Here is a 127,957-nt window from a genome sequence, read left to right on the forward strand (position 1 = left end):
CAAAACATCAGGAGAGGTTACAGAGGAAAGAGTGACAAATCGGAGAAGATGGGGGCTATCACTCCCCAATTCTAAAAGAAACCAAGTAACTGCAGTGTGAAACTTCTGAGTGAAACCTGCCTCATTATCAAGTGACTGGAAGCTGGCAAAAGTGACAGCAAGTTTTTGTGATTTTAGTGGGTGGAAGGACCACTTGTTTTTTAAGAAGAGATTCCAGAGGGGTCCAGGGAACTAAAGACCAATTCTATTTTTCTGTACATAGCAAACTGCCAGAAATTGTTCTAAAGCCAAGAAAACAACAGGGTAAACATACAGAGCTGCTTTTGCAAAGGAAAAGTCATGTTTGATAAACATTTTAGAGTTCTTCTAAGTAGGAACTTGAAAGAGATGAGAGTACAGAGATCTAATAATGCTGCATGTTTGAAATTCTAAAAGGCATCTGACACATTCCCTTGCCAAAAACTATTAAAGATGCTGTGCTGCCAAAAGAAGTTGTCATATCAGTACACTGTTTAAAGATAGAAGACAAATGGTATGAATCAGCAGCTGTTGTTTCCTAAGGATGTGCAGTGCCAACAGAACACCACAGGCACCTCTGTTGGGGCAGGCAAAGTACAACCCCTATTTCTAAGGGTTCTGAGACAGCAGTTTCTGAATACCACGGTGTACTCCAGTAACACTAAGTTACTCAAAGTAACAAATGGATTAAGGAATTAGAAAACTGCAGAACCATTTCACTGAGGAAACAGGTGTTAAAACCAGCAAACTAATCTCATTGTAGATATTTGAGAACAATTTATGCTGAAAAAAATACAAAAATTCAGACCTTTACATATATATATGGAAATGGACCCCAAGTTGACCATTAATTATTCGGGACTGAGTTATTGGTCTGAAAATGTAACTGCAAAGGTTAGGAAAAAGCAAAACACTTTTATCATTTTTGGAAACAACATAAAATAAAACCATAAAACAATTTAATTTTTTTAAAATAGATCCACAGTGAATTCTGCAAGAAGTTCTATCTGTTTCTCTGTCCTTGAGAAACTGGAAAAGTAAAGCAAAGTTTAATACAGACAATACAAGATACAAAAGAGCTCTCCAGCAACAAACAATTAAAAGAAATACATTTCTTCAGTATAAAACAGAAACAATGAAGGCAGGCAGGATAAGATAGAGGTCGACAAAATCAAAAGCAAAAACAGAGAGAGCACCAGAGGGCTGTTTTTAATGCCTGCAGGCCTCAACCAGAGCTACCCATTGGTGGGTTCAAAAATCCCAGTCACAAACTGCTGGAGGTACCAGAGTCTTCTAAGGAGACACACACCTGCTCTGTCACCCACCCTGGACATTCCCCACTTCCCCTGTCCAAGACATCACACCAGGCTAGACAGAACCAGGATTATGTTAACCAGTTTTCAGTTCTAATTTACCAGTCTGGAGAAAAGGGGGAAAAAAGCTTTTTAAAAGTATGATTTAAAGCTACCAACACTTCAGTCTGGTCTTGTGGCAACAGCAATAACAAAAACATAGCATGCCACAGTAATTTCTTTAAAAAGTTTCAGTACATACTGAGATTCTTCTGACAGCATTATTTCAGCTTTTAATTGCAAATGTAAACTAAAAATTCCATTGTAATAATTTATTTAACAACTCCCTCAACAAAGAAAAAAAAAATAGGGTCAGAACTCACTACAAGGGAATTATTTCATGTTTCTTAGGTTTGGCTTTTGGTCAAGGTATGTCACACAGGCTTTGTTTGTAAAATACAAACCATAGGTATGGGCAGCAGCCAAGTCACTGACATATTCCTACTCGACTAGTAAGAATGTACCAGCTGTCCTTCCTCACCTTCAGTGCCCTTGGAAAAAATTCATGTAATCTCTGGCCAATTCCTTCTATCAAGGAAAAACATAATTAGCAATTATATTTTTGGTGCAAAGACCCATATGACACATAACAGCAGTAACAGGAAAATAAGGAATCCTGGAAGGATTACTTTCAGTGGTATTTTATGTTCCAAAGTGAGTAGCACAACCAACTGTAAAATCTCCTGATCATACAAGTACTCCTTGTATTATTTCTCAATGCATACCTGAAAGAAGCTTGAACATGCACTGTCTTCTGGCACAAAGACAAAACATCTCAGCTGCACAAACGAAGAAAATCGCCGACTTTAAAGACTCAGTTATCATCAGAGAGATCTCTTCTTTCTGTGCTGTGGTGTGTGCCAAGATGGGAAATAATTCAAAAGCTGAATCAACATCTGGATCATGATGCAATGAACACCAGAGCTAAGAAGTGAAGGTCCTGAACCACATTCATATTTTTCTTCAGAGATAATAAAAACATCAATTATCAAAAATTACTTGTGCTCAATAGAAAAGCCTGAGGTCAAACATTTGGTAAGTTTTCAGCAAGACAGGAACACTCAGAATCATTTACAGCAGAATAATTACTCTGCTTCAAACGTTGCTTTGAATAAAATAAATGGCTATTTTATTGACTGTACATACATATGAGGGAGCATCAAATTAACAGCTGAACTGAGTGTTCATGATGATACAGAGCAAAACACCTTGACTTCGTGCTCTGCAAGTGATACATGTTCTAAACATCTACTGAGTCCTTGAAAAGTCTCTTATGCAGCAAGGTCTGCAGCTGTAGTGTTCAGCAGTGCATGTGCAGCTCAAGCTGAGAACATGACAGGATTAGCAGCTCCAGTGCTGTAACAGTCCTTCATGGCCACACACAAGTGCCACTGGACTGAGTGAGTGCTGGATGGAATGGAACTGAGTAGGGTTCGTCTTTATAAAAACACATTGCATATAATTAAATCTCCTAAAGGCAATTCAGGTAAGCTGAAGATCTAGAAGTTCCTAGCTTTGTAATGTTAGGTACAAACAAACAAAGCTCAAAGGAAACTCCTTGCTACTATGTAGGGAATAACTGATAAGAATGCAAAACTATGCAGTTCACAATCTTTGCCGTACTTGAAAAACTTGATGCAATCATACCTGCCACCCATTAAACATGTCTCTGCACTTTATTAACCTTGGTGTAACATGATGATTCAAATAAAATCTCACTCTACCCCAAATTAGAAAACAGGACTTTATAAAAATACAGTGCTTTAAAAACATATCAGCACATTATTAAAGCTATCACTATATCAAAACCAGATCTTTTTCAAATTGTTTCATGCACAGACTTTGTAATACCAAACAGGCTCTTTCAGGCAGCTAAACATACACATTGCACTTCACTGCTGCTGAATTTCTCCTCTGACCAAATAAGACCAAGACAATTATGTACATCAGTCTTTAAACATTTTCCAATCCTCTCCCTTCATTTAGTATATATTTCTATGTTACCAACATGACATTAAAGCAGTCATTTATTCAAGGTAGTACTTAGGTCATAAGCTGCAAGCCTCCATCTACAACCAGAACACTCCCTGTAACATATGGAGATTCTAGAAGAAAGACAACAGCTTGTGCAACTTCATGAGGCTCTCCAAATCTTCCAAGGAGAATTGCTTTCTTCAACTGATCTTCTTCCAAATGAGCTGTCATCTCTGTGTGAATAAAGCCTAAGAGCAGAGAGATATATGAAGAGTTACCTAACCTTCGACTAAATTTATCTAGTGGATTTCCCACTGAATCCTACAAAGTGAAATCTATTACCAGGATTCAGCACCAGCTACCATTCTTCAAACTCTCCAAAGCAGCCCACATCATTTGATGGCCAAGAACACTTTTTTATCTAACCAATAAAATACCTTTCAATTTTGGAAACAGTATGCAATAATGAAAATGCAGAGATCTACAGAAGTCCATGAAAGAAAAAAAAAACCAAACAACCAAAGAAGAAAGGGTAATTAAAATGCAGTCCCAAACCCATATTTAGTATCACTTTTCTGAAAGACAAAATATACTCATTTCACCAAAGTGTTCTCAATTAAAATACAAGCACAAAATGTCTGGCAAGAAACCCTCTCAGCCTTGAAAGTGTTTTTGCAATATATTTTAGAACTTATGACAGCGCTTGAATAACTTCTATTAGAGCACTCACTTGAAGAATATTTCTTGACATTTTTGAAGGACATTTTTTACAATTTTACATTATCTGAGATTTGGCTTTCCCACTGCTGCACAACTGTACACACAAGGTGCAGCTTCATAAAGAGCTGATCTTACCTGCTTTCTAGCTGCCATCAAGAAGGGAAAGTCTCCCTTTTGCTTTCTACTGTAAAACTGCCCCTTTATGATGGCTGTGGAAGAGCTGCTCAACTCACTAAAAAATAAAAGTATTTTTCCTGTCTAGTTCACGAGCTGAACAGGTTCATGTAGAATTCTGAAAGGCATCAGAGGTAGCAGAAGGTAAGCAGCAGTGTACACAGTTATGAGTGGAAAAACTCTATATAGAAAGGGTTTTTCCTTAAGGGTGGTGGTTTGCTTGAACTAGATCATCTTATGAAATCACAGCCTTTACTCACAGAAATAACTTTCAGGACTCCCTCCTTTTACTACAGGGAGACAGGGGTGCTTTTATGACAGCTTCTCATGGTCTGTCATGTTTCTCTAATAACAAATAAGCATTCTCTAGCTGGAGCCAAGGATAGCTATCTGTCTATAATTAGTTCTAATCTTTCCATCTGCAAGGACAGCAAGTTTTGAAGAAGAAACAAAGAAAAAAAAAAAGACATTTATTGTGTAATAATAACCTCTATAGGAACAGGTAGGCTCACTCTTCCAAATTTCTCAGTGTTCTCTTAAAAAGACTGAAAGTTTTTTAAAAGAATGTATTATACTTTAAACATACAAACAAACAAAAGATATTAAAAAGATTTACTTACACAGCTGAAGAAAATAATAGTAATTTGTCTTAAGTTACTTTCAGTAACTTAAGTTATCCACAGTCTTAGTGAATTGCAACAGTCAAGCACACAGGAATTCCTCAAAAACTAACCTGGAGCAACAACGTTGACTCGAATTTGCTTTTTTGCTACTTCTTTAGCAAGAGAGCGTGAAAATCCAACTAATCCTGCTTTGGTAGCACTATACACACTTTGACCAGAGTTGCCTTTAAGTCCTACAACACTCCCTAAAATAAAGAAGCATCAAAGAGAAGATTAAATGGGTAACTTGAAACCTTGCACTAGCTTTATCATTTTAGTTTTAAACTTGGAATGAGAAATGAGATTACAAGAAAATGAGTAAAATATGTATTGCTTTATGCACTTTATCCTGCTAAGATAAGCAAAACCCCAATTATCTGTGATTTTTGTACAATCCATGTACCTATGTTAACCAAAAGGCACCACGAGAGTAAAATGAAGACTTTCTAAGAGAAAGTATCCTTCCCCTGATCAAATAAAAGAAGAAAGAAACTGACTGTACCTATCAATTCTTAGTTAATAGTCAGCAGCTGGTAGATCTAGATATTGAAAGAATTGGTTAAGAGTAGTATCTTAGGTTACAATGTAAAATGTAACCAAAAGTATGTATTCTATCACCAGCTGTTAAAACCAGGTGGGGCAGTGTTCTTTATCTCTTCCATGACACATCCCTGATAACACTCTCCAGAGGGATGTCTTCTGTTAATGGGCCATCCAGCCCCACTGCATGGCTCATAAAATTACATCATCCCATTGTGAGATGCTCCACCCAGGGGGAGGAACCAAGCATTCCTACCTGGATATAATCTGGGGTTTGGAGCACCCCAGTCAGCCCTACCTAGTGGATTCCCAGAGGACAAGAGCAACTACTGTACCCTCAGGTGAAGAGCAGACCCTTCTACAGGATCACTGCTTCAACAGGACCACTTCATCTGGACTGCTACCACCACCCTAACAGGGTGTCAGGTTGTATCCTGACTCTGTCAGTGTTCTTGTACTGTTGCATTTATTTTAATTTTCCTATTAAATCATAATGCTGACTTGCAATCTCCCACTGGTGTGTTTTCAAACTAGTACAAATAGCAAAATTCTTTTTTCAATAAAATATAAACTCTGAGGTGTTTATTACTGAAAAAAAAGCTGGTTTTCTATTTAGAAGTTGCTGAAATTACACAAAAGAATAAGCATTCATAAAGAAATGCTAAATATAGAATGTCTAAATACAAGGAAAAGGAAAACAAGTCAGTTGCAACAAGTAATGTAGTATGTTACACCTGCTAAACATTTCTGGAAGATTAGTACACAGAATTCTACTAGCTTACACAAGTAACTTACCTATATTGACAATAGCACCTCCCTGTTGTTGAATCATGGCCTTTACAGCAGCTTTGCAAGTCAACATCGTTCCCAAAAGGTTGGTGTGAATCTGGGCTATCATATCTTCAGTCTTGGTTCTCAGTAACAAACCATCCCTGACAAACAAACCAAAAAACCCCCCAAGGAACTCGCTAAACAACCCCACTGATCACATTTACTCTTAAAAAATGACTGTTGATAGAATATTAATGGGGGTGTATGTGGTTCTATACATTCGAGCATTCAAAATGCAACACTGTAAGAACTACACACAGCAAGAAACAAGTTACCCATGCTTCTGGCCATAAAGCCTCTTTTGCAGAGAGGTATCAAGCACTGTTTTGGACCATTTGGGGGGAAAAAATGGAAGAAAGAGTAAAGGGGGAACTCAGAATGCAGAAACTACAGTGAACGCTGTATCATCTGTTAGCATTTTACTGCCATCAGGAACAAAATACTGGCAAGCACTTAATATTGTTGGCAGATGTGCTCATTAACAACTATCTTACTAAATGCAAAGGTCGAGAGCACCTTACCGAGAGCTGCCTTTGTATAGCATTAATTACCTAGAGTCTTGTAAGGAGTAACCAACCTGTTGATCCCAGCTGCATTAACCAAGTAGTTAATAGGACCCAAATTCCTCTGCATCTCCTCAAAAGTCTTTTGGACTTCTTGTTCACTGGACACATCACAGCTAAGTGCCAGATGTCCTGCTGTATTGAAATATATATAACATCAAAATAAACAGTAAAAGCTGTATATAACTCATAAACCTTCTTCTGAATTTATCAACTCAGGTGTAAAACAGATGTTGAACTTGTTATAATTTAAGGAACCTATTTAATGCCCAAATAATTAAATACAGACAATTTTCAAGTATTGTATTAATTAATAATGTGAAAATTCCTTGTTTTGTATTTTTTGCCTTTTGAAATCAGAAGTTCAGCATGAGCAGACTGGTCTCAGTTCTAGCTTGTTCAGGAGCTGAGGATGACTCAATTCACACCACCTTCCTGTTGTGAACCGGAACAATTCTATTCATCTTAAATTTCTATAATGCAGATTAATAGGTAACCTGCTTTCTCAATGACTATTGTGAAAACAAAATTGTACCAATACAGCTTTTTTTTTTTTTTTTATTTCTCACCATTTTTTTTCCTTTTCATCTAGTTAAACAATAAGGGGTTTTTAATGACTAGCTATTTTTACAAGTCACCTAAGCACGGGACAGTGAGGAGATAACTGCACAGCAGCATACATACCACCAAGATTCCGTGCAGTGGTCTGGGCCACATCCAGATTCCTAGCAATGATGGCCAGGCGGCAGTCCTTCTGTGCCAGGAGCTCTGCCACAGCTTTGCCTATTCCACGGGATCCTCCAAAAATGGCACAGACCTTGCCCATCTTCAAAATAATTCACAAATTGCAAATAAACCATGAACTTCATGTGCAGTACAGCAAGACAATAGCTGCTATTCTTGGCAACATCACAGCCTTTACCCATTTGTAGCAGTTTGTAATAGCGGGTTATAGAATTAGTGATTTGTTGCTGTTTTATTCATCAAAAAAAATAAATAGTTGAAATAAATTAGGCACAGCTTCCACAAATGAAAGTTAATTCTTAAATACTTCTGAACTAGTAAAAAAAAAAAAATCACACATGTTACCTGGCATTCCAATACCAGAGTTATGGTAACTTCTATTCAAGGGATGAATTATGTGATTTATGTACCTAAAGGCCACAATGCATCGTTCAGCTGCTTATTCAAAGCCGATGTACCGGTTGTAATTATATTATTCTTGCAATCACTATTCTTGTGCTGAAGTCATTTAGCCTCAAGGTCTCATTCCACCCAAAGTATCTGTCTTGGACACCACCAGTGCAAATGTTACTGAGTACGATTTGAAACTATTGTATTTACACTGGTTTAATACTGTCAGACTATGTTTTACCACTAGCCTGGGGTTTTTTGTTTCTGCTTTTGAAGGAAGCACAAAAAGCTTTTTGAAATACAAAATGATTGTGAAGTAGCTAGCTTTGATGTTTAGAATGGCGCACACAAAGAAAGTACTTCTGTAGAATGATCTTTTATTCTGCAAGCTCTGGAAACCAGTCAGCTGTTTTGGGATTTCCTGAGGAGACAGAGGCAGAATCCAAGCAATAATAATGAATCTTTTTTCCATACATTTGAATAAATCCTTTTTGAACCCAATTATACTGTCTTCATAACATCCTGAGGCAATGAGTTTCATTATTTGTGGGAAAGTACTTCCTTTTGTTCTTAATTTGCTTTCTGATTAGATAATTCTATGCATTTCTCCTCATACCTTCCCCTTACTGTTTCACTCTCCACCTGAATCCTCTTTCAGATCTATTCAGTTACTCCTACACATATGGAAGCTATTCAGTACCTCACTAAACAGTGTCTGAATCCTTAGACCTTACCCTTGGCCTTACTGAGGTCCATTAAACCCTTCTGGATGAGTGATAACCAGAACAGCACACAGTACTAAGCGTACCAGGCCACCACCAACTCATGCAACGGCATGATGGTTTTGGTCCTCTGTGACAGCGTCTGAACAAGCAGACGTTCTGTCCTTTTCCCTACCAAAGTATTCACAAGTGCCTGAAACCAACCCACACGTCGGCTCTCCCTGGCAAGTTCTCGGAACAGAGAAAGCCCTTTGTGCATCAACCAGGCATTCACAGGTGGGGCACAGGGCCTGCCTGCAACGCAGTAATGTACAGTGTGTGCTTTAACACAGAAACGCCATACAGGCTCCTTGCAGTTGTGACTTGGGAGAAAAAAGCTGCAGCAGGAGTAATGACCTGCTGTTCCCTGGATAGATAACGGAAGGGAAAACCGGGTGTCTTTGGAGCAACAGGCACTCGCAAGCACCTATACGACCTTTACTCTTCTTTCAGAACCAAGCACTTAACGCGTGACCCCAGGGTTCCAATGACACCACCCCACGGCACTCGGCTGCCAGCCCAAGTAGGGCACCTTTAAGCAACCGCGAGCGGCATTCCCGCAGCCGTGCCCGGCCCAGCCGGGCGCCTCCCTCCTTCCGTCCCCCGTCCGTGCCGGCAGCGCGGCTGAGCGCGGCTCCCGCTCGCGGCCCGGCTGCAGGTGGAGCCCTCGGCACGGACAGCGGGAAGCGGCGGCGCCGCCGGGCCCGCGGGGGACGCCGCCGGTGCCCGCGCGCCGCCGGTGCCACGGAGGCAGCGCGGCCGCTCCGCGCTGTCCCTGCGTCCCTCCGTGTCCCTCCCCCCCACGAGCCAGGCGCGGGCTGCGCCTGCCGCCCCGCCACGGCTACAGGAGAAGGACGGGAGAACGTGTTCCACGTGCGCTCCGGTACCTCCCGGCCGCGGGCTCGCTGCCCTCACGGAGCGCGTTTCCCTGTCCCGCCAGGCCGGTTCCGCTCCGCGCTGAGCGCAGGCGTCACGGGGTGCGGCGTGACGTCACCGCCAGCGGCCGGCGGGGAAGGAGCCGGGCTGTGGGCCCGGGGCTGCGGCCCTCGCTCTGCGGCCCCAGCGGGCCCGCCCCGGCTGCTGAGGGGGCTCAGGCCCCGCACTCGCACACGGGAATCGCCTCTGCTTTTCACTTCACCCTTGCCGGTTTTAAGCTCCATTTTACAGCATCCAGCTTAGCCACTGCCACGCTTTGCGCCTGCACCCGATGTTCTCTGCCGGAATTCATGTGGGGCACGAAGTAGCGGCTTCACTGAGCTGGAGCTCTCAGTCCCGCCCTTGCTACCCCCTTCGTGAACAAAAAGGTGCTTCATACATAGATACAAACAATTAGATTAATTTCTCTCATTTTTGTGGATCCTTGCCCCAAAATCCCAAGGATCTTGTATGAGGCATCGCTGTACCAGAAGGGTTGAAATTTGAAACACATTCAGGTAGATAAGCCCAAAATACAGAAGCACCTGTGAGAGTTCCTGTTCAGGAACCAAAACAAACTTCATGATATGCAATTAAGCTAATAGAAAAAACTACTCTGTTATAGTAGTAATGCTGTTTACAGTTATGACTTAAGCCTGATCATATGCTGGAGAGGTTTCTGTGGACTCTTAATTAAGTCACACAGACCGAGTAAATTTTTTCCCCTGAGGAATACTAATAAAAGCTATCACAATTTTGTACAAGAGTACATTTCAGAATTTTTTTGAGAGAAAATTATTATTATTATTATTATTATTATTATTATTATTATTATTATTATTATTATTATTATTATTATTTTAAAGTTCCACAAAAGTTTTATTATTAAAAGATATGTTGAAATCCTACTGGAGTTTCTATGAGCAAAATGGCATTGCAACTTTGTACAGTTCTTGCTTTTGACTTGAAAGGTGTTTTTCACAATTTCAGATTATAAGTGCTTCCAGGGGAGCTGTAGAGCATTTAATAACATTAGTTCTATGCATGTAGGATTATTTTTCCACAGATCATCCTTTACATATAAAAGAAAAAGCAGATTTAGGCATTGTCAAACAGGTGAGCATCTGTAAGAAAAATAAAGTTTTTAAGAAAAGCTCTTAAGAGAATTAGTTTCTTTTAGCAAGTATATTTAGGTTGCAAGCGGCTCTTTTCAGCAGAGTAGATGAGATTTTGTGATACAATGACATTTCAGAACATGCCATATTCTGAAAACCTGGAGATCCCAGTGATAAAGAAGAAAAGGCACTGACAGCTGAAACTGTGACTCAGAATAGTCTCTGACCAAGACTTCTAGTACCTAGAATAATTAAGGACCAGGATAGCTTTTTTCTTCAAGTGAAACTTATAAGCAAGGCAACACAGAGGGGAAAAAGTTGTCCTTAGTGATGTTTTCTGAAGGTGTGTATACTATAGAGAAAATAACTATGAGCATCACATTGTATGAGGACAGCAGCAGGCAGATTTTTTAGGAAAAAAATTGTACGTAATTATGACTTTTCCTTATTTCTGACCTGTGTCCTTATCCATACAGCTGATTTAGCCTTGTAAGAAAGTTAAAGGAAGACTAATCTGTCCTGTTCTGTTAAGATTTTGCTGACACAGAGTAAGCAGGAGTTCAATGGGGGGGTTTTAAAGTGTGTTACAGTTGACAAAGTAAAACATCAGACAAGATTCTATTTAATTCTTGTTCATTAACTTACTGTTTAAAATGAGATGTGTGTTCGTTCATTGGCCACAGTGACATTAGCCTTTTTTTCCAGATGCCTGGTTAAATCATAAGATCAGATCAAGCAGATTAATCTGATCTCATGTTTATTCTGATTATCAGTTTATTCACACTGATTATCAGTTTATTCTGATTATCAGTTTATTCACACTGATTTCCCATTTAAGCTAGTGGAGCTAGTGGAGTCCAAGAGACAAATCAGTGTCATAATGATTACCTCCCCTTTTGCAGGGACAGTAGCTGATACAAGAACTTGGTCTGATAGACCTGTTCCATCTATCATGACCAGATCTGTAACAGCTAGTTCAATACTGGTCATTATTGTGCCTGGCTTACTCTTAATGTGGAAATGTAAGCTAATAATTCTTGTACATCTGTCTGTGTGACCGTGTGTACACACACTTGGAACCTGTCCACAATGTACAAAAGGATGCAGCTGTTTTTCCTGAAGCATAAAGCATTCAGGCATTAAGAATACTCTTCTAAGAGAGGCTTTTATTATTTTCTTTAAATGTTTTAATCATTCTCCCACACAATCAAGACATTGCTTTCAAGTAAGAATTTCTCTATTAACACAGGAAAAAACAAAATATTCTCAAACAGGAAAGGATATTTAATGTATCTAAAAGCAAAAAAACCCACTCAAATCAGAGCATAATGGCACAAAAGGGGTCACTGTAGCTGAGGTCCCCTCTACCAGCTATTTCAGATTCCTCCTGGGTTTTGATTTAAGGCAAGATTTACAGAGAAGCTTGAGCGCTAATCATTAACCACAGTGGTGCGTGAATCTGTGGCCTCTTCTGCCAAGAGTCACACATGAAAGAGCAGTGCTGCTCAAATGTCCAGCAGCATTTTCATACTGTTCCCTGTACTGCTTGTGAAAGCATACCTCCCACATTACATGGCAATTGTGTAAGGCCTGGGACAAAGCAACAGGAGAATGGGCTGCACATGTGCTCAGTCCTGTTTTAAACAAAAGCCTGCGGGTTGGAGCACTCGGCTCCCAAAAAACCTGCTTTCAAGTCCCCTCCCTTACTGGAAACATGGTCACTTACCTCAGTTTTTCACCACTGAACAAGCTTGTCATAACCATCAGTCTGAAGTGGTTTTAGTTTATAGGAACAAGAACAAAAAATTAAAATGGGCCAAGGAGATTTGACACTCAAGCCAGATGATTACTATCCAGAAATGTAAGACCTTGGGGATTAAACATCAACTGAAATCATCATTCAAGAAACTATTTTGCTTTTCAACTGGCGTATTAAAGATGACCTCCCTAGCTTAAGCAAATCTGATGATGAGGGCATGTATCTGGGATACAGGAGTCATGGGCTTAGAACAGAATTAAGCCAGGGAAGAGCTTAAGAGGTTTCCTTCTTTCCAGGTCAAATGATAACTCAGTGGTCACACAGTCAACACACTGCCATGCATTTCTTCCTGTAAAAAGAAGGGGTGTAACTGGACTAGGTGCCTAGTTCTAGGTTAGCTCTCAGGGCTCCTCATTATTTTCCACTTTGCCTGGACCGCTCAGCACTGAGGCTGCTGTCTCTTTTTGTTCCCCTTTCTTCAGAAATGCACTTGTGGTTTACATTGGGAAAAATCAATTAGTTTCTAATTTTATATTTATATATATGTGCTATATACACACATATAACATATATAAATTAATAACAAGTTTTATGTTACAATTCACAAATGCCTTTGCTATGGCCTTAGCCTTCTAGGCAAGTGATACAGAGCTGAGATAAACTGCTGAGGAAAAATACAACTGCCTAATTGTATGACAGAAAAAAAACACCCCTCTCCTCCCAGTATTTTGCCACTTGGCAAACTTTTCCCAACCACACCAGTTCAGACATTTAAGTGGCCAAATTTCCACACTTCTGCTGTTAAGTGATTTTTTTTTTATGACCCTGCAGTCTGTTTTGTTTTTCTAGACCATGCAAAATCTCTGCAATATTTGTTCTTGTGTGATAACAGTGAACTTTTATCATGCCAACACCAAGTGGTTTTATACAGTTTAGGTACCTTTTCAAAAATTGAAAACTTCTTCCTCTTAAGAAATTTCTTCCTGGTACCTCTGTGAAAAGTGTAAAAACCCTGTGAAAACTCTGGAAACAAAACAACACACCAAAACTCAGAACAAAACAAAGCTATCAGAACCTTGGCAAATTACCTAATGTTTTCATATCCTCCTGGCTAAACAGGTTTCCCCACTACGACCAGGATTATTTCACACGTCAGCGTGAGGCCCGTGTTTGAGTTAGCACGGTCACTGAAGTGTTGCTGCTCCCAGTGAGAAGTCAGGCACACCATGAAGGGAACACAGAGGAGGAGCCTGTATTATTGCTGCTTCATCTGTTGGTAAAATGGAACACTTCACTTCCAGTGCTGCCCTGAGGCACCTGACACATTAAAATAAAACTACCTCAACATCACCCACCCCTGCAAAACTATCTTCAAGAAACATTTGCTGCACATACAGACTCTGTCCATAACTCCTGTCTGATCACAGACACTGGACACTCCTACTGTGTATCAGTGGACTTTGGACTTAAAGAGATGAAATCTAGGATCTCAGCATGTCCTGAAATCTCTTATTTCCCTCCATGCATCCCACTCCTTATGTATGCCACAGAATGTACCAGTGTTTTGCTCCTAAGTCCCAAGACAGTGAGGACTGGGAACAAGGAAGATATAACCAGCTCAGCCATCCAGGGAGTAAACTCACCACTTTCTGTACAGCACCTCTCAGACAGTTTTTCAAAACTGCAAAGTGTGTCACACAGAGCAGTCAGCATCTCCCAGCAAGGCAGTCTGGAAAACGGTCAAAACTGACACCACCACAGAAGGACATGTCACTCCCAGCAGTTTCCACTGACTATTTTGTATAGAAAGGATATTTTTTTGTGTATTGCATATATCGTAAGCATTAAGAATATCCACTGGAAGTCTGGTACAATAACATCTAAGAGTTTTGCAGAAGTGTTTGAGTACTCCTGAGTAAATTACTCCTGTTCTCTTAGAGGCAATTTACTTTTAACTCTATCTAATATACTCAATAGTTAAAAGAAATAGTCTCAGGAAAAACACTTAAAAATATCTAAAACCTATTTATAAATGTCTGCTCAAGGTCTTGCATAATTTGCTTTTATTTTACATATGAACAATGTCTTAACTTCCCCCTTTTTTCTCTCATAGTCTCATCCCATTCACTACACATTTATATAAGCTGCAAAGTAAGATTTGTGGCCAATCATTTCAAGAATTCATTTATCTTGTAAAAATCTGTTTAACTAATACTGCAGTTTCTGGTGAGAAAAAAAAAAAAAGTAGTATTTTGGAGAAGTGTTCATCACCAAAGGTTTTAGCTCCAAAACATACAAAAAACTGCTCTCAACATTAGGATTAACAGAAGAAAGTTTTGTCTAATCAGACAGAATTTCCTTCCTGTTATGATGGAGCAAGTAGCAAGGTTTTTCTGCCCTAATACATCACTTACTCACAGTCTCAGGTTTTGAATCTCCACAAATGGTATGGGCAAATCCAAATTGTTGCCCACTTTGGTCCTGTTATGCAGTCTCCTGAAAATTTACTGCATCTACTCATATTTAGCCAGTAAACTGTTTGCTTTGTTGAGGAGGGGGAAGGAGATGGGATGTTGGGAGAAGATGACAAGAAGTGGGCAAAGTCATAAGGAAATGAGGGAATAAAGACAGAAGGATTTGACCAAGTGATTTGGACTGAACTCATTAGGGTGAGAAAATTCAGCTAAAGGCCTATACTGCAGGCATAGAAAAGCATAGTTAATAAGTAACAAGAGCTGATCCTTCACCTCCCTTCTCATGAGACGTTCTAAGGACTTATACAAAGCAAAACAAAGCAAAATCTTTGTTTCATAAGCACATTAATTAGCCCCCATGAAATAGCAGATCTGAGATACATGGAAGTGAAATACTTCAATGATTCCCCCAAATACCTATCTTGACATTCATAACATTTATGAAGAGTCCAAAAGCTGTTTAAAGCAGGAAACTGAAGGCACATCCACAAGCACTAACTGTTTATATAGCCTCCCCTATTTTAGCATACATTATTTATGTGACCATGAATATGTTTTCAAGGGTAGCCCTAATGAGGCACAAATTTACTGAGTACAGGAATACCAACTTAATGTAGCACATCCACTTACTGACAGAAAGCAGCAAGTCAAGGGACCACGTAGTCATCCCTCCATAATGGCAAATAACTGTGATCCTAAACATAAGGACTTACACTGGCAAAACTTCAGCTGATAATTTGCCAGCAGTGAGTGTTGAACACACTCCATAATAAATGGCAACTCTGATAGGGCTAGTGACAATCACTCAGATCTCATAGACTGCTCACCTCCTTTATGTTCACCAGTATTACAGGAAATGTCAAAACCAATATTCTTTACAGCTGTTAGCATTTTGCGGCCCAAATCACATAGAGTAATGCTTAAAGAGTTTTCAAGGAGCTCCCAACATTCAATTTTCTCCATCAGATTGCCCTAAACAAATCTAATTTCATATCACATTTCCTTGTGGAAATACTTCACTGTCATTTCATCTCATTCATGTATTTAACTGAGCAGCTGAAGATGTCATCCTCTTGTGACATACAGAAGCCCTTACTGTTCTATGTCCTTCTAATAAAGTAGTCAATCATAATAATACCCCATCAGCTGGCTTAATGAGGTAAGAATTAGGTTATTAAAGATTAAAAGAGGTATTTTCAGATGACTGCTTGCATCATTTTTTAATTTATCTATCACAGTGAATAATTTCTTTCAATAACTATCAGGGGAGATTAGCATCCTTGGGAAAAATTAGCTATTGTTCACACCAGACTGTCATGTAAGTAATGTCTGATTATATAAAATGCATAACTACCTTCTTTCAACAGCTGGGTTTTCTTAATCATCCCTCATATAGGTTTTGATTTGTAAGAGTACAGTTTATTATGAGATTCTAGTAGAAGTCAAACATTTTTTGAGCTCCCCATAAAAGGTCTGGTACCCGTTCCTGCCCGACAACACAGTTAATAGTGTGGTTTGTAGAAACCCAGGATTGCACAAGCTACCATCTCTAAACTCCAGAAGGTAATGTTGTTATTAATCCTATATATAAACTTTATAGGAAATACAATTGAATATTTACTGCAAAGGGGATAAAAGAGCAATTCAGATCAGTCTAGAAGGTGCGTGTTTTACCATGTTATGACTATATTGCTACGAAAATTCAAAAGTGATGGACAACAATTCTGATTCAAAGCTATACAGTACAGGCTAATACAGCTGTAGGGGAGGTACAAGAACCTGGTTTGATTTCTTTATTCCAGAAAGGGAAAAATTCATATATATATATATATATATATATATATATATATAATTCCTTAATATATATTTTAAATATACTTCTATGGTTTTATCCTCACTTGCCTAAACTTTCTGTACCTTTTCTATCCTCAACATAGAGAATGTACCATATACTGCACATCACAGGGGTAGATTATCCCCAGCCTGCTGTAGACAAGCTCTCTTTCCAGTCACAGTTCAGCCTCTCTTTATCCAGTTTCTACACATCATGGTCTTTTTTCTTGACCAAGGGGACACTCCCCATACAAGTTTTTTTGATGGATGTAAAACTCATATACCATTGTTTGATTGTTGTTTTGTTGTTTTTTGGTGGGTTTTTTTTTTTTTTGGTTGGTTTTTTTTTTGTGTGTGTGTGTGTGTGTTTGGTGGGTTTTGGTTTTTGTTTGTTTTGTTAGAGAACTCTAAATTTACCAGAAGTGTCAGTTCTGAACAGCACTGAAAAAAAAAGAATAAATAAAATTCAGGAATGAAGTACATTTGTCCATGTTTGACTTTTTTTTAAAAGAAAAGCTAGAGGTTCAGAGAGTATTCAAGCTAGTATTTACCTCCTAACTTTCACAGTGTAGCTGCTAAACCAGAGGAGTTGTACACATGAAGACCATGCATTTATCAGAGACCCTGCTATTTTCCCAAAACCAGATATCTGGCTTCTACTCCAGGTTTTCTGCAGCATGAGGATCATTAGCCATGATTTTTTAAGCTGAACCTACAACTTCAGCCAATCTTAACTAGGATAGAAGAGTCCATTGCGTTTATGTCTTTTCTTTCTACATGGATAACGCTTTTGTGGTTTTCTCTCTTCCTGGTAGACAAAAGGAGGAATGCTTCTCTCTATCTATCTAACATAAAAAAGAGTAATCTTTATTGTCTCCAGCCATAGTCTTTTCCTTAATACTGCCCACAGACTGGATATTTTCATACAAAATTGCCTGTGTTTGGACTCCAGTGACTATCATTGTGTAATACCACACTTCATCACTTGGATGGTAATTATTTCATACACGTGGGTAACATCTCTGCAGAGTGTGCAGTGTTTACATAGCACAGTTTATTTCAGTTTACGTCATTGAATCATTGTTGAATTTGAGGATGCATTTCATAAACAATTATTCTGCTCTAATAGTAACAAGTAACACATTCGCTTTACAGACACCTCAGCAAAGCACTCCTGTCAACTTGAATTGTCTGTCATGTGCTTTAAAATGTTTTAAAAAAAAATGGCATGCCATCTGTCTTCTGAGCACTCATTAAATCCATGGGAATATGAGTGTGTAAGGAAGCTAACATCACATGATGCCCACAAGAAAGCAGGAAAGAAAGAAAGAAGGAAGGAGAAGGAGAAGGAGAAAGAAGGAGAAGGAGAAGGAGAAGGAGAAGGAGAAGGAGAAGGAGAAGGAGAAAAGGAGAAGGAGAAGGAGAAGGAGAAGACAAACAAAGAGAATATTTAGAGATGATACAAACAAGACAAAAAGGAAATGTTTACAATTTAATTTCCTACAACTAAGAGCATACCAGCCATTTCAGACAATAGAGATGACAGCTTCTATTCCCAGGAGTTTTTGGTCCAAGATTATTTTCCAAGTGAAATGAAGAAGGAGAAAAAATCTAGCAGGGAAATGGAATGCTAAAGCTATAGAATATTTAGGTTCCTCAGGGGAAGGGTGCCCCCGTGAACTGAGATTCAGAGGGCATGCTCCAAATTTCTTTTAAGACTTGCCAAATCACTTAGTGTTTCCTCTCCAAATGTCAGGTCTCCCATCTTTAACTGAGGCTGATGACTGTCAGCTTCCCATATTGGCACAGCCCTAGGGAAACATCTCCTACTACATAGTTACTGTCATCTTCTGTAGAAGCACTTTTAAGCCCTAATGTAGAAAGAGGAATACATCTGCAAAAAGTGAATTGCTGGATAGATACAGGATTTAAATCCCATCTGGAAAGGCATTCTCTTTTATTAGGGGAGTTGTCAATAATTTTGTTCATGGGAAACTTAAAAGGATGTAGATTAGGAAAGGTTGGGGGACTTTCCAGAAAGATACAAGTGTTTAATTTTAAAAAATCCCAAAACAAACCAGGTTTGACAGTAACTCTGTGTTTCATATAATTTTTCAAATAAATTAACTGAAATTTACTGAAAACAGCTAGACTGTCATTTTCTGGAATATGCAAGTGCTTTGCAAAAACAGAGGGTTTTTTTGTGGTACTGTGCATTTTTGTTCAAAAGCTGTTAAATATATGTAAATAAACAATCTGATAAATACCTGTTGAGCAATTCTACTTATGACACATTGGTCCACTGCCCAATGACAATGATGCAGGAGAAAAGAACAAGCTGCAATCCTGCAGAAAAGAACCCAGAGAGTAAAGGAAAGGAGCACAACAGATAACCAAATAGAATAAGAAGGAAAAAATAAGAAAGGCCTCATCCAGAAGACAGCAGGACACCATCTACTGAATGACATGTGGACTAATGGCAGGTAAATTTCCTCCATCCTAGGAACTGGGTAATGTTGTGCTTACTGACCTTATCCAGCCTCTCTGCATTTTCTCAACTCAATGCACAGCTATTTTTAGCAGCAGTACTCTGCAAAATGTTTTATAACTCATTTTGGCTGTAAAGCTGGATCCAGTTGCAACATCCTTCATAGCTTTAACTGTTCCTTTGAATTCACAGATCTAATCTTGGAGCTGTGGGATTTTGTCAGCCATGGGTTCCTGAATTAGGAATTGGCTAAGCCTCTGATGGAGGTAACCAAGAATGAAGAGATAGAGCTTATTGAATGAGGCCCAGGGAGGGATCCTTTTAAAGCAACAAAAGCTAATATTTTCAGGATATTTTTAATTTGCACCCCACAGGCATAAATTTTGTGAAACTCTGAGGAAATTAGAAGCTTTGTTTTCTTTTTCATACTGTTCTGAGATATAACCAAAATTGTTTTAGAGATTCAGGCCTGACTGGATGGGGCTTTGAGCAACCTGGTCTAATGAAGGTATTTGTGACCATGGCAGGAGGTTGGAACTAGATGGTCTTTCCCTCTCAATCCAAACTATTCTATGATTCTGTGACTCACAGACTTACCAAGCTGAAGATGTTCCTTCTCCTTGTTCAAAACAACAAGACCATTTGTTACACAAACTGATTACTTCATACAGTTTGTGCTGTCAGGTAGATTACAAATGTCCAGTCATATATTCTCCTGTTACCCAAATAAAGTCCCCTGACACCTGAACAAGACATTCTACAGCTAATCTGCACATCAGCAGAGTGCCTGCATGAACAGCACTGGTTGAGGTTTCTAAATGAGGACAAAAGCTTCTCATTCATGAAGCTGAAAATCTTCATGTTTTTAGCTCAGTTTCCTTTAAAACCTCTCTGAGAATGAGAGCCTCCTTTACCATCAGCAGTGTTTTCACAGCTCCAGTCAGAACAAGTAGGAAGGACAGCAACAGCCAAACCACCTTATCCCAGCCTCACCTCTGAAATGTTTGCAGAGTTTTTGCCAAGCTGATTGATGCTCTTTCTGTATTCTGCATGAAACATGTTTTTATCCCAAATATAAAAGAAAGATCTCTCATGGAAGCTTCCAGATCCCTACTTTGTTTCAAAGAAACAAATGAGCCCTTCCTATTCCCCCCACCACCAAGTTTGTGAACATAGAATAATCCTGAATCTCATTCCAAGATTTTTTATGTCCCCACCTTTTACACTCACTGGATGGCAATCTGCCCTCCACCAAAGTGCAGACAGCACCACTGGCCTGTCTCAAGAACCAGCAAGTTATCGATCTTTTCAGCCTGGCCATCTCAATAACACTCCAACACTTGCTAAACACTATTCTTCACAAATCCAGATCAAAAGGGCAAGTACTGCAAATCCCATTTATTTTGATCAGGTAAGAATTGCTTCTTTTTTTTTTTGGTTTGGGTTTTTTTAAATTTTTTAATCCAGTGGAACAGTATCTTGAATTAGAATATAGAAAACACACCCAAGCTCTCCAAAGTGCTGTACTTTTCCATCCTGTGTGTTACAGTATCCAAGAAATCAATTTCAGACTTGAAATGTCAATTTCCTTTATTTTTGCTGAATTAGAAAAAGCATAAATAACTTCTCTTTGGAAGTAACATTGGTTTTTTCTTTTCTTTGAACCATACCATTTTATTTCCAAGATGGTCCACAGAGAAAAAAACACTAAGATTCAGCAAAATGCCTCATCATACATTTAAGATCATGTTTAAATCCATTCCTGTTATGCAAAGCTTTTGTTCTTTCTTGTTTGTTTTGGGTTTTTATTTTGTTTTATTTTGTTTAGTAAGATTCCAATACACTTAATCCTTCCTGAAATGAAGGCCTAGGAGGTTAAGTGGTGCATGTGAAAAAGACAGAAAAGGAGGTGGTTGGGCATAACATCAGGCTACATTATAATTAGCCACTAGACATGCTAGTTTTAGCTATAAAAAAGTAATTTAAAGTTATAAGCAAGACATTACATTCATGCCTTAGGGACCTCGTTTATATTTGGAATCACCATTTCAGCATCTAATATCTCTTCCAAAAGCATTCTACTGTGTTACCAAATACAGCTGAAACACAACATAAGCCAGCTATATAAGCTTTTGTAAAGTTGTCCATAGTACTCACAAAACCACAGGCTTTCTATTTGTGTCTTTTGTAATGCCAGACAGAAATAAGCTTTTAATAACAAACATTAACCAGATGTTGACCAGAATCTAATATGTGCCCTTGAAAAAAACCAAACCTATTTCCTTAAAAATATTGCTTTTGACAGGATTGCAATAGAGAAAACATGCAGACAGATACACCACAGATCTTCAGACACACACAACCAACCAGGAGTTCCAGCCCCTGATGGCAGTATCTGATGATAAAGTCCAAGAAGCTCAAAAGTACAGGTTTGCTAATTTTTGCCCAAACTAGTTCCTGCACTTGACAAAAGATACTTCTTGTACTGGTGGATTTTGGCATTACTCAATAGGAACAGGGCTGTGGGCTAATTAAATCATAACTGCATGGGTACATTATTACTGTCAGCTATAAGACTGTGATACTTCATAGTCAAAACCAAACCTGTTACACTGATTGGCAAAAGTACGAAGAGAGCAGATGGAACCATTCCCACATCATCTTGTTCATCAGTAGCACACTCAACACGGAGTCCACACAACAAAGGTTTGCCAGCACAAACACACCACGGGCCTGCGACACATCCTCCTGACTGACCACTTCCCATCAGCGTGGCCTCTGCAGAGATGTGACAGCTCTCACAGCCTGGCTTTGTCCTCTGAGCTGTCGTGCAGCTCTGACAGCAGTTCTTGCCATCAGCCCAGACTGTGCCTGCACTTTGGGGCTCTGGCAACACAGCTGTCACCAGAGCCCCCCCCCAGACACAGAACCAGCTAAGTTCTGTTGTGGTCCTCATCCCCCAACATCCAAACACTTGGTCACATCCACTTACAAACCTCCCTGACCTACTGTGGGAGAGGATTGCTAGCATCATTTACTATGGAATAGCATATTGTAAAATACAAAATACCTGTGGTTGGACCAGACAATGTTTCACTGATCTCTGTAATTACAGGGCTGTTTCTCCTCCCACCCGCTCCCCACTGGCACATTCACTGCTGACATGTCAGCTTTTCCAAAGAGAACTGCGTAACTTTCCCAGACTCAGAAACTGATGCTCAAGCCTGCTGATGCTGTGCTGTAGAGAACAGCACACGGTGTTGAGAAACATCACCTATAGAATTTTATATGTTAGTAGTTAACTTCTTGGATCATCTAAGTGTTCACTAACATTGCCAAATCAGAGAAACAAATTACAAGAGCACTGTTGTGTTTTGCCATTACGGCCACATTTTATCTGTGTTTGACAGTAGGTTAACGTGGATTTCCTTAACGAGGAGTATTCTAAGTAAGGTAAAGAACAAATGAGAAATACTGTCTGCCATTTTCTTGAGAGCAGCTATGGCAGTCCTCCAAACAGTGACATGGTTGTGGTATGTACAACTGGACCACTTAAAATTTGGTCCTGAACCAGTCTCTGGTTCTTCAGACAGAATTCCAATGCCATCTCATTCTTGCTCTCTTTTTCCTATTTACTGGAGACATTCTCAACAGAAAATCTCCAGCTTTCTGAGAATTTTAACAGTCTGTGGCAGAAATAACCCATTCAGTATTAAGAAATACACACTTGGTGCAAGTAATCAAGAATACTGAATGCCTAGGTAGGATGAGTACCCATTTTTTAAACTTTTAAAATGTTTATCTCTTTGCATGTGTTCTTACCTTTCAAGAAAATGTTCATCTTTACAAAGCCCTATATTACTTTATCTTAAAAACAATTAAACTTTATCCTTGTAAAAAAGCTATATCACAGATTTTAATTTACTGAATGCAAAGAATTTCAGTGACTGCAGGGGCAAATAGTTACTTGTGTACTATAAACTTAGAAGTTGGATAGCGGCATAGAGTAAAGCTTTGGTAAGGAGCATGAAAATAAGGAGCTTTCCCTGATCTGTGTGTATTCAAAAGACACACTAAGACTGCCTACCAGAGGAGTGGAGAAAAATTCTTTGAACTGTAAACTTTTAGAGCTAACATTCTTCAGCTTATTCAGAAGTTCAACCAGCTGAAATAAGAAATTTGACCTAGGGCACGTCCCTTGTTGTGGAGAACAAAGTCAATGACCACTTTAAAGTTATTCTGCTGCTGACTCATCTCCCCTCCCAAGCATTCGCAGATACACCATGAGAAAATACAGAAGCAACTAACCACAAAAGATTTTGGGACTAGCAGCTGTTAGCAGACCAAAGCCTACTGTGCAATTGTGGATCTGGAAATTTATAGGTTTGACTGAAAAGTGAGCAAGTCTTCTATGATTTACAGTGCTGCTAAACAGCATCATCTTTGATCTAGTGCCTCAGCTGTAGCAGTGGGACAAACGTTTTTTGAGAGAAGCATAACACAGCCCGAATAGATTTGTATTTTCCAAGTATGAAAATCATCCAGCTCAGTTTCTTTCAAACATATTCATTCCTTCAGGGCAGATGAGATATTTTCCTTCACTATTTAACAGTAGGGGGCATATTCAGTGTATGCCAGGAAAGTTTAATGAAATCAATGAAGTAGCACTGATTTGGAGTAATTGAGAATCCAACCATGTGTTCTAATGCCAAAGAATCTGGATATTTCTAAAGGCTTATATTGCTTTCCTTTCTGGGAAGAGGGGGGATGGGGAGTCAGGAATTAAAGTCCATTTACTTTGTGAAGTGAGGTTCTATCTAAGGTAGCAGAGACAAAAAAACACCTGCACGGATATTTTAAAATCCTGACATTTTTCTTTCTGCCTTTGTAATGGAAAGTGTATTTTGTCTTGATGTGCCAGCCAAATTTCCGCTCTCTACACTCCTGCACAGGCCGTTCTCACCACACTGAAATGAGAATGTAGCTAGTGTTTGGACATCCTGTGAATTGGTTTTGATCTGAATGACTACTAGATGCAAACATCAGAAGGCCTCTGGGCCATGTAACTTGAACCACGTGGGCACTAGAGTTGGGTGCACAGTGCAGCCAAGTGCTATTCATTTACATGTGCTAAGGGGAATTTTTACAAGCTTGTTAGAACTGTGAGTAATTGAAATCTGGGGCTAATGTCACTGTGTCTAAATTTTCTTTACTCCACTGAGGAGGAACAGTAGAGCAGTTAAGAACTGATTTTGCCACATTTTAGCAAAATAATACAGCTGACAGAAAGGAGTATAGTAATAGGAACAGATAGATAATACTTTCTGAGTTCTGCTAATACTATGTAGAGTGTAACCACTCTGATTTGATAGGCACACATGAAATGCTCATTATGCAACATTTTTAATGGCTTTTGCACATTGCACACTGGGTATTGCAAATTCATGTTGCTTTGTTCCTTGTACCAGGCTGATTCTGAACAAAGCGCTCTTCAGCTGTTAAAATGGACCAGCGAAGTCTCTCACCCACGGAAGTCAGGCTCAAGGAGGCTCCTCCTAGAAGGGTTTAGATGCTGATGATCGCATTTGGAGGCAGATTTAATCCATCAGAATCTACCTTTAAACTCACAAAAACCAGTCAGCCTTTACTTTGAAAGTGGGTTTTACACCACATACCTCAGAGGCACAGGAATTGTCAGTTGGCAAAGGAGGACACCTCAAGTTTTCAAGAGCAGGTGCTTACCTCAAGGTTGGGAACAAGTTTGTCTCCCAGAAAGTAAGAGCTATTGGCATGCATGTTGGTATGCATTTCCCAAGAGATTCAGTCCTCTAATGTTAGTGTTACTGCATAAAATATGTAGAAAGGGGACACTACCCCTGTTTAATAATGCAAACCTGCAACTAAATTCAGAAACAGAGATGCTTAGTGTTGTATTTCAAATGTATTTGACAGGAGAACAGCAGCTGTTCTAGACACAAGCACGAAACAAATACAAGCTTAAGAGACTGGGTAAAGACTGAGGGCCGCATCTTCAGCCTTAGACATCCAAGTTCCTCTTAAGTCCTTTCACAGAGCTTAAGTCTATTAACTAAGGCAATATCACTAATAATTTAGTTAAGATTCAGGTCCCATATACAGGTCTTCCAAATCCTTTTCTCTTTCCCATTTTTCCCCACATCTAATGTCCATGTTCTCATCATTCATCCTCACCATTCTCAGCTCTTTTGTTCCTATATACAAATATTGCAAGTATGCCATTAAAAAAGAATTATTATTAGTAGAAGTGTTGTTGTTGTTGATATTCAAAAGATTTATGACACTGGTTTTGTTTAAGTCAAGCTTCAAACCTGCTTAAGATGTATTAACCAAGTGCAGGGAACAAGCATCTGAGCGTGATTTGAGAAGTATATATATTGCAAAAGCATGGTAGGAATCCAAAGAGTATTGGCGTATCCTACAGACACCAGTGGCATCAATTGTGCATGTATATGAAAGACTACATTGTAGGAGTTTTAGTAATGCCAGACACAAATCTTTTTAACTAACAAGTGGATTTTTGTGTTTCATTATTCATTATTCATCATTCAGTGTGCACCTTTAAACACATTTGCTTAAAGCTACTGGAAAGAACAAGCCAGACACAGTATTTTGCCAGCTCTCTGAAAAAAGTCAGAATGCTCAGAAGCCTTATTTTTCAGCCTATGCAAAACCAGCATAATTGTCATTACTGTGATAAGGCAGAGGTAATGAAGTGAGGGTGAACAAGATTTCATGTACCTTTGGCAAGCCAAATGTTAAACACATATTAGAATTACTCAATAATTACAATACAAAACAAGAGAACAAACGAAAAAACCAACCCAAAGAAATAGCCTTACTTCTGCTACACAGACATGGTGTTTGTACTTTTCTCCTACGGATGCACTGATGTCAGACCACAGTTCTGAAAAAACAAATAAATCTTGCTTTTCAATATTCTCCATTCTGCATTTCTACAAATTGTGCTGCCTTCCCCCCTCTCCTCACCTCCCTTAGTTAAAGAAGGTTGGCTGAGATGCTCCTTCTTCCAGAGGGCACCCAACGCTGCACCATTCACTGCTAGCACAATTTAGGTTCTGCTCGTCAGTCTTAACTGACAGATTATGGCCCAAGTCTCAAACATATTTGCAAACAATTTTAGGATTAATTTCCACCAATTTTCCCAGAGGCCACATGTATATAGCAGTCATGTAACCACATGCAAATCAAGGTCTCCTCATTAGCCAGTTGCTGCCTGACTGCCATGCCCAGAAACTTCTTCAGGCAAATGAGTCTCTTGCCACCCAACACTTCCACCCACAGTGGAAGTTTGGGCAGGTGCTTCAGCCTCTCCCAATCTATAGCAGGTCCATTACACCAGAGACTTCTTCCTCCAGGGAAAACAGTTTTTAACTATTGTGCACCTGATACGCTGTTAATGAGACTGTAGTTCCATCATGAACAGACTGAGATGGAGTTACCTACCTCTTCTGAAGTTACTCACTGAAATAAGGAGTTGGGGAAAAGACCAGCCAGGTCCTCAGTTCTCTCTACAATTTTTGCATTATAGTCATCATTCCAAGCTTCTTACATTATGGAATCTGAAGACTTTTTCTCTGTGAGCAGAAATACCCTCCTAAGAATTCAGAAATTAAGTTCTGGTAGTTTTATTGTCAAATTCTTTACAAGTAATTTATGTTTAATGTTTGCATACACTATTTGCTGTAGCTGTTTGCTAAGAAAATATTTATTAGGATTGGAAGTTTAACATAGTAAATCAAACACTTAACATTCACTGGACTTCAAACATAGATATAAAATACCTTACAAAATTTTTTTATGGAATTACACAAAGCAAATGCACAGGGTTTTTCTGTTTCTACACTGAATTAATCCCAAGCCAAAACCAAAAAATAACCCCCAAAAGATCACAAAAAAAGGCATGATAAACTGCATTTTTGTCATTGTTGCACTGCTATGTAATAAGCCCTTTTTACAAACATTTACTCAATGTTAAAAAAAATCAATTAAAAATGTATTCCATCTAACAGAACTATTGGATTAACAGCTGATTTTTAACTGACTTTACATCATGAAATTCTATTAATAGAGGTACCTTAGTCACTTAGTTTAAAATATGGAGAGCAGAGATAGAAAAAAATTAACCTTTAGTAGTCTTTAATATAAAATGCACTAAATTTTCCAAAATAAGATTACGACACACTAGTGCCAATTTATGCTGACAAAAGCTGATATCAGCGTCTTTCTAACTAAAATTCATTTCACAAAACCTTTATATATTACATGAATATTCAAGTAAACTATTTAAAAGATTTAAAAATGCAAAAACTGGATGATACAGTGTTTAAGGGAGATGGTTAATTTGGGAATGCTGTCAGGCCCAACTATATATATTTATAGATATATTTTTTCTTATTTTTAAGACCATCACGATACTACCTGATATTGCAAGAAATCTGTCATTAACATTTGATATTTTTCAATGTATAAATTCAAGAAAATTATAAGGATTTAACAGATCACTGTTTCTGTGTACTGTGCGACACTGAATCACCCTACTGGCTTCCCTTTGTAAAGTGCTGAGTAACAGCCAAACTACATCAGATTTAAATGGATTTAAGTGGAGATGATGGTGCTCAGTGTCTTACAAAAAACGAATCATCATTAAGCTGCTATAATCAAACAATAAAATAATAAAAAAAAAAGTTCAGCTGAGTAGCGCTGTGTTCACCAGTGTCAAATCTCTAACAAAACCCTGAAAGACTAACAACATATTTCCTGCAGGCTGCATTCTTTATATCCATCAGCTGCAAGGAGGCTAAAAAAATTTATAAATGATTCAAACACTGGACACCTTCTCTGGTTGAAGGCAAGTTGCTCACTAGTTTTGGTCAAGTGGCTTTTGGGAAACTTTCAGAGAAAAATAACCCAGCAACAGGAAATTGGAATGGGAAATGCCAACCATGCACAGTTACATTACTGCAGGAATTGAGTAACACATGCAAGACAAAGAAAAAGTCAGAACATACCAAAGTAGCAATGGTTAAGAAGTTAGTAAAGTTTTCACAGTGTTTCATACAGCCTTTTACTTTAACACAAGTGCATCACTTACCACCACTACTGCTCAGACATTTTAAAACATCTCTTGGCCATGCAGATCATTTTGAGAAGAAAACAGCAAATTACACGTCTTAGGCATTTTTAGACATTAAGTACAACTTATAATTTTATTTTTATATTCAGTCTTATCAAACAGATGTTTTCAAGTTATATTCATCCTAAGTGTTGGGCTTTAACATTCCTTCCAATTTTGTTGGATCCTGAGCGCTAAATGCCCAAAGAACTGGCCAAATATACAAAGCTAAGCTTTGTTCAAATAGTCCAGTTACTACATGAACAGAAGGTATAGGGAATTTCTTGTTGGCACTCCTAAATTTCTTCTTTCCTAACCTTGAGATGATCCTAACCTTGAGATGGTTTTATTCAGTTGTTCACATATATATTTGCCTCCTGGAAACATTACTCTACTTGGGTGATTCATGAAGAAGTAAAAGTAGACTCAAGAACACCACTGACTTTTTTTTTCTCTGTCCAAAGAAGAAAATACACATTTTTCCCCATTTGGCAAATTCTATTTGACGCCACATCACCACCACTCAACATTAACTCATACAACAGAGACTTACTCCACTGTCAGACACAGCAGGGGAAAAATGTCCAGAGGATAAATGGGAGGCTCTTTATCAGATATAATTGCTTGCTCATAAGGAGAGAATCCAGCTTCCCCTTTGTTACTCTTTCATAAATTAATAATTTGTTAAAATCATAGTCACAAGAATTGTAGCTATTACACAAAATTCAAGTTAAAAAAAAAAAACAAGAATAAATTAGTTACAGCCTTGTAAACAATTGCTCATTTATGTAACATACTTGGGGAAAAAATTCCTCTATATAATAAATCAGACAGTACAAGGCACACATCACACTTAAGAATTCAAAGTGATAAAACCAGCAGATGCCTTCATCTCCTTTGTTCGCTGGTGTAATTGTGCTATAGACACTGTAAAAATATGTAGATTCTTGTTTACATTACAGTCATTTGAAAATATTTCATGACTGTGCTTTTTCTGGCAAAATATTTGTGCTATTTTACAGTACAGTATAATTTGGAGCTCTTGGAATGAATCTTCTCAAATGTTCTCTACAAAGCTGCCAGGGAAAAGGCCAGTCTTTCCATTTCGTTGCAGAGTGCCTTTGAACCAGCCATCCTCACGCTTTTTGTGTACAAAAACAATGTCACCTTCCTTAAGTTCAAGTTCTGCTTCGCTCTGGGGAGGATAGGATACCACAACTCTGTACCTGTGTAATTAGAAAAAAACACCTTCATTCAGGTTCTTTTTTTTTGCCCCCTCCCCCCCCCCCCCCCCTTTTTTTTTTAACCTGATACTTTTAAAAATATTTCTGTGCCTGTTGAAGAGTATGAACACAGGAAACTGTCTAGAACTGTTTGCTGAGTATGTAACAACTTAGAAATACGTCTCGAACAGATAATAACAATAGCAACATAATAAATTTAAGGCAAATTCATGCATCTCCTATGGTTTTTTTTCACCAAGATCCCTGTAAAAATACAGACAATAGTTAAACAACAGCAGGAAATTGTAAAAATTTTTTTCAATATAAATTTGCAGACTCTTTCAGTCAGTGTGATTCAACAAGAATCATAATTTTACAAGTGTATGTTTAATTTTATATTATCCCAGTAACGGCTCTTAAGGAAAGGCAAAGAACAAAAGGAAGAAACCAACAAAACCTATTAATTTGATTTGCTGTTTTAAATTATTTTTATTTTTCTTAGAAACTGTTCAAGATAGAACATACTCTATCTTATTTGGACACAACTGCACAACCTTTGTACTGCTATATTAAAAACTATATTCAACTCAACAATTTTCTTAAGCACCTGATGCAAAGAAAAGTGTATTTTTTGAGTCTATCATAGTAAAATCACTTTTCAAGTAAGAGTGTATTAAAAAGAGGCTGCAGTCTTCTCTCTCTGTTTTTAAACATGGATAACACCACTCAGTCTCTTCTACCATAGTTCCAGTTCACATCAACCTAAAATTCTATTACTTCATAAATTAAGATAATTATCTTAATAAGCTTAAAATAATTTATTATTTTAATAGATTAAAATAAATTAATGATCTGATGAAAAGAAAAAATAACAGGATATAGTCTAGTAAAGGATAGAATGCCAATTATAGCTCAATACACACATAATAAAACAAGTTAATTCTGTAATATTGAAGCAGACAAAGATACTGTGTTATAGTAGAATGTTTTGCTTAAGAATATAAGAAATAAAAATGAAGTCTCACCATACAGTGAAAAGTATTCAGAAAAGAGTAGCTGCACTTTGTAAATAATTAAAGTCTCTTAGGAAATCGAAGTATAGCAAAACATATTTGGACTTAATTAGTTGCCAAATGTTATTTATTAGTGATTTATAAGCCATGACTTTGTTTCAGTTATGGCAATCCCCAGATTTCAGAACACAGGAATTATGAGATTCATGCTTCATAAAAGCTACCAGGCCAATTACAAGATTTATTAGTGTGCAGCTCCACAATGCCCTGCATCCAACCTAGGCCTGCACTAACTTCTGCTGTAGGCAAGCTTAGGTTTTAATGCTGACTTAGCAAATAAGAACCAAGTATTTTTAATAGACTGTAAGTTAAATTGAGACTGTAAACTGCTTGAGTTAAAACAATAGCCTCTACTCAGGCAGGACAAGATAGTGAAGGATAAAGAACTGCAATAAAGCTATGAAGAACTTCTCTTGCTGTTAACAAGCAGGTTGCTCCCAGGCTGAAAACTAACCAGCATGCTACATAGCCTGGTAAAAACACAAGTTTGAAGAAAGAATACCTGCCTGCCTCCCCTTGCACTCTGTCAAACACTGCCCTGTAAACGTTTGACTTGAAATACTTGTTTTCAGTTTCTAATTCTGTCAGTAACCTCTATGCTCCCCTGAATTGATTGACAAGGCTGTTCTCTGCTGCTGCTTGCTCCCATCTTCTCTTTGCCCTCCCTGGAGGATCACCAGCTAGCACTCTGTTGTTCTAAGCTTTCCATACAGTGTCCAAAAACCTCTGCAGTAATTTGGTACTTCTTATTAAATTTTAGCTTCCCAACTATCTTGATACTCATCTTGAAATCGAGTGTCTAAAACAGAGCACAACACCCCTGGTTTTAAAGTGCTATTTTACTGTATTTTTCAATTTTTAAAAGAAGAAACCCATCAGGCTTTGTACCTGTAAATCACATGTCCTTCTTCAAATTTCATGCCACATTTTACAAATCCTATTTGCCCAAAGAGAGGTCATCAGACCCAGACCCATCACACACTCACACAGCTGTCTATCCAGATCACCCTGGATTAGCTATGGAACAAAAACTACTTTTCCATTACTTATTTCATCATCTACAACTATTGCCAAAACTACCAATTTCATGCAGAATAAAAAGCTTATGCTTCAGCTCAAAAGTTCATTGCAAGGTCCCTGAAGAAAAATAATCATATTTACTAAGCATGACCTACGTTTTGGAAAAACATGTTCATTCCCACATGTTTGAATCTTCCAAAACACTTCCTTGTTTGTCTCCCTATTCAGTATTTGCAAATGTTTTCAATGTCTGAAGATCAAATTTGTAGGTATTTTGTGGTCACTTAATATTTTACATGCAACGAAGCTGTACAACTATGAAGTTTTTCCTTTCTTTTATTTTTCTTTGACTGTCTTATCACATTTTTACTAATTTTCAAAGTATTACCCTAATTATTTTTAATCAGCTCGTGACAAAATCTTAGTATTATAAAAATAAAAGTACTTTAGCTTCCCAGAAGTAGCCAATATATTTGCCACTGGTTGTTTGCTGTATTTTGCTTAATGTGTCTGGCTATATCCCACAGTGCTTTTGCTTTGTATTTGTGAATTTATTTTTTATTTTGAAAAGGGTGGTGGTCTGTCTTCACAGTTCTCCGTTCTACTTTTCATTTTTAATATTGGCATTTCTCACACTTTTCAGTAACATGGAAAAAATTCTATCTTTCATGTGTTTCTCCATTTCTTTGTTGCTTCTGTTTCACTGGACACAAAATACTGCTTTTATTCCCACCTAGTTGTGTTTGGTTTTTGGACGATTATTTGTGGTTTTTCTGATCAACAAGTGGATAATAATACTTTCTCACATGCAGAAAATTTTAGCTGAGAGAAACACAGAAAGTTGGAATTACTCCCATTACACAAGTTATACTCATAATTATTACTCAACTTCTCGATTTAGCTTTTTTTCCTTGCACTTAGAATTTTTACTTTCCAGCTCAAGTGTGCCCTGCTGTTGTGCAGCTCTTGTGTCTTCTGAGTGGGTGCCTTGACTCCTACAGATCACCAACGCCCATCGAGGGCAGAGTGATTCTCAGCATCTAACTAACAGCATTAAATGGTGCCAGATGTGGTAAGGCTTGCTGCCCTATAAAGCCACTGGCCCACTCACTGGGAGCAGATGTTACACCAGTCATTGTGTGGTAGATGAAATTACTTGGGGTCACTTTAATCAGAGAACAAAATTACTGCTTTTCTTTCACTGTAACTGGATGAAAAATTCATTTTATAATTTAGGATGTGCAGTGACGTGTATTTAGGTTCAACTTCAGGTCTCTAACACCCTTGTGAAATACTGGGTAGTTTATTATTACAATGCTGTCTATTTACTGTAAAATTAAAGGCTATTTAAGCAACATTTCCCTCTAAAAGAGAAAGCTCATGAAATGAGCTTGAAATTTTCTTTTAACTTTTATGGAAAAAGTAAACTCCTCAGATAACCAAATTCCTGTATATTCATAGCACAGCATGTCTCACTCTGGGAATTGCAGGAAGTTGGGTTTATCTTTGTAAAGACAGTGATCCTTGGCCTTGTCAGCACTGCATCAATACAAGAAATCACCCCAAGACAACCTTTGTACTGGCTGGAGACTCAGAAGAAATGACTGAGCCCCACTGCAGAGTCTCAGGTGACTGGAATGCTCCAAAATCTAAGTAAGGCTTGGCTGAAATTTCTGTTAAACATCTCTGCTCCTTCTGTACAAGGAACATGGACCACAGCAAGCAACCAACCTAGTTCACAGGAGCAGAGTGAGTACAGGAATGGGAACTACAGAGCAGACCTGCAGTAGCAACATTGAAGAGAATGTCATCATCTTGCCTTCCTTTAAGTTAAATGCACAATGGTATTCAGTATCTGCAAACCCACGACACAAAGAGCTTGTCTGCTATCAAACAAATCAAATGTCCATCCACTTATTTTGTATGGTTGGAAAAAAGTTCACAAGTTTTACTTCTAATTTTCTATAGAACATAAAGGAAAGACATATTCTAGGAAACTCGCAGTCCCAGTGAATGGAGAAACAGTGGGATTAGCATAAAAATCTGATACTGAAACATAAAGGAAGCAAGGAGTTTGGGGAAAATTCTGTATCCAAAACAGAACATTTTCATGTGTTTTCCAGGGTTGAGTCAGCTTATTTTGCTCCTAGTTCATGAAGAATAATCAGAAGAATCTGACTCCTAAATCCTCTAGTCACCTTTGAAAATAGAACTTGAACACTAATAATTACACTGCCAAGCCAGAGTCAGAATAGAAAGAGTACTGTTTCTTTTTCCCGTTATATTGTAATCTGTGATTGGGATCGGGAGATAAAAGAGCAGAATAATCCTAGCAGGAGATTTCTCTGTTCTTCAACTTTTTGTGGAGCTTATCCTCATGAATATTTCTCTCCTCAAATAAAATTGTCACTGAAGATGCCATTGCATCATCAGTATGATTCCTACCCACCATGTCTTCCAGACTGCTGAAGAGTAATCAATGCTTATAAATTACTTTGAGATATTGAGTACAATGTAAATTTTAAGTATTATTAATCATCACATTTTAAGAAATTCAGCCAAAGGAAATGTGCAAGGGCACATCAAATTTAACCCTGTCCAGAAAAGGACAAGGGGAACCCAGATGAAATTATGTCTAAATACACTGACAAAAATGTAACAATTTTGCATGACTACCACTGAGAATTATCTTGCAGCAATGCTTCTTCAGCAGCAATTATCACTTAAATAATAGTAAGGATAGAGAGAATGTTTGAGTATGTGTTATTACCAGATCAATAAAAATATATAGCATAATTTTCTGTAAGTAGTTCTGAGAAAAAAAATTTCCATCATGGAAGTGAAAAAACTACTTCTTGCGATGATAGGAAGAGTTTTACACTAATATGCACTGGGTATGCCAGAATGAATTTAATATTATTTTCACATTCAAAGCATAAAAACATATTACTGTGCCAAACAGACTTATGATAATGTGAAAATTAATGATGTTATTCTTAAAGAAGAGTCCTTCAGGTTTTATTTTCCATCTCTAAGTGTAAATGTGCTTCAGAAATTCAGTATGGAATAGCAATCTCCTGCAAGGCAATTGCATAAAGGAAATAACCTTTTAAATAATATTAAAGGTATGACGGAATTGAACTAAAAGACAAGTAGAAAGTTATATACTGTCTGGATTTTAATACATGGGTATAGTTTAAGATCAGACAGGAAGTACAACAGGGTGCCCACACACCATGGGTTAATAGTATCAGAACAAAGTCTACAATAGTCAGCTTGAATCAGTTCAGTCCTAGAGCTGTTAACATTGTGACTCTACTATTTTTTTCTCTGTCCACCACACAATCCTGTAGCTGCTGCAAAAGAAATCCTATGACACTCTTCATACTGCTTGTCTGCTACCAGGAAGAATAAAAGATACTGTATTAAAAAACTGCCACTTCCTTCACATTCTACTGAGGACTTGAAAAACTATAGGTGGACACAAAAGTCACAGAACATTTAAGCAGCTGCTGGTCAGTCTCAGAGTCCAGACAAGTGTATGTATTTCAGACTCACTTCCCAGAGCACAGAGGCCTCCCTAGAGCTTGCTATGTGGATGCACAGCCATGGGGCATTCAGGCAGTAAAAAGTATCTTTGCAAAAGCTCAAGAAATCAAATATTAAGAAATCTACACATAGATAGATAAAGGTCTCATTCACCATATATTTTGGTTGGCAGTTATACACTGCTAATTATCTTAAATGACTAACCTGACACTCACACATGCAAGAATATAATGTTCTTCTGTTTTGCAAAATAGGAGGCCCATTTTGTCTACCTCAGTTCTCATATCAAACCTGTGATCATCATATTTGAGTGTCTATTCATTCAAAAACTTTAAAGTAACAAATATGAACGTGAGTATTGGTTGATAAGTAAATAAAGAATTGTTAACAAATAAGTTACATCTTGCTATAAAATCTCAGCATTTTGAAGCAGTTCTAACATAAACTACAAGTGTCAGAGAATGGATTTTTCTTGGTTTGCCCAAGTCTAGCTGCATAGGATAGCTTACCTTTCACACACAAGAGGCCTGGATTCATTCAGGACCGGCCCCAGCGATGAGCAAGGCTGCCGAGGTGGCGGTGCAATCGGAATGGAGGAATCCAGGGAGCTGGTTTTCCGATGCGGTGCCTCCTGCGCCGGCCCAGAGGCCTCGCTGTCAGGGGGGCAGGAGCCAGCTTTGCTGTGAGTGCCTGCTGACGGAAGCTCCGGCCCCACTGCACCTTGCAGGGCCAGCTCTGCTGCGGCCTGCTCAGCTTCCAGCGTGGGTGACGCTGGAGGTGACAGCCGAGGCTTGCGTTTAGTGGATGCTCCAGAAAGCAGTTTCAGCAGACCTTTTTTTTCTTTCTGTAAACCAAAAGCAGTGCCTCATTTTAGAACAAAACTCTCCCATAAAGAGTTGAACACTTCCTTCTCATAGACGACATCATACTCAGCGAGGACTCAGTAAATTATGAGGACATACTTGATATTAGAGAGATAATGATGAAAATTACAAAAGAAAAAAAAAATCATTAACATTCTAAAGAGAAAAACAGCACGCAATTTAGATCATAAACTGGCTAAGTCCTTTCACTTTGTTAGATTAAAGCTTAACTTAAAATGAAATGGCTCTGTCCCAAAAGGTTGTCTTGAAAAAGGTATGAGGAGTTAAGATTCCCACAACAGGAATCTATGAAGTATAACATTTCATTAACATGAAGATTTCTAGGAAAACAAAGAGTCACTTCAAACCAAGCAGGGAGAAAAGTCTGCTCTGGAAGCTGCTGTTTAGGTAAGTTTCTTTTATTTATCCTCCCTCACTAATGGAAGACCTTCACGATTTAACAAAAATTCGCCCCAAGGGGTATGCATTGTGTTTTGCTGCTCTGCTAAAGGGGAGGATTGTAAACATTCTTTTTGCTTGTCCAGACAAGAATCCCTGAAGACTATTACCTACCCTGAAGAGAATTATTTAAGTAGCTTTTGTGTTTCTTGTATTTTTTTTAAGAGGTGTGGCAGTGATCTTCTTACCAACCCTTTGATTGAGTGAATTCAGTGCTTATGAGAGGTGCCAGATTGTAAGCCCTGGAGACAAAAATAGTATTTAACCACAGACAGAGAAAAGCATGAGCAATGTGAGATTTTTTTGATAGCCTGGGATTTAGTGGAATTACCGAATAAAAAATCCTCAGTCCTTTTTCTAAGTCTCCAATAACTTAAAGACATTTCAGCAAAAATCTGCTGTCTAGCAAATGTCAAAGATAAAGAGAAACTCAGAGAAATAAAAACAAACCACATATATTAGCATTATTCACCTTAAACAACAAGTAAGTTTTCTCTAAGGGCACCTCAGTCTGATTTCAATGTCTATGGCTAAAGTAATTAAAAAATAAAGTTTAGGCACATCTATTCAACAATAATCAACAAAAATAACTGAAAGGTGGATGACATTAGTGTATGGTTTAAGATTAAAATCTTCATCAACTTCACTAAGGAGTATATGTGGCTGAAGAGTAGGAAGGTAAAGTCTAAAACATCGGAGATGTCACAAGGAGAAATGAATTTTCTAACTACACCATAACTGTTAAACAAAATCAATTACAAAGTTGGAAGAATTTTTCTGACAACAATATAACATAATCACATGGCTTGGTGAACAGTGAGAATGAGTTTACACTAGGAAATAAATCAAATAGAAGGAAGGAAAGCAGAATCACTACAGACTCTACTGTCCTACACTTAAAAAAGATGGTTTTGTGCATTTTCATAAATCTCAGTGTGCCTGCTTAATAAAAAAGGTAACCTAAAAGAATACTGATTTTCATTTTGTTTTGTTAGATTGAAATTTTTACATTCCTGCAATTTCACGTGGGTTTTTTAGGTTGTGTTGTTAAATCTCTTAAAAGACTGTGTGATGAAAATAGGAGAATTCAAGGGAATGATTGTATTCTCTACCCACCTTGCCATCCTTATCTGTTTTACTGACAGCAGCATTTCCACCAGCTGTTAAAGCACTCTCTGGAGATGCAGGAGCTCCAGGGTGAGTGCTTGCAGTTTTTCCACTGATATCTCCCTCCAAAGATGAAGCAGCAATGTTAGGAGAATTCAAAGAAGCTGCTGTACATGCCAGTGGGATGGTTGAGCGGTTCACATTCACAGCCGTGACATAAGCAGCAGGATTTGGAAGCTGGGGCTGGAGCTGCTGGGAGGCAACAGAGTGGTGGGGAATGATCACAGCTGCAGGAATAAGGCATGTTGGACTTTGTGCTTGTATGGGTGTGACTGCTGCCGTAGGTCTCTCTTGACTATGTGAGGCAACTAGAATAAAAGAATGAAATGTGAGAGTTCATCTTTTCACAAGACACACAAAGTGAGGTACAGTCACTGTGTTACAGCTAATCAGTCACAAGAAGTTTTCTTCTACCTTTTAAACTTCCATTTATATTACTCTAATGACACAATACACAGCACCAAATTCATCTCATCTGAATAAAGCAGTTGCATATGCTACCCTACTTGTACCAGTATGCAACAGAAGAATAATAGCACTGCAACTTCTCTGGTGTGGAGAAATCCAAGCTGCTAAGCCACATGCTTCACATACAGACAGATGCAAAGTGAAGACGACACTTTAGTACCTAAGAGCTAGCTAAATACTGTCTGGAACTTGTTTGCTCCTTTTAATATGACGTGTAGTTGTTAGGGCACATAAAGGAAAGTAGGAAGAAACACACCTTGTAGAAGTTGCTAAAAATATGAGATTGTTTTCCTAAACTATTCACAAAATCCACAACAGATTTTGCGGGTCTTTCAAACAGTATGCTCAGTGGCAATTACTGCTATGAGCGCTTTCTCTGAAAACAAAAGATGTTGTCTCTTGGGATGTTTAAATAGAGAAGTAGATTTACTCATACCCCTGTGAAATAAAAGGAACATCTACACTGGAAGCTGGAGAATAGCACAGGGCTGAGTATATTAAACTGGGTTGCAGTGCAAAGCTGCAGAGCACAGAGCTTTGCATGAACTAATTTATCCTTTCCAAGAAGTAACACTCCTATTATAGTCATATAGTCAATCATATATGCTTTGAGACCATTTCAACAGCTTGGGCATCTCTGCACCACTAGGTGGTATGAAATGCAGACACCTTAACTGAACAATATGAGGCAAAATGCAGCACCCCAGTGCTGTACAACCTCTCTCCTTCAAATACTCTGAAACTTTCTATTTAAGAAGGGGGGTCATCCCTCTAGCTTGGTGCATGTACATTTCAGTTGTATCAATTTTTAAGATACTAATTAGAGTTTCAGACTTGTTTTAAGTGAAATCTGGAACCAAACCTTCAGCACTTGCTCCCTTCATTCTGCTTTCTACAAATTCCTCTGGTAATTTGGTTAGACTGCAGCAACAGTGTATCCGACAAGACTGACAAAGGTCCCAAATTTGATATAACAATCCTACAGGTATTATACCCAGTTACAATCTCAGCAATAAGAAACACAAATTCTTTCCTTTTTATAAAAAAAAAAAAAAAGGCACATCACTTATATGCTATGTCTAACTTTTTGATAACCTCTTCTGCCGTAGCTGACCCTTCCTAACTGAGTAGCATGAGCATTTCAAAAGGAAGATGAGGAGATTGTAGCAAGATTTTTTATATCAAAAAACAATTATTAATGCTGGCTTTTGTTCATGAGATAACATCAATTTTCTTAGAAGTAGCCGCTATTCTTCAATATATGTCTACACTCACATGAAATTTATGTATGACAAGCATGGAAGAGCTTTCTGGTTTTATTTTCTTATTGCTGATGGAATGGATAGGATAAATGCTTTAAGTCACCCTGTTTTCATACAGTTTATCCTCCAATGAAATAGGCAGAATATATGTTTTCTTCATAGGTCCTTCCAATCAAAGGATGCAAACTCCCTCAGCAAAGGTGATGTCAAGCAATGTCTCACAAAGATCATTTGAAGAATGGTCCTTGAAGCCCTGAGCTAAACTTTAGCTGGAGCCCTGCACTGGTCTGTGAAGCCTCACCCAAAGAGTAACACTCAGCAAACCTGCTAGGGAAAGCTCAAGAGGATCATGTTTCAGATGTTTACCACAAAGTTCTCTGTAACATTTGAACATAAAGCAGCCATTATTGCTTCAGTGCTCGGGTCTTTATAAGGGACAAATCTGTATTTGTGACTAACAGCACACCTTTGCACAATACAGTGTTAAGTTCTCTGTGATGAGAGTCCAGTCCCTTTGAATTTTTCATTTTGGACCCGAAAAGTTGGTGTGAAGTATGTTGTCACATTTGTCAGCTGCATGGAAGTGTAAAAGCTTATTCATCTTGACAGCGGTGCAGAGATGCAGGGACAGAAAGGCCTCTGGAGCCCACAGTAGCTTTCTCCTTTGTGCTGTCACTTGCTAGCTCCTAGGCAGCTCAAAAGAAGGATTTAGACTAGAAACCACCTGTGCCTGAGAGGCAGGAAAGTACAGAGGCTTTTCTTAGTTTCTCTTACCAGCTGCCAGCAGCATCTGGTTATTTTTATTTGAAGACAAAGAATAAAGTTGTTACAGAGGACTAACACACCTGCTCCAGCTTCAGATCAGACTGGAGGGAAATGGGGCCAAATAAGGAAATAAAATAACTAATGACACATGTACACATCCTACCTTCAAAAGCAAACCTGGTGCTGACATCTGCACATGCACAGGGTGTTTTAGTAGATGCATGACTCTGAAAAGTGGGCTAATCCATGGATCTTAAGACCATAAGAAGAAACAACCCTTAAGGGGTTAACAGAGCATACCATTGCTATCTTTTGCTTTCTCTTCTGCTCTGCCAATAAGAATCCTGTGATTAAAAAAACCCCTTTTCTCATGACTCTCAGTAAAGAGATCACATCACAGACCCTAAAATCAAGGCTGAAAGAGGGAACATTGGGATAGTCTGATATGGGAGTTTTTCTTTTTTCCTTTTGGTTTGAGGTCCTTGAAGCAACTGGAATAGATTCGGCTCCAACTGTGTGGTATTTTCTTAGCCTGGCAAATCCACAGAGGAGTTCATGGATTTGGTAAACAAAACCGCCTGAAAACACAACTATCAATCTTTTTGGATCTGCATTTAAAGAACAAGAAGGCATGTTTCACTATGATGTGGCCAGCCCCAGACAGTAAATGCAGAGTTACAATTTTCAGAAATACAGAGTTTTACTACACAGATCTTATGGATCTTGAAGCCAGTATAGTCTTAGTGTTTCAGAGTCAAAGCTGAAAGAAGTTGCAGTCAAAGTTAGAGAACAAACTGGATGCCTAAGGACCAACCCTGAGCCAGAGACCTGAAAAGGAATGAACATTAAAGGTATTCAAAAAATGTTAGAAGATAATTTAAAAGTGAATGCTAAATTAGAGCAATCTGTAGCTCTTATGCAGTTAACACACAGAAAATAAGCTATGACTCAGATGTTCTTATCACTTTTTTTACTATGTGAATTGCATATGAGTGGGGAAGCTCAAAGGATGTCCCCATCCCAGTTACTGCTGGAACAACAAAAGAAAGAAAAATTCCACCTGAAATACTTGCATATAAATTCCCAATAGTGGGAGCATGTACGTACACACAGTTGCTTAGAGGAGAATAATAAAAGATTTAACAACTCAGAGGGATACACTGTCATTTCAGAAAACATTCAACTCTAAACAGTTACATTAAAAAAGCTTTTAAAAAACCTCAACACATACTTACACAGACCCTCATTCCAGTCACTTGTCAAGAGGGACTCTACAGTTTGTCTACCACAGGTAATAAATTTTGGTGGTTTTTTTTTACCTGTTCTAACTGCATTTCGAGCCTGGTTGACTGTCATTTGTCCTGTCACGTGCATAAGGACCTTGGTTTGTGGACTGGTTTGGATGTGTGCTGCAGAAACCACTGCAGTGGGTACTGTGCTGGAGTTCACTGCCACACCATTCCCCTGGAGCTTCTGGGATGTTCCACTAGCAGTGGAAGGGCTGACCATAGTTACCACTCGTCCTGTTTGGCCAGAAGTAGACATGGGAACTTTTGTTTGTGATGCACTTGTCACTGTCCTGCCAAAATTAAAAGCAAACAGTATAACACAACTGAAAAAAATTACCTAGTTACTAAAACCCACAGGTCTTCTATTATGCAATTTTAGCATTTAATATAAGAATAGAATAATCTTGGATTTCAAACTAGCTAAATTATTTAGACACTTGTATAATACTGTACCTTGTAACTGGAGCCACATAATTCCCAGGAAAAACACCAATCTTGCTTGTATGCATGGAAGTTCCCTTGAACCAGCCATCTTGGCAGCGCTCAAACACTAGGAACATTTCTCCTTTCCGCAGTTCCAGTTCATCATCTTTTCGAGGAGTGTAGGGGTAGATAGCAATATACCTAAAAGACAGGAAAAGTGATACAAGTGATAAAACTAAAACAGTTGAAAACATGACTTGTGTTTTCTGGCACAGAGAGTTCAGTCAGAGATGAGAAGGCATGGCAGAAATGGCTGTGATAATCCGTCATACCGTTACAGTATTAAAACAGAAGGTATGGTAATATTAAGGGGAAACAACAACAACTAGAAATATCCTCTGAACTTCACTTTAATGGAATGCAAAATACTTGTAATAGGACTGCCCATTTTCTTAATGAAGTTAGTGATCCTAATTAAGTAGGTGTTTATCAACTATACATCCCAGAATATTCCACTTTTCTCTCCCTACACCTGCTTCTCATATCTCTTATACTTTGTGACACATCAACTTTTTTTAATTTGGAGAGCTGGGGAGAATGGAGAAGTTCTGTTAGCTGGGAGTGAAAGATCAGTATCAGAAATACTTTTCAAACTGCAAAACTGGAAGCTCCTGTGCAAACTTCAGTGCAAAAGGAAAAAGATGTGTTACTAGAAATTGAAGTCTATGGGTAAGGTGATTAGCAGCTAACTCGCTTGTAGAGTTTATTTCCTTTTATGTTTTCTAAGCAACACTAAAGCATAATACAGTGCATTTCAAATCATATTGAGAGTCCAGAAACTTTTGCATTTTTTCTTTAAAAAAAAAAATTCTTAGGAAACAAAGTTAAAAAAAAAGCTGAAGCTCCTGCAGTTGAATCTTGGAGTGCTCCTAGGGAAGTTTTCAAATAGGATTGCACAGTTCTCTATTATTAGAAAGCAATACTGTTTTAACCACCACAGTGTTCTATTTTCTGCCACATTTGAACCTAAAAAAAGTTTGAACTATAGATATAATTATTGACCCAGGCCTATGGAAAATAGCATTCTAATAAATCCCATTTTCTCTAAAATATATTTTTCACAAGAGGCAGTCAACAGTCTACCAACAGGTAGACTATCCCCTTTTTTGAAAAAGGATCCACAGTTGCTTGCAATGCTGGTCTTTCCCACTCCCCTTGTAACCCCAAGGGCAAAAAAGTGGCTTTAGAAAACATTCTTTCATCAAAATTTTCTCTTGTGCACAGTAACAACAGCATTAACTGCATGCTTCTCCTTTTTGCATTACATTTTTATTCCTTGCTGTCCACCCAAGAAACTTTCCAGTGTCCACAAAAATCCTTTAAAGGCAATATAGGTACCCAAAGCCAGCAAAAAATATGCTTTAAACCAACATATGGTACACTGGCAGCAGAAGGCTTCACTGGTACATGATTTAGCAGTGATCTACAAAGCCACACACTGAAACTCTATGGGAAAGCAATTCATGTGCTTTAATTGATGTTCACTAACTTCGCTTTTAGTTAATTTATTCCAAATTTCATTAGTATCCTCATATAGAGCAACCCTTTGAAGATGGGATGGGAGGATGGGAGTAAATAAGATGGGAACTTGATTAACTGCGCTAGGCGCAATAATCCATAAGAACCAGTGTTAAAATGCCTGACACCAAGAAACAGCCCAAATCCAGATGCTATACAAGAAGGGTGCTCTTCTGGAGTGGCAGGAAACCTGGTGGGAAGATAACAAGAACAGAACAAAAGCAGTCCTTATTCAAACATGTCCTATTAGATGCTTCAGCATCTCCTGAATTTTATATTTTATCGTTCTTATTCCCCAAGCTGCACACAAAGGAGTTTTCAAGAAGAAAGATGTTGCTAACAACACATGTTAATATACAAAATATTTTCACCCGAAAGGATGATGCACATTTGCTTGTATTTCAAGTGTGAAGACATAATGCTAACTAGCAGCTTTCTGCCTTCTTTCCAAATTGCCACCCACTAATTAAGTGCACTGTAGAATCTTCAGTCAAATTTCAATTGCAACTGACACAAGTAGTCTGACAGTAACACGTTTAGCAGTCTAAATGAAATACAGCACTTTCTGTGTTTTGGCATAAGTTATTCCATTTGAGAATAGCCTTTTCATACCACACATAATGGAAAACATTGAATAAATTCACTCCAGGGAAACAACGCTTTTGAGTTATACAGTATTCAGTGCTAATGCAAGGATTCATTCATCTTCTGCATGACAAATACTTTATATTTTTGAAGTGTGTCCTTTCTCACTCAGCAACAGCTGATTATATTTATCTACAACATAAACAATGCTCAGTGTGGAGGCTGTTTGGGGATATCACCTTTCTCCATGCTTTTGTTCTGAGTTGCATGCTTAGCTTTTTGGCAATTCCTGCAGAACAGATCCAGTTGCCGTGCTATACGTACAGGTGAAGTCAGTGATCTCGTTCTGTTTTTATGACTGGAGAAAAGTTTCAATTTTACTTACACACTTGGACGAGTTTGTGGTCTTAAATGTGCCACTTGGTCAGTTGATCCCGATGCAGACCTTTGTATGACACTTGTAGACTGAGGTCCAGAAGCAGCCGATGCAATGATTGCAGCAGACAAGAGAGGTGGTGGTGGAAGTGGGGGATTCATATTCTGATTTTATAAGAACAAAGAAAATAGCAACAGATGATCAACATTGTTTGATGAGTTGAATCAGCTGAAATAAAAAAGAGCATGATATTCTAAGGAAGAAGAAAAATAGTAACTGAGTCCAGTATTGCTTTACCTATTGTTACAATATAACTGGAGTTAGCTGTGTCTCTATTTCTCTTCTTTCCAGTTTAAAATCTTGAAGTTTTGGCAGTTAATTAAGCAAATGACAAGCAATTTCTCAGCACAGTAAAAATGGAAAGCACTGTTTCTAGTTATAACATGCTTAGGATAGGGCTCAACAAAAATTCAGAAGCCTTCCAGGAGGTAGATTTTGCATCCCGCTGCTGACTGTATTTCACAACATGATTGTTTTTGTAACCTGAAGCTGAAACATAACATACAATTCAGTTGCAGTGCACCCAAAAGCACGCCTTCTGGGGAAATTATCTTTTGATGTATAGGTTACAAAAGCAAGCACAATATGAGACCATAGTCACTGATCTATTGTTCCCTCATTCTCCTATTCTTCTAGCTTAAAGAGTTAGCTTTTGAAATTCAGTACTATCAAGATTGGTAATCTTTAACAAATACCCCAGTAAAAATGCACCACAGATCGTAATGGGGGTCCTGCCTACAGACTTCTGTGCCTTTTGAGAATCAATGGAGCAATTGTTACCTTCTGCTCAGTAAAGCCTCAGACAATTCTTTAGGACCTTGTGTACTGACTCCTGGGAAAAGGCGCTCACAAAAGGAGAGCTTTTCCTTCCCCCCTTCCAAAAATAACTATTTGTGTTACAACACACATAAAAAGTAATAAAAAACCTCCAACCTTTGAAAATGTAAAACTGAATTAATTTCAAACATAATCTTCCTAAAACCCACAGAACTAGAATATAAATTAACAAAATATCCTGAAGTAGTGCCTGGCAATTCCAATACATCAGCATATAAATGCACAGCATGACATTATCTGTTTGGAAAATATGTAATTGAAAATCATTTTAAGTCCCCTCAAACACTTCGCTTCTAAAGAGTTTTGTCTCTTTGTCTCTTTTTTTCTGTTTTTCTAAACAAAAACCTATATGGAAACAAACTGAGTTTTAGCTCTACACTGTGTGATTATTACTGCACTGCATTTGGTGAAAAGGTTAATAAAAAGACAGCTCTTTAAACCAGTTTTACACTGCAAAAGCACAGTAAAGAATTGCATAAAGACCTTCAAATCTAGAGAAAACTTATCAACTCTTACAATGTTTCAGTCAAAATTGTTATGCTTAGCTATGATATAAATTGCATGTTATATTGTGAAATATTCCTATTTTATTTAGAACTTTTTTTCTGATCATAGATTAACAAGTTCGTAAGACCAAATAGGCCTTCTGTATCCAACAGTAAACAGACATGACCTGCTGGAGAAACATCACTGAGAGCTTTGATACAAAAATGGCAATTCCATTTGCTTCACATTCTAGATTCCTACATACCCAACAATTTTTTAAAGTATCCAGGTAATTCACACTGAAATACCAACATTTCTTTTTCAGCTGTTTTACAGCTGAAGTATTTCTCCCTCCCAGTCAGACATTCAACAAATATCTTAGCTGAATCCAAGCTGAATGTGAGCATCTAACTTTCATGCAACTTGTCAACAGAATATAAATTAATATATTTTTTTTAGGCATCTATATTTCTTTATATATGGTAGAAATTTTAAATCCACATTAGGAGATGATTAGTTGGAAGTCTTTAAAATTAAAGCTATTCATGCACAATATCAAGGTTGTCACAGTTCCATACTTCCTTCATCTCTAAAGAGATGATGAACATTGCGTTTTATTCATTCGAACACATAAAATACACTGAAGCTTTAGCTGAAATAAAGGCACCATCACAGCTCTATTTTATTCTGCTTTATTCAGGTTCTGCTCCCCTCCCCGTGTCTATCAGTATGGTAATGAGACCAGCAGTGAGCCACAGCCCAATTAAACTCCCAAAGACTTGGCAAGTACCAAGAAATCTAAATAAATTACTTGATAGACTTTAGAGGACTAACACTCCACAGCTTGCACTGTTACAACTTGGGAAAATAGATCCAAATTATCTAGCCAAGTATTCAAGAAGTTTTCTGGCATGTAACCATTTTTCTAGCTGTTGAGAAACATACCTACCTCCAGGGCACATGCTAGTTCTGATGGCTCCCATAGTCAACATTCCATGAAAGAATAGACACAAACCACATGGGATTCAATAAAATATGCTCAGCAATAATTAAGAGTATTTTAGGTAGATAAGGGGGAAAATTGAATGTTTCTGCACCTACTTTTCAGGCACCAGATGTACTTTCAAACATAGAAAACAGCAAGTAAGTGATAAATTATTTTTTTAAATAGGAAAATGAAAAATTACATAACTTGATACTTAATTTATGTTACAACTTCAAAAAGTATCTATACTCATGCTCTAGAAACACATGCATATTACTAAATTTAAATGTAATTAGGCTGCATTCCCATATCAGTTAATTGAAGATCAGTAATCAGCTCACTCAAAGAATAATAAAAGGCACAACAGTGGAAAAGAACATTCATTAACAGTCTTCACTCCCACAATGTCTAGGAAAAAATATATGGCTTGCAAAATTCCCTGAGGGCTAACAAATTAAGGTTTATGTTTAACAAAATTCCTAAACTATATGTTATCAAAAACAAGTCTCTCATACAAAACCTCATTGTTTCTTCCAGCTGCTTCCTCTTCACAACAAAAGTTGATTTGAATTTTGGTTGATTAAAATTAGGACAATTCTTATTAAAACCTCCTGACTTACACTATTGAACTTACACTGGAACTACATAAAAGAGCTAAATGTCATCAGTATATTATATAACCCTCACAGCTTGTGCCTCATTAATAATAATTCAAACTACCTTATATACTTCCACATAAAAGGCAATTTCTCTTTTTGTGCATGTACGAGAGAACAAGACCAGAAAAATTAGGGATTTTTAAATTTTTGAAACGTTCCAAATATCATCCAAATATAGACCACCTATTTCTGCTAGTTAAGCTCAAACACCAAGACACCATTTCAAAGTCAACATTTCCAATTTGCAGAAGTAGCAGTATGGAAATCTAGGTCGACTGCAGTCCAAAACACTTTTCACTTCTCAAGAGACTGTAAAGGCAGAATGAAAGGAAGATAAGTTATCTCTTGTTGCTACATTGTTTTTCTGCTGCTGCTTTTGAATGTAGCTCTAACTTTGCTGTGGTATATTTTGTTTGTTTTTCCCATATCATGGTTCAAATCACATACCTGAAGATTATTTTTCAGTAAAATCTATGGCAACTAGATCTCCTCCATTAGATAACTACCTTTAAATTACATCCAAGAATCTCCTTCCAAGTGAATGAGCCTTACATGATTGCATGTGCATACTTTCACCCAACAACAACTGAACCTGACATCTGTTATTTATATTTTGCAAAGAACTTTAAATACACTAAACACCTACAAGGTTCAAAAATGCCAGTGGCCAAGATGAGCAGACCAATTAATGCCCCTATTAAGGGTAAAGCTGTGGTTGGAAGTCCCAAAGAACAGTGTAAGAGATAATATCACAGCCCAAAGCCCTAGCTGTGGGAAGTCTGTCTCAGTTCATAGCTTCTTCAATTTCAAAGAATCAAACCTCAAAATACAAGCCAAGAAGTAATGCTGTTGTCTAAAGAACCGCTGCTGTAAAATAAAACTTTAAAATAAATTATCACAAGTTTTCTGAAAGAAAATTAAAATTTGCTTAAATGATACAAGCAGTAGAGACCATATATGGTCACTTGACAAGAGCACTCTCATTCCTAAAGCTTATTTGTGTCAATTTTGGCTGAAAATTTGTAAATTATCTACTTCATACAATATTGGGTACCAAACAGCATCTACAAAGCATTATTATGAACAAAATAAAATTAATACAATTGGCATTTTTGAACCATCAGAGCAATGTAAAAAACTAAAATGCAATCCTATACATGTACACAAATAAAAGAGTCAGACTCCCTTGGGCTAGGAATTAAACCAAACTGTCTTAGAGAAACTTGTTAGACAACATGACAGCTCAAAATTGACAATAGAAATACCATCTTTCTTACAGGACATAAGAGAAGACACTAGCTTTTCCTTGCTTTGAGATTCAGGACAGATAAATGTAGCAAAGAGGCATAAATTCAGAATTACTGTAAAGGAATATATTCTTCTTCACTGATGGGAAATCATGCTCATCCTCTCAAGATTTCCTTTTTCTCCCTTATTCTGCATTTAGCATTATATAAAGTAAGTGTATAAACAGTTTGCTCTCAAAGAACATTTACTTCAAGCCAAGCACTTCTGATGTATTAAACATACAATTACAATTGTTCCATAGCTTAAAATTAATGCTCAGAATGTCAGGAAGGGTATTTCCAGAAGGGAGACATCTAGAGAAACAAGAACATCCCTTTCTCTCTTGACCTGTCAGAACCATTTTGCACATTTCTAAAATGAAAACAAGAGTTTATGAAGCAAGAGGAAAAGTGCAAGTAAAAGATATACCCAACAGTCTGTGACTTTACAAACTGCATCTTCATCTAATATCATCTATCGTAAAAGAACACATGAATGACCTGACTCTAGCCTGAGCTGCCAGCCTGCATTTTAGTCATGCTGAAAAGAAGTCAAGAAGAAACAGAACATTATGTACAGAAGGTTATTGACTTTTAAAGAGGGTGGCAGAGAATAATTCAGGTTCTCAATGGGAATTCTGTGCCTAATTGGAAACAGAAGCAGGAGCATGGTTATCACAAAGAGAAAGTAGCACCCCAAGATACAGGACAATCATATGGCAGGAGTTTCTCTCCATGCTGCATTTAGCACTGTAATTTAATTCCTGTGGGTACCCATGGTGAGATTGCCTTCGAACAAGCTTAAGCAACTAAAGCACCCGAGGTGGTTTAATGACTGCACCAGCACCAAACTAAAGCATTTCTCCATGCTGGCATCAAATAAAGAACTACTGATTCTTAATAACAAACAGAAGTGTTTGTTACTGAGGGGGAAAAAAACCCACCTTCTGACAGAACTCCTGAAATTATGCATTGAATGCATAATTTTGCATTCAATTAAGTTTGCTCAATCCTCTCCAAAACTTGAGTATCTCATAAATCAAATTAATTACTCAATGTATGCAGCATATATGTTAGCTAGACTTGCATTCTGCCTAAGAGCACAAACTATACTAAAGCTGATTCTGTTTTCTCAGTTCTCACAGGTATTTTCTGAAGGATAGGATGAAAGAAGTATAAAAGACTACAAGGATTAGTATGTAAGCAGCTAATTGTTTCTAATATAAGTTGTACACCTCACAGGCAAAAAAAAAGACCTGTGGGTCCCTCCTGGTGGACACCTACTTGAACAAGAGCCAACAATGTGCATAGGTTGCCCAGAGAGGTTGTGAAGTCCCCATCCTTGGAGACATTCAAAAGCTATTTGGACACAATCCTGGGAACTGTGTCTAGGGGCCATTGCTTGAGCAGGGGGGGGTTAGACTAGATGACCTCAAGAGGCCCTTCCAACCTCATCTGCACTGAGACGTTAAAATATGAATCCATATATAAGGAGATTATTAACTGTTTCCAGATTAGCATACATTTAACAGTAGGATTACACAGATAATCCACAGATCAAAGGAGTCAAGGAGTCAACAACTTAACCACAATATGGGAAACCATTGCTACAGCTCAATCTGCCTTACTCAGTAAGGCAGGGCAAAAGCACATGGTCCATGTCACTGTCAATAATGTCATCTGTCTGAAGAGCAGAGAATGTGAAATACATTTACTTGGATGAGAGCAGATACTACATCACAAAAGATGATGAAAATTTGTGGCATCAGCATGGATATTTAGCTGAACATAAACTTTGTGCTGCATTCAGGCAAATTTTCAAGATACAAGAATCAGACTAAGAAGGTAAAAGGGCCACACTATCAATATCTTCTTCACTGAAAAAGACTGTGCAGTATTGTACCCCCTTCTGGCATGTGTCACCATGTATATACCATGCCAAGAGAAAGTACTGGAGATAATTCAGAAAACAACAGCATCATCATTTAAAGGACTGAAAAATGTAGCTTAAGAGTTCCAAAGAAATATGTCAAAATGCAACCCAACCACACCTAAGCATTTTCATAAACAACAAAATGTTGATAGAAGAGTTCTGCCTTTGATTTTGCAGACAAATGTGTAAAATTATGCAAGTGCCAAAATTTGAAATCAAAATGAGACCTATTTAGATGTAAGGCTATTCTTCATATTTTACTTTGTTTTAAAGACTGCAAGGAGAGACACCTAAAAAAGATCAAGTCTTGGGGTTTTTTGTTTGGGTTGTTTTGTTGGTTTTTTTAAAGTAAGTGAAGATCTATTATTCAACTGTGCTCCACCCCTTAAAAATTAGGGGCACAATTTTAGACTTGAAAGAAAAACTTAATTTCAAGAACTTCTATGATTTAAATAGAATCTCATTAAGTTCCCTTAAAGATCTCTGAAAACTGGCATCCACAATCTTTATTGTAGTTAAGGTAAGGCTCTGATGAGTACAGTATGATATATGACATTCCACAGTTTTTCTAACATAAGCATAGGAAACTAAAGAATTCCGGTAGGTTTTGGAAAGAAATCCTGAACTTTTTGAAGAAAATGTCATTTTATTTGTTTAAAGGAAACAGCATTCCAGTGTATTTCTTCCTTTAAAAGATGGCCATTTGCTACATGTTTTCCTGTTGGTCTCCAAGAACCTAACCTAAAACCTGCTAGACACATTCTTCATCTGCCACAGGTGTACATGCAACTGAAATCACCTTATTTAATGAGGAGACAGCAGACTTTTGAAGCTTATTTCAGATAATCTTGAAAATCTGGAGTTAAGTAAGACAGAAATACCTGGCAGCTGTGGTCCCAAGTTGATATTTTTTTAAGAACCTGCTTGCTTCCCCAAAATTTCCCCCCAGCATAATCTCTTTTTCTACTTATGCTTAAAAGAAAGACTGTTCTGGAAGGAAGTGTGTGTCTCGTGTTTACTATAAAGAAATTACAGAGGAAAGCTGGAGAAATGGATACGTACAACAAGATGCAAACATTATTGTAGCAATAGAGCTTTTGCCATAGTTAAATTCATACCATTGTCTATCACATAGACACAATTTCCACAAAACCATCAATTCAAATCAGTATATTAGAACTTGAGGAAAAAAAATTACAGTACAAGACCAAATTAAAATGGGAAGGCTGAGTTTTCTTAAGCAGTACTCACACCAAGAGCAGCTTGGTAGGTAACTTCGGAGGGGAAGGTGAAGGAAGGCCCTGTTGTGACTGGGCTGCTGGGGGGTGGAGTCACAATCAGCCCCGTAGTGCCAATATGAACCTGGGAGAGAGAAAAAACCAGCAGGGTCAGTTCTGCCTAGTTTAGTACGAGCTGGTTTTGACACAGCTGTAAGCTTCATGGTCAAACTCACCACTATTCTACTACTTGGAGCCTTAAACCAGAACTAATTTTTAGTTAGATACTCACACAAACAGTGTTGGATCACACTGCTCACTTTTTTTTTTCCATTTCTCAGGTCTTTGGAGATAGATAGAACCAGCTACATGAAACACACTTTCGGTTTTCTTTTTTTTCCATAAAAGGCTGTCAGATCCCAAAAATGTGCAAATAAAGCATATTTACTAGCTCATGTAAAACACCACCAATACCCCTTGAGCTCCATTGATATTTCTTTTCCCGAAGTGTAATTACTCTGTGAAACAGCCAATTTTTCACGAACTACTGAACAAATAAATAAAGTCAGATAAATATTTCTACTTACCACAACCAGATTAATATGCTACATTTCTGGAATTAATGTAATTTTCAAGTTGAATATTCTACTTTTATAGCATGCACTTTATTAATATTCATTATTATATTCAATTTAGAAAAAAGAAATCAAGAAATTAAATCACCCAAGTTTCTAGTTTCCACAGTTTAATAAAAATCTTTGTGGCACTTTAGAAAATAACAACTAGCCTGCAAAAAAACTAGCCTACAAGACTAAACTCTTTGCTATCATTATATAAGTAAGTGTTAGAAAATATTTTCCTTAAATGCCCTCATGTTGGAAGATAAGTTTTTTGAAAGTGTATAGTTAATATTAATTAGACATAATTAATAATTTTAAATAAGTAATCTGACAGGATCAGAAGCCTCTATAGTTACAGCTGATTTCAAGTGAATTACCTGAGAAGGGGCACTACAGGACAGTCCCGTCAGCTCGCTTATGCGGGCTGCTGCCGTTGGGTTGCTGGAGCTGATGAGGACAGGAGGACTGATTTCCATGGAGTGGCGATTCTGAGAAGACTGTGAAGCCTTGTTGGACATGGTGAGGGAGGTAAAAGAGTGTCGTTTTTTGGTGTTTTTCTTAGTATCGGTGTGCTTTTGGGTTGAATTGTGGGCTGCCCCAGAGGTACCTTCTCCAGAGTCAACAGCAGAACCTGAGGGCTTGTCCAATTCTATCAACTGTTTGGCTGCTGTGTTAAACTACAAAAACCAGTACATGTTAGTATTTTTTTATTCATAAAAGTCATCTGAACATAACAAAATATCTCTTTTCCTTTTATTCATAATATAATTTAAACCATGCAACTTAAAACTGTGACAAATCAGTCAGTAGAGAGTGACAAATTATTCATTACGAACTCAACACACTTACTTTTGGGCTGGTCTGGACTACCCATCACAGGTAAAATTTCAATCAACAGAGGACATAATGCCATAATACCATAATGGATTAATTCAGCAATAACCACTGCCTGTATCATCTAGAAGTCAGACTAAAATGTAGTGGTCCCCTTTGACCTTATAACAGAAAAATTTGTGTAACAAAACTTCTTGGATGTTTATTTAAGCTTTCAGCCTTTTTTTGTCTTGATTATATGATATAATCCCACACCTTTGCACGTGGGCTCTTGAAGATATTCCTCCTAGTGTCCCTTGGTACTTGTGCACATCTTCCCTGCCTGCAGTGAAAACACAGGCTTCCTAAATGCAGGTTTAAGAACATAGTAGGACAGACTAAATATCCAGCTATATCAGTACACTGCCTGGTAATAAGCACCTACACAGGCATAAGATGGCATAAGGAGAAAAGAAATATATACGGGCAATTTTGTGGAAATACCTTCTCAGCTTCTGAATTTTCTAATGTAGAGGCACCATCTCTGTGCCAATTTTTCTCTTTTTTTTAAGCTTAGCTAAAGAATTTTTGTTCACAATAAGATTTTCTATCTGCTAATTTGTAACAACAATACTACATTAAATGCAAACAAATCCTTCCTTTCTAATGAGAAATGAGGAATCCCACACATTTTCTTCTTACAATGAAATGTAAGCTATGTAATGGGGAGGAAGAGAGGAAACCAACAAACAATCCCTCCACATTTTTCAAAAACCCTTTATTTTCAGAAAATCTTAGAGCTAATAGAAATAATAATGTCAGAACTCTCATTTAATCACGAGCTGAAGTAACACCAGCACCAGTTTTCTGAACATGTACCACTAAATATGAATACTGTTACTTGAAAAGTGTAGATGATTATGAAGAAAGGAAAACTCTTTTCTGAAGAACGTCAGGGTGAAAGAATGAAATTAGTCACTGTGGAATTACCATTTCTATTCTTCAGCATATTATTTCTTCTATTTATTTTACCATTTTCCTGCAAGTCTTGAGATACCTACTATGCTCATGAAGAATTTTAAAGTAGTATTTTACTTCATCAAAACTTTACTAGACAAACAACAAATCATTAATCACGACAGCATCAACACTGATTTAAATGCAGCTCCCACAAATGACTGGCTTATACTCTGAATACAAGTAGATATCTCTAGATATAGATATATAAGGTAGTGTAAAAGAACCAAGATTTTTTTTTTTTTAATATAGAAGAGGTTTTCAAGTGATATTTGCAAGATGTCATCTAGAAGGAATTTTCATATACAGAAAAAAGACAAAGTTCAAAACCAGGACTACTGGAACAATGAGGAGTTGACATAAAAACATTCTAGGGAAGAGGAAGAACTACATGGAACATACTGCAGCGGAGGAGGGGCATAACGGGGGATTTGAAACAGGATATGAAGTTGAGAATATAGAATTTTTTCCTAAATGTTCTTATTGTTGGTCCTTCAGAATGCAACTGAAGAGAACTGGAATCACAGGATCGTTTGGGTTGGAAGGGATCTTCAAGATGATCTCGTTCAAACCCTGCTGCCATGGGCAGGAACACCTTCCACTAGACCAGATTGCTCAGAGCCCCACCCAACCTGGCCTTGAGCACTTCCAGGGATGGGACAGACAAAACCTCCCTGGGCGTCCTGTTCCAGTGCCTCACCACCCTCACAGTAAAGAATTTCTTCCTAATATCTAATCATAACCTATCTTCTTTCAGTGTGAGTCCATTCCCCCCTGTCCTGTCACTACACAGTTTTGTAAAGAGTCCCTCTCCATCTTTCTTGTAAGAAAGAGGGATAGGAAAAGACAATGTCACAGCAGTAACCAATCCTATGAAAAAGGTGGATGCTAGATTTTTCTTCCTGCTAGTACTCAAGACGGATCATACGGATCAAAATAATGTTGCATTATTTGTGTATAACAGAAGATAGAAATAGACCACTTTCTCCAACAAAAAGCCCATTATTTAGATGATTACTGAATTTTAAATTTAGAGCAAACATACTTTAAACAGATCAGTGAAAACATTATTTCATTACAAAACACTGATATGAGGCTGAAGGATATGAAACAAGTAGAAAATAAGACCAAAAAAAGCATACCCTGCTGTTCAGCTTGTCAGGGTCTTATTTGTCATCACGGAAGAACACGCAGGCTTTTCAAAGTCTAATAATTTTATCTATTTTGCACCTTTTTTTTTTTTTTTTTTTAACTCAGATTGAAATTCTTCATGTCTTTCCTGAGTATCTGGGTATTCCATACTGTCTGATACAATGGCTGCAACTGTTTCTATTTTTATGTAATCTACTTCCTTATTTGCAAAGAACTGCCTAATCGGAGAAGTTAAGGGATCACCCAGGGATGAAAAACAAAACCAAAAGCCTCTTTGCTAACACAACCCCAAGGTACCTGTTACACCTAATTATATTTGTTTACCTCTAGAAGCTATCAATGCCAGCAGAATCTGATTACTCTATACAGTGAACAACCTATTAGGGAATAGTTGAGACTTGCCCATGGGATCGATCCAAGACTGATTCAAATATAAGCGACATTCTGTGCTTTCTTATGCAGAGAAGCAGGCAAAAGACAGTTGCATCAATCTGAAGATGGAAGTGAACTGATTACTGGCCTCCCCTTTGAAGTAACCTGAGGACAGCAACAGCTGCAGAATATTTGTCAGAGTGCAGTTTACATCTCTTCTTTGAGAAGAGAAATTAAGAACTTGCAGCATTCTCCAATGAAATGGCTAGCAGACATTCAAGGTCACCAAGGGAAAGCATCCAAGTCATGCTAAGAAGCGTTTCAATGTAGCATTCCTTTCTGCAACAAATACCTATGTATCTAGGCCCGCATTTCCTGCATCAGTTGTTTTCCTTAACAGACATACTTTCATTGAAGCTTCTTTACTTCAGCCTTTATATTAACTTTTTTTTTTTTTTCCCATTCAACAAAATCTTTGCTGTAACAGGAAGCCTGATCCAACTCCCTTTCCCACCAAACCCAGGAAACAGAAGAACTTTCCAAAGAGGGCAGGACGGAGCGGCTGGCTGAGCCACGTCTCGGTGCTGCAGCAGGGCTGAGGTCAGCACACAGCTTCCGTCTGCCCGCAGCCATCTGCAGGAATTACCACTACTGCAAGGTCTCTTAGAGTTGTACTTTGCTATACTTATTTTACAAATTAATTCAGGTGTTCTTCACTCACACAAAGGTAAACAAAAGCTGACATTATTTTCTAGTGACAATTTGACTGAAAAGTGATTCCTTTTCCCTGATTTTATTCCCTGATTTTTTCCCTGATTCTATTCTGGGCATTTATATTTGTTTATGAAGTCTTTAATTAGATCAAAACATCCAATTTGAGGTCTAAGAAATGTATATTGTACCCAGAACTGCAATCTATGCAGAAAAATTCTAATAATATCTATTTAGTTACGAATAATCTTTCTTTTTAGAACAGAGATAAATATAAGTGTTATGAACTTAATCATATATTTTCTAAACTCACTGCATTTTATCTCATTACTACAAAAGAACCTGGCTGATCCGGTTTTAATGCAAATACCTTGAAATTCCAACAGTCAAAAGTCTAGCAATTTAGATTTATTAATCAGGTCTTAACTCTAGTAAAACTAGAGGGTTAGTTTGGGTTTAGCACTTCTTACAAAGTAGAATTTAATTTTCTTCAATGTTTGAATTATTTATTTTTCTTTTGCAGATAGAAGTAATTTTTTCATAATGTTATGTGTCTGCAGATAAAGAATGTTGTGAGTCAGTTAAAAAACTATAGTTTTAATAGAATCACTTTTAAAATTTCTCTCAAAATGTGTTCAGTCTTACTGTTATTATTACCACAAATTTAATAAGTGAAAGTTATAGAAGAAAAGACCAGAGTAGCAAACATTGAATCATAAAAGGGCAAAATCTGCCCTCAAATATGATCAGAGATTTTCCTGGACTTCAACATTATCTAAAATTTTATCCTCATTGTACAACAAATATCACAATTATTACACCTGTATCACAGAATAAACATCACAGACTACGCCCATTTTATAGTTAATAACTTCAGAAAATCTCTAGTAAATGGAGCTACTAATTCACATTTTTAAACAAAAATATGTGGACTAACATACACAAGGTAAAAGGTATGTCTGTCATTATAACAAAAATAGGCAATGATTACAGGGTTGGGAAATGCAATGAAAACGACCATACAGAAATCTTCCAAAAATATTAATTACTTCTCACCTTCATTGTCTTTCATAAAATAGGTAAGAATGGTTTGCTATACTTGTTTCTATCATCTGTGTATTTTTCAGACCAATAGCTCTATACTCTCAGAAACCAGGCATTTCAAAATTTAAACCCATAGTTTACTGCACATCTCGCTGCTCTTCACCACAGCATGCATTTCAGTTTAGTACATACTGAAAAAACCCACCTATCTGATTTGAACTAACTATTTGGGTAAAATTTATCATTCTAGACTTTCCATTCACTTTAGTGGGGATTTGAGAATGTGTACTTAAGTGTTGGTGCCTGTTCTAAAAAGGTGAATTGAAAATACATTTTCCTAGTTGATAGAATCAGTCTGAAAACATTAAGACAAATACATTTTGTGACTTTCATTTTTGCATAATATTTTTCAAGGCCTTATCTCCTTTTTGCAACTTTTGTAGAGATAGGAATGTAGCTGTTAGCTAAACAGTTAGCTCAAGTGGCAGTGCTAGGAATGGGCTTTTTCTAACAAGGCTAAGTTAAGTAATTTAGTTTGAAAAAACACTACAAAAAGCTTTAGTGGCTGAATTGAAGGGGCAGTTAAGTGCAAGAAGCTAGGAAAGAATACCCAAGGGCAAGAAATTGTTAAACTGGCTTTTAAAAACTTCTTAAAGTGAAGCCAAAATTGCACTAAGCAAGTTGAAACATTTTTGGTCTTGTTTTTACAGTCATGTGAAATTTTCTATCCCCAGGTATACAGATCCTTACATCAAGCTATAAAAATAAATATATATATTTTCCCTTTTAAAAATAATAAATTCTATGTTGGTTGAAACCAGTAGTGTTTTTGGAAGTTTCCATATCATTTTCAGAAATTGAATTAATAAAATCTGATTTGATTCTTAGTATGGTTACACATTTCTTCTGTGACCTGAAGTACATATTTCTCATTCCAGAAATAATGTGAAAATACTCTTTTCTTTCATCATTCTGCCTCATTTATTTAAATAAAATACTGTCAGTGCAGGGAAGTGTATCTTACCAAGTATCCACAGCATACCTATCAGAAAAGGACAAACACTATTCCAAACCTCTCTATCTTTCTGTAATGCAAATTTGAATAATCATTGTGGCTGTACACACTGTTCCTAATCACTGGTGTCTTTCTATGAAAAAGATGCAGCTTTCAACTCTTAAAACTGAAAAGATGGGGGAAATTTTCTCAACTGCTACCTCTTACTGTAAATTGTAACACATATGAGAAGTGCAGGAAGATACAGAAGCTTTTATATATGACTCTGTTGATGACAAAGGTGATCCTTTGGCTGTTTCACAACAACCTATATTCTTTGACTTCCTAGTTGTCCTAATTTGGTTTTGAGAGGCGGATATTAGGGACAGTGCAAAGCTAACTATTTCTCTGACTTGCTGACTGCTTTCATTATGTGGCTAAGTGTGGTTTGGATTGACTGCATGACTCCAGTATTACCAAGAAAACAGTGACTGCCTCCAATTACACTCATTTCAATTCCATTCAACAAAAATAGGTGTCAAATAGCTAAGTGAAAATCACTGGTTCAACTGCTGAGGCCATTAACTTTCCCAAAGAGTATTCTAGGTCTAAGATTACTCATATCTCAGGTTATTTTAGAATCATCACCAGTACTGATTATTTTTCCTTTCAGAAAATTAAATACACAGTGGGCACAGCCTTACTGAAGATCCAGCTTTACTCACCTCAACATATGAAATTGGAAATATTCCTATCTTGTCAGCCAGCATTCCTTCTGCCCAGTTTTCATCCACACGGCGAATTACAGTCAGAACATCATCCTGTGTGAACATGCAGTGATTATCTCTCCCAGCTCTAATTTAACTTCTCATTTAATTTTCCTCCATAACACAGGGGTAATCAGAGAAGGCAGGACATGGACAAGAACCGCAGAGAAGGCACTCTGTAAGAGGAACATGCCACTTTTGGGGTCGAAGTCAGTTCAAGCTGTTCCTTTTCCTATTTTGTCAGAGTTCAACTAACTGCCCGCACCTCAGCGATCTGATTTCATCCTTAGTGCCAGTCTTCCTGTCATGTTCAGTCCATGTTACTCATCAGCCCCGCTTTAATTCCTTGGCAATAATCAACAGAACCACAACCATTTTCCTTCGCAACTGATTACCTAACTTCCCCTAGATGTTTTTCTACTCAAGTACTTAAGAACATTGCTAGTGATATGACTTCTTTCACATCTGCAATTTGAGTGTTTCTTTAGAAGATGGAATATTTTTAATTCACAACTTAGGTTATTTCTCATAAATTAAGGACATCACTACTGCAATTATGAAAAATTGCATTCTCAGAAATAAAACCTCGAAGAAATTACATGTAATTTAGAAAGAGAAGGCAAAACTAATCAATATAGAAGAAATACTTGCAGAATTACTTGTCCTTTTCATATGTGTGCAGCTCCAATAAGACATGCAGATAAGACCACAACACAGTTGTATTATTTCTTATCCAAGCGAATGAAATTATTAGAAGAAAATAGTAATTCTATTCTCTTTTTACCTTTGCAAATGGTAAACAGTCTTTATCTGCTTCCTTGTCTTTTACTTCAAAATCATAAAGTGCTTTGCACTGAGGCGGAGGTTGAGGTAAAGGTTTAATAATCTGAACAAAATTGGTAGGAAAAAAGCCATGGATGCCATTGACTTCTCCATGATACCAATTTTCATCCACCTGTCGACGTAAAATGATGATGTCTCCTTTACTGAATTTAAGATCTCCAGGTTCTTTGCCCTCGTAGTTATACAATGCTTTGGCACACGGTAACTGAGGTACACCCTAAAGAGGAAGAAAAAAATAATAAATCATTAGAATTAGATGAGCATTACTAAATAGAATTTATATTCTATTTTTGGAGAGTATGAACGAAACTGCAAAGTATGAAACTGTGACGTAAAATTATACACATATTTTATTGCAATGATTTCTATTGATTTTACCCACACATGTACGAAGAGCTTCAATTCTGTGCAGTCTAAAGATCCCTCTAAGTTTCATTATGATTTTTAATACTGCTACAATGTTGCTAGGCACAGGAGAAGCAGAGAAACATAATACTTTAACCCTCATGTACTAATTCACTAAGATTAAACATTAAAAAAAACAAAGCAAGCAAACTGGAAAGCAACCTGACCACTTGAGAGATCTGGCAGAACAATTCCACAAGAAAATGCAACGCTGGAATAACAAATTTGCTATAAGACCTTTAAGGCATTTTTACTGCCTTCTTATTATCTTCTTCACCTTATTTACTTCATGAGCACAGAGTAATAAGGATGAGGACATAATGGAGGTGTTTTCCAGCTTGAAAAACAAATCTCGATTTATTAAAAATGAGAAATTTCATGCTGGAGCAACTCTTTTAATTCCATTACTTATTTAAAACCACTGCTAATAAGAATTACTGGAAAAGACCTGTTGAAGGTGTACATCCTTGGGTTTCCTGCACTTGATTCCTCTGTAATATCTGAAAACTATAGATCATTGCATGTGTATCAGAAGGACTGCAATTTAACACTGTCACCCTCTCTGATATACATTGCAGGTATTATTTTTTAATTGCTCAGCCTGTACCTCCAAATTTTGCAAGAGAGAGTCATAAAACTCTACAACTCTAGAGCTAGGGCTACTGCCTTCAAAACTCTCTTTTCTCCAAATTTAAAAACCTGGAGGGGTGCTTACCCCCTTAATGATGCAAACAGCAGTAACCTGCATTACTAATAGAGTATTTCCAAAGCAAAGGCAGCCTTTATAATCACACTGAGCACAGTATTTCACATCTTTGATGTCAGCCCATATGGAACAGGCAAATTTTAATGAAATTCAATGTTTCTGATATTATTTGCCACATCTACCCCACAGTATGTCTCTCCTCTCAAGTCCTCCACCAGCTCAGACTGTAAATTGGAGTTGCACTTGTAATATCTCAAGAGGTCACACACAATGTAAGGAAATTCTCAGAAGGAATTATCACTTTGATTCTGTCCATTGGGCAGAGTTTTGATAATGTATTTCACATTTAACAAAATTTTATCTTTCAATATAATCCATTTTATTCAGACAGCTTTAATTTTTGTCCATGCATATTAATAATGGCTGATATGGATAAATAATATCTCAAAGATTAACCTGGCTAGTAATTTTTTTTTCTATACCAAAGAGTCAAAGGAAAACCATATGTATATACATAGGTACAGAGGAGTATGATTTACATACAAATACAGGAATATCAAAGTGCATTCTATTGCATCCAGGATGAATATGGAAAATATTCTATTAGCAGGATCCAAGAAATTGTTCACAATTTGTGATCTCCAGACTGAAGCAAATAATATTTTTCTTCATGGTCACGCTTAATTGCATCAGTGCACAATGATGACACACTCTGTACAAACCTGGATATGGAAAAAGACACCAACTAGAGAATTTTGTGGGCCTCAACTGAGTGAGGGAAAAACTAATGGTCAGAATAGAAGAATTAAAAAATTATATATATGTATGTATGTATGTATGTATGTATGTATGTATTTTTTAGTTTTATGTGCTCTGCAGAGTAAACAGAGAATGAAGGAAGCAATCAGTGTAGATGGGGTAAGAACAAGTGTGAATAAAGAACTGTGGGGGAGAGGAAGCAAAAAGAAATACACCTCTAAACAAGAGAGGAAACACTGCTTGCTTATCCCTTTCCATCACAATAACAAACAAACAAACAGATGAGAAGCCAAGAATTACTTGACAGAAAGCAGGCCCCAAGCAATTAAGGCTACTACAGGACACAGGAATCTCTCTTGCACTGGAGGTAATAGTTTGAATTCTCCCAGGAATCACCCCATTGTCCTGGGAGAAAGCTTTCTATGTCCCCACACTGAGGAATAAGTTTTAGATCAGCTTTGTGCATAAAGTACAGTTGGAAAAAACCAAAATCTTTAAAAACAAACAAAATCAAAACAAGCCGGGAGTACCAGTGCAGATCATGTCAAAGCAATCAAACTTACTAGTCATCATTTAAGTGTTAGAACTCCATACTGCATTTATGCAGTTTATCACAAAGGCTCCCACAAACAAATCTGCATACAAAAGTACAAACATCTGTTTATGTTTTATAGGAAGTTCCTTTCCCAGTGTATAGGTTGAGTTTCTGCAAAGCTTGTTTCCCACGTTAAATAGAAATGGTTCCAGTCCATAATTCCAAATAAAACAAAGTTCAACAAAACACAGTTCCCAGTTGGACTGCCAGGGATTAAAGAGAAGTAGTTAAATGACTGAGATGAGAAGTGGATGACTTTTCCTTCTCTCCCAGGGGGAGGATAAAGTGAGAAAGTGCGGGTGCAATGGGGAGGGCTGTTTTCAGGGGTACAGGATCAAGAGTCCTCAAGCACCATCTTCACATTCCTCCTTCTCTGAGCAACCTGGAGCCACAGCTCATGGCCGGCACCTTCCAGGCCCTTGTGGTTAAGGCAGCTTCAGCCCCCCTTCTGCCCCTCCAGCTGCTCACCAGGAGAGATGGTCATGAGGATACACTGAGCCAGATTTTCATTTCACTCCATGTCTTTCACTTGGCTAAACATGAAAGAAAGGCTTTGGAAGAAAAACTTTGCAGCCTACCCTTAAGTTTACAGCTGCCACTTACCCTGCCAGCTCTTTGAGCAAGCAACAACAACAACAACCACCACAACAAAAACCAGACAAAAACCATTGTAGGAAATTAAAATATAAAATTCAGAAAGACTCCACACGACAGTTTCTTAGAATTATTTCCTTAGTCCTTATGCAAAATACTTATGCAAAAATATCTGAATTTCTAATGCTACTGCTGAAAGACAAACTGTTTAAATTCATTTTTAGCTAAGGCATGGATATACACACATTTCACACGCCAGATTCCTTTAAAGAAAATAATACATGACGACATCAAAACAAATGGCTTAACAAGAATTTGAAAAAATGCATATGCATTCATATATGTGATGCTCAGGTTCCTCAGTTTTCTTCTCCTAACCCAGATATTTTGTCTTAGAAACCTACAGAATGCACCATTTTGCTCTTTGGATTTATACTTTGTTTTCAGTCACCTTATTTTAAACTCTACTTTTATTTTTTTAATGGACAATATGCAACTGTATGTATTTTTCATAAGCTTAAGCTAAGAGAAACTTATGCGTGAACAGAAACACGAGATCTGATTTCCTGTAAAAAGGAGCTTCGGTGGCAGAAGCCCAAATGTAAATATGCTTACGCTGGCACAAAACAGTGTTCATTCTGTACTTACTGCACTTGAAGAACCAGCAGAGGCTAAAGTAGCAAAAAATAATAAATCCTCTCTCAAGGAAATGAATGGAACAGATACTGGATCATCTGCATCTCTGTTTCTTTCAAAGCCTCCCAGACACGGTGCTGCTGGTTGCCACTTCTCCAAGCAAGCAAGGCATTCCCTGTTCTCTGGTTGCAAGATTGGGAAGTGGCCTGGGCTTCCCCGTGAGCCAGTTGAATTTACCCAGAATAATTATGCTGGTTTCACCTGTCTGAGCTTCTTAGACACTGAGTGTTTCCAAGAGGCCAGGAAGTAGTACCTTTCATAGAAGTACTGCTTATGTTGGTAGCAAGACAAACAAAAACAGTCTTCTGAAACTGTCTACATGGACAAACAAAGCTCTATCAGCTTCCAGAAAAATCCAACCTGCTCAGATACTTCAGCAGCAGATTTTAGGCTGACCTTCCTTTGCAGAAAATCTAAAAACTGGAAGTTGATCCATGTCATGAGAGGATCTTTAATAAACATCCATTATTTGCAACTTTCTTACACAGAAAGACAGAAAATTGGTTTTTCATCACCTACATTTTTATTTTCTTTCCACACAGTATCTAAATCAAACCAAGAGTCACATTAATGACCAGGACAAGATGAGAAACTATCACAAAAAGATCTCAAATTACACAGCAATTAGAAATACAGTAAGTCTAGTGATACAGAGGTAGATTTTTTTCAGTCAACTCTTCCCCCCCCCCCCCAAGAACCAGTACTGTAAGACATACTTGATTGCCAGTGAAAGGTGCCTTTACATAAGGATAACATAATGCAAATGTTTGCAGCCAAAACTTGTTTGCAAGGCAGATTTGGGTCAAGTGAATTCTTTTTGTGCATGTTCTCCAGTCGGTACAGGCATAACTGAGATCTCCTCTTCAGACTCCTAGTCATTCAAACCTTTTGAAGAACAATATTGCTTCTTTTAAATCTTCTGGTCTCTTCTATTTCATATTATTGTTTTCTTGATTCAAATCTTTCAAATGCATCCTTCCTATTACATTTTTTAAAGTGTATTTTTACTTTCTTGCCTTCTTTGGCTTTACTAAGCTGTCCAGTCCTGCATGCAAGAACATCCCCTTTTGCATCTGTATTTTTTTCATGTCTCTTTCATCTCACTGGCTCCAATAAGTAGTTTCAAGTCTTAATTTATAGCCACCTGATCTGTGTAACTCAATTTTCTTTGTTTCAGCCTCCTTTGTTTCTTCCCTGCTTGCATTTAACTCTTCATGTACTTTGAGACATAAAGCATATGAAAATACTTTACCAAAGACCTTTTTAAAATGCTTATATTAAAAGATGTGTTTTCTTGAGTAGGATTTCCTTCTAAAGGAAGGAAACATGTTCCCTGTGTTAAGATACAGGTATATTGCTTTGGTCTGAACAAAATAAATACTCAGTTTTGTAGGACAGACCAACCTAGAGGCAGTAACATTTGGCACTACATCTCCCTGTTTCTTTATTGAGCTCCAGAACACGAAGTGTTTCCATAATCCAAGAAGAATGTTAAAAGCTGTCTCCCTGCAGTAAATGCATGTCCCTGCATTTACTTTTCTCATCTAAGAAACAATTCAAACAAGGTCAGATTTGTGCAAAGAAAGGCTGACTTGAGTGTTATTCATCTGTACCAAACATTAACTTGTTAGTGTAATCAACTCTACATACTTCTGCCATCACAACTATCTCAGAAGACTGCAGAGGTCATTAGTACAAATGAATTTATTTCTAGTTAAAGTGTCTCTGAGGTTTCTGCTATCTGGATGACAAAAAAGTAAGACATTTTTATGTCAGGAGGCTGTATCAAGTTGCCAGTATACTGTAGCCAGTATACTGTAATAGCCATAAAAACAAACCTTTGGTAAGATCTGATATAAATTACTATTGCTCTGTGAATACAATAAACTAGGGTTTGGGGTTTTTTGTATAATAGTTCACTAGATTAAAGAAGTGAGCAATATTAATGTTGGTAAGTATATTCATCTCTACTGGTTTCCTATGATACAGCTGTACTAAATCTCATTTTTCTCCACACACAAAGCAAATAACCAAACATTAAACTTAAAACAGTAGAAAACTTGTACTTGTTTTGAAATGCTATATTCAAATATCTTTACTTGCTATACAGCTTTTGATTTTAATAAAAGTAGAAGTTTAGCATCAAGAGGAAACTAGCTAGCCAGGTTACCTTGATCAAAGAGACCAGGTTTGAAACCCAACCATGTGTAACTTAACCATGACCTACATAACAATCAGCATTTTGAAGAAAGACTACCTTAGGAAAAATACCAGGGTGCACAATAGAAAACATAATCAAGCCAACATATTTATTATACTTTTGGAAAAGCTGAATAACTGCAATCAGTAAAAGTTTTAGGATCTTGATAAATGAAGAAACAGGATTATCTTTTTACTATTGCTTAATTTAACTGAAATTAAAAATTCTTTAGTAGACCTGCAAAGCTTCCCTAGGATTAGCTATTACAGAATATGGTAAATTTTCTCTAATGCTTGTACATGATAAGGAGCATCAGCAGTAACTCTAGATCTTACAGTGTATGAAATATCAGAATACTCTTTAAAAATTCTCAAGGTTTCAGCCATCAAATGCAGGTTGTCACACCAAGTGCTCCTAGAGCCCTTTGCCTGACTCTTTTGAGGACTTCACCAGTTAACTTTGTTCTTGGAAACTTGCAGAGTTCCACAGCACACACTCAGAGAAGCCTGTATTTTATAGCAGATGGGTAGCTCCTTTATTCATGTAAGCAATTCTTATGTCTTCTTTTGAGGTAAATTCTCAATGACCGACTTAAAGTAGCCATTTTATTAAAGCCCTTTTTGCTTCCTCTGTCTTAACAACTTTTAGAAGAAAACATTTTGGCATTTTTTCTTGTCTGATGTTAAGAAATAAATATAAGATTGTTTAATGTAAGTATGAGCAACTCTCTCCCATAAAGTTGTTTCAAAATTAAAAGCTGGAATACAGAAGAATGAAAGGAATTTGAAAATGTTGCCTTAAGGCCTAAGCAATCACACTAATAATATGGCAGGTTAGGAAGGGACATTTATGAAACTTTCCAAAGGCACTTCTCCCAGTCCTTTTCTGTGTAACACCTGTCTTTGTAAACACTTTTTTTCAAATTAAAAAATGTGTCTTCAGAATGCCACCTTCTTTTCTTTGCCTAGTCAAAATGCAAAGTTGTCAGCTACTTCCTTTCCCAAAGTTTGTTAAGAAAAGAAAATTCGGAACACTTTTCACTGAGCTAAACTCCTAAATTAATAAAATAAGTAAGTAAAAAATAGGAGAAAGTGGAAGAGAAAATTATATCCTGCACACAGCATATCCTCAAATACTTTTAACTGTATGCACTAGACAGCTTCAAGATTGCTTCTTCCACAAGCAAACAAAATGAATTATGAGAAAACTGCTCTGCACAGGAAAAACTGAGGAGGTAACTTTCAAGCTGCAGAAGAGAATGCAGGTCTGTATTGCTGTTGATTTGCATATCAAACAATCCCATTCCGAATCTTTAAAAACCTTTAGATTATTTACTACAAAACATTTTTGCTTTGAAAAACCCCAGATCCTCGTAAGAATCTAAACAAAACCTTAAATTGCACACTACACAGAGCTAGGATGTTTATGTAAAATAACTATTTCCAAAAGCAGTGATTTGTTTGAAAGATATGCTCTTATAAGCTGTTACACCAACATCACTGCTCAAACTGAAAGCACCACTATCTCCATTAGTTTTCTCTTGGTATGTTACAACTCATGGGTATTTGATGTCCCCATCAAACCGCAAATTTTTCATGTCCAGTGCCACCATACAGCAGCATGTAATCTAATCTCTTTTAGCACATCAAGTTAATATGCAGCACAGGTTCACTCTGCTCTTAGATTCTCCTAGCAGTGCAATTTCCAATGCATTCTCTTTTCAAGTAACATCACCTATGGCTTCTAAGACAGGAACACTGCATACTGCAAGAAGAAGAGAAATACATCCACCCCTCTTGGCAAAGATACATCTACAACTCTGAAACTGCGTACATACTAGTCCTACTCCAAAGTGCCACCAGCTTCTGTATGGCCCTGAAGAAGTCTCAGTTTGGGATGTTAGAATATATCTAATGTTTCCCAATCATATCCAATTTCTCATAATTAAAACCCCCGTGAACATCCAGAGTTACAAAAATAGTGAACACCGAGTGCTTTGGAAAGTTCTGTTTCAAATTCCTCTACCCCTATAAAACTGCAGAAAATTACCTCCCAGTTATTAATTTCATCTGTTTGAAAAACAGTTTGGAAAATGAAAAATAGATGCAGATGGTTACTGATCCACTAATGTACTTTTATTTTTTCTAGCTGGCTTGAAAAAAGTGTCTTTATAATTGTAAGACAGAGTGTTTTTGGTTTTTTTTGGCGGGGGGAGAAAAGAAGAAAGCAAGCAGAAAAATGTAGCGAGAAAAGAAGCAAACAAATTTAAAAATATCAGGATAAAGTATATGAAGGTCAAGTGCCTGACAAAGACCTAGCAAAAGACTTTGAAATAGTATGTCTCAAGTACTTTTCTAAGATATATATATCCCTGAAGGTCAGAGTACTGAACAGAGTACAGAACCATTTGACTGTTCAAAATACCTAACTGCAAGATAGTAGTTTTGTGTTTATCAAGAAGCCTCATTTTGCACAGCTATCCAGTAAACTTTCCGGTGCCAATAATTTCTTAAATATCACTTGCATTTTTTGCTTATTATATGAACATAAGATCACAAAACAAGAGAAAAACCCCCTCTGACCACTACCAAAATATAGGCCACATCTCAGTGTTGAATTCTTTGCCTAAATTCCTTCTTACATGGCTAAAACATAGCCCTCCCTTTCACTCTTCATTTTAGCTTCCACATAAACTGGAAATTACACATCTTTGGCATTCTTTTGCTGCTGCCTAAATGCATACTTACCCTTCTAATACAGTGATTTAGAATTTACTTTCGCTGTCAAAAGCCACAAATGCAATTGCTTAAACAGCTAAATAATTAATTCCCAAACAAGATGTGCTATTCTGAGTTCCAAGGCCAGAACAAACAGAAATTTTCACATAAACTCAGAATGCTTTTCTTTCCCGTTGGCTTAATAGGAGGCAGCTAGAGAAGCCACAGACCTTCATACACCCTTCCACAAATAAAGCATCAATAACTACAACTGCTACAATTCCAAATCTGCCCTACTAACTGAACTGCCGCCTAACCTTAAAACAACTTCCATGAGTCACCAGAAAGGAAGAAAAAAATTTAATTCACCAAAATATCCAAAAATCAACATCTTGCTGTAATCTAGACAGTCAGTGGGGCAGACAGACTATACACAACAGCTGGTGAGATTTCTGTACCATATGTAGTAGATAAAGATACAGAGATACAGTAAACAGCAATCTCAGAGAAAGGAATCATCTTGCAATGCTTAGAAACATCTCCCTTTGGTTTAATACAGTCTTTTTTTTTTTTTTAAATACATTAACACAAAACCTCACCACATTAGAAAGAAATAAAACGGAATCTACATAAACCCATAGGGCATTGCTAACACCTAGAAAAGATTCCATGATTAATGCTGTACTACCAGGCTGTGCTATGCTGGAGTAGTGGTAACAAATTGAACTATGTCATCTGTCAGTCTTTTCATGGCTAATCAGAATACAGTATCTTCTTTCATTTTCTGCATTAAACATAAGTCATCAACATTGGAAAAGTAGATGCATTTTACTGACCGCAATCAAATCCTCTCACAAACTGAACTTTACAACAGCACTTTACAAATCACTTTACAAAACAAATTCTGCTTGCTTACTTTAAAAGAAAAAAAAACCATGTTAATCTACTTAGTGCAGAAGATTGGAACATTTGGTTTCTCAGCAAATCACTGGGACACAGGAGGCCCTTGTCCCTACTTCAGGGAGCTGGTATTTTAACACAAGCTTCAAAAGTTCCAGAGGGTTTACCAACAATGTAAAAATTTAAGAGTAATGCTCTGTTCTAAAGGTTTTTGCACTTTGAAAATGAACATAAAGAAACTTCCCTCAATGTGATGTGCAAATGAATATGTTTACTTCTTGCACCAAGAAAAGGTGAGGGAATTCCAGATGAGAAGACAGACTGAAAAAAAATCTGAAAAGAATAAATGAGAAATGAGATTGCTAAAAGCAAAATCTTACTGAGCTTTGAAGGTGAGGAGTTAGAACATGATACAGGAGGAGCAAAGCGAGCAAACGACTCTGAACAAGGGAGTGACTTGGTGAGATAATTCTTGGTAAGATCAGCATGAAGAAATGCTCCTTTAATCTCTCAAATATTTTGCTGCCAAAACTTGGACAATGGGAAAACACAGAGCTGCAAATTAAGAAGTTGCTGCATTTTTTTATGAAAACCTGTCAAGGTTGACAGGCCTGACTTTTTATCTGAGCATGCTTTCCTTTCCACTATGATCAAGTGTTTGTTCCCCACCAAAACAATACAAGCTCTAAAATTACAACGGCCCTCTTAATGGTATTTAAAATGAGAGTAACCACAGGCATCTCTCCTGTCTGAATTTGATTTTACAATCCTGAGATAGCATCTGACATTCCATTACCTTCTGAGAGCGTGTTTTTAGGTTTATTTACCATCACTTCCACTATTTTGTAAATGTTCAGGTGCTTATTCAACCTTCTGAATGAACCCAAAATCACCATCACACATCCTTCTCAGGTATTCCCTGCAAACTTTTGTTGCCAGAAACTGGAGGGACTTTCACTAAGCCTGATTTAGGACTGGTATCATGTCCTCTTTCTCTTAAAACCCCCTCACTCTCTTGAAATTCATTTGGCATCAATTTGATTCCTTTCATATCCTGACTTCAAACAGCTTCTTGCCTATTGCAGAGAAGAAAAGGTGCTAATCTTAGCTGTCACTGTAGCATACACAAATATACATCCACTGCATGCACAGACTAAATAACAAACTCTAGTTGCTATTTATTCTTACTCATCTTTTAAATTTTTCATGCTTCAAAGCAAAGGATTTTTATGGCACTCTACCTGAAGCAGCTGGTCAGCATTTTGAAAAGGCAATGAATACTAGCTGAAATTATGCGTCTTTTCTAAAGATAAAATTCCTGTATGCTCTTTACTATAACAAAAGAGCCAGAAGAATGGTACATTAACATTTATCTCTTGTGCAGTGACAAGCTGGAGTGTGCACTTCCTGGTTATTTCATCCAGTCTGTAAAAGTAGACAAACAGCAAACAAGCTTTCTGCTCAGTTTAGTTCTACTCAAACAGGCTTGAACACATAGTGCCTACAGAAAGGATTATGCTTCACATTTCATACTGTTCAAATGAATCTATTTTAACATAGAAGTATTAGTATAAAAACCCAATCTGCATGTCTTGAGCTATGAAGTCTGAATTGGTAGATAACTTCACATGACCACGCTCCCATCTGCTGTCACTGTACCTTTACAAGCCCTTCCTGAGATCTGGCTTTTTCATCCTGTACCTACATGCTCAGTGTTTCCTAATTACTTCACCATCCTTCATCCCCACTTCCACCTTTGCCATGCTTCCTTTCTGCAGAGGAGCTCAGTGAGGAGCTCCACACTCAGCCCACCGAGCCGTTCTGCAAGCCTATCCCACCTTCCCTGCTCTCCCTCCCTGGAGATGAATTGGCTCTCCTGGGGCCCAGCATTATACATTCCCAGCAATATGCGACTACTTCTCTGTAAGTAGTGCAGAAAACCATATTCCATGTGTTTATCTTAATTAACCCCTTATTCCACTGAAAGTTGCCACTGGTTTTACACAGCAGCTGGTAATGAAGCAACATGAACTCCAGCACACCTTGGCCAAGTTTTCTCCCAAGTTGCTCAAGCCTAGACTGTCCTTTACTGTACAGGAGTGCCTAACTCTTACAAAAATTATCAGCTCAAATGAAGCAAAATCTCTCAGTACTCTAACTCCACTGTCAGAGGCAGGGAGAGTTGCATAAGCAATACACAAAGTATAACTAGGTAATTCAGGACAGACAGGAAAGGATTTTCCATTTTGCTTTTCAATGCAATTGTTTCTTCAAAAGGTTTGTTGTGGTTTTAAGCATGACAGGTGAGCAAGGGTTAGAAATGCTAGGCAATAGGAGGCTTCCATTGCAAGGATAACCTGTTCACCTCTTAGTCTTTTACTGCAGAAAAAGTATCAGAACTCGGGCCCAAGGAAGAGGTCATAGTTAGTCTGACTTTGCTTACACCAGCTCTGCTCCTCTAGTCCACTTGCACTGTTACCATTTTATTATTAGCTGGCTCTAATAAACAGAAGAGATTGCACTGTGATGTAGAAACTCTAAACAGTTAAAGTACTTAAATGAATGGTCCTTCAGCAACTGTGTCTGCATTCACTGTGGAAAGAAGAGGAAATTTGAAACTAACAGGTTGATCATTACTATGGTCATAACACAGATTAAATTTCTATGTTTACATATGTTTTCATCAGGAAATCTTCACCATCTTTTATTTGTATTTGGTAGACACTGGCTATAAATTGCAATCTTTGAGTCTTACATGCACAAAGGTGTTTCGTGAAAGCAGTCCTCTATTTCAAAATACATATCCTTTCCACTCCAAGCAACAGTTTAATAGCAATTCTACTCTATTGTCATATGCATTTTACTAAAAGCCCTTCACCTCTCTGAATGTTATGAGAACTTTGTAGTAATTTTGTAAAACAACATCTGAAGGATCTTGTGGACTTATACCACAATTTACAGGACTCTGTATCTATAAAAAAACAAGTTTATACAAGTTTTCATTTATGGCATCAACACATAAATGAAAACTATGAGCAGATCTGAAACAGTTCATAGTATAAAATATAAATAATCCCTCTTTACTGTGGAAGTAAAATGGTCATTTTTCTTGAACTGGATAAAAGAATGCATTCTTTCTTTTTGAGAGTAAAGTACAAGTATTTGGAAAAGTTAAGGAAATTAATTTTTTTTCCATTTTTCTATGATACAAACACATAGTTTTCATTTATGTGTTCATGCCATAAATGAAAATGTATGCTTCTATATAATGATTTTAATCAAATAGCTGTATGAATGAAAATATTTAGTAAGCCGCATATTCTAGTACACTTATCTTTTTTTTCATTTTGGAGCAGACTTAACGTAATGTATATGAACTACACTGTTTTTTGATGAAACTAAAATGGAAGGTGTGTTCCAACAGTGGACTACTCATCCAAACATTCCCTGGAATCAGAGTAGGATTCACTCAAAGTATTACCTCTGAAGAAATACAGGCTGTGGCCAACCGCCAAGTCCTCAGCGTCCACTGTTTTTCTTCTATGGATCCATTCCCACTGCAGATTACTTCCTAATATGGATCCAGCCAAAGTTTTCCCAGCCTAAAGAAGTTTTTAGTCCTTTGGTTGAAAAATGTGATATATGCCATGATATCAATGCTTTCTTTGAAATAATTAAAGCAGTTCTCACTCCAGCCAGGTTAATCTCATTAAAATTTAATTCCATGGAAATTAATTCCATGATATTCTTCCACTGTACAAGCGCTTCCTGTCTTTGAGACTCCACAGTACACAAATTAATAACCATCTACTCACATTAACAAGGAATACACAGAATAATTATGTTCCATAAATAAATACTCAAGAACAGCTTACAAGAAGTACAACTTTCTCATTTAAATAAAAAGTATTTTAATTAAGCAAGTGCAACCATAATGCATTATTATGGGAAAGCACTGCTCTGGAGCCAAGAGTTAAGAATCAGATAGGATAATGAAAGGCTGACAGCTCTTTAGTTCCCTCTCTTAACTATTCATGCTACTCAACTGGTTGAGATCTATTTGGAAGGCAGAATTCAGTCATCCTGCTTCAGAGTTCTCTGACTCAGACTCCACTAAGTCCTGATGGAAGACAACTCCTGGAGCAGGACTCTCAAATAAAGTGAAATTCCACCTCTTTTTGTCACCATGGTAGGACAGCTTGCACTTTAAGGCCCAGCGCTAACAAGAGCTGGTATTGCTCAGCTCTTGTATGAAACTGTAGCTTATTTAAACAGACTCAAACGGATCAACTACTCTTAAAAGAAACACTGTCGTCACACACTTTCAGTGATCCTGCAAGGTAAATACTCTTCAACCGCTGACTTGAGCTCAAAGTAAAACAAATTATCTTGTAAGCAACACCCCTCCTCCATGTTTCTCCTAACTAACCTTCCTGTCAAGTTTTCTTGACATTCCAGTTTTTCTCTATTCACTCAGATCTGTTCTCTCTTTTTAGGATGGCTGAAGTTTAGGATTTGATGTGATCCTAGACACAGTTTTGGAAACTATCATATAGAAATATCAATGCATAACACGACATTCTGTCCAAAATCTGCTGCCTTCAACAGAGCTGACTCGTCAGTCTGTCCCTGCACTGCCTGAAAGCCAGTACTTAAGGTTGTTTCTCAAGAGCCCATTAAGCCTGTGATGCAGAAGAACACTTTTTCCAAAAAGGCACCAAGTCTTTAACTGAAAACATTGACAGACAAACAATTTATCCATTAGTAGATTTTCGCCGGCATACCATGCTACAAAGATTTAAATGTTTCTTAATGCACTCGCTACTCACAGTAACTTTAGTCTGTTATTTAGTATCACTCTTCTGGTTACAAAAAGCTGTCATTTGTATTCATTTTCCTATTCCTTCCTTCTGCCACTTGCTATATGAAACTATTTCTGCTATTTTTTTTTCAAGCTTTGGGAAAGTAACCCTTTTTGAATCACCAAACATATGTATCAGGGGTTGCTCATATTGAACAAATTGGGGTTTTTTTATAAGCAACCAATACTTTGTCTTGAACTTTATTATGACAGCCCAAAATTACTGGATTCCTGGACTAAGAAATTATACTTCAATAATAATTTATAAGTTTCAATAAATTCCATAAAATTAAAATAAAACATCTATATTTTAGAAACTAATATGATGTTAACACAACCTGCATAAGATCTTCAGAATAAGACTGATTTACTGAAGCCTTTCAGTTTGAGACACTTCTTCGTTGATATCACATTAAAAGCTTGAGCAATAAATATTTATTTTCCTTTTTTAAAGCTTTTTAAAATTTTTTTCAAGAGTTGATAACTAATTACATATAATCTTTCTCTTTGCTCTCTTCTTCTTATAATACTATTTAAGCTCTTCTCACCTTTCCCAATACATTAAGTTTACCCAAGTACAAAGTCTCACTGATCCTATTTCATCATCTCTATCAGTTTTGAATCCTGGACGACAGCATCCAGACTGTAAGAATACATATATAGAGCCTGTGAAGTGCTATTCCTAAATGCATTAAAAATCCTTCCAATACAACAAGATATTGTTTACATCTATCTGCAGATACTTTCAGTGAAAAAAAATCTATTTCAAGTATTCCCTATACTGCAAGCAAACTCCAAGAAGGTATTTGGAAATGTGGGATTTGCCAAATCAGAATGGTTACATTAATGATACCATTAATGTGTCTGCACGACACAAAATAAGATGTCCTCAATATCAAAGAGGAATCAAGTCACATGAACACAAGTTCTGCAGCTCTGCAATACTTACACAGAAATGGCATATGAATTGCACTTGTGCCAATTTTCATGGGCTTTCACAATTCAGTCACATAATTCCAGTTTCTGTGACAAGTCTTATGATTTTGGTATTTATTTCAAAGCTCTACACTTTACAGTTACTTAAACATACTCCCTGATGTATTCACAAACAAATTTTAACTCTTCTAGCTCTGGAAATAAAAAGGTTTCAAAATGTGGATATTAAATTAAGGTTACCGCCAATCTTGATATTTTTCTTTTCTTTAAACCTGATTTTGTAAGGCCTCCCCCTACCATCCTGAATGTTTTGAGTTGCTGGAAACAAAGACTGAGTAGTCTTTAACATTATTTATGAGACCTGAAGTGCAAGAAGAAACCAAGAAAACAACCTTTCAAAGCTTTGTCTCCTCTACAGGCAACTCAAATCTTCCCTATTAGTAAGCTTGTCTGAAGTCTTCTCTGGATCCCTTAATGGTCTGTATATAACTTATGAAGGAAAGACGAAAGGAATAACTTTCTGTGATAATGATTGTAACAGAAGTCCTTATTTACTAAAACTGTAAGACTTTCCACTTTTTTCAATTCCCTGGATTCAACCTGTAAACTTTGCAGACTGAGGAGGAAATCTAAACACAAAAAAAGCGCCACAGGTTCTCTATTTAAACACAGCTTAAGATGCAAACACAAGGCTACTACAGTTCTTTTTCCAAAACATCAATTAAAATACAAGTTACCAGAAGAAATTTCTTTAATATGTTGACTATCCATCATAAATTCCTGGCAATGTTAAAAAATTAAGAATACATAAGGTCTAGCTAGAAGAAATATCCAAAATAGTGTTTCAAGCAGGTCTTCATTTTGTATTTACATTTTTGGGGAACACCAAGTAAAGTCTCTTGTGGCATTTATCAGGGTACTTTCCTTGTAACACATCTCCATTTTGGTTAGACATGAGCATGATCAAACCACAGTACAAACAAAATTCTACCCTTCAGAAAAAATTGGTATGACACCATGGTGCTCCTAAGTATTCTACTGTGTACGTGCACACAGTTCTGCAAACCTCATTTATCATCCACACATCAGGCAAAATACATTGCAAATTTACTACATTGCCTAAAGGAAATAAAACATATTATCTCATTATTCAGGAGTTCAAATTTAATTCTCTTTCAGTTTTTAAGTCTACATTAGCAACTTATATTTAGTTTAAACTTCCAGATAAACAGTAAATAATCAGCTCTACCTAAAAATGGCAAGAGAGTATCTCCTGTGTCCCCTGCACCACACTTTTTTTGTAGTTTTCAAGCTTTCAGGTGGGAGTGCTTAATACATCTTCCTATTTGTTTCTGCAGAGCTGTACTGCGCAACAGTTTGGTAACGTAAGGCTTGACTGCTGGATGTTCCATTAAATAATTTAGATGTTATGCAACGTCAGACATTGCTTCTCCACTCCTTTCATTAAAGAAAAAAAAAAAAAGACATTTATAGGAATGTACTTACATTGTTTGGTGCAAGTAAACAAAGCGCTATCTTAAACTGCCCTTGCAAATACACTGCTAACTAATTACAAGTAAAAGCTTCTCCAGATTTGTAAAATGTAGTACAGCTTGGTTTCCTGAATTTCCTTTACCTATATCTCTAATATTGTCCCTAAAATTTCCCATACTCAAGTATTTTCTTTAAATTCAACTTGAGTCTTTGAACACTGTACAGAGGAGTTCAGCATAAAAACATATCAGAAAGAGCTGCATTTTAGAAATCAGCATTGTCATCATTACAAAACAGCATGTATTTTAAAAGCATGTAATTGATTTTCTTTTAAAATATTAAAGACAACAATAAAAAAGCCACACAAACTTTGGAATCCTGTTCTCAACGGCAACGGTTATTGTTAACATCTGCTCTAAACATGAGCTAGAATATAAACCTTAATAATGTGGATGAAAATCCCAAGATCCAATATGACTTTAGAGAAAAAAAATCCGATTTGTATGAAATGTTCCATGTCTGTTATGGAGCCAAAGGCAATTTTTAGCTTGGTTACATTTGAAAAGGAATCCCTGCGGTCTTGGCCAGCTCCACTCCTCTCTCTATCAAGCTGCATTAAAACAAGCAGGCACAAAAAAAGGCAGAGTGCCACATTAGTGCCATCCTCTGCCTGGTTCTCTGCGGCTGCTGGCTGCTCACTGAGCACATGGATAATCTGACACCAGCTCCAAGCATCCCTGTTCCACATGGCTGCTAGGGGACATAGTGATAAGGGACACTGGCAAACCCCAAACACTATGGGACCAGCCAACACAGAGGACACGAAGAGGCATCACAGGTCACTCCAGTATTGGTACAGGCCTAAATCTTAATCTAATGAAAGTAAGCAACCTTCTTAAAAAGAGGAGACTTAAAGCTGAAATGCTTTTCAAGAAAGTTACACGTGCACAAATTGGAGAAATAAGGTGACTTTCTACTCTTCCCCAGCCAAAGGAACAAAGGAACAGGATCAGTCTTTTCCTTCGCTTGGGTTCAGTGGTTTGACTGTTGCAATTTATCACTAGCTAATATTCAATGTGTTGAACAAAGACCAATCAGCCACTAAAGAGAAAATTGCTAGAAAACAAACATACAGGCAGGGTACCAAACTAACAATTACAGTATAACCACAGCTTCAGTACCACACAAACTGAGATAATGGGATTCACCTGGTCTTTCTAGGGAAGAAAGTTCTCCACCTGTGCTTCCAGATCAGCCCACACAGACCAACCACTTCACATACTGACAAATGTCCATTATCTTATATTCTCTTTGTTAAATAAACTTATCTGCCTTGATAGGGAGTTACAAATCCAGACTTCCTAATAAAAAAGCTCCTAGCTGAGAGGACAGTAACAGGCAGAACCAACTGTGTAAGACAGCCATCAAAATCCAGGCTGCAGCTACCCTGTGGGTCCTTGAGCAGTGACTGCTACACTTCCCTCCAAAGGGGAAACCACACCACACCACACCTATCCTATCCTCAATAAAGCAAGTCTCAGCCTGTGAAACATGTTACTAAGTGACCACTGAGCATAAGGGCTTCTGATAGGCTGCTCAGAGCACCAGGGAGCCTCAACACTTGCAGATCAGAAAAACTAGGAGCAACTCATTATTTAGCTGACTCTTAGTAAGGACCAGGACTACTCGCATACTCCCAAGTAAAAGCTCGCCTTAACAGCTTCTGGTACAAATGACATCATATTCACTTCAGCTTGCTTTGTGTTCTCAAGCTGTAAGCTAAAGACTTCAAGTTTGTCAGTCATTCACCTGAAATAATTTACTGCTTCTTCTGAACTGTTGCTTTCAATTACATCAGTGTGGCTTCACAGTCAGTGAAGCAGGCTGGCGTCCTAAAAATACCAGACAGGCTGTAATGGCTTCTGAAACATCATGTCTTACCACACCAATGAAATTCAAGAACAAACACAGAAAAACACAGAAAATCTTACCTACATGACGTACTTAAAGTCTTCTACAAGAATGGACTGTTTCCTGCACTCAAAATGCCCCTCTAGAGAAAGACCTCACATTAGAAACAGGAAGGCAAAGGATCCCAGCCTAGTTTCTCTTCAAAGATGTGATAATCTATTGGTTCATCTACAAGACAAATTTCAGGTTTTTCAGAAATGAAGCTGATGTTTTGGAACACAGAATGTATTAAACTACTCTTTTTACACAACCACAGAGAGATTATTCTCCCATTACATTACTCCAAAAGGTCATTGTAATGATACTTTTTTATGTTTCATATGGCATTAACAAAGGTTCAACTCAAAGACCTCCCGGAAGTTAGCTTTTTTCTCCTTAGATGAGATTTTGATGCCCAAGTTAGCTGAGTAAGTAACAACTCAAAGCTGAAATATTGAGCTTTTTTTTTACTGTATATACACAAATTAAATTATGCTACTATATAGAATGCTAATATTATTTCTCAAGTTTAGTCCTCTGAGATTGTATCAGTAAAATATAAAGTCAAAAGAAAAATTAGTGAGAACAAATTTTAATATATTCAGACTGTATAAAATAAAATGTAACATAGATCTACCTCTATATAGACAGTTTACCTTGGGGGCTTTTGTTGGGTTTTTATATATTTATGCATATACAGAGGTTATAATATAAAAAATTGGCTTGAAAATCTGAACATATTAATAGAAAAATGAAATTTCACTTTTAACGTTAGAAATTGAAGAAACCTGCACTTTTCCAAGAGTTTTAGAACTCCACAAATTATTTCAAGTAACAAAATTCTTCTTGTATGGTTGTTTGGTGCATAGTAGATAAAAAATTATCTTTATCTCTACCTCTATTTAAGTATCTTTACTATCCCTGTGACTGCAAGGACTTGCCAAACTTGTTCCCCCCTACAACTGGTCCCTACAACTGGTCACCCCTGGCATAATTATGAGTTTTACGCTTCTCCTGTCTTCAATTTTATCTTCTGCTCTCCATAAACTTCAACCTGCTCTCTTTCAGTCTTTGAGGAAGAACAACACTGGTTTTATATTCAAGAGAAAGCGTATTGATAAGACATATTTCAACAAAAATTAGGATTTGAATCTAAAGACAACTTCTCTCACTGGCTTCAGGAAGTGTTAGTATTTTGCCTTGGTTTCAGACTGAAAAATCAGGCAAAGGTTTAATAATTTTCATAAACTGCACTGATAAGACCCCCAATTTCTGACAGTCAAGTAACTAGCTCAACAAGTGTCATCCCACAGATCATCTCAGTGTTTTTCCCCCCCCCACTCCCTTTCTACCAAAGGGATAAAAACATACAACAGAAATCTGTAAGATACCACGCTTAACTTCATCTGTTCAGGCAACAAGGGAAAACTAATAATCAAAGAAAAGCCCTCTCTCTTAAGATAGAGGAAAAACATATAGCACAGGGATTGTATTTTACCTACTGGTGTCACACGGGGATCTGAAGAAGAGCGTTTTAGTCGAACAACAAAGCAACCCCTCCAGCAATACAGAAAAGCTGGTCTCATTACTTCATTACTGGAACCAATTTACATTGAGACACAAGGTAGTTCTACTGTCTCTCCCTTTCAAGTACAATTTAGATTAAAAGCCAGTAACATTACCTACTCAAGTCCTCCAAGTTAGTAAATTCTGAGAATGCTTGCAGAACTTCACATTGTCCCCCCATCGTAATACAGTCTCTAATTATATGATCACTGTTTTAACTTTCTAGGGAAGAGACTGCACTACAGTGTTTTCTTACCATTAATCAATGATCATAAGTCTCCATGTCTTACTCATTTGACTAACCCAGAATACTCAATTTTCAGTTTCCCTTACTACAATTTTAATTAAATTAAACAAAAGGAAATTATTCATAAATATTCAAAATTGCTTCAATGAGATGAGGGAGCGGTGTAGCTTCCATTTTACAGCCAGGGACAAAAAATTAACAACCTGAAGTCCTCATTCCCTCTTGCAGAGACTTGCTTTGCTCCTTTCTCTCTAGCCTTCCTTTCCAAAATACAGAACTGTTGGAGAATAGAATTATTGGGATCAATAAAAGAACTGTACAAGCTATTGGGCTGGAGGTTTTTAGGCTTGTGTGTGAGAGACATTTTCCGTGGAAAGTCCCTGTGTGAAAGTAAACAGTTCGGCCTGAGAACATACATGGAGTAAAGAAGCTGCAGGTGTGCTATCCGGGAATGATACAGAGGAGTTGAGCACAAAATTCTTTTGATCATAACAAGACTGTGGAAAACTGCCAATGTAGTCCAATTGTGTAGAAATAGAAATGTGTCTTGATAAGTGTTAAGCCACTTAGGAGCTAACAAGCTGGTATACTATGTAAGTGCCTTTAGACTGCTAATAAATCGGAGTTCATTTATTCAACCATATTGGTTTGGCTTCTGTTTCTCGTTCCCCCCGCCGGGGATCCGGGCTCTCCGTTCTGCGCGGCCTCCAACACAGAGCACTCAGTTTTGTACTTCAGAGACTCATACAATAGGTACCAGTGATGGCAAACATCAACATGGTAAAACACACAAACAAACGTGCACTTTTCCATATAGGAAACTCCTGCAGACTTATGACTGGATAACATGTTATGAGTTGATATTGAAATGACAAAGAAATCTGGGGAAAAGAAAGACGTCATGCAATCGCTAATTCAGATAGAGCACCTGAAGTACTCAGCTAGCCACCAAGAGACCAAATGATGCTCTATCTGTATGTAAACAGGAGGAACACACTTGCTTTCCAAACATTCACAAGCAAAAGCAGATAAGGAGAGCAAATTTATCGAGAATGCTTGAGACAGTATATTGATGGGGACCACAAAAAGTAGCATTGCCATATCAAGCTTTGCACTGTGGTTGTCAAATGCAAGCTATTAATCTTCTTCAATAATGGAAAGAGATGAAAGTATTGGCTTTTGCAGGAAAAAAACCAGTCCCTTCCTTGCATTTCTGGTTCACAGCACCTTTCTGGCCCTTCCTACCTGAGTGGATCAGCTAAATTACCACTTAAATACCTTGGAGAAGGAGAAAAGAAAGCTTACAAGCAACTGTATGAACAAAGCAACTCAAACACAAGTTTTTAGAACAAAGCATCATTTATATCCCGTGGGCACATATCAAATGTCCCTTCCTTTAAGACCTACAACATCTGTTCTCTCCTTCAACTTTTATTTTTAGCTATAGATAATCCCATATAAACACATCTGGCCCCAGAGAAACCAGCTGCAATACGCAAATTTTACTGAATGGAAAACATTTTGGGGATTATTTTCTAGCTGCCCCTTCCCAGATAGTCTCACTCGTTCCTTCCTCAAGATGGACTGAGCTCCACTTCCTTGTGTGAGCAACTGAGACTTGATTCAAATACTGTGACCAGGCAGGCATACCAGCACTGTACTTTCAACAGTAAAAACTCAGGTGCAACCTAAACTTTAAAGTCTAAGCACAAAGACTTAAAGCCTTTAACTGTGGACACTTCCTAGTTGTCAAAAAGTATAATAGCTATAAAAAGTGAATGTGCACTCTCTCCTGTCATCCTCTACATCCTGCTTGAAAGGAAATAGAATTGAAAAACTATATTCTGCAAATGCATTTTCTGGTGTTGAATAATCAACAAACTCCAGAAAACTACTGCAGTTAACATTAGGAAAAAACCTTCCAAACTATTAAATGCACCATTTAAATTCACTGTGCTAAATACTTTCTCATTCTGACAGAGTATTTTGAAGCCTGACTCATAGTTTGGATTACAGTATGTGAGGCAGGCAACTGGAAATGGAAAAGCTAATGTCTATCAGCCTAGCTATTTTCTATATATCGTTTTTATACTGGCATTTCAAAAGATCTGTGCATTAGAAATCAGCTGTCTCCAGATGTGCAGTGGGACTCCAGTTATTCCAAAAAACCTCACAAATTATGTCAGGAAATCCAAGAAAAACTAATCAGTACTTCCAAATTATTTAATGCCCTGTTAATGACTATGTTATTATAGCTTGCAAAATGCTTTTTAAAATCACAAGTGATGATTTAAAAATGCTCACACAAACACTTACAGCAACGCACACAGACTCCTCTTAGGAACTGCTTATTACATTGGTAGTCAGCATCCCTACTAAGGCAGATTTTGTGCATTTTATCACACTCATAACAACAACAACAAAAATCTCTCATTCTTCTGTTTCTTAAAACAAATAAGCAATGTAAGGTTATAGTTTAGTTAGCCAGTGTTACCAGAAGCCAGACAGAATATTCTTTTCTGGGTGAACAAGTGCTATCACCCATTCATATTCTGGCACAAGCTAGTTCATTAGCAGCTTGACAGTAAAAGCAGAACAGCAGCTTTCTGCAATAATGACCTACTGTGTTGTTTAAATATGAAGCATGTTTTGGACACTGAAGAATAAAAAAGTGAATATTTAAACATATTACAAGTTTTCCTTATGATGCCTCAAAACATGTAGTTGAATACATTAGATAAACAAGCGTACACAGTCAAAATATAACTAATTTCCTTGGGAATAGCCTCCTGTTTTGCAGATGCACTAAAGGCTTTGAGTCTTAGAAGGGAGCATTTTGGAGAATGCTGAAGGTTAGATTTTGTTTTGTTTTCTCTGAATATTTGTTGCAGGGAATAGAGGCTCTTGAGAAGAAATATGCTTTTTTGTTGGCCCTCATTTTTTCCAGCAGACAATAGCTGCTACTGTCCAGCGTTTAAATGACCTTTGCCCTGCCCTCCTACTCTGTTTCCCTTAGGAATGTAATTCATCCTTTTGTAACACTTTGCAACTCATTATTGCCTTACTTTTTCCTGCGACTTTTGTTCTGGTCTTTAAAAGAGAACATATATACTATTTCAGTCTAAAAAAATTTTTTTTTAAATTAAAAGGAAATCATTAGGACCTGAGAGAATGTCCAAAGACAAATATTCATGTTGTACTTCAATGTAATCTGAGTTTTTACCCATAAACTTACCAAAGTAGTGAGTGAACTAGCTGTACACACAATTAAATACCACTATTAAATACAAAATTTAAGGATATTTCTATTTTTCCTCTTTATTATCTATTCTCTCTCATTGCTCCCGTGCCTTCATCAGCATTTCATCATGCATTTCTAATGGAAAAGGGGCTGCACCTCCACCCATCTCAAACCAGTCTATATGTGATCTTCGTATACTCACACCTTTCCTTAGAAAATCTCAATCTATTTAGGAGAGACATAATCCTTATCTATACTAATAGTTTTCACAACATATTCTCACTGTTGCTATTGCTTCTTCTGATACACAGACAATGAGGAACAAAGGCAGACCTTTCGCTTTTGTAACACACCTGTGCAGCTGAATATTAGCAGAGACCGAACTTCTTTTAATAACCATTCCTCATGTATATAGAGATAAAGTATGTTTCTTTGAAAATTTCTTTGAAAACGTACCTGAAAAGAAAAATTTCAACTCAAGAGTCTAAAGTACAAAGGACTTGACCTCTTCAACAACTATACAAGGATGTAATTTTCACAGTCAGAAATAGAGACCACTAACATTTTCCTTGACTACAGTTATTTGCCTAGGAGTAGTAAAGATACCGGTAATAAAACACAAAAGTATCCAAAGATTACAGGAAAGTGGCAGCTGCAAAAGTGCAAAATTTTGAACTACTTTAGAACTCCTACATACTGAAATATACTTTGGCAATCAAACCTAATTCTCAGAAATACATAAAGAGGGAATACAAAGCTTAAAATAAGTGGCTTGAATAATCCTTCTAAAAAATAAGTATTACATGGAAACAGTTAGAAAAACTTACTGTTACAAAAATGATACAAAACATTATAAACAACACTTTGACAATTTAGTTAACCCAGTGAGATAGGCACGATTCAAACCACTGCCAAAACAGAAAAGGTTTCTAGAGGGTATGGTCAGGTTGACGCTAAAATGATTCAAAATTACAACTATCTCCTGTGAACCAGCAACCCTGGAGGGAAAAAACATTTTTTCTCCTTTTTGTTTAATTTACCAGATTATTCTCCCCATGCTGGTGCTACACACTAGCAAGAAAAAGGAAGTCTTTGTTTCCACTTTTCCTTTTATTTATAGTTCTGTGCCTCCCAGAGATCACAGCCTCACGAAATGAAAACTGCCACTGGAAACATTGCGACATCATGTCAAATCACACAACCAGTTACTTCCCTATCACGCCCAACTGTGGAAAACCAGAGATCTCTCCTATAAAAGGATAGCTGATATGTTGCACATGGTATTTCATTCTTTATGTTTTTTCTTTTCTGAGTTTTTCAATCCCACTTAATAACACAGCTGCCAGTCACCATGCCAGTCTCCAGTGAGAGGGTTTCACACAGCTGTGATAGCCGGATGCTGCCTAACATTGGGATTTAACATGGGCCCTCCCTGCAATCCATCCCTCAATTCAGAACATCTCAACTTCTGCAAACACGTAAGTGCAGAGATCAGCCCAAATCATTTACAGCTTTGCCAACTGGCTCCTCATTCCTCAGGCCGAAATCCTTGGCAGTTTAGCAGAGCTGCTCTTCTTGTCTGCCTTCCAGCTGCCTGCTGGGATGAGCAATATTTACCATCTTACTCTTCAATCAGAGGGCAACAAATAACAGCGTGAGTTAAAAGGGGACCAATTCCCATTTCGGCAGGAGTATTTGAACTACTGTCTTCAGGGAAAAAATTCAAATAGCCTCCCACGTACTCACCAAAACTCAACGTTAAGAGTAGCTTTAATCTTTTAGACACAACAGTGAAAATCTCCAGCCACTTCAGAGGAGAAGCAATCAACAGCCCAACAGTGAGCATCTTCTCCAGAGCCCAGCTGCTGGCAGCACACAAACCTGCTCTGCCACAAGTTTTCTTTCTTTAAAACTGTTCAGCATTTCAATGCTGGAACACAATAATGTGAGTCATTCTATTTGAGGGCATGGTTTCATTTCGGATTAATGGGGGGAAAAAAAAAATAATTTTACACTTTACAGTTACAGTCTTAAATTTTCTGCTTATACGTGATCATTTAGGAATAGATATGGACAGGCCTAAGTGCTTAAAAGAGACCGCAAAGGACAGGTAGGATGAAGGTTCAAGGGGCGATTATACCCACTCCTGCAACCAAAGACAACTCTGCCTAGCTAGTAAAGTTTTAGTCCTCTTTTCAGCATGGAGATGAGAGAGGACCAAAATCCTTTTAAATAACACTGCTTTTACAAGCTGATATGGCTTACCCATTTTGATCACCTTCAATCAAAACCAATTAAAAAAAAAATATTACAAATTCATCTCTGCACAACTCAACATGTAAGGTAAGTTAGGCAGCACCTAGCAGACAAACAGCAATTCCAGTCATAATTAGTGTGATTTAAACTCCACTCAGTTTTTCAACTGCATGAGCAATGGACAATTTATACAGTTTTCTCATTAAAGTATCCCATCTATTCTAACTACCTATAATGAAAGGTTTTTGGCTAACACCACATGACAAATGTAAACTAAAATCACAAAAACATCTAATTAAGAAGAACTGGAAAATGATGAAATCAATTTCAGTTTGCCTTATTCTTCTACTAAAATAGGCAAGGAAGTAAAAATTAAATTTACTGTGTCACGATATCTTACAATAGCTAACAAATTGAAACTTGAAAAAATAAATGAAAAAGTCAGTGTATTTTATACTTTCTCACTACAAGTCCCCAAAAGGTACAAAACAAGTCTGTTTTTAAAGGCCAAGATGATAGCATCATGCCTATGTGATATACCATATACTTTTCCCATGTTCCAATAAAACCAAGAATAAATTTTACCAACCCACCCCCCAAATATTTAAATTTCTTAATTTAAAAGTCATACTTTACCTTAGAAAATGTAGTCAAATGTAGTAGTCATTGAAAAAGTTGTGCATTTTGTTTACTATAGGGCTTTACTTCAAGTAGCACATCAGCTTATAAAAACCACCCTCAGTTTTAAACAAAAATATTGGATGTCAGAGTTCATGGATTACATTTGCTGTATCAAAATTTGCCTAAAGGAACCCAAAACATGTTTTTCTATTTCTACTTCAGATAATTGTAGTAACTCATAATACTATGAGATGCTAATAGTTGGACTTCAGACAAGGAGAGCAAAACCTCTGAATTTTAACATTTGTGACTACTATTAGCACCAGAACACAATGCTACTTTTCTGACCACTTTCTCTGTTCACTTGAACAAAATTTGACAGGATGTTTAACATCACACTCTGAAACGATGCATACACACTAAATTTTAAGAAACATTACACTACAGAATTTTTACAACTATTGTGCTAAACTACACAACTCGTTAATTCAACTCTTTCTATTGCACAGTATAAGACTTTCTACATTTAACCTCCAGATTTCATTAATTAGTCCACAGTGAAGCACCGAGCTCTGTGGGGATATCATGCTTACTAACAATCAATTCAAGGATAGCTAGACTTCAAAAGAAGCACCATGCTAAAGAGAAAAAAGTGTACATGGTAGCAAATCAGTTAGAAGAAACCCATATATCTACCACATATCTTAGGAAACATTCATTATAAAGTTAAATTCATAAAACAAGATTTTAAAAAAGATGAAGAAATTAAACAGAAGTTTGATTTTATTCTAATATGTATTATAACATAGAAAACTTAATGTTGAAACTATAGCTGCTATGCTTAACTCACAGTGCGTTCTGCAGTGATTTCGTATGCACTTCTCTAAGCTTTTATCACTCTCAGCAGAGTAAATAAAAATGCACGTGTATCCAAGGTTTTAAAAACTGTATTATACGAACATACAATGCAAGTAATTAAGGACTGCACATGAAAAAGGCTAAAGACAAGACTCTATCCTAGTTTAATTACAACTTTCTCTGCATATTACTAAAGCTGTACATATACAGCTAGAATAAGCAAAAGACCATCTTTCTGTTCACTGAAAGCATAATAGAAATACTTAAACATTAATTTTAAAAAATCACAAACACAGCACGCTATACAGGTAATCTAATTTATGCTGAAAAAAAATCTGATTTATATTGCTGTAATCTACAGGGAGTTTGCAACCAATTTTGCCAAGGCTTGTCTATATTATTTTAATATTCTGTTTGCCATTGGGAAATTTCTATTCATTCCATTTCGCCAGTACAATGATTTCCATTTCAACAAGTGTGTAGGTACAATCTTAAAAAACTCATTTATGAGTAAGCAACCTTAATTTCTTGTATTACAGAGTTCAAGAGCAACATATATAATTTTAAAAATACCACACAATATTCTAGTGCGAACGCCATCACTATGCAGTACTTCCATGTTTGAGATTTCTTATCACGCCCACAAAGATCTAAATGTGTTAGAAACCAAATGTTTTGTAAGTACACAAATTATATATGCTCATTTCATTAAAAAAGAGATATGCATGGTTTCTGGAAAGACAAAAATACAATAGAAAACAGACCTGCTCCAGTCATTACTTAAAAAACCCCATTTTTTAAAAAATCAAATTAGGCCTCAAAATACAATTAGAAATCACGTCCAAAAACCAGCTCTGTTTGCTACTACTAGCTAACTCATAGCAATGCAAGTCCACTACTGAAATCAGTAATCTGTAATTTACATAAGAAACCATATAATCACAGAATGGTTTGGGTTAAAAGAGACCTTCAAGATCATTTAGCTACAAACCCCCTGCCGGGACACCTTTCACTAGACAGGTTGCTCAAAGCCCCATCCAACCTGGCCCTGAACAGTTCCAGTGCTGGGTCATCTACAGCTTTTCTGGGCAACCTGTTCCAGTGTCTCACCAGCCTCACAGTAGAGAATTTCTTCCTAATATCTAATATAAATTGACCCTCTTTCAGTTTGAAGCCATTCCTCCATGTCCTATCAGTCCACATCCTTGTAAAAAGTCCCTCTCCAGCTCTCTTGTAGGTTCCCTTCAGGTACTGGAAGGTTGCTCTAAGGTCTCTGTGGAGTCTTCTTGTCTTTAGACTAAACAACTATAATTTTCTCAGCTTGTTTTCACAGGAAAGGTCTTTCAGCTCTCTGATCATAAAAAAATAAATACCTGCTTGTGTAAAACAGTACTACTTTTAATCCTTGTTTCAGGTGTAATCATTTTTTTTGTTAAATTTTAGCATTAAACAAATCATTTACATTAAAAAAACTGTTTACTTTGGCAAGCTTTCTGTAAATTACAACAACCGAGATATCTAGTTCCACAAGCTAGAGAAATGCTTTATTTTTCTTTTAGAGTACATGGATGTTTCCTCATTCTAATAGCTAAATGCAGCACAAGATGATTTCTGACTCCCCTTAATCTTAGGTACAAAGTAAATAAGCAGTGGACCAAGTTTTTTTAAAAAAGGAAAAAAATATAATTACATTAATTTCAGAGATCAAGAACTAAAGACTAACTCAAGCTCTCTGGAAGACATTACTACAGCACCTAAAATGTTATTGCTTCTATTTTCTACTCCACTTTCCTGCTGAAGATTATAGTCCATTTGGCAAGGACAATAGGAAAAAACCCCATGTGCTAGCTCATCAGCAGGCATAGTTCATAACCTGCCCATTAGCCTAAGCTGACTTTATCAGTAACCTTCAGCAAAAGACAGGAGTAATAACAGTTGAAATTGCTACAAATAAACCTATCAAAGATCATGATTCAGTGCACAGAGACAAAGTGATTTGCCCAATGTCATATATTCAGCTTAAGAGCTGGAATTTAACAGTAGCTTACAGTCATAACACAAGACAGCTTTCATTAATGCAATTTATTACTGAGGGCAAAAAATGAATTTTCTGAAGGTATCCTGTAAATTTTAGTTTTTTTCTGAGTGCTTCCAGTCCTTCCTTCTTTTCCATAATGTCCAACTTGACCCAAGCCTAAAAAGAGTTAGAAAAACTCTGCATCTTACCAAGAATACCTTCTCGCAATACAGAAATGTTTCAAATTCACATACTGTTATATTTTCATATGGCTGGGCTGGGGAGCAACCTTGACCACAGGAACCTGAACTGAAAGAATACTTCTAGATTTGGAAGCACTGATACAAGCTCATCTCTTTCAGCAAATTCAGTTGGAACTGATCTTTGAACCCATCATAGTATGCGTATTTTGCCTTTCTTGTAAAAAGTATTAATCCATCAGCAAAGAAAAAAAACCAGCCTGATAAGTAGAAACCAAAAAAAAGGGCCTTAGCTGTGGATAAACAGAACTAAGTTATACAACCACCACTAAGGAGTTTGTTGACTATAGCACTGGACAAAGATTGACTTTACTTAGTATTTCTCTTTCCACCTGCTCATAAAACAAAAGCAGGCAATTTTTTCATTAAAAAAAAAATCTAATTTCATTACATAATGATTTGCAATTGCATGATTTTCAATACATGTATTTGAGCTTACCACAGCAAAGGATACTGGAGATGGTTATGCATCTACATTGGTTTCTCAAATAGTAAATGAACACAAGAAAACAGCACCATATAAAGACCCCAACCACCATATGTAGCACTAAAAAGGTCTCTGCACTTACATAAAACCAAATAATGCATGAAAACTGCCAATATCATAGGAAACAGGACAGTATAGGACAGATAATGTATTGAGAGGTACCTTGTGTATGTAACACTGGCTGAACACATAATATACCAATCAATATGTATGAATACAACGATTACTAAGTGTAGTAGTATACTGATGATGTTGCTGTGCCTCCATTTTCACATACAGGCTGAAGTGAAAACAACTTCCTAGTACAACCTATTATTTGTTCCAAAGGAAATGAGTGTCATCCTACCCCTGAAAAACTTGTTATTTTCACAGCTTGCTACACTTATTGCAATGGACAGTAGGATAAGCTACTCTGGTAAGAAACTTTAGCAGAGAAGGAAAAAACAAGTGAGTGGTATGTAAAATGCACCACGACTACAGAAGACAGCCTTGTGAATCAGATTCAATCTAACTCTCTTTGAACCACTCAAATGTACTTGTTGAGAACAACAGGCCTCAACTCCCCATCCACTGGAAACAGGATCTAAATGGCCATCCAATTCACTGAATATATTTTAGGAAGTATTTTTGTATCATAATATAATCTTTTCACTAAGGACTCAGACTTCAATGGCAAGGACACCAAAAAAAAAGTGAAACTTATAAAAGATTATTTATTGTCACTCTTCTCCACAAAAACTTACGAATATTTGCATCACCTCTTTTCTAAAGAAATATAACTTGCCATGAGTTATCACCAAGCAAATGACTACTAAGAAACTAAAAAATTCTTATTTGATAATAACTTATTTGCCTTTTCCACAGTTGTTTACAGAATGTGTACACTGAAACTAATTTTCAGTATCTTCACTTCACTTATACACTTACAGAAAGCAGGAAATACTAATTTTGCCACAATGGAAATTAGTACTTTATACTTCACCACTACTACTAAAGTCATACATTTTTAATAGCCATGTTTAAGTTATGTATTAAGACATAATAAAGACCTAAAATCTTGAAGGATCCAGTGGCTCTTGCCTTACTTATACCACTGAAGACTACACTTAAACCTATTTTACAGCCTTCCCCATCTACACATTAATTTATAAATAAGACCAATCCATTCAAGATGAAGGCAGCAATTTGCCTGGTCAATCACTGCCATACCCCAAAATGATTTAAGGGCAGGAACTACAGAATAGCTCATTGCTCCTGTCTCAGTAATTTCCAAAATAATCTGTGAGTTGGAATTATTACTAAAAGAAGCAATTTCTACAGTAACCTGGAATCCTAAGATCTCCCTGACACATCAGATTTTCATAAAAGAAATATTTCTCCCCCACATCTGTCAATGAATATTTAATCTCACATTATTTTATACTATAGGGTATTGAGTTTTAAAAGGTTTATAGAAAAACAATCTTAAATCAATTTTGAGTATTGAAACTACAAATTATTTTTGAATATAAACACAATACTGAAAGCAAATATAAGCTATCTTAAAAAAGATATGATGGTACAGGAACTCAAAGTGCCACATGGCACTGACTTGTTCACCCAGCCAGCATGCTGACAGCTCTTTCCCGTCCACCTTCTCTTTGAGTTAATGAAATAGTCTGATCTTCATCTGAGAAATCCAGGTTAATCTAAGTACCCACGGTCATCCATTAAAATTTGTTTTCTTAAAATTGTGCCCTCTAAGGCCACTGATATGCTTTTTAAGAAGCAAGAAAGACAAAAAGGTCAAAATTTTAAAACCCCAACAAAAATAATTTTCTTACTGTGAGTTAAATCCTGCTTAACATACCAGGAATTCTGGAAACATTTAACCTACAATTACTATTCAGTCTACAGATGATCTTTCACTTTTTACTTACTTTATATCTATTTTAACTCTATTATATCATAATTTTATGATATAATAAATAATATTTGGCACATACATTGCTCACCACATTGAGCATCTAAAGCAATTCCACCTCTGAGAAATTAAGGTGGAAAAAACATCCTTCATGCTTATTTGGAGGCATCTGTTGCAAAGTAATACTGAATGTAGCTGATGTTCTTGAATCAGAGATGCATACTAGCCCTGGTAGTTGTTTTACTCCCTGTTCATTTTCTACTGACCTTTCACAACAGACTCAAATAACTTCTTCTTTTTCTGGCATGGCCTGCACAAGACTAGAGATGACTTACAGTTCTTCAGCCTGTAGCTGAGTGGATAGTGCCCACTTTTCACAACCAAGAGCTGAAGAGTCTACAGTCCCCCACACTGCAAATAAAAGGTCTATGTATTTTGGGAAGTACTCAAGACACTGAAACACTGGGTAAGGATTTTTTGCTGTTGTTATTTTAAGTGTCTGTCCTATTTTAAGGGGAGTTTTTTGCTTTTGAAGAAAAGATAACTTTTGAAGGAATCCTCAGCATAACCATTTCCCTCTAGAGAGGATTTCATACTGTGAATACCAGTGAACTAGTCCACTGCAATTCAGAATTAGTTCTGAATTAGCTGCAGAGAGGAAGGATTTTGGACACTTGCTATTTTTAGAGGCACCTATGGGCTACCTGCAGTGGGTCCCTTTGGAATACTTTTGGGAAAATACATTGGGAAACCAAAATCACAGCTCATGTACATGATCAAAGCTGCAGTATCTAGTATCTTAACAGCCAAGTCTTTGCCAGTCTAGCAAAGACCATAAGAATATAAACACAACTGGGTTAGAAAGAAAAAAATTGATGTTGCGCAACCAACAGTTAAAACAGGCTTCTGCAGAAGAGTGTTATGAGATACATACACTTCCTGCTGCAAAAAAAAATGCCTAAAATTAGTTTTAGAAACTTAGCATTTAAATTAAGATCTCTCACCAATAATTGTCATGGAAAGCACACAGAATTTCAACAAGAGCAAGTTGTGAGGTGAAGATTCCATTAATAAACCTTATCATTAAATCTACTATGATTAAGTCTACCCTCACAAAGGCTACTGCTTATTAACAGATCTTTCTCATCTCAGCAACATATTAGCTTAAGAGATAGAACAGCTTATTTTTACTGTTAAAATGCTGGAGGTTACAATTAGTTTTTGACAGTGACAGCAGTTCTGATGTGCCTTGGTGGCACATTTCATTGCTGTGTTATCATTACAAAGTGGAAAATCCAAACTCTAAAAGCACACACAGGAAAACGCTGGTGGACATGCTTAGCATTTAACAGTCTTGTCTGCTCAAGGATGATTCACTTCAGAGAAGTTTCCAGTACAATGTCACTTAGAATTTCTCCTAATTTTGCCAACCTTGGACTAAGCAACATCCAAAGCAGAGCAGTGATGTAAGCTAGACTCTGGTGTTTTGGGTTCCATCTCTAGCCAAGAACAGACTGGGTCATACACTGATAATAACCCTGGCAGCACTCTCCTCTGCTTCCAGCACTGCCAATACTAATGAAACAAAACTAGACTCAAGAGGTTTCTTAGAAACTTCGTGTTAATACTGCCTGGCTGGAACTATCTCTAATGCTTGTACTAATTATCCCTGAGTAGATTAGACCAGAGAGTGCCAAGCCAGTCCAGCAGTCCTTTCTGTGCACACTCTGCTGGGTGACTGCACTTCCAAACTAAAAATTATATTAAATGGATCACACCAACAAAAATTGCAACAAAGCCATGAGTATAAAAATCATTATAGCTGCAGTAAGACAATCATCACTGATGCACCCTGATTAAGAGATTAAAAATACATAAATTCAAGCAATACATAAAAGTAATTCACATAAAAAATAATCAAGTGATAAATAAAAAAGTAGTTTTATTTTTAAAAGGTAAGCAGTAAAATACACACATGAAAACCCTAGTTTTCCATTTTATTTGAAATATTGCACAGAGTAAATGAAGAATGTGCAAAGAGAACAAAGGGATGGTTTCTACACACCAGTAGTTCAGCTTTCTAGTGCCAACATTTTATATGGTCCATTACAGGCCCTTTTATTCCCTCATTTGCATGCATCAAGTAGAACAGTTATTCTTCATCTAGAGCCATGATCAGTACTTGTACTTCTCAATAATACTACATTTGTAGAGCCTCAGTTGTTCTCTCTCCTTGGAGGTGGAAGATTGAGGTTCTATTTTACTTTTTTAAAAAAGAAAGAAAGTAGTATTACACTGCTCAGTGATTCTTCTCAAATACAGATTTACTACACAAACTTTCAAACACTTTGTGCTGTAACATAAAGCATAAAAAATTATTCTTTTTTTTCCCTTTTTCTACCACCTAGAAAGAACATACTTGAATAGGAAAAAGGCTAGATACAATGTGCAAAGTCATATGAAAAACTGAAGTCCACATATATCTCAGTGTACTTTGATATGATAAGGGAATAACAGTAAACTAGAATTACTGCTTTTGTTATTTTTTCCTTCAAATTCAATAGCAGGCATATAATCCCCACAGGATCACAGAGATACAGCATACCTGAAACATAATATTCAAAGTTATGTATGCTTCTAAAGCTGTCATTTTAAAAGCAGTTTAACTTGTGAAATAAAATAATTTATGATTTGCCAAATATTTGTTTCTTTCAAAACAATAATGCTCCAACATCTGAAAGTACATCCCAAGAGATACTATTTTCTCATTAAAAACAGAAGTCAGAAACAAACAATTTTCTCCTAAATTAATCTCAGCTTTACATGAGGAAAATGACAAAAGAAACATCACAGCTAAGCCAACATAAACAACAAATGTTATGTTCCCCATCTGATAGTCAAAAAGTAAAGGAAAACCACACTTTGAGCCATGGTTAATTAAGTACTTTCTAGACAAAATATGCAATCAGAATTATTTTATCTCATCAAATTATTCACTGTGGATACAACCAAGGAGATTAAGAAAAAAAAAAGAAAAAAGAGGTTCTATTTCCATAAAAAGCATCATTCATACCTGCAATACATGATCCAACATGGCATGAGATCTAACCACCAAACCACAGACGTCTTGGCGTGGATTTCCCCTAACCTCTATTAGAGCACTGAAAGCGATGACAAAACAATTCTCTGGCTCAATGACCGAAGCACTCCCCTGGGATGTGAACAGTTGGGTTTTAATCCTTTTTCCAGCGAATATTTTATTTTCACAGAGTGGAACAACTTCAGTTGTTCCCCTTTACAAAGTGGGCCAAAATTCTACATGATTAAACCACTACAATCACTGGTACCAATCTTCACAGTACATTAAATAGTGAACCAAAGGCCGACTTACCTTAATTAAGGTGATTCACTTAAGGCAGATTTAATGCATAGTGACAAAATGACAAAACAGAAAAAACATGGGACTTCTGTATCCAGTACAATTTTTTTCAATGCCTTTTGAAAACATTGCATGCAAAGACAAAGAAAAATCAGAGAGATAAAGTACTTGCTAGAGTATTTGCTAGATACTAGATAGCAAATACTAGAGTATTTGCTAGCTCTCAATCTAAACAGCTACACAACATTCCTAGGTCCTTGCTGACTCACCTTCATTAGAAAGACAAAATGAAATTCAAAATAGTATTTACCAAGAATAGTCATAAAATCATTATTTTATCCAAAACTAACATGACCAAGAAAGAGCACCCATATATACTTTGCAATTTGTTGGTGCGATCAGAAATTACTGTGCTCCCTAGAGTGTTGTCTGTTGCCTTGATGGTTCATGCAAAGCTCTGAGGCATTTCTTCCATCTTGTTAACCCTCTCTCAAAAATTCAATTTTTCTTCAGGCATGCACCAATGATCCAGCTCTGGTATTTATGGTCAGTTTTACCAGTCTTTATAGAGTAGTCTTGCTGTTCCAGACTTATTCTGCTGATTGGTGCATTTAGAAGCAGCTTTATTGCTTCAGCTACCAAAGGAACACTAAGACCAATGTTCCTCTAATGAAGGATATCTACTGCACTTACTGATTTTTACCAGATCTGTTTTTATGGAAGCCATTAACACTCCCCTGTATTCCAACAGAATATTTTCCAATGTATATTTTAATAGCAAAGTTCAAAACTGCTATTTTATTTCTATAGCTACAAAATCCGGAAAAATATAAACACAGTGACTGTTTACGTAAGACCACTTTGGACAGATTTCATCCATTAAATTTTATATGCTGAACAGACGAAAGAAATCTGCAAAAAGTATTCTTGTTTCAAAACACAGCACAAATCAAATGCTATTTCATCCACCAAGTACCACTACCTTCTCCAAAAACAAAGCACAGTTTGGCATCTAATGGTATGTTCAGCCTAAACTTCAATAATTGGAATCCACACCCAAAACCAGAGTTCTGTGGTACTGACAAAGCCCCAACAATTTGGTACCAAGTTTGGTCTTCTTTTACAAAAGCAAAGGGTTTTTCTTAAGTTAAAAAAGCCACACTCTCACAAAAATTTTAATGCCTCTACCTCTTTCCCAAAAAACAAAACATGCGGAAAGAAAATGCATCTCAGTTTTTAAATATAATAATGCATTTTAAGTCTAGAAAACTAGTGCAAACCTTGATTTTGGTTTATATGAAATCTTAAAAATTCTTACTAATGTTCTAGCTTTGAGCACCACAGGTATTTGACTTCCCAAGAACTAGATGCTGTTCCCAGGAAGATGTGGGGTGCTAACCTGATGTGGCAAGTAGCAGTAGTTGGAAGAGAGAGCAGGATAATTTCCTAAACGAAACTGCAGCCAGTGTCCAGATCTGAGGGTGAAGTTACCTGTTTAAGCACAAAGATGATTTCTCCAACATCACAAGGTATCTTATGCAAACAAAACTGAATTTCTGAAAGCAACTACTTTAAGGTTTGCTTGAAACACACAATGTGGAATACTGGAATACTTTGTTTTCCATTTACCATAGGTGAGACTATGCTGTGGTTACTGCATACTGGGCTGAAAGGGTTCTTGAGCTGTAAGACATGTCTAACTAAAATGACCAAGTTAGTGCATGGTTTGATTCAGATAAATTATCTTGAACTTCAGTCTGGCTATGTGCAACCAGGCTCCAATCTGACTTAGATCTTCACTTAGATACTTAAGTGAAGCAGCACTGAAATCCCTTGTAAGAAGATGAAAAATTTCATACATGCAGAGGTTTCTTCCAAGAACTGTACCTCTGAATATTTTAAGTCCATATCCTTCCATGACTGCAAGTACAAAACTGTCTCTAAAATAACTTTATTTCTTTTTTAACCATTTATAATATAAGCTCTTACTTGTGAACTGAGCAGTACACTTCAGACAAAAATATACACCCACCTAGGCAACCACAGCCTACAAACCCCAAGAAAACAGGCACAAACTTCATGAACCAATCTATCTCAGTAACTCATGTAACTCCCAACAACATCAAAAAATAAGGAACTGTGTGGTAGAGCCTAACTGCAGACATTTCAAAATCTCTGAAAGGAATAAGGATGCCACATTACATAAAATTTTACTCAGAGAATATTTTTTAAATGGCACTTTTTACGTAAATTTCTGATTGCTGCAGGGGAAAAAAAGGAATAAGCACTTCCTGACAGTTGAGCTGGTTTAACTCATACCCCCTTCTTTCTTGGATTCCTTTAGTGAAAACTCAGAAAATCTGAAACAAGTATTAAACTTAAAAAAAATCCCCTCTCCCTATCAATCACTACATATGCAATTATGAATATTTCTTATTTAACTGTGTAAGACATAGCATTTAATATTTTATTTAAAAAAAAAAAAAACCCCACTACCTTTGTACAGACTGCAGAGGATAATCAGTTTCTCTTCTATGCCATTTAAAATAAATTTTGATGTCTTTCATGCTACCATTAAATGGTAGTGTGATAAAAAAACCAAGAAAGCATAAATGACATCAGTTCCCTGTGGCAAGCAACACAATTCTGAATTGAATATATGAAAAAGTATCATTTCCTGAGAAAAGAGCATAAAGCCACAACAGGAGCTGAAGTCAGAAATAAGTTTTCCTTGACACTTTTGTTTCTTTCTGGGTTCAGAGGTTTCGGTACAAGAAGATAAACTTTATTGAAATTGTAAACTACTTTGGGAACCCGTTTCCAGAAACAGCCCACTGTTCTATTTCTACACTGAAAAACCAATTCCCTTATTAGTTAAAGTAAAAGCAAACACAAATCCCCATTACAGAACAAAAATAATATATTTTGAAAAGATAGTTCTGGAAAGATAGTTCTCCTTTTAACAGTATTACACAAAGGTGAGCTGCTCCAACAGAACAAAAACATACTGAAAATATTCCATTGTTTTGCTCGGAGAACATGTACCATGAAATCCATTCTTCTTATCATCACGACTGAATTCAAAAGAATAGATTGTGACCATGCTCTGTAAGGCTAGCATGATGTTTAAATCCTTATTTTTAGTTATTACTAACTGAAGGAAAAGACAGAAGACTGAGGAAACATGGAAGCAAGATGAAAGAAAATGCCACCAAATCAAAATAGTCACAGATTATGTTTATTTTTTCTTCCTTCTTTGATAATATTTTTTAATTTTCCAGCAATTCCTAGGACACTAGCCCCCCTTTTCCTATATTCTTTTTGAGTTCATTGAACGAAATATTAGAATTTGTATCTTTACTGCTTCTGTAAGAACAATGAGAATACATTATTAGTAATGAAACAGACATTTCCAGAATCCTGTGAAGAATCTCAAAGTGCTTGAGAGATATGCCAGAAGCAATCCTCAAAATCCTGAATGGAAGTTCTTCAACCATTTTGGAACTGTACTAGTCTAAATGTCACATAATACATGACACACTATTACAAAATAAACAATGACAAATAAAATACACAGTGTTCAAATACACACATACTGAAGGAAATGAGATAGCATGTGAGTCAACACACTTAAATTTCTTTCTCACCTCTTGTCTAGCCAACACCTCCATAGCAACTTTTCTATTTTGATGCTCTCCAAAACCTTCCTCAAACATCAAGCTACCTCTTCAACTTGCTCCTGCAACACTTCCCCCTCACCAAGTCTCTAATTCAATTCCAGTGAGCCAAGAGTCATTTGCTTGATCCCATTTCCTCTGTAATATTTTATCTAATTGGTCTATTGCTATGTTCCAAGCCTACTACCACAGTTCATTTTTTCTCAACACCACTATCCCTCTTCCTTCCTTATTACTTGACCATTTGAGTCTTTATCACCCCTCAGTACTGAAATTTCTCCACTTTTCAGCCATCTCCTCCCAGAGGCCTTCTCCCACGCTTTCAATGAGATAAGTGATTGCTTTCATGCCTCAAGGCTAGCTCAGCTCTTCTGCCACCCTCTCCAAACAGAGGGTCACACTTTCCATCTCCTTCCTGGACGTGGTTTGAATCTTACATCGGAACAAGTTCCCCAGGCAAGTGGTGGAATCACCATCCCTGGAAGTGTTCAAAAAACAAGTAGATGTGGCACTTTGTGATATGGTTTAGTGGTCATAGTGATATTCAGTCAAAAGTTTGACTTGATGACCTTGGAGGACTTTTCCATCATTAATGATTCTATGATCCACTTCTTCTGTTCCTCCTCTGGTGCTGTGTGAACATGTCTGGCAGGAATCCTCATGTTAGGCTGAATTCTTCCACTACATACTGCCTTTTTTTAATTCCTCCAACTCCACTACTTCAGGAGCTATGCTCAGGAGACAAAGACAGCTTAAGCTCAGTAGTGTTAGAAGAGCCAAAACTGAACAGAAGCAATATGCAGACTGCAGTAGTGGCCAAGGACACATTATCAGCATAATGTTCTTTGTGTTCTTTAAATTCTGGTCCATAGACTCCTGATTGCCTGAAAGATTTTCAAAAATAGCTTGTGAAACAACCACAAGGAGATTTTAATCAGCATATGCACAATGGCAAGGAAACAAACTGTTATTTTTATCTACCTCATTCTATATTTAAAATTTAACCTAATTTTATTGGGTTGCAAACCAGGAATTAATGCATTTTTTAAAAAACCCTTTATTCACTCTTCCTCCCCCCAGACAAAGTGATAGTCATTTCAACTTTTTCCTCAAGTTGTAAGTTCTGTGGTAGTGTATATAGCGAATGGAAATTCAGATCGGCATTTCCCAATTTTAAGATCTGTCTTCCGAAAGATTATCTATTCATCTGCTTATTGACTATCCCTGCCCTGCTTAGTCCCAAGACCTAAGAGGATTACAGAACCTGGTGGCAAGGCTGAAGGCTTGTTAACTTAATAAGGCTGTGGATTTAAAACTGTGTTAAATTAAACAGGTTTTGAAAATGGCTTAAGTCTGCTAGTGTGGATAAGATTTAAGAGTCTCCCCTCTTTATCTAGCTCATGAGAAAGACCATGTGAGATAGAAGGGCACTGGTACACATGAACAAGTGAAGGTCCATGAGACACTGATTTTTTAGCAAGCTCGGCTTCAGAATAAAAGCTTCTGTGCTACTCAGGGGCACATTACCACAGTGCAGTGAACTCAGCTTCACTGGATTTGTTTAAAGTAAGCTTCTAGAACAGCTATGCCCTATATATGCCAACTCAGATCGTCATCTGATTATCTTTGACTATTTTTCATTTTAACACTTTTTAAAGTCAGAAGTGCTTCAATCTTACACATTTTTTTTAATATAAGTAAAATAGAGACTATAACCTAAAGGGCTAAGATAGCATACCAATAAAGAATAATTGAAGAGACATGTTTCAAATTATTCAGTATTGATGTTCTGCCACCTCCATGCAAGTAAGACTACATTCCTTCTCTTGAGTTCAGCAGCTTGAAAGTCTGGTGGAAATGAGTACTTTTGTCTTTAAACAGAGCTTTTTAAAAGCTTGTCTTGTAGAACTGTGGTTCACACAAGGTAAAACAGTGGTTCAGTTCTTTAAAAAGCTTTCAGTGCACATGTATATTTTGAAAGCTTAGATGCTGAGAAGAGGAAGTCAAGAGAGGTAATATACACAAGCAGAGTTATCTTTCTGCAACACTAATGCAATGAAATAAAATCAGTTTTATTAACAAAGAAATGCTAAAGACTGAGGAGCACTCAAGAGTTATGAAGTCTAACAGGACACTTGATGCCAGGCTTATCTTCTGAGCAGCACTGGCATCAATCCTTCACTTTAGAGAGAAGGAGAATGATATCTATATTAATATTTAAACAACACTGAAATGCTTACCTTTGATCAAAATGAATTTATGATTAATAGCGTACTTCCCAGCTAGAAACTATAAAATTATACTTTGCACACTTACAGAATATAAAAATGGACTATCTATATTTGACTCTGAAAAATCAAGGAAGATAGAAAGAACAGCTAAAGACCAGAATAGAGCTTTTAGTTTAATTTAAAAAAAAAAAAAAAAACAACAAAAAAACCCACACCAAAAAAACCCCAAACAAACAAAAAAACCCAACAGAAGTTTACACCATATTCAAAAAATTAGGTGTGGAAGGTAGAGCATATCAGCAATATTTCAAACAGAATAACTGTGTGAGAGGGATGGCGCACAAGAGAATCTTGTCCTCATTTGTAGGAGATCAAACACACTCTTGCAGGTTCTGGCTTTTTAACACTTGAAAATTTAAGTGCTTATGTTGGGGAGGGAGGGGGGCAGAGGGGGGGCGGACAGAGGGGATTAATCAAGAGCCAAATAAGATAGGAACAAAGACCTAGACAAGAAAATATTTAAAATTCTGAAGTGTTTATACTCTTACACTACAAAAACTTAACTTCGGCTAATAAATCACATACTTGAATGCCACAAGAGTAAAATGAGAGTTACAGCCCTAAGCCTCTAAGGGTACAGTGAATTGCTCACATGCACCACAGTTGACTTTCATGAACATAGCAGCCTCAGATTCTGAGAAACTTTGGCAACAGTGTCTGTAAATGAAACATTGACTTCTGTGTTTCACTTTTCCTACAACTGGAGAATCCAAACCTGTAGGTTTCCAGGAAACATTGAATGACATTTTAAACATACGTAAATAAGCATCCCATGCCTAAAGAATTCTTCTCTTTGGAGTGATTTCCCTTATCTCCAGAGCATCTTTCCGAGTCGAAAAGATCTCCTGATGTTTTAGAGGATGCAAATGTGAAAACAGACTTAACCAACTGCCTCTGTGCTGACCAGCTCGGGTTCTGCACCCAAACTGCATGGCAACTCCGGCAATCTCCAAGAGAGAGGGATATGTGACATGCTCAGTTACAGCAAGGCTCTAACCAGGATGAGTCCCAGTGTTCAGTCTGACAGTCAGAGGACAGTGCTGTCATCTTCCCCTCTATACCTAAGAAAGATAAGGAGTGCAGAAAAGAGCACTTGGATGTGTGACTCTCCCACCTCAGGGCCACTTGCTTCCTAAAATTAATACAGCTCACCTCAAAGCAGCAATTCTCAGTCAAAAAAAAAAAAAAAAAACAAACTGCTCTCCAAAAAGACTTTGATTTGGTGACGTGAAAAGAAAAGCAAAGAATTTGATCTAGTTCAACTGGCCCAAGAATTCACTGCTAATTTTCCAAGATGAGTTTGTCTGTCTAACACAGAGGGATCTGACAGGAAATGAGCTTTAACAGATGCACACTTTCTTCTGTGAAGGCAGTAACGAAGTGTATGCATGAACAGGGCTGACCAGATGATATTTCAGCTTTAATTACTGAGACACATTCTTGCCCACACTAGGATGAGGATATAGTAAATGATTTAAAGGAGAAGAAGAAAAAGAAAAAAGGAAGAAAAACCCCAGGAGGGGGGTAATACAGTAATATTAACTTATACTTTATGCTCTTCATGTATTTGGCAGATCTTAGTCATATATACTACAAGACTGTACATAGTCCACATATTTCAATAGAAAATTTTCTTTCTTATTGTTTATTTTTTGTTCCTTATGTCTGACACAGTCAAGGACAAATGGGACACAAGAGGTAAGAAAACTGTATGTTTTCTTTTTCTTGGAAGTAGTACAGAAAGATCAGAGGCAGGAGAACGTTTGAATAAAGGACAACAATGGAGCCAAAGAAAAGACCAAGGAAGGTGTTAGGCGTATCATATGGAGAAGGCCAAATGCACTGCACGGGGAAGTTCACCAAAAGAAAGACAAACAACTGATCATAACAAGTTTCCAGTTTTATTATCACAGCTGCAGTTTAAGGCTTTTTGTTTTCTACAGTTCCTATCCATGCACTAAACACTGAAGTTCCATTATAAACCATTTCACTCAGTTAAAGGAGGGGAGAAGAAGGATTTCTAGCTGACCCCATCTCCACCAGCCCCTTCAGTTCTCTATACCATACCTGATTCCTATTAAGCCACTGAACACATTGCAGAAAGCCAGACACTATGCACAGAGAAACACAGCAACAGCACTACTGACTGACTTTTCTAACCAGATCCTGGATCCTCTATGTAAAGCAATTTTACTGGTATTTGATTTTTGCGGTAATATGAGACAAAATTCAAGGACTTTTATTCTCTCTAAAAAAACCTGCTTCCCTTCACAAGCCCATTAAAAGTAAGGGCTTGAGACTTTTTATGCAGAAGTTAAAATTTTCTGAATGATCAAAGCTTTTTGAGTAGAGCAATAACCTGCAACTCACTGGCCACATTAAAGTGGAGGAAAAAAAGACACCTTTTTATTTCATGTAGGTGGTTTTAAACAAATCTACATAAATGGAGGAATATTAATTGGAAAATGAAGGGAAATAGAGACACCCCTCTTCCACATGAGGACAAAGCAACTATACAACAGTATCTTCCACTAATACACCAAAAAACAACAAAAAAGCTTGTAACAAATTTAAAAGGGATTTCAGATTTCAGTATCACATGTAAATAATGTAGACTTCTTTTTTAGTTTATAGATCAGTTTACTTCAAAACCTAATTGTTTTCTTAAAAAAAAGGATTACACTAGTTTGGCAGCTATTTTATCAAGCAGATTAATGTTAATTGGCAGGTGCAAGATAGCTGTGCAGGTTCGAAGTATGGAATTAAGCATTTCTGTATTACCAACACAATTCACATTAGATATGCTCTTCTTATTCTTTTCAAAACACACGTAAATCTACACAACAGTGTGCCAGTCCCATGCAGATTTCCCTAGCTGAAGGGTGGACTACCATTTCCACAGATGTTTCAAGTGTCTGGCTTTTCCTCACTGAGGTATTCATGTGATTTCCTATTAAACATCCAAACAAAATTAAATCCTCTTAACAACGTGACACTAAGCATTGCACCATCTTTGGGACAGGAAATGGATTATGAACAGTTCTCCAGTAATGTGGAAGTCAATGATTTAGAGTTAACAGCAGGATATACTGATCTCAACGGAGACTGTACAACCATTGTAAAACACCCATGGACACGTCCAAAATTAAAAAAAAACGTCAATGCCTGCCCTGGAGAGTATACAGTCTAAATAGTGAGTCAAACAAAGAAAGTACTATCAGTCATACATGCAGATGGGAAACAGAGGCACAAAGAGCTTTGAGTGACTCTGTGCAAGGTCATAAAGGATGTTTGTAGCAAAGCCAGGAACTGAGCCCGGAAGCTCTCAATCCTAGCCCAATGCCTTTAGATACAGAGACAGTTCTTCCTTTTGCTTATCCTCCTTCTCTATCTAATTATTATGTCTGAAAGGGAACACATTAACATCATGAGAGTCAGTCTACTTTCCTTTTATATTTATGATCTCCATTAAATTTTCTCTAGTTTCACATAAGATAAAAGAGTGTTACACAGAAGTAATTAAAATTGTACAAGCAATTGTAAACATAAAAGCAGAATCTGGTATCTCCACAAGCATGAAATGAAACAAAAGCATGCATATATGATTTACAAAGACTTCACAAAATATTTTCTAATGATCACTCCAGAATATATATAGGTGTCTACCTCCAGATTCTCAAATGTTACTTGGGAACTTCCCCCCCATTCCTTCTTCTTTCCCCAGATTTATATGTTGAGCATGATTCCATACGTATGGAATATCCTTTTGGTTGGGGCGGTCAGCTCAAAATCAGGTACCATCAAGTATGGTGGCATGATTCTCAAGCCTACCATCACAAATAACAATCATGGAACTAACTGCATTACCCACTGTTTTTTTGCATATTTCTACAACTACTTTTTCCCTTAAATGGGTATACTTTACAATCTGATCTATTATGACAATGGGAGCCTCCTCTAAGAACATCCCTCCAGCAGACCTTTACTGATACATTTCTATGTACTATTTTATTCCACTAACTCTTGTTCCAAGATCATTTAAACATCTGTTCCAATCTACACCTGCTGCTATGCTTGGCGATCCCCATATTTATTTACAATAATGTAATAAAGTTATTGATCTATGAATGCACATTTTCAGTCCTATTCTTATTTTCTAGCCTAAGAGATTTCTTTTGATATCTAAGTTCTGCCAGGATCTCCATAGGCCAGCAAGTGCCATGACTACAAAAGCAGCAGTTGTTTTGGCTCCTCTCAGTTTTTTGCAACCTGCTCAACAGTCAAACAGTGAGAGCTGCACTCTGAGCTCTCTTCTCCAGGGTGGTTAGGATGAAAGAAAACTGACTGCTTACCATCCATTGAGTCTGACAGAGAAGCCCAACCTGCTTAAGTCCACACAGATCAGAAGGTGGCCCACTGTCCCTGCTGCCCCAAGATATGTGCCAAGGTCAAACACCATGGCTACAGGAAAACCTGGCTCCATTTATTTTCCTTTCTGGCATTCAGCAGTTCCCAGGCAAGCCTACTGGATCACAAATGGCCACTGCTGCAGCAGTATGGATACAGGAACTTAAAATTTTACTACTGCTTTCCTTGTTAAACAAACATGAAAATGAATGCATGGGTTTACACGACACAGCAAAACTGCTAAGCATTAGCAGAAACTCATGGAACAATCTCCTGTTAGTGGGTTTTTCTTTCCTCCACAGTATAAAAGAATTTATCTCAAACAACTCAGATGCTCAGATACTAGTGGCTCTAGCCCCCTTTAACACCTAAAGGAGCATTTTCCCATATCCTGTAACGATTGTTTACCCTCTCATTTCAAGTCGACTTCACCAAGAATGGTATCTCCAGAGGTTTCTAGGGCTTTCCAGAATAAAAAAACATGGAAATAAAATAAAATAAAATAAAATAAAATAAAATAAAATAAAATAAAATAAAATAAAATAAAATAAAATAAAATAAAATAAAATAAAATAAAATAAAATAAAATAAAATAAAATAAAATAAAATAAAATAAAATAAAATAAAATAAAATAAAATTAAAATAAAATAAAATAAAATAAAATAAAATGCTTTAGGATTTTCACATTGCACTGTAACATTTCTTGATAAGATTTTCCACTGACATACAGTGTAATATACTCAAATTACACCATCAATTCTTATTCACCAAAAGCACTAGCTCTATTAGGAATGGCCAACTTTTCATGCTTTTCTTTTATTAATGGAGATCATTTGAATTCTTCTGTTAGCTCTTCCTGCCTACATTTGGTCCAGAAAACATCTGAAAATCTTATTACAAAATATTTTCAACAATAAGATTTCAGACTATTTAGATAACTCTCTCCTAGGTTCTGTGGAAAAGATAGCCCTAACTTCAGAAATTTGAACTATAAACAAACTAGAGGGAGAATTAGTATGTCTTAGGCAAATACAAATTCAAAGGAAAAGTTAAAAGTGGATCATCTTAAATCTATCTAGGAGAGAACAGCTCTCCAACATCTAGCAACTCAGGCACACAGCTACATTTAAGACTCCTGCAATATGAATACCCTTGTAAAAGTGCCATAAGGAACTTCAGATAATTCTTGTTTGACGTACTCAGGGAAAATGAAAAATTAATAACATGAGCATAAACATAAAAGGATGGACCCTAACATTATTGAATGCTCTTTTAAAAGAAACAATGTGATCATGCAGTCTCTCAACAGCCCTCACTAACTTGCTCCTGATGACCAGTCCCAAGCAGATTTGACAGTAGGCTGTGGCTCTTACAGCTCTTCTAAGCTGTCAACCTAGCTGAAGGTTTTCACTCGAAAAAAAAGGAGAAAAGCATTAAATCAGCATCCATACCAGAGAGGAAGCTGCAGTATGTGTATAACTATTTTATTTGTTCTCCCAGGCAAGCTGGCTGCCTAGAACAGAATTGCTGGGCAGACAGCAAACACAAGTTTTCCATCAAGTACAACAGGATGCTGCTGCCTTTGTCCAGCCTGTACCAGGGAAAGGCACAGAAGGCTTTAAACATCAAAACAGCAGGGGAACAAAATAGATTAAGAACTTGCACAGAGAAACTGCCGTTGTTACAGCAGTGAAAGCTTACAGAGGTTACAGAAAGAAACAGGGTTACTGTAGTGGCAGAGACACTAGGCACAAGATTTGTTAATCCCCACCACCCACCCAGCTTCATTAGTTTTAAGACTCAAGGAGCCATTTGTTTGTTTATTGCCATGTGTCACCACATACATGCAGAGAATGCAATATACTGTGCAATAACAGGGCTGGCCACTCCACAGTCATTGATACAGTTCAGGAAATCATGCTGCAGTACATGCTGTATTAACCTTTTCTGAAAATTATGGCATTCTCTGAAAGGGCATTTATGAGCTTAGTATTACTTCAGTGTATAAGCAGAATGTTTATGACTTGACAGCCTCCATCCACATTCACTTCATTTAACGTAACAGCAACTTTCATTTACTAATTCCCCTTCAGCAAAATTAGTTTAGGAAATATGACTCTGCCACTCATCTAGAAACAGATTTTCCTCTTCAATTCCCAGAGAGGAACTGTATTTGCAAGCATCTTTATGCTAGAGTTAGCAAAACAAATAGGGCATTCACTTCAACACTGTCCATTAAAGTGGCATTTTGCTTTCTGGGCTTTTTTTTTCAAAACCACTTTTCATATAGAAAATGGAAAAGTAGTTCATATCTCCACCTTCCTGAAGTCAGTTCATTTTCTTAAAAGTACTGGCTTCCTAGTAAAAAAGGCTCTGGACAAAGTGGACAAATGATGAGATCATCATCTTTCCCTGTCTCCCAAAGGAAAGAAGGCAGAAGAATGCCTGTGAAACTCCAAAACCAAAGATGGAATAAAACTTCTTGTAAAACTTCTTGAAAACCATCACTAATATACACTGGGTATCAGTTAATTGCAGGAGGAATGCATATGGTCACAGTTTTAATGACACACAGTACAGCAGAACCAATAACCTTCCATGCGTTATCACTTTCTACTCTGAGCAACATCTGGAAATGCAAATGCTGCAAAACAGGATATTATAGAACATTAGAAAAAGAGAGCGAAGACTCCATATTAAAGTTATTTTGTCTAATAAGGCTTTAAGAAAGTCTGAAGTACAGTCCTTAATGTACAGTGCTACACCAGAAACCTTTTTGGAGGAGAAGCAGTCTCCGAAAATACCCCGTTACGCACAAAGGTTGACACAAAAATATATAAACAAATCATAACAGTTTTTGTTTTAAGAGCATTTGCAAATGCAAGGTATCATGATAAACACCTTCAAGTTCTGGAGAAGACCAGACTGGTTTTGATACTGCTGATGCATCTTTGCAGTACTTTTTAAGGATTCTACGTTCTCACCAAAGAAAGTGAAAACTCACCAAAACAGAAAAACAAACCACTAACAGAAAACCCCCACAGATCACCGTCTCTCCTTACCCATTAATATAGATACAAAATAAAACTCATTAGCAGGAAGTGGGTTGATAATTATAATTCCTATATTCTAAAGTAAAGAACCTAACAAGATCTCTAGCAAGTAGAGAAAGCAATATCACCTAATGGAAAACTGGATTTAAAATCGTTATGTAAACTTAAGAGGTGTATCGAAGATCTTTTGAAGAGATTCCAATCATGTTAAGTACAACTGAGGAAAATCAGTGTTAGGCTTCTTTCACTGGGTAAGTAAACTAAATAATTCAGATACACTTTATAAAATAAAGACAAGTTCTGCCAAAAACAGGTTCAAGTCTTTTTCTTGGAACTCCTTAAGACATTTCATAAAAATCAAATAAACTCCACAAGACAGAGACCACCTAAACCATTCAGAAACTTCACTTCAAACACAGGAACTCGAATATGTAGGCATCACAAACTGGGCAGCAAAACCTTTCAGAGAAGCTGTCCTGCTTTGTCGTTCAATAAAACAGAGGTCTGCCATCTCAAAAAATTACATTTCCTGACATAGCTTCTAGAATGAATATGAATAATGAATAAATTAGGCTAGTGAGTCTTGATTATAAGTTATGATAGACTCTACAGGTTGCATAGCTCTTAGGAAGGAATTAGAGTATAGAAAGAAAGCAATGTCTTCCCATCATGGTACATAGATCTTCCAAATCCCCTAGAAAAAATACTTGAGGAAAAACTAATTAAAGAAATGATGAGGACTGAGAGTGCAAATAATTCAGCAGATCGCAGGAATTCAAAAATTTCTTTTTGAAGGAAAGAAAGTAAAAATGTAGGTACTTAGAAGCCAGTGGCAAAACTTCTCTGGTCATGTTTAACACTTGTTATGTCTAACTGAAAGGAAATTTACTGATTGTAAGAATCATTTCAGAAAGTGCATGAGCCAAAATGAAATCTCTAGTCTTACAGCTGACAAACTAGAAACAATTTCAAATGCTCTTCACAAGATCTCTATCCTGAACAATAACTTAAGCTTTCCACGTAAGTTACGTTGCTCTATTTGACTGTCTTTTAATAGGACAGTTAAGGATTTCTTCTTCTTGCCTCAAAAACTGAGAGTTTTAATAAGGAAGCATTAATAGTATCTACATAACATGAAACCAACACTGATAGGAACACTGATGTGCTTTGCTAGTAATCTACAGCAATTCTCAAAATCACATTGTTTTGGTGTATTAACTATCTGACTGCCCTTATCCTGAAGCAGAGGCCATCAACTGTTTTGAAATGGTGCAGGAAAAAAAAAGGAATGCAACAAAATACTGTCACCACATGGTACTGTCTGGACAAACCGGGACAGGTACTTACCCTAACAGGAGGGCTCCGTGCTTGCACCCTTTGCTGCTGTCCAACTTGGGAGCTCTGCAGGTCCTTTGATCCGCAATTAGCTACAGTATTGATGGGGACCCTTAAAGCGTTTGTGCCAGCAGTCCCACTGCCAGCGCTGGGCTTTCGAGGCCTCTGTTTGATGCCATCCAGTAGTCTGACAAGCAAAATATTACTGGGGAGTTCATCAACACTGCAGTCCACCAAAGTCCTGCACTCTGGACATCGCAGCTCATTGCGAGAGCTCACAATGCCCAGCAGGCAGCGTTTACAAAACGTGTGTTGGCAAGGCAAGACTTTTGCAGAAGCATCAAGGCGTTCTAAGCAAACAGGACACTCCAACAGATCCAGCAAAGCCGATTCATCCATTTTCCTTGTATTACTTAATGAAAAAACAAATCTTAGCAGAATTTGTGTGTTTTGAGCACTGCAAGGGTATCATGTTACATCCATTCCTCTTCTGACCATGCTCTAAAATTTTTTGAGGGAAAAAGGTGTTAGTAAGCTGGAAAAAGAGTCATCAAGACCATTTTATGATGATCTTCATACAAAGAGAAAAATAAGAGACCACTAGACTAATTCAGTAGATATTTTCAATAAATAAAACATGACTATAGCAATAGCAATCCACATTAATGTATCTATTTATTTAAAATATTTTAACAACTGCTAACAGCTAAGGTTTTTAAATTCAAGTCCCCATAAATTTCAGTCTGAGTGATTTTCTCAAATTATTCCAGAACAAAGAGCTATCCCCAGTACAGCAGTATAATAAAGCTTACTTTTCAGAGTTCTTAATACATCAGTCTCTCTGAACATTTGAGATTAGCCTTTGCTCACAACAAGAAGATGGCAAAGGTAACTACAACGGGGTCCAAGACCACAGAGACTACACCAACAGGTCATAGCAAGGGGAATTACATTTACGCCAACACTAAGCCAACAGTGGAGCACATTTCTACCTTTTCTATGAAAAGTGCTGCAGCACATTACACAGCTCAGCCTTGAAAACAGCCTCCAGCTCACAAGGTTTTAAGCTTACCACAAGCCTGACAAGGAGGTTCATTACAGTGCCGCCTTTAAGAAGCGCTTCAAAAACTATCGCGAAGTGATTTACAGCAGGAAGTGCTACTGCCATATCGTTAGGACAACACGAGCGCTGCGTATGCAGCCACAGAGGCAGGGGCGAGCCTCCAGCCAGCTCCAGCCTATGCAGCGAGGGGCTGGGAAAAGGGAGGGGGCTAAAAAACAAACACCACTTAAGAGGCCCCTAAAAAAACCCAAAGCATTCTGCGAGAAGTCACACCAGGATGCTTCACGGACAGAAAAAGGCTTGTTGAGCTCGGTAGTGCCCAGCACCGGGCGAAGTTGAGCGCCTCCCCCCAGCCTCCGCAGCCGCCTGCGGGAGCGGCTCCCCCAGCTCCCTGGGCGCTCGTCCCGCACCTACCTGCTCTCGGGCTCCGCGCCCGGACCGCCTCCCCGATTCACTGCTTTATATTCCCCTGCTCCCCGGGGGAACAGCGACCCGCAGGCGGGCGGACGCCGCGCAGGGGTCCCTGGGGGGACACGGGGCGAGCGGGGACGGCTCCCCGGAAGGCGGGGGCGGGCGGGGGGGCACGGCGCTGTCACCCCGCCCCAAGGCGCCGGGCAGAGAGAGAGGGAGGGGTCGGGCCCGCGGCCCCTCCGCCGCACCGAGCCACCCCTCGGGGGGCGCGGGGGTCCCCGGGGAGCTCGAGCGCCGCCCCCTCCCCGTCCCTCACTCAGCTCTCACCGTGTGGCCGCGACGCCCCCGCTTTGTTCCCTTGAGGAGCCGCCGCCACCGCCGGCCCCACCGGTGCCTCTCCCGCCGCGGCAGCGCCGAGACTCCCGTGCCCTCCCCGCCCGCCGCGCAGGGGCCGCTGACGCGAGGGGCGGCACCGCCCCGCCCGGCACCGCCCCGCCGAGGGGCCGCGGGCAGGGAGCGGGGGCGGGCCCGGCGGGTCCCCAGCGGCAGCACCGCCCCTCGCGGGCGGGGACGGGGCGCGGAGCCGCCTCGTCCTCCCCGTCAACCCCACCTCGCTGCGTGCCGCGGGCGGTGACTGGGGCGGTGGGAGAGCACAGGCGGCTTCCTGGGACAGAAGGAACAGGCGCTTTCCCCCCCGGCTTGTGCGTTGGGGGCAGCCCGGACAGGCACCTGGGGCTGCCGACGACTGCGTGGGGGCGGTGGCGAACGAAGAGGGAGGGAGGGGGCGAGCGAGGGTGGGTGGTCAGTCGCTCGCTCGCAGGGCTGCCTCCGCTCCGCTGTCTGTGGTAAGCCATACCCGGAGAGCCGGCCTGCGGCTGGCAGGCCCTACAGAAGGAGGAGCCGGGGTGCCCGGAGTCCGCGGGGGCCCGCCCAAGGAGACTGCTTATGCTGGGCGGGCTTGTGCGGGGCGAGGGACCCTCCCCGAGCCTCCCCCGGCTGTGCGCTCTCAGCTTCTGGCGTCTCGGTGGGACGCGGTGAGGCCGCGGCGTTTCCCGCTCCGGGGGGGTCAGGCGCTGCCGTGCTGGGCACGGGCAGGGGAGGAGACGGGGATGCTGTGTCACTTCCATCGCTGCCCTCGGGTGCGGCTCTGCTCCCCCGGGCCCTTGCAGCACGCTTGTGGTGAGGTCGAGTGCAGCGTGTCTATGGGCATGGTTAGGGCTGGACTTGGCAGTGCTGGATTAACAGTTGGACTCGCTGATCTTAGAGGTCTGTTCCAATCTAAATGGTTCTGTGACAGGACTGCTTAATTAAATAAATGATGCCAGAAAATTGGTGAGTGCCTCTCTTCACACACACACAACCACATACCTCTGTGTTCAGGAGATGATGTCCTTGTTTTGGGGTGTTTTGTGTGAAATACTTCTCCACAAGACTGGGGGAATGAAGGGGGAATTAAACGCTAATGTACATACAAATTACCATAAAACAAAAAGAAATTAAAGGCCGCTCTTTTTAAATCAGATGAGACCCCTTGTCTATGGGTGATGAAAAAGCTAGACAAATGTTTAAGATCCAGTTATTAATCTTGTCAACTGCAACTCAAAAAGGAAGCAATCCAAAAGCTTGTGTGTAATTCTAGCTTTCAAGTTGACCCGAAGAAATGGCATGAAACTAAGTCAGGGGAGGTTTAGATTGGATATTAGGGAAAGTTTCTTCCCCAGGAGGGTGGTTGGGCACTGGAACAGGCTCCTTAGGGAAGTCATCACAGCACAAGTGTGCCTGAGTTCAAGTAGCATTTGGACAAGGCTCTCAGGCTCGTGGTGTGATTCTTGGGGCTGTCCTGTGCAGGGTCAGGAGCTGAACTTGATGATCCTTGTGGATCCCTTCCAATTCAGGATATTCTATAACTTTAAATTTGCTGTCATCCTTACTGAATTCTGTGTATATATAAAAAGCTGCTTCTTTTTTCTCTTCCTTTTTCACGCATGGATTGTGTAGGTTTGGATAAGCTGATAGAGTGACAGGCTTTCTGTCATACTTTCTGGATATGCTAACTTGGTTGTTTCCAATAGCAATGATATTCTCTGATTATTAGGATTTCCAAGTAAGTGCTCACTCACACTGAATGCATCTCTAATCTTTTATTTTTTATTATTTTTCAGTTGTAGTAGTGGAAATATTGAAGCTGCTAAATATGTACAGTTCATTAAGAAATAAGGTTTCCTCCCCCATGAATTCTGGAGTTTAGGAAAACTGATACAGATGGGTTTCTGGTCTATGTCTGTGCTTTCCAGGGAGTATCGTAACATAAATAGAAGGGTATAACCATCTGATACATAAGAATATTCCTATGTCTCATAGTATTCCTGTCTCTTGCCATGTCAGTGCTGTCACTACAGAAAAAAGGATAATAAGTACACTTGAAACAGAGACTTGTTGAATCTAAATAAAGTCTCATCTCACAATTGGATTTCACTTTTGGACATAGCTTCTTCAAAAGATCTCATGGTAATAATTTGCCAGCCTTTCCAGCATAGTTTTGTAAGCAAGACAATTACTGTTGTCTAAACTTAGTTTGCTGCCTAAGGAATGTAAAATATCTATTAAAACAGTAAAGGAATTTACAACACAAGTGGTGTACCAGGGAAGCAAGATGAAAGTTCAGGGTAGCAGGATAAAAAGATTACCCCTTTATCAGGGCTGGTCTTTGACACTGTTTTGTGTAAAGTCTGTAAAATACTAAATACATTGTGGAATACAAACCAAAGCAGTAAACCCTCTGAAGAGTATCAGGTAAATATGTTACTTCCTGAGAGTAGCTGTAGTTAATTTTCAAACAAATATGATCCATGTAAAAAACTGTGGGGGTGTGTGCAGATGTATGCCACTGCCCTCTTACACATGAAGTGTTTGACTCAGAGAGGCTGGCATACTCTGGAGCCAGGACTGAAAGGAACAGAACTGCTGTTACATTGAAGCATTTATTCTTTCTCACTTTCAGCCATAAGCAGGGAGTTGCACTCTGGACATTTTTACCTGAGGAGGCCTCCCTTCTTGAAACCATCCCATCCTTATACACAGTTCATTAGTTCCTTGTACAACTTTTACTAAGTACATGATGCAAAGGGCAGGAATCCACTAAAAACACAGATTTGAAATATGAGGCCATCCAGTTACTCAACCATTATCTGGATCCAACTGGATTTCTACAATTATAATATCTATTAATATTTGTTTGTATTTTACACATTTTTATTGTAATGAATTGTACTTCTGACACTGGGTTTCTGGCACAAACTTTTTTTTTTCTCCAATATACATTGTTTCTTTTCATCTGGAAGCTGTAGAGTAAAGGAAGAAGCAAAGGACAATAGGAAGAACAGCAAAAGACAATGTCAGGCGCAGAAAGAACTGGTAACACCTGTTTCTTTCCTTTTTTCTGTGTCAGCATCCTTGATGCAGTAAACCCACTGTTCTCTGCACTCCTTTTCTTTTGCCAATACCTTCTTTTTCCCTCTGGGCCAAACAGCCTAAAGGTCTCTCCCCATGTCTTCAGCCCACTCTGTTGAAACAGTCACACTCTATATTTTAACTAAATCTTACCGCAATAATCTCTGTTGCTGGCACATTTCCAAGTACCCTTAGTTTTTCCTCTGTCTTTAAAATGTGAGATAGTCTATACTGTGCTTGGCTTTGAGCAACACTGGCTAATTGATAAGTTGGCAGCTCACAAGAAGAGAGAAAGACATCTGCTGCACACTTTGCTGTAGGAGGGACGTTCAATATTAGAAAATTTTTTTTATATGACCACTGTTTTCTATAAAACCTCTAGAATATTAATATCTTTCCAAATATTCCATCAGGTTTTGCCAATGAATTATTGAGAAGAGGGGCTAAGAGATGCACTCTATAGTCATCTACATCTAGTTCCTTAGGAAATTTAATGGATAAGTAGTATGGGATATTTCAGAATTGTGTATTTTTCAACATGGAAATCTTAAATAACATAAAAAGTAATGCACTAAATACATTAATGCATTAAAGAATAACACCAGATCCAATCTTCATTCAAATCCTACAGAATGTCCCTGAAGATTATTACCCTTGATGGCAGGGATAATCCATGTGCCTGAAAAAGTCGTTAGCACTATATATATTTAGAGTAATAAAACAAAACTGAGTGAGTGCCATGTAGAGAAATGCAGGCCTGCAAGAGTAAACATATGAAGGTATATTTAATTTATATGTGAATTCCATCCTGAAAGCCTTCAGATAACTGCAAAAGACTCAACATAATAAGACTCATGGAACAAGAGCTGCTATGTCCCATCAGGAAGAAAACACAACAGTGCCTTGTGGCAGTCATAGTCTGAATTCATTTTATTTGTAAGTTCATAAGCATGTTTTTGTTTTGAGCTACAATTTTGTACTAAAATATTTTTAAAGCTTTTTTTTTTTTTTTAATTTAGTCAGAAGGGATCATGTTTTTTCATTTGTAATGTCCACATTAGCCTGTCTTTTCCATGCAATATAGATCTCCAGCACAGATCAAAAAGGTTGATCTTATTTCCTTGTAAAATTTCCCCTGGAGATATGGTGGTGATCCCCTTTCAAAGGCCATGCAAAATTCCCACTGACATCCCTTTAGTGAGAGTTTACCTCTGATGGCCACGCTGATCTTGCTGGCTTTATGTTGGCAAGCACATCATGTAGCATGGCCCATGGCCAACTTTCTTCAGTCTCTGGTGGAAATGAGCAAAGATGTTCTTCAATGACTTCATTCCTTTTTATTTAAGAGTTGATGATTTTTTTGTGGTTTTGTTTTCAGTTTTTTTCACGGGATTAAGGGGGGATTGTGATTTGGTTTTGCTTTGGTGGCTTGTTTTTTTTCAGTTAGTACCAGGTTTAAATTACTTAACTCAGTTACTGTTGGCAACTATTCTAGCAGCAAGGAGCTCAGCATGGTTGATACTGATCCAGCTGGTTTGCTGGCAAACTGAATCTTGTGCTGTCCTTACTGCACTTTCTGGGTTGTGAACTAGTTTTAACTACATCAATGACAAATGTACTTCTCAGGTTTCTGCATCCTGCCAAAGGCATCTCTGCAGTTCTTGTATTTGTGAGGAGAGAGTTGGGAGAAATGAGTTGTAAAACTAGAAGCCAAAATGTACGTAATTATGCTGTGTTCTAGGCACCCGGCTTTCTTGAGTACAACATAATTTGTGTATTCGCGTTGTAAACGGGATCTCTCTGATAACATGAATCTGGGATTGTAACTTTGTACATATTGCTGCTTTTGCAATAACTTAATTTGAGTCACAGGGAGGAAATGCGCAATAGAAAAAGTGTCTGCAGCATGAAAGAATAAATATGTTACAACTTCTCAGTGTTTGGGTGAGCTTTTTGTTACAAGACATTCCCACCAGGTTAGTCACAGGAAAAGACTGTGTTTATGGATGCTTATGATCCCCATAACCTAGCTGCAGCATTCATTGCTGTACCTTGTAGAAATGGTATTGGGTTATGTAGTTGGTCAAGAACTTTAAATGTTCATTATGCTGATGGGAACATTGTGCCTGCATCTTTATTAACCAGTAAGCTTGAATTTGCCCTTACTACAAATAAGGCTAAAGATAAAACAAAGGAGAATGCTTGTTTAAAGAAATCAAGCTAGATGGCACAGCTGTGAAGATTTTAGAAGAGGAGCAGAAATGTTAGAATCCATTCTTAAAGAAATTAAATTATCTTTTTCCTCCTTGCATGCAGCTGATAAGCTACAGACCTTATCTGTGAGGCTGCAGAGTTGTTTCTAATGCTTCTTTGCCCCTCTAGAATTAGTGCTCTCTCCACAGGGGAGATTCTGGTGGGGACAGAGCATACCAGGTTATGTGTTCAGTCCTGCTCTAGGTATCTCCCAGCCCCATTAAGATCTGCTCTCTCAAAGATTTGTAAGTGATTCAGGATGCGGTTTTCGAATTATTGACTGCCCTAGACATTTTGGAATGCTTACATGCTGTTTTAATAGTTTTGCTATATTGTTAGCAAATTGTAAGCTATTAAAAAGCTATTAGTATTTTCTCCACTTGCAAAGGCTGCATTCCAGTCATGGGGTAAAGCTCTTTCATATGAACAGTAAACCAATAATCATTTAAATATTGAAGTAAAATTGTCATGTTACTGACTCTAGACTGAGATCAGGCAGAACTGTAATAAACCACTTCCAGTGAGCTGTAATGACTAAAGTCCAGTTTTATCTTTGAGGAACACTGTGACAAGTATTTGGAGCTTTGGACACCCAAATGTGTTCAAACACACAGATGAGATGAGTTGCAGGGCCCAAACAATTCTTCTTTTTAAATAAGCAAAAATATCATGGAGGATATTCAAAATTCATCAAAGTTTACTTAGTCTTCACTACCACACCTCATTACCAAAACCAAAGTATCTGAAAGAAGCCGAATGTCTGGAGACTGCATACTTGGCACGTATATTATTTGACAAAAAAAAAAAAAAAAAAAAAAAAAAAAAAAAAATATTGCAATTTTAGATAGGAGAAGGAATTCCTGAGGAGAGTCAAAGGCACTTTTGCATGTGGGCTGTGGAGATGGAAGGAGGTTGTGGTTTTTGGGAGATGTCTGTATCCATCATGTCAGGTCTACAATTCCTAGATTCTGCCTTTTGTTATACTTTGTATTTCTAGAAACAGCTTTACTCTCTAAAATCCTGTGAGAAGACAAAGCTAGTCAGTAAGTTTCATGTACAGGGAAGAATTCACAATACCATGCTATTTTATCTAGAAGGGCCCTTCAATCAAATTAACCCTCCAAGCGCAAACATCCTTGGCCAAAGCCTTGGGATCTTCCAATCAGTAACAGGGTGGAACCTCAGACCTACTCACACTTTCACACAAAATAAATCTTTAGAACATATTAAGCATTCCCTTCAGTCTTTCTAGGTGAGAAATTTTCATGTCCACTCAGAGCATAGGCTCTGCAACAGGTGATGTAAAGGATTTTATTTCCCCTTTGGGTAACTCCATGACAACATAATGAAAACTCAGAAATTTCTGCATGTCTTAACAAACACCTTATCCAAAGTGTCTTATTCTAAGAGAAGTTATTGGAAGTACATATAACAGAGGAGTAACTCCTAAAAACCACTTGTGCTTTTGTGGTCATGAAAGCTGAAGTGTGACAAATGTGTGGCAAGAATGTATTTGTAGTGTGGTTTGTGTGTCTTTTATGGTGAGTCCTGCAGTTCCTCCTACTGTCCAAATCAGGCAATCTGTTGAAACATACCATAATCTCTTCACATATATCTCTTCTGCAGGGAGAGTTGGTTTGGATTTTGTACCAGAAGAGTCTGTAGCTGTGTTACACTCTCAGACTTAGGAGCAGGAACTGGTTAAGATGCTCCAGGATAAATATGTGACATCTTTCTACGTCACATGGATTCATGATTCATGGATTCATGAATTTCATGAAATTCATGTGTTTTTAGAGCAAAATCTACAACAAGAATAAATTCTAAATGAAGTTATTTTAGAATTTTGAGTTGTGCAACAGTTTAATAGTTTGCCAAAAAAAAAAAAAAAAAGTTGTCATGTTAATTCTTAAAGGCATGCTCAGCTAGGTTTTTTTTCAGAGAGATTTATTTCCTTAAAATAGCATTTTCCTACTAAAAGTGCCTGCTGGGCAGAGCTATGTGGCAGGCAAGTAGGATTATCAGCATGTTTACTTTTCAAACATCTCTGCCACACTTGAACAGTTCTGCTGTGGTGTCATACATAAGTGATGAGATAGATTGTGTAAGAGTTTTTGTACTAGGATATAAAAAATTAAAATGTGTTACAGCATTTAAAGTGCGCTAACATTTTAACTCCAAACTAGTCCAAGCAATATTCTTATACCAAGGAAAAGCATTTTCTTTTGCTGTGGTATCCCTTTTTGGAATGTACCCTCAGCTCCAAGGAAAGTTGCAGCCCCATTAGCACAAATTAGGCCTCTTAGTTGTCTGAAAGGTAAAGAAGCTCCTTTACAGCTTTGTGTCTCTGCATTTTCTAGTATACTTATGAAAGGATGTAGGCAGAGGTTTGGATGTGATCACTGTACCAGCCATGTACTGTGCTTTTGTCCATGATATCTTGGGAGAAAAAACAAGGATTTATGATGTAGCTCGACTCTGAAGGAAAGTTTTTAATTACATTGGGATGAAAGCAAGGGAATAAAGGGACAAGTTCCCCATTGATTTTTTTCAGAATCACTATCATTCTGCTACCACAGTTCTTTATAAACAGAGGCATGTAGAAAAACAGACCCCAAAACTATCTTTGTTCAAAATAAGATTAAGGAAGTGAGATAAATTTATGGAGTATTCATGGCACTACTTTGGATTTCTTTTATAAAGCTTGAGACTTGGCTTCCCAAGTCAATAAGGACATTGAGACACAAAATGAATTCTCTGAGGCTGCTAGTGCTACAAGGCTATATAATCACTCTGGGATTGCCAAAGATTGCTCTCTCTCTTTTTTTTTTTTTTTTTTTTTTTTAAGATTTGTGTCACTTTCACTCCCACACATCTGGCAAGAGAACTCTGCACTGGCTTAGCTGAAAAATCTTATCTCATAGATCATTACAAGCAATAAATTCCAGCCTTTGTGCTTACTTATATTGTCTCACAGCCTGGAGTCACTGATTTTGTAGAACTAGAAATGTGGGCTGTAAAATATTTACTCACTAGCATGCCCCCACCACCAAGAAAAAACCCAGCCCTCAAAAAACCATGCCATGCCTCAAAACCAAGCCTCAATCTCTTTCATTGTGAAGGCAGCTTTGAAAATGTAAATCACATAAAACTGGCTCTCAGGGCCAAAGAAAACAGGCAGCTGAATTCCATCCCCCAGCTAAGAATCAGCCCTTAAATACCTCTTAAATAGACACTTTATATGAGCTATAGTCAAACTCATTTTCAATTAATGTTTTCCCACATGTCCCAGAAAATGCAAACAGCAACTCTGTGTGTGGATGGACTGGGGCACTGACAATAGGTAAGTGTGCCAAAAACCTGCAAGCTGCTAATGCAATTCTACCACAATTCCTCTCTAAGGTCACACCTGTGCTAAAAAACTGATGTATTTTTAATCCATGTCATAGTCCTTATATAGAGCTAAGGCAGCTGTGCTCTAAAGAACTGTCAGCAAATGGCCTGTGCTAGGTCTTTTCCTGCATGCTAGTTCACATTGGTAGGCATTTTTTTTTTCTGGTATTATCTTCTGGAAGCATTCTTATTTATGGGCTTTATTGTGCTGATCCTTTTCTATGACAGGCATGGGGAACATGAAGGCAGGGTTACCTCATACATGGAAGGCTTGGCAGCTTGTGGCAAAAAAGTCTGGAAAGATATGAGAAGGTAAGACAAATGGACAAGGACTGACACAGATGCATTTGTCTCTACAGGTTAAATTAAATAAAATGCTGGGGAGGAAGCAAAGGAACAATTCCTAGTACTAAACTACAGATCTCCAGTTTAGCAACCTGTCTCTTGAAGTAGAATTCATCCTACTATTAATCCTACTATTAACAAGCAGGATCAGAGTTAGTAATGACCAGCAAGGGTTGCTCAGTGGCAAATGTATTCTCTGGGTGTAGGGGAATATGGTATGGAGACACTTGAGGTGCAACATACTCTCACATCTCTGTATTCCTCATGATCAGATTTCAGAGGAAAAATTGGCAGCTGGCATATAATAAAGCCAGAATATTTTCCAAGAGTGACAACAATCATTCTTGAGTATCCTACCCCAGCAAAAACATGGCAGAATAACCAATCAGGTTATAATGAACATGAAATGCCTTCCCTTTTGTTTTCATAGGACAAAGTAATGTTTCTACTCTAAGTAGTGTCGTATAATGAAACATAGTAGTTTTAAACAATATACCAGCACAATCCAGGAACAAGCTGTAACTTAATTTTTGGCATTTTTATTTTCAGTTTCCCCAGTGGCTGTTAGTGAGTGCATGGAAGAATTTTTTAATCAGTCCTGATACACATTCACATACCCAGCCATCCAGATTGAGGTTAGTGCATTATAGCTGCTGCGGGAACCTTAACTTACTTGCATCAAGTTTAGGAGGATTAAGTCAGAAACAATACTATTTAATGCCATTTTTTTGTATTTACTTGGGAAATACTCTTGTCAATTTAAAGTTTCCCATGGGAGGCGTCAAGAGGTCACTGAAATTTTCCTGGGCAAGGCAGGGAGAGTGGTTGAAACCATGGCCTCCCTGCTGCTTCCTTCAGTGTTTTTCTTCATGTCATTAGTGCTGTGCTCGGCCCTTTCCCCCCAGCTTCCATTAGAAGAGAGAGGGAGCAAATGTAAAAATATTAGTGAGAAATGGAGGCAAGAAACAAAGAAAAGGCTTCCCTGCTGTTTTATTCTAGGCCTCAGTAACAGTAAACTTAGCACAGAAAATGAGTATAGAATATATTGCCTAGTATGCACAAAAACTCCCAGATGCTTTTAGTGCATTTTTTTCCCCAGCTCATTCTATTATTCTACACCATCTTCTGGCCAACAATCACAAAGCCTTCTGACCTCTCTGTTATCCTATGGCAAGAAAGTACAGTTCCCTAAGGCTGCAAAAGCATTGGGAGTTGGATTTCCAGAAATGAGGTACCTGCAATTTCCATGACCATCAGTGTAGCTGTGAGCAGCATATTCTTCAGACAACACTGAGACAGAAATGCAGAATGGAGGGATAGGGGACACCCCACATCTTACAGGCTTGCCAGTCTTCTGAATTTCATCTGAAAATACCTGAGTTGAGGTATCATAGATAGCTTTGCTAAAGCTAGTGACTATAGGAAGTGATCTGACCTGTGTCATACCATGGATTAGTGCGTTCCCTCTAACAAGTCCCCATGGTTTATTGTGTGATAAGCTAGGCAATTGCAAATTAGTAAATTATTTCAATTATATATTTCTCACATTTTTAACTGCTGTAAGGCAGAATAAAACATCTGTGGGGATTTTGCCAGTGAGTAAAAACAAAAATAGTGCTAAGTAAATACATTACAACTTGATTAATGCAAGATAAACATTATAGGCTACACAGCTTTTGCTCCTCAGCAGGCCTATTCACATTGTATGTTCATACATAAATTTCTCTTACTAACACTGCACAAGCAGTCTGGCACCATCCTTGACAGATGAGCTTTAGGAACTGTTATGAAGTGGTTTAAGTTATAGCTCCATCTGTTGTATCCCATCCTTCTGATGGAGATTGTGTTCACTGTGGCAGAATAAGCAGAATGGAAGACGTGTTCATCTCTTCACCAACTGCAGCTCAGAGTCTGGTGCCTTGGCTCACACCCATCCTCTCAGCAGTTTAATCAATGACGCTCTGTTTCATGCCCAAGCATGAGGGTGGGCGAACATTTCCTTCTGCTGGTCCTGATAATCATCAGCAGAGGGAAAGAACAGACTGTGGTGAACAGGAGAAGCTTAACAAATCACAATGGGATCTGACTCAAGCTTTCTTTAATTTTACTGGGAGGAAGGAGGCCTTATGACTATGCTCATCCATGCTCCACTACTGTATGTATGGCTACATACTGGGGGTGGTGGTGGAAAGTCTGCCCATTATGGATCTGAGCAAAGTAGTTACTGCAGCATCACTGCATGGTTAACAAAGGCTGTGGGCCAGGACTGAACTGTGCTTTCTTTCCCACCTGGCAATGTTTGACCTCATAGTCTGTGGAGTCAGAATTTGCTGAAGTTTCTGGATAAACAGGATTGTCCAATGTAGAGAAAGCAATAGTGGTCTGAGCAAAGGTGACAAACAAATATTAAGTGAATACATTGAGTTAAGTTATTCAGGGCACTGTGATCATTAACTGATGTACTAAAGTCCACGGTGGAACTGGATATAGAGGTCAATGCAATTAAGCTTTTCCACAGCTGGGAAAAAAGTGCTATATTACTAAGCTAAAAAATCACATCAGGGATGTTTTAGTGCTGTTGAAATAATTCTCATATATGTAACAATAAATACAGGTCTACTAAATAAGGCTTTAAAACTACTGAGTATAAAAAAATATATACACTCATATTTCTTATAATTAAAAAACATAAAAGTATGTCCAGTGTTATGTCCAAATATACTCTATTGCGAAGCTTAACTGTCATAGACTTCATCTTTTAGGTTCTTACAATGTTTAAAGAAAAGGATTAAAATACTCCAAATGGTTATGTAACTTATCAAAATTAACATCAGTGGGAAAGGATCAATTAAATGTGCTATACTAATGGCAAATTAGTTGCATTTTATTTCTATCTTTCAGACATCTTTATCAAGAATTTTACAGATTTCCATAATAAATGAGGTTGGAAAAGACCTCTTGAGATCAATTCCAACCTTTGCCCCAGTATCACCATGTCAGCTAGGCCATTGCAGTAAGTACGATGTCCAGTTTTTTCTTAAACACTTCCATACAAAGAAAGAAACAAAATGCAGAGGAAATATAACAGCTATAGCAGTTTATAAAAAGCAGTTTTAAGCAGGGTTCATGTTGGTAGTGATCCACAATAGACAGTTCTGGCTCATCATTAATGGCACCTCAGGTTTTCTGTCCTTTTCATATCCCTATCAAATCAATCACTTCAGAAAAAGGCTACATACCCGAGTTTTGCAAAACTTCTCTGACAGCATTCAGAATGCAATCAGAACTCAGAAATTCTAGCAGCAATAAAGCAAACAACAAGAACATTTGACTGCTGATGGGGAAGTCAATAGGAGGAAAGTATGGCATCCCTGAAGTACTGTTTGAGATTTAAAATTTTAAGAGAGATAGAACCACAGTCTCTTTTTTTAGCCTAAAATTTGAATTTAGGGAAGTTTTATTCTATATCAAGGATACAGCCAAAATGCATACTTCACCCCTTCCGCTAGGGAGGAGATTACTGTCAGGACTGTGTGCAGGATACAGCAAAAATTAGGGTATGTCAAAGACCTGATTGGTTCTCTTCTCCTCAGAGCAGGTCTGCATCAGCTCAAGCCACAGTCCTATTTAAATCTGAACTGTATTTTTTCCTGGCTGACTACAGTCCCTAGGGGAGCATCCATCAGCCAAGCAGAAGTGAATCATGCAACGCCCCAGCCTCACACTTGATACAGTCAACCTCAGGGATGACTTGCGAAAGAACTGTCACAGCTGTCCTGAAACTAAGCAAATGCTACCTCGCTGGAGTTTTCCCACTGTGCAACCCACCTGTGGCTTTGGCTTTTGTTGTGCAGCTCATGTGAAAAAATCCTCCAAGTCTTTGGCTCTGTGAGTTCTCTAAACTGTGTTGTTAAAAAAAGAGTGAATGGAATTGGCTAAATCCCATCTTAGTTTAAAAATGTCTTGGAAATAAAATCTGGAAGACTGCACCAGATCAGAGATGCTCAAGGCAAGGAATTTAGGAGCACCAGCTGAGCTCATTTATATATATGTATATATATACACACACATACACATATATATACACATACCTATATATACATGTCTCACAAGTAACTGCAAATTAATATCTTTGTGGAAGCAGCTCAATTAAAGCTTTAGTTGATGAATAAGTGTTTTTAAGACTCTTGCAAAAGCCAACCATTCTAAAGTGCTACAATTTGAATTGATGAACCCATCAGCTCAGCTGGAAAACATATCAACTTGGAAATGCATCTGAAGCACAAATTGCATTAACACACAAATTTAATTTAAAGGAACCTTTTTATGGGTTTTAAAACTACTACTTAAACTCTACAAATTGCTCCATTTAAACTGCTATGATAAAAATGGCAAAAAAAGTTTAGGAATGGTAACCATTGATTTCTATTTTATGCTAAATTTGAGTCTACATGGTTCATGAATGAACAAATGGTAAAATAAGACTTGAGAAAGCACACACTGATTTGAAAAGAAAAACATTTAAAAGGACTGAAAAGTTAAATTTCTATATGTGTCCTTGGTTTATCACAGCTAATAAAATTATGTAGCGTAGCTTTATTTGAGCTTTGATCTGGTGCTTTTAGTGGAGACACAAGTCAAATCAGTAATTTAGTCAGGGGCATGCTTCTACCCCAGCCTCTGGCAGAGGGGAAGACTATACAGAGCCCAACCATACATTTCAACTGTGCTAAAAGTGTTGTATTTTATTTAAATTTGCATCTAGTCATTTGGGGGAACAGGATATACCATGCCATAAACCTACTAGAGCATCCAAAGGAAGGCTACAAAGATGGTGGAGGACTGTGAAGGGAAGCCGTATGAGGAGCAGCTGAGGTCACTTGGTCTGTTCAGCCTGGAGAAGAGGAGGTTGAAGGGAGACCTCATTGCAGTTACAACTTCCTTGTGAGGGGAAGAGGAGGGGCAGGCACTGACCTCTCCTCTGTGGTGACAGTGACAGGACCTGAGGGAATGGCCTTAAGTTTTGTCAGGAGAGGTTTAGGTTGGACATCAGGAAAAGGTTCTTCTCCTAGAGGGCGGTTGGGCACTGGAACAGGCTCCCCAGGAAAGTGGTTACAGAGTGACTGCCAGAGTTCAAGGGGTGTTTGGACAAGGCTCTCAGGCACACGGTGTGATTGTTCAGGACCAGAAGTTGGACTCTATGATCCTTGTAGGTCCCTTCCAACTCAGGATATTCTATGGTTCTATGATCCTCCTATCCTCCATGAAAAGGAATGAAAAGATTTGTAAACAAACAATTGTACTTACGGGTATATTCAGAACATGGCCTTGTACAAGGAAATACCCATAAACTGCAGGGCCTTAGGACCTCCTGCTCTGGCTCAGCCTCGCCGCTTCCCCCCGCAGGCCGCCCCTGTCCAGCCTCGGTGGAACCCGCACGGGGCTCTGACGCCGCGCGCGCGCTGCCCCCTGCCGGCTGCCGGCGGCGGCTCAAGGGCCGGCACAACACCCGCAACCCCGGCACAACACCCGCAACCCCGGCACAACACCCGCGGCCCCGGCACAACACCCGCAACCCGGCACAACACCCGCGGGCCGGCACAACACCCGCAACCCCGGCACAACACCCGCAACCCGGCACAACACCCGCGGGCCGGCACAACACCCGCGGGCCGGCACAACACCCGCGGCCCCGGCACAACACCCGCAGCCCCGGCACAACACCCGCGGCCCGGCACAACACCCGCAACCCCGGCACAACACCCGCGGCCCCGGCACAACACCCGCAGCCCGGCACAACACCCGCAACCCCGGCACAACACCCGCGGGCCGGCACAACACCCGCGGGCCGGCACAACACCCGCAGCCCCGGCACAACACCCGCAACCCCGGCACAACACCCGCGGCCCCGGCACAACACCCGCGGCCCGGCACAACACCCGCAACCCCGGCACAACACCCGCGGCCCCGGCACAACACCCGCAGCCCGGCACAACACCCGCAGCCCCGGCACAACACCCGCAACCCGGCACAACACCCGCAACCCCGGCACAACACCCGCAGCCCGGCACAACACCCGCAACCCCGGCACAACACCCGCAACCCCGGCACAACACCCGCGGGCCGGCACAACACCCGCAGCCCGGCTTTCCATCGACTCGGGCCAAGCTGTAGGGCTTAGAGCGATGAGGTGAGCAGAGAATGCGTGCTCAGCCTTTATGCTCAAATGAGAGCAAGAGGGACAGAGAA

General features: G+C 37.9%; 2 protein-coding genes across 3 annotated transcripts; both read right to left on the reverse strand.

Annotated features, from left to right (window-relative positions):
* Positions 1-2,476: 2,476 nt before the first annotated feature.
* On the reverse strand, positions 2,477-9,724 carry CBR4 (carbonyl reductase 4). Its single transcript, XM_069013690.1, has 6 exons — positions 9,617-9,724; positions 7,519-7,660; positions 6,849-6,969; positions 6,236-6,372; positions 4,972-5,106; positions 2,477-3,592 (listed from the first exon to the last, which is right to left on the reverse strand). The coding sequence occupies exons 2-6, from the start codon at positions 7,658-7,660 to the stop codon at positions 3,414-3,416; spliced, it is 714 nt and encodes a 237-aa protein (XP_068869791.1). The 5' UTR covers positions 9,617-9,724; the 3' UTR covers positions 2,477-3,413.
* Positions 9,725-27,060: 17,336 nt separating this feature from the next.
* Positions 27,061-112,686, reverse strand: SH3RF1 (SH3 domain containing ring finger 1). Of its 2 annotated transcripts, none has more exons than XM_069013691.1 (12): positions 112,595-112,686; positions 110,806-111,294; positions 60,323-60,598; positions 59,497-59,592; positions 53,046-53,345; positions 52,083-52,193; positions 44,595-44,749; positions 42,077-42,247; positions 41,654-41,913; positions 37,789-38,147; positions 35,860-36,194; positions 27,061-29,711 (listed from the first exon to the last, which is right to left on the reverse strand). In XM_069013691.1, the coding sequence occupies exons 2-12, from the start codon at positions 111,190-111,192 to the stop codon at positions 29,543-29,545; spliced, it is 2,619 nt and encodes an 872-aa protein (XP_068869792.1). In that variant the 5' UTR covers positions 111,193-111,294; positions 112,595-112,686; the 3' UTR covers positions 27,061-29,542. The 2 variants fall into 2 exon arrangements, with proteins under 2 accessions (XP_068869792.1, XP_068869793.1); XM_069013692.1 differs by lacking the exon at positions 112,595-112,686 and adding an exon at positions 112,271-112,395.
* Positions 112,687-127,957: the final 15,271 nt, after the last annotated feature.

The sequence above is a fragment of the Aphelocoma coerulescens genome, chromosome 4 (assembly GCF_041296385.1).
Source record: "Aphelocoma coerulescens isolate FSJ_1873_10779 chromosome 4, UR_Acoe_1.0, whole genome shotgun sequence".
NCBI lineage: Eukaryota > Metazoa > Chordata > Aves > Passeriformes > Corvidae > Aphelocoma > Aphelocoma coerulescens.

Bases quoted from the DNA above. Each gene is read 5' to 3' on its own strand.
- SH3RF1 (XM_069013691.1), bottom strand. From the start codon at position 111,192: ATGGATGAATCGGCTTTGCTGGATCTGTTGGAGTGTCCTGTTTGCTTA. The intron at 52,194-53,045 runs GTAATTCACTTG...TCTCTCTCCCAG, and splicing joins CCTGTAGTGCCCCTTCTCAG to GTTCATATTGGCACTACGGG. The intron at 36,195-37,788 runs GTGGGTAGAGAA...TTTGGTTTACAG, and splicing joins AAACAGATAAGGATGGCAAG to AAAGAAAAAAAAGGTCTGCT.
- CBR4 (XM_069013690.1), bottom strand. From the start codon at position 7,660: ATGGGCAAGGTCTGTGCCATTTTTGGAGGATCCCGTGGAATAGGCAAA. The intron at 6,970-7,518 runs GTATGTATGCTG...ATTTCAATACAG, and splicing joins CACTGCACGGAATCTTGGTG to CAGGACATCTGGCACTTAGC. The intron at 6,373-6,848 runs GTTGGTTACTCC...TTTGTTTGTCAG, and splicing joins AATGCAGCTGGGATCAACAG to GGATGGTTTGTTACTGAGAA.